General features: G+C 33.0%; 2 protein-coding genes across 9 annotated transcripts; both read right to left on the reverse strand.

Annotated features, from left to right (window-relative positions):
* Nucleotides 1-7,652: 7,652 nt before the first annotated feature.
* On the reverse strand, nt 7,653-74,931 carry LOC148620675 (uncharacterized). Of its 2 annotated transcripts, XM_088574366.1 has the most exons (6): nt 74,831-74,931; nt 25,103-25,162; nt 23,789-23,834; nt 21,210-21,551; nt 11,183-11,291; nt 7,653-8,496 (listed from the first exon to the last, which is right to left on the reverse strand). In XM_088574366.1, the coding sequence occupies exons 2-6, from the start codon at nt 25,109-25,111 to the stop codon at nt 8,484-8,486; spliced, it is 519 nt and encodes a 172-aa protein (XP_088430492.1). In that variant the 5' UTR covers nt 25,112-25,162; nt 74,831-74,931; the 3' UTR covers nt 7,653-8,483. The 2 variants fall into 2 exon arrangements, with proteins under 2 accessions (XP_088430492.1, XP_088430493.1); XM_088574367.1 differs by lacking the exons at nt 7,653-8,496; nt 11,183-11,291 and adding an exon at nt 14,698-14,953.
* A 5,143-nt stretch (nt 74,932-80,074) lies between these two features.
* On the reverse strand, nt 80,075-118,698 carry LOC148620676 (fibroblast growth factor receptor-like 1). 7 transcript variants are annotated; one of them, XM_088574370.1, is made up of 8 exons: nt 118,307-118,698; nt 109,609-109,679; nt 98,433-98,708; nt 87,107-87,184; nt 86,443-86,715; nt 84,844-84,962; nt 84,333-84,567; nt 80,075-82,820 (listed from the first exon to the last, which is right to left on the reverse strand). In XM_088574370.1, exons 2-8 carry the CDS (start codon nt 109,664-109,666, stop codon nt 82,366-82,368), a joined length of 1,494 nt encoding a protein of 497 aa, XP_088430496.1. In that variant the 5' UTR covers nt 109,667-109,679; nt 118,307-118,698; the 3' UTR covers nt 80,075-82,365. The 7 variants fall into 7 exon arrangements, with proteins under 7 accessions (XP_088430496.1, XP_088430498.1, XP_088430499.1 ...); XM_088574372.1 differs by lacking the exon at nt 118,307-118,698 and adding an exon at nt 114,419-114,545; XM_088574373.1 differs by lacking the exon at nt 118,307-118,698 and adding an exon at nt 112,844-112,895.
* Nucleotides 118,699-144,179: the final 25,481 nt, after the last annotated feature.

A 144,179-nucleotide genomic window follows, 5' to 3' on the forward strand; every position in this document is an offset into this window, starting at 1 on the left:
GTTTTTTTCCCAAAACAGATTAGGTTATGTCTGTGAATTTGCAGATGATAATTGATAATTGATAGTGTTACGTCTTTTTTGTTTTATGCCATTCCATAATTCCCATCCACAAAATGCAGAAGGAAGATTTAAATATAACTGGATTTTCTAGTGAGTTTGTATGTTCATTTATATAGTTAGAGATACTTCAGTTGTTCTTTCAGATGGTTATGCGTTCACCTATTATTTTTCACTCATCCTTGGAGTACAAAATAATAAGCTGAATAAAACTAATGGTTGGGATGTTCAAGACATGGGTAAGTTTTGTTACAAGTTGACAGTTGCAATCCATTTACAGAAATGTAGCCTACGGTGTATGTCTTATAAGGCTGTAATGTCAGGAAGAATAAAAAAAAAACAAAAACAAAAAACAAAAACAAAAACAAAAGCAAACAAAAAACAAAACAAAACAAAACAGAACAAAACAAAACACAACACAACAAAACAAAAAAAAAAAAAAAACCCTAAAATAGAAAAAAATAGATTACTTCTTCTTAGTGTTGCTGTAAGGATTCATCACATGTCATATGCTGATAAAAATGATAAAAATAAAATATTCAATTCGTGTTTCTGATTGGATAATGTTTCATGAAAATTTAGTTAATGATGCAAAATCTTAGGGATAATTTCTTCGTCTTTAGATATGACTTTATATTAATATAATGTAGACAGTTGGGATTCTCCTCTCTTCTCGTCCAGTGTCATAACCTTATATGTCTGGCGTTCAAACTTAAATAAGTAATTCTATTAAAAGTATAAAAAACAAACAGAAGTCTTATCCAAACTGATTTGTTCAACTTGTCACAGTTTTCCAACTTCTTTCGTCTACCCCGGACTTGACTTTTTATAAGCAACTCGGTGGGTGTTTCTAGAAAAGCAGAGGACGCTTACCCTACCGGTGCACCTGGTCCATGCTCCCAGTTTTTGCTTTTGTTACTTTGTATGTATGACTTTAGTTACGTTATGTTCTTTGTTGTGTATGTCTGTTTTCTAAGTCTGGTCTTTGTACTTGGATAACATTCTTTTGATTACCGCTATAACCTTGGTTCCCTTAATTATTCTTTGACAAACGGTAGTGGAAGAAATGACAGTTTCCTTCATCTTAACCTATGACACAACCTGGTTAAAAGAGACTGTGGAAAAAAATATCCAAAATGATGACAACAAGTCTGTATAATGATGAGGTAGGTTCAAAATAGACGTGTCAAGACTTGTTTTGTAAAGGGCGTGTAGTACAGTGAGAAGTGGGGAACTCGGTGCTATTTACGAGCTTTATGTGCGTTGTGTAGATTACTACGGTAAAACTAAGAGATACCCGCATGTATCAACCCTTTACAAGTACATGTATACTTAAAAATGGGTTCCTTGTATCGGGTAAAAATTTTGTGAATGTTTTTACGAGCTTGTGATACCCTGATTTCAACATTATCATATGGCCCCAGTATGAATCGCGAAATTGTTTTTAATGGGACCCTTTTGAGTAGGGTTGCAGTATTGTTGCCGGACTATTACCGATTTATTCTCACTTGCAATGTGTCGGGTGCTGCAAGCAGAACAGGACTTGCTTACTATTTCGGAACACCTGATGTCATTTCCGGGTTTTGTGGAAGTTACTTTTTGTTGCACGTCTTGTTTTCCTTAACTTCAGTTTTTATATGTATTTTACATCTTTTACATTTTGCATTTATTTTATTTGCATCTCTGCAATTTGGATTGTCTTTGTTTCCTGTTTTCACGTTCAGGTCTTTTGTACTGGTTTTTGATGTATTTGAATAAACCCATTATTGACGCTTCGGATTCTTGACATGTTTGTCAACTGACCTCCCAAAAAGATTTGCAGATAAAACTGTCATGACACATTACTTTTCTTTAAACAATTAATTCCTTCCAAATCTCGGTATGTACTACTATCCTTTTCTAAGAATTACATAAACTAAGTATTGTTTAATATAACATTAAATAGAGCTGAGTTTAACTAAATATACCCATACACAAATAAATGAACACTTCGTGTTCTTAGTTTTGTTCTGACATTTCCACCATTTCAAACAATTTCTAATTTCCACCAAATATACAACATGGTTCAACACACCGAATTAGCAACATATTTATGATTGGTATTTTTGTATTTATTTTGGATTCGGAATTCTTTTGAATTGTGTTGCGTTTATTTTGTGTTACTATGAATTCCATCATTTACTCTGACGAAAGATTAGGGAAGGTTGGGACCCAATCAAACTAGCTTAACTCACCGCATCTTTTGCGCCTATCAAAAATCAGAAATATATAGCATTTGTTAAAGCTGTGTAATTTTAATTTTGTTATTTATAAGTTCAGGGTACCGGTATCATGTGATTATCATCGTGCTGGACACGTATATTTTTCGCTTCATGGGACAGTAGACTCCACTTTTGAGACAAAAACTTTTTACTTACTTTACTTTACATTAAGGGAGGGTTGTTATCTCCTCGACACATTTCCCGTTTTCACTTTTTTCTCTATTTGAAATTAAAAAAAATCATATTGCAATTTGGTTGTCATTTGATGACTCTATTCACAACTGTTCTAACCTTTTCTGGTGTTAACTATTTTTGGAGTATCAAAAATTCGTTTGAGGTATTAGATCAGCTAAATTTCAGTATTAGTTTGATTCGGTAGATAGTTATGACGTTTTAATCAAGTATACAACACTGCCACATTAACTTATTAACGACAAGTTGTCATATTTAATAAAATGATCTTTTGTAAAACTCATTTCTTTTGTAATGACTTCAATGCTTTTTTCAGTAATTTCAGACGGGATATATATACATTCACAAGACATATTTAGATATACATATATAATCAATGAGTTAATTTTTTTGATTGACAAAATTTACATTCGTTTCCGTATTACTTTCAGGTCGTTGGTGTTCCCAATGGGACTAATTGTGCTCCTCTCATGGCCTATTTTTTCTTCTACTGTTATGATCACAGTTCATGTCAAAACTCTTTAAATATCCTTCAAAATATTATCTTTTGCGTGAATTTAATAACACATTGAGATGTCTTGATGATATTTTTGCCGTAAAAAATCCTTCGAAAACTATGCTAAAAATATCTATTGGAAAGAATTAGTTGACAGTCTTATGTAAAAAGTACCCGTATACCTTTTATTGATTTAGACAATGGGGGAGCCTTCGAACAAAAATCTATGACAAAAAGACTATTTTGATTTCCCTATTGTTAATTTTCCATTCCTAGAGAGTGGTTTCCCGAAGCATCCTCCTATTATATTTACATTTCGCAACTAGTATTTTTTGCTCGTATTTATAATAAAATGTCAGATTTTAACGAACACAACAAATTCCTCTCAGCAAAGCTTTTGTACCAGGGTTATCGATTTCACAATATTCTAAAATCATTTTAATTTCTTCATCGTTACAATAGTTTGGTACTAAAATATAATACCACTTGCAGATTCTTAAATAAAAGTAGTGTTGTTCATATAGTTTTTTTAATGGAATTATAGTCTATTAAGCACATTCTTTCAAACAAATTCCGATGGATTTATCAACTACCTTTAATAGATTTATTCGCAAAATATCTGATTTTCAATTCATTGTCTTTGAATCTTGTTTTTATCTAATACAGATATTCGGCCCCTAAGTGCAAACCTACGTAAAACAAAGTCATTTTACACTACATCAAGTCTTAACTATTAAGAACTTGATGTTTCTTCTTCAAACCCAGTACACTAGAATTGCAGTGACCGATTATTTCTGGTAATTTTGATGGTATTGTCATTCTTTGGTATATTCATATGATATAATTTATATTCTTATAAATTATAAGAATAGCTGATGTATTTTACTGCCTATTCTATAAGACTTCAGTAGCCTACTTCGCTGGTTATTTAGTATGCACCTCGTTATTAAGATTCGTCATAGACAGAAAATATAACAGGCTGTCCTTAAATTTATCGATTTCTATTTCCTTCAGTAACTGATAACAATTTTACAGATTGCATGGATATATCCCGGTCTGCATTCTTTCTAAAGGAATGCTTGCCATAGTGATGAAAAGTAATTATATCCTAGAATGAGAAATTCAAACTCAAAGCAAACATAAAAAATATTCAATAGTGTTGTTTTTCTCTCATCTTTTTTAACATAAAAAAGACTGTTTTCCATGTCTTGTATATCCCTTGATTATAGTATTTTTTTTATTTCCGCTAGAATCTTGGTTCCCTTGATCACTCTTTTACCTGTGCTGTCTCAAGTAATCCTACTATTCTATAATTATTTTCAATCTCCTCTGTATTTATTTCGTACATATTTTTATCTATTCTTAAACCAGTTGATGTTTTTTCGTTATGTTCGATAAAGTTCTTTAGTAAAATACTATTTTCAATTTACTTAAAGGTAAATATGCTATCAAGCCTCATCTCATCTACCCTTAAAAATGAAAGAAGGGACACTCATAACACACACTGAAGACTGACTTAGGTTAATCTCATAATTGAAAAAAAAGGAAATACGTTGTATTACAACTTAACATCATGACGTGACCACTTTAAGTTTCCCATTCCCCTATGTAGCTCCGGCATAAGTTGCTTTTGGCATACTTACAAGCTTTGCTCGATATTTTAACAACCATATCACTGATTTTCTTGATAAGGATCAGCAAATTGCTCAAAGATATTAAAACAAGTACATTTTACCCTTAGATGAAGGTTGTCACGAAAAAAAATATTGGATGTTATCATGAAATGAATGTTCACATTGAGTATCTGTTCATAAAGTGACAAGAGATGCATCTTTCATAAATATTTCTCCTTTTATTAACTTGAGTTCAACTTCAACGGTCAGCACGGCGATGTCTTGCAAATACCTGTAAATGCGTATCCATCCGGATTACCAGAGGCCAACCAACGTGTTTTTGTTGGTTTCGTGCTGTTCGTTTTTCTGTGTATACATTTGTATGTGTGTTTTTTAATTTGTTCTTCGTCTATTGTGCTTTCATTACATCATTGTGAATTTGCTATTTCGATATTTCGTCCGAATGAATTTGGGATTTCAATAGGTGCAACATGAACTTTCCCGATGAATCAGATACAAAATAAGGAATCTATTTTGCATTCACCGCAATTATTCGTAATAAAAAATTAAATGAATCGTAATGAAATTCAAAAGAATAATACTTATAGCACTGTGCATCGCTATTTACAACTTTGATCTCAATGCAGTTTTTGATAAATGTATATATAGCAATAGCATAAATGTGATGAATTTATTTGACAACAATCCAAGGCGAATAAGGAGTCATGGCCATCACCACTATACGTCACCTAAATTACATTATGTCTCCATAGATGGTCTCCTTCCTTTCATACAAAAAACTCTTGGACTTCATCACATTAGAACTAAACTATATCCTTTACCTCTCACTCTCCTACACCCCTTTACAAAAGAAGTCTTGACACTCCTGTTTCTGACTCTACCTCATCATTATACAGACCTGTTTCCATGGATATTGGTGTCAATAGACTCTTTAAACCAGTTTGTGTGAAAAGTCAAGATGAAGAAAAACGATCGTTTCTTCCACTACCTTTGTCAATAAAGGTAAAAACGCAACTAATTTGGCTAACACCATCCATCACAAAAAAACGTTACCAACAAAATTCCCCCATATTTCAAAAACAAATCCATACCAATTATTTCATATTCCTGTACTTCACCCATTGCATCCAAAATTTCTATTTATAAAAGGCTACTGCAGAACCATCGAAATTAAGAAATTCAATATTCATTATCAGAGGTACACGTAGAAAATAATAGCAGTGATAGGGCATATACTGCTACCACACTCCCCAAAGAAGAGATTGAGGATAACCTTAAATCTTTGCTATCCTCTTTTGGTCTCTCTACAAAAGTCGGTGATTGTAATTTACCGTCTATGTACTGGATTCCTAAACTCCATACAAACAACGTTACATAGCTGGATCTGCGAAATATACAACCAAACCTCTTTCCAAACTTAACTTCTATACTCACAAAAGGGTCTGCAGTCCTACCACAACACTTGTTATTCCCGTAGTAGTATTAATTCAATATGGATCCTGAAAAATTCGAAGACAATCAGTTCAAGACTATTAACAGAATATAATAGCATTAAAACCTATGATTTTTCAACACTGTATACTTCTATTCCCCATACTCATTAAAAATCCCGACTTAAAACATTATACATCATTGTTTTTCCAAAAACGATTTTACACCTATACACAAATATATCGTTCTTGGTAGAGATTCCTGATACTTTGTAAGAAATAATTCTAAATTATCTCTCAAATATACAGAAGAAGATGTTTACAAAATGCTGGAATTTTTTATCGACAACACATTTGTCCAGTGTGGTGGACGCGTTTTTCAACAAACGGTCGACATTCCAATGGGAACAACTTATGCCCCTCTACTATACTTGCTGACCTATTTCTTCGATCTAATGAGGCTGAATTTATAGCTAATCTGATCCGAAAGAGAGGGTATCGTTTAGCTAGATCCTTTAATCTCAGTTTGCGCTATATAGATGACGTATTATCTTTAAACAATCCTAATTTCGGGGATTTGATACATCGCATCTACCTCAAAGAACTTGAGATAAAGGATACTACAGACACTGTGAAGTAAGCCTTATTTATTGACCTACGCCTAGAAATCAATGGTGAGGGAAAACTATTGATCAAACTTTACGACAAACGTGATGACTTTTCATTCCGAAATGCCAACTTTTCTTTCATCTGTGGCAACATCCCTTCGGCACCTGCGTATGGAGTGTTCAAATCACAACTCTTACGTTATGCCAGAGCTTGCAGAAACTACGCAGACTTTTTGTATGGCACTAGACTTCACTAAACAAGTAGGCTTCTGGAGCAGAGTTATGTTGCTACAAGACTGAAGTCATCACTACAGAATTTTATGCTCACCATCATGAACTCGTTGGTCGTTACGGTGTATCCATCTATGCAATGAAAACTGATTTGTTCAACATGTCATAGTTTTCCTTATCTCTTTCGTCTACCATGGACTTGACTTTTTATGAGCAACTCGGTGGATGTTTCTAGAAAAGCCATGGACGCTTACCCTACCGGTGTACCTGGTCCATGCTGCAGTTTTTAGTGGAGTCCGAGTTGCTCATTTGCTTTCGTTACTTTGTTTGTATTATTTTGGTTACTTTGTGTTCTTTGTTATTTGTGTTTGTTTTTCATGTCTGGTCTTTGTACCTGGATTACATTCTTTTGATTTCGGCTAGAACCTTGGTTCCCTTGATTACATTACCCTTGATGCCATTTTCATTTCTAAAATTTGCTAAAGTTAAATTTGTTTTAGAGGAATTGTAATACAATGCCTTTATACATCTTATATGTAAACTTTTGATTTTAGTTTCAGTAAAAATGATCAATCAAAAATATTTGCGAACATAATAGCCAAGAGCGCGTGCAATGATTTGTGAACATTGCTTTAAACAATTCTAGTAAGTATTCATGTTTACATAATGATAAAGTGTGACAACTAATGGATTAAATACTTTATACATGTACTATGATAAGAATCTGCATGTCAAAACCCAACCGATCTGAGAATAAAATATCATCCACGGATGCTACCTCTATTTGAAAAGACAATTATTTTATATCTACATCATTGGATTAGCTCAAAAGTATTTCAATACATATTCTAAAATTAAGTTTTTAACAGGGTTATTCGCCCTTGAAATGTTCACTTTCAGTGCTTTGAAATTGTAACTCAATGTCCAGCATGATATGGAAAATCTTGTCTGTTTTCCTTGATTCTGATGGCGCAAATAGACAAATTACACTATCAAAAGGACGTTTTTTTTCATACCGTTTCACTTACTGCCTGATTCTTAGAGGGACGGACTGACCCCTAATTGAAGAAAATTTCATATTTGAATTGTTTCTATATAATGAGAATAGGTATGGTGAATATGTCAAAGAGACAACAGCCCCACCTGGACGCAAAATTTAACTTTTATCACAAAATTAGAAAATCAATTACAATCCAACAATAAATAAATTCTAATAGTTAAATGAAGAACAGTTATCGAAAAACTCATGGTGCATGATTACTCGTCCAAATTTCAGAAAATGAGACATTTTTCACAATAAAAAGGATGAGGTACATGAAGTAGTAAAAATATCACTGCCAAAATACTGTTTGAGACGAATACTATTACTGACACAAATGCTGCAATCATGATCGTGATACAACAGACAACGATGAACCTACCAGTGAGCGACATAAACTATAAAATATAAGTGATGTTAATGCTAGTATCAACATGGCGCTTTCTTTTATAAATCTTCGTAAGGCGACACTTTCCTGTAAAGGATACGGTCTTAAATTGGATGTTTTCAGGCAGTTTCAAATACAGTGCCGGTATTATTCTCTGTCTCTGGAATAGAGGATTCATTTTAGGTATTAACAGTAGACACAAAACCTCTTCAGATATTAAAATATTGAAGATCTTTTTAATACCCGGAATATGATCTCTAAGTACTGGCAATGTGCTAAAATTCTTTTGAGGATCCGAACCAAATAAACCAGTCATACGACTGTTGACGCTAAATTAGCGTTAGGAATTAACGTTAAGTTAACGTTAGCAGCTTAATGTTAGATAGTGTTAATTCTTAATGTTAATTTAACATTAAATTGTTCCAATGTTAAGTTAGTGTTAAATTAAAATAACTTAATATTTATTTAGCGTTAACCTAACGTTAAATGAACTTAACGTTAAGTTAATGTGACTCATTTTTGACTGTGTAATACGGAGCACTCTAGTTAAGATAAAAAAAATTAGTCATGTCATTAAAAATTCGTCATCTTTTCTTCTTTTTAATATTTTTTAATGGTTATCATTTTTTGGTGTGTTGTTTTTTACATCTACGTCCAATGAGTGGGAGATATCATGTACAAAAATTACTTCGTATTTTTATCAAGTAATAATGCAATCTTTTGATGTTTTAATTTTGCATTTGTAAATTGATAATTACTTTTTATAAATATGAATAAAACATTTTGAAAGTATTGATTTTTTTTGTAATTTGATTCGAGTGACGGACTTTTTGTAAAAACAGTCTGGTGACGCTTTTGTTTCTGATAGTTTTAATAAATGAACGACTTTTCCAGAAATAAAAGAAACTAATTACAGGTCCCAAGATAATGTGTACACGAGAACTGTAATGTAGAAGCCATTAATCAGGACTGAGAACATTGTCAGTAATAATTATATAAGTTACAAGATATTGTCCAAGCCAGTACGAAACGGCGTCATCTCTCGTCGTTTTCGGCCTCGAAAATGCTTCAAGTTAACTGTGAGAAATTTCTTATATAAAGTACGTTCCAAATACAACCTACATATGTTTTTATTTTAATTATAAGTTTTGTTAAACGGTTTCGAACGTTAAGTATTGCCGACCGATGTTTACTCCCGTATAAAAATAAACCCTTGACGAACCTCGCACATATATAGTTGTATATTTTTAGAAATATAAATGAACACATTGTTTACAATGTCTCCGATACGTGTCTGGTCATCTCATGGACTGCAATTAATAATGATTACTCAATGCAAGACAGTTGTGAAGTATGTATCAACGATAAATGTCTTTTTTACGATTTTCACGTTACATTTGTCAGCCACGTGCTAATCGTCTCAACCGCTGTTTTATTGTGCCGACGGCTTGGATTAAAGCTGGACAAATCATCTAGTATCGATTTCGGCGATTGGATTAGTTACTGGGGCCCCACATGAATTTTGGAGGTCAGTGACCTGGGAGCTTGGGTACTCAAGTCCATAATGTCGGTGAAGATCAATGAGATTAACTTCACCGTAATGGGTGATTTTTCACCCAGGTCGGTGGTTCTCCGTACACAATTAACAACTGGAATATACAATGTCTGAGCTGGGTGGGTGTTATACTCACATTTCACCGTGAAAAAATCCGACTGACACCGTGTTTCACCGACTAACACGGATTTAAAACTCCGACTTGAGTGTTAGAGTACCGCAAGTCGCTATGTGTAGTGTAATTCAGTCATGTGGTAGTTCGGTCCTTTTAATTATCAAAATGTATTCATTGTACCATACATGTCAATGTATCTATAAGTATCAAGATTATGATCGACATCTTTGTATTGAACTGTTTTTTTTTTTTTCAAACAAGAAATGACCCTTTAGTAATACTTTACAATACCACAATAAGAAAAAAAAACATATATGACCAACGGAATCTTTTGAAAAAGAGCCAGAATATAAGATTACTTGTTACCTAACAAAAAAAATCAGTTTTGTGTAGGATACTTATCGATATCAAAGGTAAGTATTTTGATCTAATTCGCTGAATTATTTAAAAAAAATCATATCTTACCGCTTTTCAGCAATCGTCCAATGATTTTACAAAAGTAAGAAAAAATGTATAAGTGGAATCACCGCGGCTGTAGGCTGTGCCTAACTCATATTAGAAGATAATATTGATGTAAAAAATCTCTCGTCATACGAACAGGTAACGGATTCATGATAAGATCTTTTAACCTGAAATTCCAGATTTCCAGTTCACCTGCCCAAAATAGCCATGTGAGTTATTGCAATTGCTTTGCGTCCGTTGTCGTCGCCGTCCTTCTTCGTCGTCAACAAGTTTTCAAATTTTTCCACTCTGACACTACCGGACCAACTAAAACTAAACTTGGTTTAAGTGTTTCTAAGAGTATTCTATCTAAAATTAATGTTCGGATTTTGCTGTCGTAAAACACGGTCGCCGTCACAAAAATAGAACAAAGGGGACCAGCCAGCAGTTTTTGCATTTTGTTCTATAAAATTCACGTAAGATATTTTAAATTCACATTGTAAACATTTCGCATGGGACCATTAAATTCAATTAAATTGTCGACAATGAATAAAAAAACATACAGATATATCTGAATTATTTCTTTTTAATTGGAACATGATTTAACACCTTAGAATGTAATGTGTCTATGAAAGGTAGAAATAAAAAAACATTCTACAAAACGTCAAACTTGTCAATTGAAATAATACTTGAAAGGAGTCTAAACTTAGTCTTTATCTTGTATAAAAAACTTACAAAACAAGCCAATCACACTTCGACAGAAACATCACAAAAACTGTAATAATAATATGAAGCAGTATTTCAGATCTTGTTCTTTCCACGTTTGACCTCATTTCCTTTACACCTGTGAATGGAAATATGTCTGGTGTTAAAACTTAAATAAGCAATTCTATTAAATGTTTAAAAAAAACTACAGGTGAAAATGGGTTCAGTCTTTGTTAATATCACCAATTAAAGCTGCATTAGATGTCATTTTCGTATTTTTTTTTTATTTTTATTGAAATATACCTTAACTTTGAATTATTTCTACTAAATTGTACTTTTCCTGTATGACTTCATTTGATATCCACAAATAAAATGCATAAAATACATGAAGTAGGTGTCTACATATTTATTGTCTTGCAAGACAAAACATCGACCTAGATAAATTCATATGCATGTGACTTCTTGTGACCTTAAGCCGCGCATGTTCTTTAAGAGTCGCCTCTTTAATAACAAATATGATTGCAAAGCGAAAGTGGTTATTCAACGGTAAGGAAGACCGACGGACTCAAGCAGTAAAATAAAAAAGTTCGAATATAACGCAAGGATCCTGTTTAAATTTACCTATTGCGACATAATTTGGCTCAAATATGGTCATTATTTATTTGAAAACTAATCAAGAAGTAGATGAAATGAAATGAAAACAAAATACGTGCTTACCTGTGTATCCCTTATTGTTATTTTTTTACAAAGGTTAAAGTATTTTTAACCCAGGTGAATGTCCTGTCGGCGATCTTCTATTTCTAGAAACGCAGAGGACGCTTACCATACCCGTGCACCTGGTCCATGCTCCCAGTTTTAGTGGAGTCCGAGTTGCCCATTTGCTTTCGTTACTTTGTCAGTATTATTTTGGTTATTTTATGTTGTTTGTTGTATGTATCTGTGTTCCATATCTGGTCTTTGTCCCTGGATTATATTCTTTTGATTTCCGCTAGAACCTTAGTTCCATTGATTACTCCTCAACGCGACGATGCTTTTTATTGTATTATTATTTTCAAATTAGAAGTAGTAATTGTCTTATTTATTACATATTATTTTGCTTAAAAATCTATGCACCAAGTGCACCGGTACGGTAAGCGTTCTCTGCTTTTCCAGAAAAACCCGCCGATTAGTCGTTATTTATCTCTAAGAAAGTAAGGTTACCTTGTATTCTTTAATTAGACATTAAGGCTAGGTTTTACATCGCACTAAACCCTACACATCTTTTGCGAAGTGAATATAACGGTGGCGATTAAAACGCGCGTGTATGCTATTGCGTCATAATCGATAAATCAGTGGTCACACTAGCGCAAAGAACAAAGAAATAAATAAAAAATATAATAAAACCAATCGTTACTCATCCAGTAGCAGAGTATTTTTCAACGAAGGTATGATATCTAAAATAAATATGATAAGGGACCTTTTGAGACGCATTTCCTCATACCCCTGATTCAGAAATCTATTACGGCGATATTTTATGGCGAACAGAGTAGTTAGTACTTGCTCTAGAGTAGCTAATCATTTGTTATACATAAACACCATAGGCAGGAGACGAAGGTATATTGCTGCACAGGTAAGAAAACTTATAATATTAAAATGAAAGTCGTCTCTTTTATCAGAAATCTTAGTGTGAGATGACCACGGTTGTCAGATTGGAGATGTATGACCACAAAAGATGCAAAACAAGCATTTGCTGTATATTCCTTTATCTCGAGGTCTGGTGGATATATTGAAGCTAACCATGGTTGTCAGTAGACAATACATCATCAATATATCTGTATGTAAATTTAAAGGATTTAGCATCTTTTATATTTTCATTCTTTACGAGAATTTGAAGAAATTCAGTATCGTTTGAAAATAAAAATAAATCGGCTAGGAGAGGAGCACAGTTAGTGCCCATTGGAATGTCAACATGTTGAAAAATCATAGCCTCTCCAAATGTGACAAACATGTTATCAATGATGAAATCAAGCATGTCGCAAAACTGCTTTTCTGTGTTGCATCTTTTGAAAAAGCGCCAAAATATAAGATGCAGTTACGTGTTACCTACAAAATACCCCAGTTTGCCTAGGTTACTTAATGATATTAGATGTAAGTACTTAAAAAATACAAAGTTAATGTTTGCTTTTAGAATATTGATTCCGTGCATCGCTTGCGAGGCCAACGATAGACGTTCAGTCAAACCGTGATAGGTATCAGATAGGCCCGCAGAAATGGGTTAGGGAAGTTAATTCAAAGTGAAAGAAACCTTTAGATTGTTTTTTTTAATAAAAAAGAAATTTAAAACAAAGAAAAAAAGGAATTAGTTACAGTATCTTGATCCAATTTGCTGAATTATAAAAGAAAGGACAACCGTTTACCTATCATATCTCGCCCCTTTTCAGCAATCGTCCCGTTTTTTCAATGCTTTTACAAACGTAAAAAATATGTAAGTGCAATCCTCGGTTGGAGGCTATGAATAACTCATATTAGCAGACAATTGTAGAGTAAAAACCTCCCGTCATACCAACTGGTAACTGATTCATGATAAGATCGGTATTGCCTGAAATTCCCCATTTTTAGTTCACCTGCCCCAAATGGCCCCAAATGTAATTACTTTGTATTCATAGTCGCCATCCTTCTTCGCCGTCAACAATTTTTCAAACTTTTATTCTCTGACACTACGGGACCAACTTAAACTAATCTTTGTTTGAATGTTTCGAAGAATATTCTGCCTAAAATTAATGTGGGGATTTTTCCGTCTGAAAACAAGGCCGCCGTCACAAAAAATATAACAGGACAAGAAAATAGAAAAGGGGACCAGACTGCAGTTTCTTTTGCATATTTCTCCTAACCATTTGTTCTTCGTGTATGGGAGTAAGGAATTTCTATCCAAGAAAAAAGATGACCGCTTTTACGAAAAAAAAAAATAGAAAGTGGCTTATAATTATCAAGCCATACAGGCAGATGGACCATAAATTTGTAAAATTGTAAAAAAAGGTTTTCCAAGCTATGGTTTGCTTAATTTCACCCTACGTTTGCCCCTGATTCCGCCACTGCTTGGCATCTGTAATCGATCTGTTGACGATCATTTCCCTCTCTTGACATTCGTAATCGATCTATTTACGATCATTTCCCTCTCTTGACATTCGTAATCGATCTGTTTACGATCATTTCCCTCTCTTGACATCCGTAATCGGTCTGCTTACGACCATTTCATTCTTTTGACAGTATGATAAGATGATAAACTGTAATGTGTAAACAGTTGCAAGGGCTCGATAGATGCTATGGTCAAATAATGTCATGTTTAACTAAAAAAATGTTTTAATTTCAATTAACGCCCGTGTCATGTAGTACATTGCGAAGATGTGATTGACTACTATTATAAAAATCACATAATAAATTTTAAATTCAGAGAGTAAATATGTCACAGGAGACAATTAAATTCAGTCAAAATTGTCGACCATGAATAAAAAACCAAACAGATATATCTGAATTTTATTTTATTTATAAAACCATTATACAAAACAATTGAAATTTTATTTGAAAGCAGTCTAAAATTAGTCGTTACCGTGTCAGAAAAGATTAAGGTATAGTTTTATTCCAGAGGTAAAATTAAAAAATAAAACTCAATTTATCGGTTGTTCAATCATGTCCAATCAGGATGACTCTTTTACAAAACTAACCAATCACATTTTGACACAAACATCACAAAAACTGTACTAATAATATGAAGCAGTATTTCAGATCTTGTTCTTTCTACGTTAGAAATCAATACCATGGCACCTGTGATTGAAAATATACAATATTTAGTTGAAACATACAAGCCTAAAGTTCATGTAATTGTAATGTTTTCTTTCGTTTCTTATCAAGTCGCCGATCATGATGTTAGCTTGGGACTTCTTGTTCAACTCCGTTGCTTTTAATAATATCATATTTATTTATGTTTCCAAGGACAAGGTTTGGATAATTGTTGTTCTTGCATCTTTCCATGCTATTAAGTACGAAGCACAGGTGACTAATTGTTTTTGTACGATGTCTTCTGGATTATTTTCAAATCCCTGAACATGAAGTGTCAGTTGGTTATTATATGTGCTTGGTATCATTTATATTATCATTTAGTTCTCGAACACCAACTGTCGCTGTTGGTTTACACCGTTTTAAATATATTATTCTCCTCCGATTTCTCTGGAAACACATTGTTTTTACTTTTTATTATTCTTTATACTTCAATCAACATCTTGTCCGCGTAGAATCATATGCAAGTGAACAATTACTGTGTAAAATTTTAAATATTGCTGCCATTGAAAAAGAATTCGTAAGTATGAGAAAAAAATAATAGATGTCAACTATTTTCAAACCATCACAGAATGGAAAATAAACCCAGAAAGATATATGTATTTAAGTGAAAAGTATAATTCGTCTACGTAAAAAAATGTGACCATAAAAGTATACTGTAAAATGAGAAATTTTCGTAAGGGGTTTGTTATCGCTTACTTCGGGATCTTGAAGAAATAGCGAAAATACCCCCTCGCGTAAATAAGTTAAAATAGTTTTTCTATCCATTCATTGTGTCAACTTAATTAATTTAAAAAACATTAATTTAATAAACATCGATACAAGGTTAAAACTCACAATCAGTTTAAATATTTAAAAACCAGTTTTCCATACAGTTAAATCACGGGAATACATCCTTTGATCTTAAGTTAATTAAAACACTCTTGTAATTTGATATATTTAAGTTGGAATGCTTTAATGAGTACTACAGGTATAACATAACCATGTAGGTGTCATCAGTCCGTACCTGCTATTGATGTTCAATTTTCGTACTTAATCATTCAAAGGGGAACAACTCCACTTGGCCAGAGGACAAACCTCGCGTAAATATTCAAGCAAGGAGGTGACCTCGCGAATAGGACTGGCCTTGAGAAAAGTGACATCCCGTTTGTCAGTATCTAATCTTTTTTAATAGAGCTTATTTAAGACATTAAATATGTGTCTACGAAATGTAATTTCATAATAATGTTTTACATTTTTGTATCGCGCTAGAACTCTAACAAATAGGCTTCTGGAACAGAGTTATATTGCTACAAGATTGAAGTCATTACTACAGAAGTTTTATGGTCGTCATCATGAACTCGTGCATCGTTATGGTGTATCCATCAGCACCATGAAAACTGATTTATTCAACGGGTTATAGGTTACCTTTTCTCGTTTGTCTACCCCGGACTTGACTATGAGCAACTCGGCGGGTGTTTCTAGAAAGCAGAGGACGCTTACCCTACCGTTGTACCTGGTCCATGCTCCCAGTTTTTAGTGAAGTCCGAGTTGCTCATTTGCTTTTGTTACTTTGTACGTATGATTTTAGTTGCTTTGTGTTCTTTGTTGTGTGTATATGTTTGCCATGTACGGACTTGGAGTGCATTCTTTTGATTACCGATGTAGCCTTGGTTCCCCTGATTACTCTTACAAATCTTCATACTCATCAATTTTAGCTGAATTTGGTTAATGGGATGTCGATTTACGTAATGAAAATTGATTAAGACGCCATTCTAAGATGGCTCAAAATTTTTTGAAAAGTTTATTGAGGCGTAGAATAAAACATGTTAATTAGTATAAGAAAAGTAGAGTTGGTACTTGCATCAAATATAGTCACTGATCGGGCTATTGATTCGCTACATTAATTGTCTTTTATATCGTCGAAATTCTAAGATTACCGCCGCTAAAAAGTCATGGTAGCAAACAAATTTATTCTTAATGACAATGGGGGTTGGGAAACGTCTGCTTATCTGTAAGTAAAATAAATCTCGTTTTTTTTCTTCCCTTTTTACAATAAACAAATGTTTTCGGGCGAGTTTTCAGAAACCGGAGGGCGGACTCTTTCAAAATTTACACACATATGCTCTTCAATTAGAGGTTACACATCAACTTTTTAAAACTAAAAAAAAGTTAGCCATTTTTTAATTGCAACAAAACTTTTTGAAAAGTCAAAGTATATGACATTGTGATATCTCAGAAACATAGCTTGCCAGGGCTTGAAGTGTGGTACAGTGGTAAAAAACAAAGTCACAAACTATCTTACCCGTTTGCCTTGGCAACTAATTTTCCCGCAAAACATTCTTTTTTTAAATCAATTTGGTGTTTAGGTAACAATGAGATGCCGAATTCAAATTTGGAGAGTAATTCTATTCAAAACATGCTATTGCCAACCATGGTTGCTAATTTCAACATGCTCCGAATTTTGATGAATTTTAAATTTAAAAGTATTAAGGATACGTAGATTTCAAATCTGGAGGTTATGTGGACAACTTGAAAGTCTTTAATATGATTAAGACTACCGAATTTACCACTAATATTTCAATATGCTCATATGTGGACGAAATAAGGTTTTTGGGTTGTAAATAATATACCGAATATAATCTACATAATTTACAAATTGTTGAGAAATTCCAACTACCAGTTTTTTAAATATGATTTACTTCATAATTAGAAAATGCACAATAACAATATCGCTCTTAATTCGTCTGTTATGACAAGAAACAGAGCAATATCAACACTATTCCGTACTTTATGATCAAATGAGTTGGATTGAGAGAATATTTTTATAAGTTGAACTGTTTTATATGTCTGTATTGGATGAATTTTACACAATGAATATAAATGTAAGAAAATATTAAAAGGTCAATTGTTCCAGAACAGTTGAAAGGTCTTTCCCATCAATTCCCTCCTGACAACTATCACCTTCATGAGAAATGACCTTTGCCTCACGGCTAATGGCTTATTGTGTTCTGGCTTGTAGAGACGGCTCGATCGACATTATTTATTTCTTGTATATATCTTAAAAGGCGAGGTTTTTGACAATTATTAAATTTGCAAAATAGTTCTGATTCTTATAAGGAAGATGAATTCTGTAGTAATTGTGTTGTAATAAACTGTCAATTACTGTAATTACTGTCAATTTCATCAATACAATTAGTTGAGAACAAAATGAACTTGTGATTTTCATGAAAATAGATAAATTCAAAGGGATATAATTATAAAGTATTGCAAAGCAAAAGGTCTCAATTGTCACTTCCAGGTCAAATGGCCACCCCTCTATGAAGTACTAAAACACACTTTACCTAGACTTATGCATTGTAAAGGTATTATTTGAGTGTGTATTGAACAAATGTGGTCAAAATAAAACTCAGATTGTAAACTCTAAATTCGTACTTTTAAGTCTCTACAAAAGTATGAATATTGTGTATAAGTGTGAATAATGTGCCTCCATTGTGTTAGTTGGAACAATAATGTCGGAACAAAGTGACTTTACAAAATTACTGTACAATAACTGTTTAAATATTTTGATAACCAAGAAGTCGGTCTCTGTTCTTGCTATTTTAAGGCAACTAAAAGAGTAAATGTAAATTGATTCAGTACATGAGTACTTTGATTTTCCTATTTTAATGACAATTGAAAATTATTAATACATGTTTATTTATCGTGATATTCTCGCTATGTTTTTGTTTAAATGTTAGGCCATACATGGGGTTGTTTTGCATTTAAAGATCGTAAATAGTGGTTTTGACTGATAAAAACCTGGGCATTCCCGGTTTAGGTGCTCATGATAGGTCTAAGGCCACTTTAAAAAAAATGTATTGGAAGTATACTTTTAAAGACAGTTTTCAGAAACTAACATTCACGCATATATTAACATTATTTATTTATTGTCTTATAATATAGGGTTATTGCATGAATATTGGTGAATATTCTGCGAGGGACAATATTCACCAGTATTCATGCAATAACCCTTTTATTATATAGTAATAAATATTTCAGTTAACATTATACTAATTTGTTGGATATAATTAATTTTACAAAGTTATATGTGTTTTATTGCACTAGTTCAAATATGATGCATGATAAATATATGAACTAGTGCAATATGAATTTATGAATGTTTGATAAAGTGTAGTAAAACTGAAAGGAATACATTTTTTGTTTGTATCATTTGAAAGAAAAAGGAAATCACAATAACTGTCACCAACACGGAAATATGTTGAACAGTTCAAAACACATTTTAAGCGAGTTTTATTCCTGAGAACTGTGATAACTTCAGTGGAAGTATTCGCTTGAACTTTTTACTGGTATTAGTAACGATTCAAAGTTCGCCGCTGACCTTCACATACAGATTCCTTTTTCTGCTTGTCTATAAAGTCTTTGTCTCCTTGTCTGTCAACATTTAATACAGCATTATTTGCCTCCTCTTGTGGTATTTCTTCAAATTCAGCATTTTATAACAACCTGTCAATATATCCCGTTCAGCCATTTCTTTAAGCAGACGACAACAGTGCAATAAATTTAAAAACGTATTCAGAACGTCTCCGAATTTTTCCGGATACGAATGAAAGTTTGCGTGCAAATACCGGGATTTATTGCATGCTTTCTTTTCTATTGATTTGAATAGAGAAATATTTATTACTATATAATAAGAAGATTTATCGTATCTCTGTTTAAGAGATGTCAAGTCTTACTGCGGCTATTTTATAATATTGCAGCATGGTTCATCGTTACTCAAGTATGGTACTTGATTTTGTTATTGTTTCTTTATTTTTAAAGGATAAGTGTGAGAATATCAGAAATGCTCAAAATTCATTATAATCTTTTGCAGAATTATTACTTCACTAATATTTTCAAAATAAAATATTTTAATTTGTTCTATTTATCGAAACGATACGCAAATGGTGAATACCTATTACAACTTTTTGAACACATCGACGAAGGGGAGAGGTAACAAAAAGGTAATACTGGAGGTCGCAACAAACAAATAAAGTTCTAATTAAATTATCCTTGTCGTAGAAAATGATAGTCATCAGTTTGAAAAGTAAGAACATACAAGGAAATTTAAACTTCATTATTCTTTATTTCCGTGATTCATTTTTCCATTTAAAATTTGGAGTTACAACGCTTTGACCGCATATGTTATAATGATTACGTATGCTATTTCAAACAAAATAAATATTTGTCATGCAACTAAATATGCATTCATGGATTCATTGAAGCTTTGAATAAAAGTTGCGAAGGTTTCTGATTAAAAGCAGCTAAGATTACCCTTGAGCACGAGGCAATCATACAGCATTATCACATTTTCATTACATAAATCATGATTGCTGGATTACTTTAGAAAAATCTTTATCCATATTCTTTTTGTTGTATTAGTTTTATAAAAAAAAATGCATTAATTACGGTAAGAACTGCTGTTTTCAACGTGTGCACCAATTTTCAAAGAGAGAGGTGATATTCAATAACCAAAACGGACAAAGACACCACCAAAGGAATTCGTTGTACACGAATATAGTTATAAATGTCGGTGGAGAGTTTTCCTATATAGATACATATTCAGACAGTAAATACCGCGTTGCCACTAGTTATAACTCATACTATAAAGACAAACAAAAAAACTACAGCAAAAAAGTGCCTAATAGAGATTCAGAAATGACCATACAAATGAGGTAAAATATCTTATCAAAGTTTGACAAAGAACCAAGAAATGCAAAAACATTCTGTAAATCATTTAAGGTCAACAGTGAAGGTCCCAAGTCTATACGACTTACGGTTTAAAAGTTTAGTGACCAACCGAATAATTTCATTTTAGGTCGCGAAATCGCGTAACCGGGGAAACCTCAGATCTTTTCGAAATCTTGTCAAATAGTACTGCCCCTTGTTTCTGAACAATATGGAGCTTTCGGTTTGTGTGTATCTAAAATGGTTTAAGAAATTTTAACAAAATTAGTTTTTCAGCTACGGGGCAGATAACTCTGGACCGACAAATGATCACGTCTCATAGGGTGAATTCCAAAGTCTCCTCTCAGATTGCAAAAGATTGTCAAAATCTTGTCTTGATACGTTGAACTTTGGCAAAATGTCTGGCGGAAAAAAAGAATAATAATAATAACAATAATAATAATAATAATCAGAAGAAATACAAGAAGGTCTTCCCATCCAAATGGGAAAGACATTAATTAAGTTAGCCGTTGTGATGACTTTATTTACTTATACTCACATATTTTAGCAAAAGTTGCTTTATGGCAGTTGTTTTCGTTGTAACAGCATTTCGCATCTAAGGCGATATTTTCATATTGACGGTAGAACGATGTTTCAAAAGTTGTCGTATTTCTTATAACATCCTGGTTTACTGCAACTGCACTTTCAAAACCATTGTTGTGACATTTGGGTTTTGATATCCCTAATATTGGAGCAGCACAGAATATTTTCTTCGGGTTTTCTTTCCCATTCTTAACCTCAATCACTATGTCCGAATTCATTTTGGGGACGTAACAGTTGAAAACAATCATGGTTCCATTACAATTTATGTTTAATTTCACATTGTTTTCAACAGCTAATCCTACAACCAAGAGTAGAATAATGAAAGTACAGTCAAAAGAAACATAACAACGGGGGTTTTAGAACTCGAAACGTAACGAAGTTTATCATCTAGCATTCTCATTGCTGGTTATCGTGTTTTGAATTTTACGTCTACTATTTTGTTGTCAAATTTATTTAGTAAATGTCATTTATGTATCTTATTATTTAAAGTAAATTTCTTATTTGAACAAATAAGTATCAAACTACGCAATTGTAAGTCCGAGTATGGAAAAATTAAGTTACATGTGAAAATCAGAATGGATTACATTGAAAAAATCTTCTATATTTATATATAAGATATTTTCTTAAACTGTCTACTTTTAAATTAATAACGGTTGTGAGCAGTAAAACTATAGTTGAAATTGATCAATATTAAAATAGGCAAATTTGAAAGACGAAATTTATATAGCAAATAAGAGAGGTTGTAACATAAAGATAACATTAATTGAATCATGTATTTTATTAAATTATTCAATTTAATAGTTCATCAGGTCATTTTAAATGACTAGTATAATATGTTTTTGACACGTGGTACTTTCTGATGGATTTCGTAAATTACTCAATTTCGAGCGGAAGTGCCGTGAACCGAAAGATGGCCACTTTTAAGCGAAAGTGACCAAAATGTTATTATTGTTTTTGATTATTCATGTTACTCAATTGTAAATTTGAATCAGTGGTATCTAAGGTAGCAACTTCCTGCTCCATAAATCCTAATTTTCTTACTCTTCATACATCTGTGTTTTTACTTTAACGGTCATTCAATACATGGTTTTTAATTCTGATTCATTGGAATTACATCTGCTTTTCTAATTTCGTGCTGTATTGGTCTACCTTTTCTTCAATTTATCAATCGGCGATAGATCTCGAATCCCTTTTTTTTTGGTTTTCTCTTTCGTTCTTCATTGTACTTTCAATTTTCGATTAACAAGTTGCATTCTATTTCCATCCTATTTATAATTTGATGAATCAAAAGAAACATCATATTTCGCGCACTTGGGAAAATAATGCTGTCAATCAAAATATTCCAGGAATGCATTACTTCATGTCGTTTATTAATTTACCATCTGTTGATAATATCCTCGTAAGAATCAACAAAACTACTTTGTCTGTCGGGGGAACGTTTCCTAGGCCGCTAGGCCTGTGATTCTTGAACAGTACCAAGTAATGGGCGTTCCCACTGATGGCTCTGTAATACTTGTAAATATCTAGACCGACAACATGACGTAAATCATATGATAGGAAGAATACTTGTATTTGGTAAAAATATGTTTGCGACTCCAATGACAAAGTTATTTATTTGCAAATAGATAATGATCGAGTACTTTTCTCTTGTTCTCTTGTGTTAAACGACTTAAAAACGGGTAGCCCTGGAACAAGTTCAACGTTGTCCGTAGTTCATACGTTATGCCAGAGCTTGCCGAAACTACGCAGACTTTCTGTATCGGGATAGAACTCAAACAAATAGGCTTCTGGAACAGGGTTATTTTGCTACAAGATTAAAGTCATCACTATACAAAAATTTTATGGTCGTCATCATGAACTCGTCATGACTTGACTATTTATGAACAACTCGGCAGGTGTTTCTAGAAAAGCAGAGGACGCTTACCCTACCGCTGCACCTGGTCCATGCTCCCAGTTTTTAGTGGAGTTCGAGTTGCTCATATGCTTTTTGTAATTTTGTATGTTTGATTTAATTTACATTATATTCTTTGTTGTGTATATCTGTTTTCCATGTCTGGTCTTTGTCCCTTGATTACATTCTTGATTACCGCTATAACTTTGGTTCCCTTGATTACTGTTGAAAATGTCGCATACAAACTTGTAAATAAAGAAAATGTGTTAAATCGATGAGAAATAAAATGTATAAAATGTCGGTTACATTCAAGATAAGTTCCTGCAGAACTCCCTGGTATGGATCCTACCTCCATGGTATACTTTCGGTCACTTCTTGCATAAAGTTGTTAACTTCCAGCCCGCTTTACTCATCCTCAAAGGTCACTTCTGATCAAAATTTGCGGTCCACGTCACTTCCGGTCATTTGTCATATTCGGATGTATGCGCAATGGTTTGATAATCCAGTTGGAAATTATATTTTGTAAACGACAAAAGATAATAATCAGACATATTATACAAGAAAAAAAGGTTGAAGATAAGTATGTCTTTCAGTAACAAAATATTAGATAATTATTTTGATAGGTTTCATATATAAATATTTACCTTGCATTGACCAAATGGTGACGCAAAGAATGCCACAAAACATTTTCTGTAAAAAAGTGAAAACTGTTACGTTTTAATATAATATAATATGTAGTTATCTAGGAGCGAAGCACTCTAAAGGAACTGTAGGGGTAATTTTTATGAAGACGTCATTCTTTTCCAATTAAATGGAAACCCTTCTTTCCATGCACGAAAATTAAAAGCGTAATTACCATTTTAGTTGGTCACTAAAATACTCAAATATTACATCAAGCTTTTTGAAGTAAAGAAATTGGGGAAGGTTTAAAAAAAAAGAATTCACATTATACAATTATCACTTTAATTTAAACGTTGGAAAAATATTAAAATCTACAATGATATATATTTATTATACAGATATCTATCATTATTAATTGCTATTTTGGGGATTTGATACATCGCATCTACCCCAAAGAATGTAAGATAAAGGATTCTACAGACACTGTGAAGTCAGCCTCATATCTTGACCTACACTTATAAATCGATGGTGAAAGAAAACTATTGACCAAACTTTACGTCAAACGTGATGACTTTTCATTTAAAATTTTCAACTTTCCTTTCATCTGTGGCAACACCCCTTCAGCACCTGCGTATGGAGTGTTCATATCACGTTATGCCATTGAAGTCATCACTACAAAAGTTGCATGGCCGTCATCATGAAGTCGTGGATCGTTACGGTGTATCCATCTACTCCATAAAAACTGATTTGTTCAATGTTTTATAGTTTTCCTTTCCTCTTTCGCCTACCCTGGACTTGTTTTTAATAGCAACTCGGCAGTTGTTTCTAGAAAAGCAGAGGACACTTACTCTACCGGTACACCTGGTCCATGTTCCAGGTTTTAGTGGAGTCCGAGTTGCTCGTTTGCTTTTGTTACCTTGTCTGTATGATTTTTGTTACTATATGTTCTTTATTGTGTTTGTTTCTTTTCCGTGTCTGGTCTGTGTTCATGGATTTCATACTTTTGGATGCCCTGTAACCTTGGTTCCCTTGATTACTCTTTCAAGAACATTTTTTTTTGTGAAAGGTGGATTGATAATCGTGTTATGACATTTTATGAGTTTTCCGTTCGGGAAGTCACAGTGAATTATCGAAAACTTTTGCACTGAGAACATTCAGTAAATAACTGCTTTCTATATGATAATGCCATATGCATATTAAACTATCATTGTATGTACTACATGTAACGTTTATCACGGTTCATATTTTAATATGTCATTATATGATTGTGTACTTGAATTTTATGGAATATTTTAATAAACAGAAAATATAAAATTAAGTTTGTAAAGAAAACATACCATTTGCATATTTGAAGAAGTTGAGAAGTCGTGTGTATGTAAAACTTTCCTCTTCTCTTACTATTTCAAAAGAAAATAAAGATTAAATATACTTCCCCCTAAATGAAAGAACCGATCAATTTAATTGAGCATAAGCTAAAATACCAACCCGTAGTGATTTTGGAAGTGATATTAATTAACTCAATAAAATTTCTTCTTCTGTCAGAGTCAATTACAACTGAAATAAATATATTGAGGACTAAAAGCAAGAATCTGTATGTGGAACTATAACCGAGCAAAAAGGATATTCACCCTTGTAGATAAATCGAAGTAAATTCAAGAGTAGTCCGTTCTTTAAAATAGGATGAAGCCAAAAAAGTTTGTTCAGTTAACAGGATAAATAGGAAATAATCGTTTGTAATCAATACCCGATAATTTGTTATGTAGATAATAAATTTATGAGATGAGTTTCGGTACCTTTGCTACAGAATTCTTCTACAAAGCTCATTTGAAAGCAAAATATCTTTCTGTGCAACGGAAATAATTTTCCAAGCACATGTATAAAATACAGCCTTGAAATCACTTATTTATACATGTTTAAATGTTTAGAAAGTTTTTAAGTAAGGCACAGGAAAGAGTAATCAAGGGAACCAAGGTTATAGCGGTAAAAAAATGTTGGAGTTGAATGGCACTGGAGTATACAAACTGGTGTAAACATTTCAAACCGATATTATATGTATTGAAAAAAATGCTTTGCCGATCAGTTTGTAATTTGTAAAAATAAAAATTTTTACACAAATATTCGCATAATTAATGTTCTAGGCATGAACAATAGCGATGGACTTTTTTTCTAGACGTTAAACTACTGGTTTGAAGCAATCCCCCAGGTGAATCAATATCAATTTGAAGCTTGAAAACCAGGAGTAGTTCAAACACTTTAGTGACTAAAATGGTTTAGATTACATCTCTTGTCTCATATCTATTATCTTTAATAGTGCATTTTAACATATTGTGATGTTTTATTGCCATGCATCTCAAATCGTGTAAAATCGCATCAATTGTTCCCCTTCCAGTGTGTGAAGTCATGAGTTCGATACGTGTGCGACCTTTAATATGCTAGTCCCTTCTTAACCGAGCAATTCGCGGCACATAGGAAAGAGAGTGATTGTAGGTTTTATAAGTTAGTACAACAAGATCTTATTCAGCGTGTCGAATTAGTCCAAAACAGGGTCTTTATTTAAAGTTCAGGTGCTAAAGCATTATATTGTGTCTAACGTATGGAATATTGGATTGTGGTTTTACTGGTTATGGGCATTCCGTAATTTTATTCTGCGGCCCAGAAATAACTTAAAAGATGAGAAAATCAATATGCTGACTTTCTTTTTGTTACAGAAATGATGAAAATGTTTTAAACTTTTTCATTTTCATTGAACTGCAGTATTCTATAATGATTATTTTAAAGACGAGTTATTCCAAGTTGATCCTTTAAAACTCGATCAAGATTTAAGAATGTGATCTCTTAAAATGTATTATATTTTCAGTTGAGATCTTTCCTCAATTGCTGTAGTTAACTCTTTAAAAGCATTTTACGATTATTTGCAACCCTTATTTTAAAAATGCACATTTGATTTCAAGTGGGACTATTTGACTAGGATCAATTTGAAATAAGCGGGCTGGACTATATTCATGGTAAAACAATAAACCTATCTTAATAGCAAATATAATAATCGCCTTTCTTTAGACAGAATAGCATATTTAGTCTGAGGACTAGTTTACAATAGTGATTTCACGTTTCTACAACATTTGATAATGTTACGGTGTATCCATCTGCGCCATGAAAACTGATTTGTTCAACGTGTCATAGTTTTCTTTTCCTCTTTTGTTTACCCCGGACTTGACTTTTTATGAGCAACTCGGCGGGTGTTTCTAGAAAGCAGAGGACGCTTACCCTACCGGTGCACCTGGTCCATGCTCCCAGTTTTTAGTGGAGTCCGAGTTGCTCATTTACTTTTGTTACTTTGTATGTATGATTTTAGTTACTTGATGTTCTTTGTTGTTTATGTCTGTTTTCCATGTCTGGTCTTTGTCCCTCGATTACAAATTTTTTTGATTACCGCTATATCCTTTGTTTCCTTGGTTACTCTTTAAGAAGAGTTTCAGTAAGCAACAAGTTATAAGACGCTTTAATGCACAAGTTTTTTGAATTGTTTGGTCAAAATATCAACATTTTTAATTTTCTCTTTATTACATATTTATTACACATTTATCAGCAACTTCTTGTTACGTATCGTAAGCATAAATTGATGCACGTGAATTCACTGAATCTGGACAATTATTGACAAATAATATAAAAAAAAAAGAAGAGTCCAAGGACAGACCATTGAGAAACACCTAGGCCTTTGATAATACTTTTTGTCATTGGTTCTAATAAAATCCCATTCTAATCACACATCGTTCTCTGTATGACCGATGTGAATAAAATCATTTCAAACTACTTCAACAAACACTATATATTTCAATGTGAGGCAACTACACAATACGGTTAACTGTATTAAAAGCTTACTCACACCCGTCGTCATCACTATATTTATGTTTTAAGGCAACTATTTTTTAAGTAGCATTTTTTATGGAAATCAGGCAGGAGGTAATTCATGCATGTCAAAACTCCGCCGAATTCAGTTCTATTTCTTGTTTACAATCTGTTGTAGATCACATAACCAGTCCGTTTTTCATTTGGGGGTTGCGCTTTTTGAGATTTATATAGATTGTACATGACATGAGAACTTTGCAAGAGTTATCATTCTTGATATGTTTTGATTTGGTTGATTTTAGTGAGAGATTAAAGTGTAGTTTTCTAAAAAGTACAGATCTAAATACAAAAAGGACTAGGGTCACATAAAATATAGTATATGTAGACAGAAAAGCAACATTGGATCCATGGATTTTTCAACACCTTGAACCACTTTACCATAGGTAGTGTCTGAATTTTATATGGACTGGTATTTAAAACAGTTTCACTTAAGTGTTTGGTTTCATACTAGTACATTACTTTATATCAGGCAATGATCAATTCCTCCCAAAATTAATCACCAAGGTTACAAAAGAACTCATTAAAACATTTGCGATGTCATCATTTTGTGAAACGCTTTTACTTTTTACTTTAAAAAAGGAAGAACAATAAGATTTTTATCGTTTTAAAGGATTCCACAGGTCTTTCGGTTTTAATTGATGATTGTTCCACAGCTTAATCCATACAAAGGTCATTTTTGCTTTCATGATTTTTGATTCAACAATGGATTTAAATACTTTGACATGTAAACAGTCTCGGTGATACATAGCTGATAGAATGTCATCATTAATCCAGTTCTCCAAGCGAACTGATGTTAATCTTTCTTTCCTCTTTCTCTCTTTTAGTTACATCATTCATAGCTTTATTGATTACAGTCCCTGAACCGATTCGCGCAACTATTAGAGGGATCCACTACAGCTGAATGATTGATCGCGGACGATGACCGGTGACTGATCTAATCGCAGTTTTGCTATGTAAAATGACGGATGATCTGTTTTAAAAATAAAACAAATGTAAAATAAAAGTATTTATTGATATTTAAATCTACTGCATTATGTTTATATGTGTAAAATTTACAAATAAAACCACGGAATCTGTAAAATTTATTGACCAATCTGTGATCACGTAATGCGAACACCGGTTAATGGATCGTTTTGACTGCTCGATGTCTTATCGGTAACTGATCGGTGATCGATTAACGATCATAACTTGTGTTGCACGGACCGGTTCAGGTACTGTATCAGTCTTCCTTAAACACATCCTCAATAAGTAAAGCTAGATGTTTGAAATTGTTATGTTTTATTGTTGTGTGTTTGCTATGGTTGCAATTCATATCAGAAATAGAGAGGCAATCATCAGCAGTGTTTTAATTTCCCAGTTTTCTTTATACAAATGTATACTATTGTATACACGTATTATATCCTATTAACGCCACTAATTTCAGTATCAGGACCATCGGGGTTCTCCCCTATTATATTTTTGAATGAGTTGTCAGTTGCTTGATTACGTAAATGTTTGGGTAACTTATTCCACAAGACAGACCCAGAATGTATGAATGAATGTCTGAAAAGTTCAGTTTTAATTTTTGGAATTATCAAATTTCCTTGTTCAGCATTTCTTAGTGAATAAGGTTTGTTTTTTGAAACATGGTTAAACTTTTCTGATATGTAGCTTGGTGCTTCTCCATGCAGAGATTTATAGATTAATAGGTATTTGTGATATTTAATCCTTGTTTCTACTTTCACGATTCCTAATTTTTTTAACAAGGGTTCTGATGGAGAAAAGGGTTCAGCATCTAGAATGAGGCGGACAGCCCGTTTTTGAAGTTTAAGAATTTTGTCTAATCCTTCAATGACACAGCCACTCCATACAATACAACAGTAGTCAATAAGTGGAAGAATGTACCCATTATAGAAAGTTTTTCTCGTTTCAATGTTTAGATATTTCTTGCTAGGAGATACAATCTTGATGAAATATTAGAGCATATATGATCAACATGACATTTCCAGCTTAGAGTATCATCAATTTTTACTCCAAGTAGTTTTTCACATGAAGGAAAAGTTTTATCATTTACTATTAAGGCAAGTATATCAACATTTGACAGTTTTTGTCTTGTTCCAATAATCATACACTTAGTTTTATTAGGATTGGTAAACATACATTTATTTCTACACCAGTTTTCAACTTTTCTTAGATCATCTTGCACATCCTGTTGTAATAAATTAATACTTTTCCCAGATTTGTGTATGATTGTATCATCAGCATACATATCAACATTTGTATTATGCATGTCAAGAGGAAGATCATTAATAAATATAACAAATAAAAGCGGTCCAAGTATGGAACCCTGAGGAACGCCAAAGCTAATAGATAGGTTTTTTTGATGAGAAAGTGTTTAAAATATTTACTTGCTGCTTTCTATCCTTTAAGTAGGACTTAAAGAATTGCACAGTACTGTCATTTACACCATAGATTAGCTTTTTACAAAGTATATCATGATCAACAACATCAAAAGCCTTTTTAAAGTCTACAAATATAGCCAGATTTATGTTTCCATCATTCATCTTACATAGCCATTTATCCACAATATTCACAAGAGCAGTTTGGCAGGAGTGTTTAGGTCAAAATCCAGACTGAGCTAAATGTAAAAATTCCCATTGAGATAAATATTCATTAGTGATTAGATATATGTCGTTCAATTATTTTTGACAATGAAGGAAGTATTAAAATAGGTCTGTAATTTGATACTAAATCTTTCTGACCACTCTTATAAACAGGAGTTACGTTTGCAATCTTTAGTGAATGTGGAAATATGCCTGAATCAATCATACGATTATATATATAAGTAAGACTTGGTGCAATAATATGCGACGTTAATTGCAGCACCTTAGGCCCAATATTATCATATCGAGATGACTTAGTTGTATCTAACTTTAATAGTGCTTCATAAATTTCACTACAGTTTACTGGAGGTATCATAAACTGTTTATGATCATAGTTTCTAATCTTTTCCTTAACATATTTATGTAGTTTATGAAAATCATGGTTTGGCACAATCATCTGGTTTCTTAAATTCTCAATATAAGAAGTGAAGTAATCATTGAAAACATTAGTTATTTGCTCTTTGTCTACTACTTTTTCCCCACTTTCAAGTTTCAGTACCTTTGGTGTAGATTTGACTTTAGGATTTAAACTATGAATGCACTTCCATAAGTTTCTGGAGTCTTTACTATCCTTTACAAGATTTACATAGTAATTTTGTTTTGCACTATTTATCAGAAGCGTTGTTTTATTTCGCCAAAATCTATATTCTGACCACATACCAAGAGACTTGAATTTGTCCCTTCCCTTTGCTTTCTTGCATTTAAAATTTCATTATTATACCAATCTGGTTGTTTCTCCCTTTTAACTCTCTTTGTTACAATTGGGGCATGTTTATTTAGAACAGAATTTAACATACCATAAAATAAATCGAGACACACAGAAGCATCACTTTCTTGCTCAATAAGGTAAAAAGGTGTATTCATCATATCCGAAAGAAAAGACTCCTTATCAAAAAACTTAAAATTTCTGTATGTAATAGTTGAATGGGTCTTTTTTAATTCATGTCCTTTTTCTTTTCTAACTAAACTCACCGGGTAATGATCACTGATAGTAGAATTGCAAACAAAAGAATCTAGGACCATGTTTAGATTGCTTACATAAATATGATCAATTAAAGTTCTTGCATTTTCTGTTACTCTGGTTGGCTCAGTTATCAATTGGTGAAGATGAAACATATTAATGAAATCTAACCATTTTGGTGTAGGTTTAGACGGATGTAAAAAGTTCATATTAAAATCACACATAATAATAACATCAGAATTTATATTCATAGCTATACTCATTTCCTTTTCAAAATTATCTATCCAATCTGTTAATGACTTTGGTGGTCGGTACACATAACACAAGAAAAAAAGGATCTTTTACAGAAAGGTTTGATCTCTAACCACAAAGTCTCAATGCCACCTATTTCTAAATCAGGTATTCTAGATAATTTCAAATTATCATGAAGATAAACTAAAATACCACCACCATTATGTAGTTTCATCCTATCTTTTCTCTCAAGTTTAAAACCTGGAACAAAACCCAATTATATCTGGCTGATTCTTCTGAAATAATAAAGTGTTCTTAATTTTATCAAACTTGTTCTCCAGTCTATTAATATTATGTGAAGAAATTTTCAAACCTTTTGTTTTTCCAAAACCATATGGACTTTCATTATACATCTTATATAGATCAGTTGTCATTACTTCCTGTACATTCAGATAATAGAAACAAGATATCATAGATAAAGTAAACATAATACATACATGCAACATTATATCAAATGATGGAAAGACCTCCGGAGGTGATATGGTACAATTTGTTACAGGCAATTCATTTACACTATTAAACTTAATCTGATCTGTGATTAACATTTCCTTCATTCTATTAGCGTCTAAAGAATCTTGACATGCAGACAAATTTCTTCCTGTAGTGGATGACGAACATAACTGATTTATGGCTTTATCCTTACTTTTATCATCATTAAACTATTTAACACTCCTTTGCAGAAAACCATCTAATAATTTAGGACATGTGCAAGTAGTATTGTTACAATCTTGACACAATGAGAATAATGTAAAATAGTTATTGTTTTTTGTCAAATTTTCTATGGCTATTTCTTCTTTGCCAGATTCTTAGTGGTAAAAACTACAAAATTTCTCTTTGTGGCCATAATAATTACAGGAATAACAGACAACTTTGTGACTGTGCTTGGAAGATCTACTTTTATGGTTTGGTTACCCACATTTAGTACAAAAATTCCCATATTCTTCATATCATAACCTAGGATATTGACATAATTGTTTACCGATTGTAGGAAAACAGATGTTCCCTTTCTAGAAAAGTGTAACCCATCTTGGAACAGATAATGCAAAACTCTACCATTTATGTCATGAAAGTGATCATAATGGTCAATGAAATGTATATTCAGGTCACTACACATCTCCCATAACAATTGATTCAATGGTCACTACACATCTCCCATAACATTTGATTCAATGGTCACTACACATCTCCCATAACATTTGATTCAATGGTCACTACACATCTCCCATAACATTTGATTCAATGGGTCAACATTAATCTTTTTTCTTGGAGTAATGCTTGATATCATTAAGACACAATCTGGTCTACATACGGCCCTTAATAACTGCAGTAAACTTTCATAGTTGTCTCTTATTGTCGAATAATTTTCTCCTCTTTCTTAGTCATTTCCTCCAATATGAATTATAATAAATTTATAATATGACATATCCTTCTCCTGCACAGTTTTTATGAGCTTACTGATGTTGGCCCCTCTGTTAGTACTGATGTCTGTGTCCCATAATCCTGATGGATTTATATCCTTTAGCATGGAGCTTCCAATAATCAGTGTTTCAGCTTTCTTAAGATCATGAAGCATTTCTTTTTCATTTTGTTCAATGCTGAAAAAATTTCTGTTTAATTGGGCCATTATTTGGACGGACTCCTGTTTCCATTTGGGAGTGTTTTGAAGGATAGTTTCTTTATCATCTACACACTGACCTACAGCTACTGGAGTTGGGTCAGTTTGAACTGAACAACTTTGCATTTTATTAACCTCATTTAGTTTATAGATTTGTGTTCCAATTGATCTTTTTGTTTTTTCCATTGAAGTATGTCTGCTTATGTTGGATTTTTGCTTCTCATCGCTCCCTGTTTGTGTGTGTGTGTGGAGGAGTTTCTAGCTTTTTTCTTGATATCATTTTCTGTTTGTGTGGATGAGCTTACTGTTAACTGAGGAGGGTGCTCTTGCTTGTTACATTTAGCTAATAGAGATTTCACTAACTCTTTTAAGTCACTTACTTTTTCCTCCAAGGCTTTCAAGGCTTTGTTACAATGTCCATCAAAAGGGTTGTTTCTCATTGTAGAAATTAGTATTGAAGTCATAATAAAATTCTGAACTTCTTGCTTAGGGTATGTATCTGAATTCTGCACATTTAATAATTTTACCTCAGTTTCAGAATCATCATGTAAATATATTAATTTGTTATCGATCACAGTTTCTGATAACTTAGACTCCTCCACTGATTTCAATAATATGTTATCAGTCCTATCTATGGATTCAATTTCCTCACTTTTGGAATATTTCATTTGATTGTGAAGTAAGTTTCCAAAAACAGAAAAACATCTCTTTGAACCATTTTTCACAACCCTTTCCTTGTACATGTAATGATCCAGTTGACTCATACAATGTAAGTACAACTTCAAATCATGAAATAAGAACTGTAACACTTGACCATTCCTGTACTTTTCTTCAAAGAGGTTTCTATCATAGTTTTTATAAATATTTTTTTCAAACCCGTACCACTGTTCGGGGACCTACCACATGCTTCATATGAAAATATCCATTCAATGCCACCTTCATCGACCAATTGTCCTGTACTAATATGCATTGGTTCTGTTAAAGTTAAAAATTACCACAAAAAATTTAACATATTAAATTGTCCATTTCTATTGTATTTTAAGCAATTGTTAAATAATGGGCACTATAAAATACTTATTAAAATGTTAATTTCAATTTCAGTAAAAAAAAAAGTATTTTATATAAATCTCTGTATAAGGCCTTGATTAAACACTGGAGTACTGTCAATAGAATCTAAATCATGCATACATTTTGTAAATAAATGGTCATAAATATGTGTGAACATATATTTTTTCAACTATTATCTATGAGTCCTCATGCAGTTTGTGATTTCATTGAACTGTAAACTTGAAACTAAAAGATACAATTCGATTAACTAGGAATAAATCGTAAATGTATAACATGAATATTTTGAATGTTTATTTAAATGTTTTAACCAAATATTTCTTAATTGTAAAAGAATGTTTTACTTCACCCATTGCAACCAAAATTTTCAATTATAAAAGGCTATCGCAGAACCTCGAGATGGAGGACTTCAAGGCTAAACTACCTGACTGTTCTTGCAAAAGCTCTCCATTCAAATATGGTCCTTCTGGTCACGTCGTTACGGGAGATTTAACCATTATCGAAAACGAATCTCTACGTAATATCCTTTCTAAAGGTCCCAAGTACCGTGAACCACACTCCATAAATTGGAATTATAACTTTAAAGTTCTTATGGATGCCGTCGAGGACTATGCAAGAAAATGGATAAAACGAGAAGAAGAAGAAGACATTGATTCTCTGTCAGAATGGTTAAAGGCCGCGAGGTCTTTAATTTTGAAACGAATGAAAGTTTTAAGTAGGTCAATGAGTGCCAAGGCTACATCAGTTTTCAAAGACCCCGATGTAGCAAAAACATTGTCTACTTTACATGACAAATATGTTGTACCAGCAGACAAAGCCCAAAACAACATTTTTTTTGTCTGCAAAACGTTTTATATCCAATGTTTATTATCAGAGGTAGACGTAGAAAATAATAGAAGTGATAAGACCTATACTGCTACCACTCTCTCCAAAGAAGAGATTGTGGAAAACCATAAATCTGTGCTATTCTCTTTTGGTCCCATTACCAAGGACGATGATTGTGATTTACCGTCTATGTACTGGATTCCTAAACTTCACAAGAATCCATACAAACAACGTTTCATAGCTGGATCTGCAAAATGTACCATTAAATCTCTTCCAAAACCTTTAACTTCTATACTCACAACTGTCAAAGAGGGTCTGCAGTCCTACCACAACACTTGTTATTCCCGTAGTGGTATTAATTCAATGTGGATCCTGAAAAATTCGAAAGATCTTTTGGAGAATATCAGTTCAAGACTATTATCTGAGTATAATAGCATTAAAACCTATGATTTTTCAACACTGTATACTTCTATTCCCCATACTCAGTTAAAATCCCGACTTAAAAACATTATACATCGTTGTTTTTCCAAAAAAAGATGGTACACCTAGATACAAATATATAGTTCTTGGTAGAGATTCCTCATACTTTGTAGAAATAATTCCACATCATCTTCCAAATATACAGAGGAAGATGTTTACAAAATGCTGGAATTTTTAATCGACAACATATTTGTCCAGTATGGTGGACGTGTTTTTCAACAAACGGTCGGCATTCCAATGGGAACAAATTGTGCTCCTTTACTTGCTGACCTATTCCTTCACTCTTATGAGGCTGACTTCATAGCTGATTTGATAAGAAAGAAAGAATATCGTTTGGCTAGATCTTTCAATCTCAGTTTCCGCTAAATAGATGACGTATTATCTTTAAACAATCCTAATTTCGGGGATTTGATACATCGCATCTACCCAAAAGAACTTGAGATAAAGGATACTTGGAAATCGATGGTAAAGGAAAACTATTGACTAAACATTACAACAAACATGATGACTCTTCATTCAGAATTGTCAACTTTCCTTTCATCTGTGGCAACATCCCTTCGGCACCTGTGTATGTAGTGTTCATATCACAACTCATACGTTATACCAGAGCTTGCCGAAACTACGCAGACTTTTTGTATCGCGCTAGAAGTCTAACAAATAGGCTTCTGGAACAGGGTTATGTTGCTACAAGATTGAAGTCATCACTACAGAAGTTTTATGGTCGTCATCATGAACTCGTGGATCATTATGATGTATCCATCAGCACCATGAAATCAACGGGTCATAGATTGCCTTTCCTCGTTTGTCTACCGCGGACTTGACTTTTTATGAGCTACTCGGCGGGTGTTTCTAGAAAAGCAGAGGACGCTTACCCTACCGGTGCACCTGGTCCATGCTCCCAGTTTTTAGTGGAGTCCGAGTTGCTCATTTACTTTTGTTACTTTGTATGTATGATTTAGTTACTTTATGTGCTTTGTTATGTGTGTCTGTTTTCCATGTCTGGTGTTTGTCCCTGGATTACGTTTTTTTGATTACCGCTATAACCATGGTTCCCTTGATTACTCTTTTACAACCCAGATGTTTACATGTACAATCATATAGGATTGGTCCAACAAATACTTTTACTTTTACAATGATCACCCTTTCATAATGCCTGCCACTTTCTCTAAAGATATTATAAAGTTCAATTAGCAATTTATTTTTACATTACATAAAACAATAATGCAATAAATTGGCTCTACAAAATAATTCAATTGTGCAAAATTCTGTTCTAGAATGTTAAAAGGAAAATATAAAATAGGAAGAGAAAGCTGACTGCATTAATTGCATTTTCATATAAACTGTATATATTTATCAATAATACAATAAAATCATTTACATTGCATATCTTATATATTATTTTTTACAAATCAAAAGTAAGTTGAGAACATACCATTGCTAGACTAGGAAAATAAGGCTTTCAAAATCTTTATACTAATGGTACAATGATCGTAGAAATTCTTCACAACATTTACTTAAAATCTTCATTTTCAGCTTTTCTGCTCATTGACAGTTTGGAGGCAAATTACTCACACATATAAACAATAATCATACACCTTTGTGGTAAATTACCAATATGACTATAAAGTACGCATTTTCAGCTTCACTTTGACTGCATTTGATCAGGAAACACACTGATTACATACTTATACTTTTTCATGAAAAATTTTAAGAACGTGCATCTTTAAGCAAATAATATTAATTCTGACATATCTGATTATTGTTTTTTAAATGAACATTAACTAATTCTTCAGACACTTAAAAAGATTAAAATCATGATATATACTCATGTTGCTGTGTTGTCTAAAATTTGGTCAAATTTGGGCATGGAAGAGGTGCGGTAAAACTACAGTTACCTGACATTGTTAAAAATACACTGGCTTAGTGTTGCTGATAAACTATATTACAATTTCTACAATGATTATCAAACATTTGCCTATACTGTTGGTTAAGCATTTAACGTATTTGTATTAATATAAAATTGCGTTTTTTTAATAAAAGCTTTACAATTTGGGGTTTACCTACAATTAAGATGACTGTTTGCTTGCCATGATTTCGCTTTCACACTCTAATTAAATCCCATGTGTCCCGGTTTTGCAGTTAAAATATGCAAAACACTTGCAACCAACTTTGAATCTCCTTCTTTTTTGTGTGCTGCCACTGATTCAAAAAACCTATTAATATCTCTACAATTTGATCTGCTATTAGCATTTTTGGGGTGAATTTTACCTACAAATATAGGTTTTTTTGTCTGGCCAACCTATTCCTGCAGATGCTTTATCGGTGTTTTTTGTTCTTATAGAAATATGTATTGGTTTTGTGAATTCATTTGAACAAGACTGTCTATTTTCACCTTCAGTAGAGATGAAAGCACTATTTTTGCAATCCCATTTAATATTATAGCACATTGATATTTCTAGAAGAGTTGAAGCTACATGTAAAATTTCATTTATATAGGTCTATCATATGGCTCAATAGACAATTTATGCAAATTAAGCTAAAAAATACTTACAAACTGGTATGATTGTCAAAAAAAAAGAAACAAGGTGGCTCAGGCTTAAAATCCGCCTCTTCTTATCTGAAACTTGTTTCCCATTCACATTATTAAACTACTAACCTCAACAATAGTTCGGTTGCTCGCCAATGATTGGTCATGTAAACAATCCCTTAAATACAGGTCACTAAATTAATTGTTCACTTTCGGTATGAACCGAAGCACTGAATATAAATACATTACTCGGTTATAGCAGTGTAGGAATAGTTTTTTCCCCAACTTGCCAATCTGGTTAGTGGAATATTGATCTTGCTGGCCAAATAGAAATTCAACTAGCCAAATTCGTTTCTTTTTTGATTTATCAAAAACTTTACCATTTTCAAATATTCCCACCCAATTAAGTTTTTCGTGTACTTTACAGTAACAACAAAATAAGTACTCCATTTCTGAACTCATATTTTAAAAATAAAGTTATATTTCAATGGATTCATCATTATGAACCAAGAAAATGATTATCATTGTGTCTTGTTCATTTTTAACATATCTTAAATTACCAAGATGATTTCGTTTGAATACTAATACGAGATCGGGACATGACTTGCGTAGGTTTATATCAGCTTTACCGGAAATTATTTTGCAGATCGTAAAGTGTAAAATCACCATTAAAATCCCCAATATTCTCTATGGTAAATCAGTTACTTTAAAGGTCCATAACTTTTCTATTGTTTGTTAAAATGAAATGACAGTGTGTCTACATTGAGTTGCTAGCCAGTGTATTTGACTTACTGTTTCCAGAAACACTTGACGTTTTTAAAATCTTTTGCTTTGAGTTGACTCAACTCCTCAGTATATTCCTTTTGTTGTAGAAATGATCATCTTCATGTATTATCTTAAATCCAATATACTTACAATTACTTTGACATTCTTTCCCACAATTGAATGCACTTCTCAAGTGTAAAATTACATGGTCTTGAAAGACAGGGCTTCCTTCCTACACAATATTATCTACATAAAAGAGGAATATGCATTTTAGGTTTTTTTCTATCGGGCTGGATCAAATCAACCTTTAACTGTGAGTTGAAGAAGAACTTATGAACACTGAGAAGCCAGTTCCTAGGTGCATCTGAGAGTCCATAACCACATGTATATAACTTTCACACTACACTTTTGTCATGTAGTTTATGGGTTCATTCTATAAGTGACTGTACGAAAACCAACCAATCAATATCTTTACCTTTTGCGCTGATACAACAGCAAATATTTTGTTACTTTTTGGTACTTCATCACATACTTCAAATGGTATCACATTATAATCAAGTTCCTTTAGATTCGAAAATTTAGCTAAATTTGTATAAGTAAATCTTTCAAAACTACTGCTTTTGTTGCAAATGATCCGGATCGTCTCTGTTGTGGCGACTAGGACTTTGTGGTTGTGTTAGCTCTTTCTCCCTGCTGTTTTGTTTAGCTGAAGACAGGCAAGTGCTCGAGGTATCCGTCTTTGCCGGTTTGGCTGTTATCATTTAGCTGGCTTATAGTTGTCTTAGTAGCCTATTGTGGTGTAAACGCTTCAAAAGGGGGTTCATTCATGGTAGCGAGTTGACTCTAGCAACTTGTAGGCAATGGCGGGGGATGGCGGTTTCTTAAAAGCAATGGTATAGGTGTTTGACTTCTTTGGGGCGATGTTTCTCTACAACAGTTCCAGTGCGTTCCCATCTCTTCGGATGGTTCTGGATGTAGAAATGATCTTCAACTTAAAGGAATGGTTAAAACTTTATATTCTCTTGAATGACGTTAAGCAAAAGCCATTTTACAATGAGACATCAACTCTTTCTGTTTTGTGAGGATAGTATCTATCCATCAGTATAGCAATAGTATCACTAATAAGTCATCCAAACAAAATCAGAGCTACGAATGCTTATATCTTGGTCTGGATTTCTGTATATCAATAATGCCATCTGGAATTTATCAATGTCCAGTGAACCAGTTGCAGATTTTTTGACTATCAGCATATGTTTCCTGTCTTAAAAGCCAGTTCAGCTCTGCAATTAAGATGTGGGTTTGCGACTGATTAAATCTTACGCCCCATCAGAAGTCATCTCTTCTGGAATACCGAATGTGACAAACGTCTTATGGTGTCATTTAACGAGCTTTTCTGTACCTGATTCTACTTTGGATAATATTTGTTTCTGTAATAAGTTAAGTAGTTACTACAAATGACATGGAATGAATAGTCTGGAGGTATTATGGCAGATGATGGCTGCATAGGGTTTGCTTCCGCCACCTAATGGCAATGAGCACACTGGTCCCTCCCCTGGGCAAAATCCACGGTAATGTCGGGCCAATACACAGAATCAAATGTCCTTACACGCATCGAAGGAACTCCTTGGAGGGCTTCATATAGTGCACTGAGTACCGGTTTGTGACGATTGTTGAGGAAGACAATTAGTTGTCCCAAAACAACTACACCATCAACCGAACACACACTGGCTGCAAGGTGATGAGGACATACATCAATCGGTATCTCTTTGCAATCTTGAGGAAAGTTATATTATACCTGTCTGATGAGATAAACAAATGTGGGGTGCTATGTTATGGCCTCTTGAACCATGTTCCATGTAAACACTGTAATTTTGGAATTCAAGGCAGTTGTTGAAGCAGCGAAGACTGCAGATTATATTGTGTATGTAGATACAGACAGACAGTGGTGTCATAGCAGTTATAATGACAGAAGAATCAAGTTCCAGTGCATTTCCTGGTAGATTTAGACGATCTGGGTGGCCTGGCTGGATGCCTTGAAATTGCATCGGGGCCAGGATTTCTTTTTTTGGGACATATATGATACTGAATCTGTACCCTTAGGTTTCTCTATGAGATTGAGGAGTCGTCTGTTAACCATTTCAGTAAGTGTATACTCAACGACCAAAGCCTCGCCTTCAATAGGAGCATATCTACTTTCAGCCAAAAGTGTAAATCTTCAGCCAACATACATAGTTTCCACCCATTATTACAGCAAAATGACGTCTCACTAGCACACTCAGAATAAATCGTCTGTGCGACAAAAATTCGACGCATTCTATATACTTATCTGTAGCCAAGTGTGTCATACGCTAGGCCTAAACAAACGGATCCCTTCCTTCATCTCCTGTATGGTGACTGTTTTTAATTGTTGAAATAAGTTTATCTAGCTCATCGGTCTTATGGAATTAATAAAAGGTGTCAACAGAGCACGAAATGGTTTCATCTGTTTTTGAAAATCATCTTGAAATTTGGTACTTGTGAGGCCTACAAAATCAACACTGTCTTGGGCAAATTGGAACTCCTTTGGATTCAGGGTAATGCTATTTCGAGCAAACAAGTCTATCAATTCATACGCTCATACACATGCATCAGCTTTGCATTTCATCTTATCTTATAAATCTGATATTACAGCATTATATCGATAGTTGTAGGCGTCACCACTGGCTGTGAAACCTTGTGAAGCCACTTTGTACCTTTAATAAATATCGTGCAGTTGCAATCTTCTTCCCTAAAATTCAGGCATCTCTGACTGTTTCTGTTCATACCATGGAGACTGAAAGGGGTTTGGAACTTAATGGACCTCGCCTACAGAGTGGCGGTTTAGTGTTTGCAAGTCCGCTTTGTTGTGTCATCATCTTTGCTTGTTATCAGAGCTGGTCTGTGAACTGGGACCGGTTTGCCAAGATGTTCAATATGGAATGGGACGAGCTCACAATACTTGAGTGGTATAGGTTGATGTTCACTGACATTAAATGTTATAAAACAATAGTAATCGAGAATAAACTCAGTCAATCCATCCACATTATCCTCTGTGGCCTTAAACCGGAAGGTAAACTTATAGAAAGTGAAGGTTAGTGTGGGTTGGCGTCGTGCCAGGGGCATGTAACTTCCTTTGAATTCTCCATAGCAGCAGTATTGTGTAAAGTACACCAATTGTAACGTTTTGGAAGCCTGCATGGATAATTCCTAGAAAGGTGACTACCTCCCTTCTAATAAAACCTCTTTCATGGAACTAAAAACGTAACACAATAACTATATAGATTTGTCTTAGTTACTACCATCTTTAATTGTAATTTTTACTGCAACTGCTTCATTTACACTAAGGTCTTCTTCCATAGACCCCTTCCTTTTATTCCGTTTGTTTATACATGATTGAACATTGGCACCCTGTGTGATCTATCATGGATATTGTTATTACTGGTTGCGTATATGCAAAATATTCTTAAATATGTCGAAATGATACAAAGAGTAAGAAAAAAGATATCAGCTATATATTTCATTGTATAATACAGTAAAAGTGAACTTTGTCCTTCTTTAAAACTACAGTCATAGTGATGAACTCGTGGATCGTTATGGTGTATCCATGAGCACCATGAAAACTGAATTATTCAACGGGTCATAGTTTTTCTTTCCTCATTTGTCTACCCCGGACTTGACTTTTTATGAGCAACTCGGCGGGTGTTTCTAGAAAAGCAGAGGACGCTTACCCTACCGGTGCACCTGGTCCATGCTCCCAGTTTTTAGTGGAGTCCGAGTTGTTCATTTACTTTTGTTACTTTGTATGTACGATTTTAATTACTTTATGTTCTTTGTTGTGTATGTCTTTTTTCCATGTCTGGTCTTTGTCCCTGGATTACATTCTTTTAATTACCGCTATTAACTTGGTTCCCTTGATTACTATTCAACACTACGCACAATAAAATCATTAAATAATGGTTCGCCTTCATAGATCCAATTATTCCATCTTTGATTTCCGTAACAAGGTACAACAACCGTTTTCCCCTCTGTTTACAATATTACAATACTACCTCTATGGAAAGCAAAATTTAAGGTTACTGTCGTCTTAGTTGATACTCTGCTTTGTGTCATTTTTGGATTATTTTTATTTTCTATTTTTTTACATTTAAAAGTATATTTTGAAAAATGCAGCCTTTACATGCATATATGTGGTCAATGTTTATCACTGTGTTTAAGATTACAAAATTAAATAAAAATATTTAACGCTTACAGCCAATCACCTTTTGTCGAATATTTATTTTTATTTTTATGCAACATCATCAAAAAACTATTTTATAATATTTGTGAATTTTGTAAATGTATTTTATCATTTCTTAAAAGTCATTTATATTAAGTAAGAATGAGTTGCCCTCAAATATAAATATCAAGAACAAAATTATTTCTTACAAGTGTATTGATTAGTCATCATCAGTATCATCATTATTTATTATATCTTTCAGATTTAACAACTATATTATAAGTATACAACAAAAAGGATTACCACCACACATTTAAATTCAAATTAAATGATATTACTGTAAGATCTAATTCCGCCAAAATAAAAATATCCGGATAGTAAGTTTTGTTTCCAACAAATGAGAAATACCAACCTGTACTACCTCGACCATACGAGAGCCAGTGTAATAGGTTGGCCTCAACTGATTCAGTCAATACATGCACACCAAGTGAAACGGAACCACAAGAATGAAGGATCATCCGAAAGAATTCAACAATGATAAAGTAAGCTGTCCACTGATTCAATTATATATGAATATTTTTGATGATATGAAATTGAAAGGGTATAATTTTGTTTTGAATGAATAACAAAAAGCGAAAAGCTTTATTTTATAAAGACAACCTTCATGTATCTATTGTTTGTAGTGATTGACACTGCTTATAAATTTGTTTCCTAGTGTAGAAGTTTAAACTTGCTTCCCCAGGGAGAAGACATTATATTTGTCATTATATACATACCCTCGAGAATACCCGTTGTACTCCTCATACTCCTCAATAAGTGAGATTGAAAATGAATACGCATGTATACCCCTTTCAATTAATTTAAAGAATATAATGTTGGTGGGAGGCAGTAAACGTTTGAGAATGTAAGTCTGCTTATCGGGTAATCATAAATATATGTGATGCCATTTCTAGTGAAATAGGGCTATCATCCAGAATCAAAGCGAAGTCACTTGGATATTGACCTAGGCAATACCAAAAGCCATTGTTTGCAACTCCTGCTACCTCATTTTTAGATGTTATGATACAATAATAAATAAGTAAGGTGATCATGGATACCCTTGTCTAACAAGTTTTCCAGTTTACACAAATATGTCATGTGCCCACTTTTTACGAAAGAACTAAAAACAAGAATAGAAAAAATTCAGTCCTTTGAAATGATGTTGTACCAAAGGAACGTAAATTTGATGTCATTTCTATGAATACCAATTCAACAGTATCGAATCACATAAAAGGAAACGATTGGGAAAAGTTCTTGCATCTTGTCTAATATGTCTACATTTAGTCTAATACAATCTCCTATACACCTTCATTTCAAAAACAGCTTTTACCTTTCACTGAGACCGGTCTCACTCTATTTGCAATTCATGTTAAAACTAATTAATAATTCAAACAACGTTGTGTAATGGATCGCCAGGTTAATGCCTTTTCTAACTTAATCTGGTTAAAAAGTTATTTACCCTGTTTTTGATTTATTGAACCAAACTTAGTATGAATATTCCTTGGGGTATCCTGCATAGAACTAATGTTGGGATTTTTTATCTGTTGAAAAACATGGCCGCCATTACTAAAAATAGAACATAGTAGTTTTTCGCAGATATCTCCAAAACCGTTTGGTTTACCTAAATTTTTACATGGTAAAAGTATTCAGCATAATAAGATTTATCTGCGATAAAATTTTCATTTTAATCCGTTAAACCATGTTGGATTTATTGCCTTTTTCAACGTTTTTGCTATTATTGTTATTTCTTTCAAAATCTTTTCCTCCGACACCACTGGACCAATTGAAACCTAATTTAGTAGGAAAGTTCCTAGGGGCATACTGCATGGAAGTGATGTTAGTATTTTTCATCTGTTAAAAAACATGGCCACCGTTACAAAACTAGAACATAGACGTCAGAGAGTAGTTTTTCGCAAGTATCTCCAAAACCATTATGTTTAGCCAAATTCTGTTGATAGCTGAAATTATCCTTATTATAAAGACTACAAAAGTCTTCAGGGATAAAAATTGTCAGACGATTCCTTGTAAGAGTTATTGCCTTGAACGGGCAAAACTGATGTTTTTTTTTTAGTTTCCAGCCAATATCTTGAAAACTATGATAAATAGAAAGAAACCTTCAATTTCTGAAATGATCCTAATGAAAAGTCAGAGGTAGACGCAGAAAAAAAATAGTAGTGATAAAACCTATACTGCTACCACTCTCTCCAAAGAAGAGATTGTGGAAAACCATAAATCTGTGCTATCCTCTTTTGGTCTCTCTACCAAGGACGATAATTGTGATTTACCGTCTATGTACTGGATTCCTAAACTCCAAATGAATCCATACAAACAACGTTTCATAGCTGGATCTGCATAATGTACCACCAAACCTCTTTCAAAACTTTTAACTTCTATACTCACAACTGTCATAGAGGGTCTGCAGTCTTACCACAACACTTGTTACTCCCGTAGTGGTATTAATTCAATGTGGATCCTGAAAAATTCGAAAGATCTCTTGGAGAATATCAGTTCAAGACTATTATCTGAATATAATAGCATTAAAACCTATGATTTTTCAACACTGTATACTTCTATTCCACATACTCAGTTAAAATCCCGACTTAAAAACATTATACATCGTTGTTTTTCCAAAAAAGATGGTAAACCTAGATACAAATATATAGTTGTTGGTAGAAATTCCTCATACTTTGTAATAATTAATTCCAAATTATCTTCCAAATATACAGAGGAAGGTGTTCACAAAATGCTGGAATTTTTTATCGACAACATATTTGTCCAGTGTGGTGGACGTGTTAGCAGAGGACGCTTACCCTACCGGTGCACCTGGTCCATGCTCCCAGTATTAAGTGGAGTGCGAGTTGCTCATTTACTTTTGTTACTTTGTATGTATGATTTTAGTTACTTTATGTTCTTTGTTGTGTATGTCTGTTTTCTATGTTTGGTCTTGGATTACATTCTTTTGATTACCGCTATAACCTTGGTTCCCTTGATTACTTTTTCAACAAACGTCGGCATTCCAATGGGAACAAATTGTGCTACTTTACTTGCTGACCTATTCCTTCACTCTTATGAGGCTGACTTTATAGCTGATCTGATCAGAAAGAAAGAATATCGTTTGGCTAGATCCTTCAATCTCAGTTTCCGCTATATAGATGACGTATTATCTTTAAACAATCCTAATTTCGGGGATTTTATACATCGCATCTACCCAAAAGAACTTGAGATAAAGGATACTACAGACACTGTGAAGTCAGCCTCATATATTGACCTACACTTAGAAACCGATGGTAAAAGAAAAATTATTGACCAAACTTTACGACAAACGTGATGACTTTTCATTCAGAATTGTCAACTCTTTTTTCATCTATGGCAACATCCCTTCAGCACCTGCGTATGGAGTGTTCATATCACAACTCATACGTTATGCCAGAGCTTGCTGAAACTACGCAGACTTTTTGTATCGGGCTAGAACTCTAACAAATAGGCTTCAGGAAAAGGGTTATGTTGCTACAAGATTTAAGTCATCACTACAGAAGTTTTATGGTCGTCATCATGAACTCGTGGATCGTTATGGTGAATACATCTGCGCCTTGAAAACTCATTTGTTTAACGTGTCATAGTTTCCCTTTCCTCTCTCATCTACCCCGGAATTGACTTTTTATATTGAAAACTTATATTTTTATCTAAATTTGGATCACTCAAATAATTTATTGAATATAACAGCCTACTATCACAGTGTTCCAGCTAGAAAATTCAAATAGTTGAGCAAACTTCAGTGAAAGGTTGCTTATTTTATAGTGAAAGAAGAGGAATAAAATACACCTTGTGAATTCCTAATCAAATGATTAATTGCTATTAAAATTTGATTGAACACTAAAAATTAGAAATAAGAACAGAGATTTTTGGGGGAAAAAGACCGATCCAACTAAAATAAATTTCTAAATTATTCGGGAAAACTAATTTAGGCAAGCTGGGGTATAAAATACACTAATTGAAAATTTTATCTGTGCCACATTATGCTCTATATTTATGGGGTAACCCGTAGAAACACATCTTTTACGGTAGTAGTCTTGGGTAAGGAGTGTTATCCAAACCTGACGTCTTTCTGTCATTAAATGAAGTATTGTTTTGTGTAATCTAATTTTGAGCATAATCATGCATGTACATTTTTGATTTTTAATAAGCAACCTTTATTGTTTGATGTTATATTGGATCAAATATTATACTATCAATGACAGAAAGTACATGTACAACAAAATCCAATGTAGTTCCAGAAAGATAGGGAGAATGTGTGTGGTAATGTAGAAGATGACCCTTTATTATGTTGCACCAGAATCAAAATTTATTCATTTTGGATTAATTCAAAGTTCAACAGTTGTTTCAGGTATATTTGCTTATTCTTGATTCAAAAGCATAAGTTTTTGTTAAACAATTTTATACTTAGCATTAAGCTGCTCGACATAGTACTTAAATAAAATAAATTCTTTTTCAGGATCAAATAGTATCAACATGTCGAAAACTCAATGAAAATCTTAGGGAAAGAGCAAGATCCTCATTCTGGAAGTGGTGGCGCATCTGTCAAACTTGTTCATTCCTATTTAGTTTGCAGTGTCAACACTATTTTAATGTTTGAATTGACAACATAAACTGAAGGTGACAGTTGACCAATGGTAACTAATACCGATGCCGTATGTAAATTACATTGTTTGGCGAAAAATGGGTAGTTTGCTGAGTTCTAGGGAAGAGAGAATATGTAACATGGCCGTCGAGTAAAACGTTACTCTCAACACATGTAACCACATTCAATTTTTTAGGAAAAATTGCCATAACTCCTGAAAAGTAGACTGTATACTGTATATACGCAGACTGAACAAGTATTTATGATTAAAGTATGGTAAAATTCATCATCATTGTTCTATGTTAAAATATTTACTTATGCTTTTTAAATTAAGGTTTCAGCATTTACATGTATTTCTTTTTAATGGTACGTCTTATAGTTACAGGGTTTGCTAATTCAGTCGCTCAGTAAAACAACATGTGCAACCTATGTTAGATTTGTCTTTGTCAATGATCTTCAAAAAAAACTAACTCAATCCTAAATGGAAAATATAGATTTTTAACTCAGTTTTGTCAAAAGCACACATTTTTGGACTTTAATCTATATGTTTGCAGAAATAACAAATAGTTTGTATGGAACTAATGAATTAGGAAAAAAAACTTTCCAGGCTTTTCATTTGATTATTTTTTTTCAAAATATTAAGATTATCCATATTCAATTATATTTAATTAAACCTAGTAAGTAATAAGATAAATAAAAAATGAAGAAAAACACTATTACACTGATGCTTAGAAATCTGCCTTCAATACTACAAACCTGGAACTGGCATTGAATCAAAATACAAGAAAATGACTGGGAAACAGTAAAATAAACTGAACAACAGGAATATAACATAGAACAAAATATGGTGAGTGAAAACTTATTGCAGAATCTGGTTTATACAATGAACTTGTACTACTATCGAAGCGTTTTTATTGATTTTGATGAGATGTTTTCACACTATTAAGTCTGAAATGATACTCCCAGAAATCAGAATATTTAAAATATATTTTTGAAACTTTGCGGGTCAGAATTTTCTTTTCAATCACGTTTGGGCAATATTACTTATTCCCTTCCTTTCCGGGCTTTTTTCAAACCATTTCAGTTAGGAAGCAACCATTTTATTTCTATGAGGGGGAGGCTAGGGTCAAATTCTGTGTTCTGGACTTCTTTTTTGGTGTGATAATTAATTTATAACCAGAATTTTCATTTTTTTTCAAGTCTATCCGGCATTAACCCATGTATTCATCCCAAACTTTTTATAACCATACATTTTTAGAATAAATTTGATCCTAGCTCCTATAAAATCAAATGGTTGCTCTCAGTCTACGTTTAACATTGAAACTCATAAAGCAATGCATTTTAGTATAAACAACAACTATTCAGCATTAAGAGAACACAAGAACACAAGCAAGTGAATTTGAGCAAATCATCACATTTTGGGGTCCTTGGTTATATACATGTATATATCTGTGTATAATCATGTATATATACTGTAGTATATTGTAACTCTGGTTGTGGTTCATGGAACTTCTCTTTTAGTTGATGTGCTCCCATTTATACTAGATGCCAGGTAATGTAGTATAAAGTCCCTGCTTTCTATCAGTTATTTCTGTAGGTCTTCAGTTTATATAAATGTATACCCAAGACCAATATTATACCTGTGTATAATGTTGTTTGGGGTCAACTGTAGCTGCCTGCCCTATGGTGTGAGGGTTTACGCGTCAATCATTGAAGACCTATGAGTGGCCTTGAGCTAACAATTATATCCCAGAGGATCTGTTATCTGTAGAAGTACATATATGGAGCACTAAAGATTTATAGTTTATGCTACATTTGCATATGCTAGAATGAATGTATATTGCCAATTCATAACAAAGTTCAATGATTCTAATTTGAAATTTACCATTTATAGTGGATGACTTTGTGTAAACAAAGTAAAGTTTACATATTCCATTCACATGGAAATGCAATTTTAGCGACCCTCATATATCATGTATGTACATGTAATACTAAAATCTGTCTTATATTACTTGCATCATGATTGTGATTTTTCAGTCACTGTCTCTACATATATCTTTGTTTTATGTAGATTACAATTGAAAATAACCAAAAGGCCATACAAATGTTTTTATGCACACTTAATATGTCATGTATTTCCAGGTATGGTTCCCTTAGAAGAAGAAGCTACATATATACAACAATGTACAAATGTAAATGAAGTTATTTTGGATGTAGAATGATCTTTTCATACTTCAAATCAGGTAAGGTTTATTCAAATCCATTAAGTGTTTATTCAAAACCAGGATATTCAGAAGGGATCTATTTGAATTTTCTATTTTTAAGTCACTTTCCAGATATTTATGCTGTCTAAATATACACATATAATTATGATCCAAATCAAAAGCTGGGTTATAATTGAGTTTAGATTAACTGTCAGTTATCTATGCTCTATATTTTCTCTAACTGTCATAACTGAAAAAGAGAAAATTCAAATTTATGTTACTTCCATTCTTAGCCAGTGATTAATAATGTATGACATATTGCGAATTTTAACCGATGCACCTGGTCCATGCTCCCAGTTTTTAGTGGAGTCCCAGTTCGCATTTGCTTTTGTTACTTTGTATGATTTTAGTTACTTTATGTTCTTTGTTGTGTATGTCTGTCTTCCATATCTGGTTTTGTCCCTGGATTACATTCTTTTGATTACCGCTATGACCTTGGATCCCTTGATTACTCTTTAACTACCAGGCATTGATAAAATAACTGATTTCCTGACATTTAACATTTATTCATTTTTCCACAGAGACCCCTTCTGCATATCCTGGTTTTGAACTATTTTTCATCACTCTATACATGTTGCTAAAGCTGGTACGTTGAAAATTCAAATTTCATCTTCTTAAGTAGAGACAAAATTTAAACGTCGCATAACTGAAGGAGAATGTTGGATGACACAAATATATGTACAGAAACCCTAAAACAACGGGTTTGTCTACATGAAGATGATATTTTGTCAATGTTTATATCTAAATCTTTTGAAGAAACACTTAATGGATTGAATAAACCTTACCTGATTTGAAGTATGAAAAGATCATTCTACATCCAAAATAACTAAAGTTCATTTACATTCGTACATTGTTGTATATATGTAGCTTCTTCTTCTACGGGAGTCATACCTGGAAATATATGACATATTAAGTGTGTAAAAAAAAATTTGTGTGGCCTTTTGGTTATTTTCAATTGTAATCTACACAGTACAAAGGTACATGTAGAGACAGTGACTGAAAAATCACAATCATGGTGCAAGTATTATAAGATAGATTTTAGTATTACATGTACAAACATGATATATGAGGGTCGCTAAAATTGCATTTCCATGTGAATGGAATATGTAAACTTTACTTTATTTAAACAAAAACATCCACTGTATATGGTAAATTTCAAATTAGATGCATTGAACTTTGTTATGAATTGGCAATATACATTCATTCTAGCATATGCAAATGTAACATGAACTATAAATCGTTAGTGCTCCATACATGTACTTCTACAGATAACGAGAATGTATATGGTGTATATGTCAAAGAGAAAACAACTCCTCTGGGATGAAAAATGTCTGCGAAAGGCCACTCATGGGTCTTCAATGATTGACGCGGGAACCCTCACACCATAGGGCAGGCAGCTACAGTTGACCCCAAAACAACATTATACACAGGTATAATATTGGTTTGGGGTATACATCTATATAAACTGTAGACCTACAAAAATACTCAATAACTGAAAGAAAGCAGGGACTTTATACGGCATTACTTGGCATCTAGTATAAATGGGAGCACATCAACTAAAAGAGCAGTTCCATGAACCACAACTAAGAGTTACAATATACTACAGTATATATATACATGATTATACACAGATATATACATGTATATAACCAAGGACCCCAAAATGTGATGATTTGCTCAAATTCACTTGCTTGTGTTCTTGTGTTCTCTTAATGCTGAATAGTTGTTGTTTATACTAAAATGCATTGCTTTATGAGTTTCAATGTTAAACGTAGACTGAGAGCAACCATTTGATTTTATAGGAGCTAGGATCAAATTTATTCTAAAAATGTATGGTTATAAAAAGTTTGGGATGAATACATGGGCTAATGCCGGATAGACTTGAAAAAATAAAAAGTCTGATTATAAATTAATTGTCATACCAAAAAAGAAATCCAGAACACAAAATTTGATCCTAGCTTCCCCCTCATAGAAATAAAATGGTTGCTTCCTAACTGAAATGGTTTGAAAAAAGCCCGGAAAGGAAGGGAATAAGTAATATTGCCCCAACATGATTGAAAAAAATTTTCTGACCCGCAAAGTTTCAAAAATATATTTTAAATATTCTGATTTCTGGGAGTATCATTTCAGACTTAGTAGTGTGAAAACATCTAATCAAGAAAAACGCTTCGATAGTAGTACAAGTTCATTGTATAAACCAGATTCTGGAGCATGCAATTTAAATGTTAACATTGAGGATCTTGATTTATTAATAGGAAATAAAGTGTGTTTTTATAAAGATAAATCTGCATTTGGCAACACATTGCAACCATGAAAAAAAAGCTTTCATTTCATTTATTTATTATGTAAATATAACGTTTTTTCATTTCAAGGGTTGATGTTTAGAAAGTTCTCATTTTTATATTCTTCATAGTTATGAAACTTAAGTAAAAATAATACTACACAATATATAAAACTTTGTAGCATAAGATACTTTGCACATGTAGAGTTTACTCACTGCTATTTTAGTTTTTATATCGGTATTCGAAAAATAAGTTTTTTTCTTCTTCACTTACCATATTTTGTTCTATGTTATATTCCTGTTGTTCAGTTTATTTACCTGTTTCCCAGTCATTTTCTTGTATTTTTGATTCGATGCCAGTTCCAGTCTTGTAGTATTGAAGGCAAATTTCTAAGCATCAGGGTGATACTGTCTTTTTCTTCATTTTTATTTATCTTATTACTTACTAGGTTTAATTAAATATAATTGAATATGGATAATCTTAATATTTTGAAAAAAACAATAATCTAATGAAAAGTCTGGAAAGTTTTTTTTTTCTAATTCATTAATTCCATACAAACTATTTGTTATTTCTGCAAACATATAGATAAAAGTCCAAAAGAAATGTGTGTTTTTGACAAAATTACTGAGTGAAAAATCTATGGTTTCCATTTAGGATTGAGCTAGTTTTTTTTAAAGATCATTGACAAAGACAAATCTAACATACATTGCAGTTGCACATGTTGTTTTACTGAGCGACTGAATTAGCAAATCTTATAACTATAAGACGTACAGTCAAAAAGAAATACATGTAAATGCTGAAACCATAATTTAAAAAGCATAAGTAAATATTTTAATTTTTTGTCTTGCTTTTTTTCTAATCTAAGGGTTTTATATGTAATTGTATTTTATCATGTTGTCTACATTGTATATATAAATCATCATCTATATTTTCTTTTCACATTATTGGTTAAGTACTTGAATTTTGATATCTCAATGAATTTTCTATTTATTTTTTATGTTTTTTTACCAATTCCAGGAGACACTGTAAAAATTATCATGTAAGTGTGAAAGCTCAGATAGCCAAGGCGATTGCAGTATCCCAAGACTTTTTTCGTTAGGGTGAAATATTGCGGGCAATCTAACAAAAGTTTCTGGTATCTGATTTCTTGAAATAACTTTATTTGAATTATTTCACTGTGATTGACATTGAAATGTTGTTCTAGCAATAATCATGAGAATAATGATGATGATGAAATTTACCATACTTTAATCATAAATACCTGTTCAGTCTGAGTATATATAGTATCCAGTCTTCTTTTCAGGAGTTGTGACAATTTTCCTAAAAAATTGAATGTGGTTACCTGTTTTACTCGACGGCCATGTTACATATTCTCTCTTCCCTAGAACTCAGCAAACTACCCATTTTTCGCCAAACAATGTAATTTACATACGGCATCGGTATTAGTTACCATTGGTCAACTGTCACCTTCAGTTTATGTTGTCAATTCAAACCTTAAAATAGTGTTGACACTGCAAACTAAATAGGAATGAACAAGTTTGGCAGATGCAACACAACTTCCTGAATGAGGATCTTGCTCTTTCCCTAAGATTTTCATTGAGTTTTCGACGTGTTGATACTAATGGATCCTGAAAAAAATTGAATTTATATTATTTAAGTACTATGTCATGCAGCTTAATGCAGTTGTAGTATAAAATTGTTTAAAAAAAACTTTTGATGCTTTTGAATCAAGAATAAGCAAATATATCTGAAATAACTGTTGAACTTTGAAAATGAATAAATTTTGATTCTGGTGCAACATAATAAAGGGTCATCTTCTACATTACCACACACATTCTCCCTATCTGTCTGGAGCTGGAACTACATTGGATTTTGTTGTACATGTACTTTCTGTCATTGATAGTATAATATTTGATCCAATATAACATCAAACAATAAAGGTTGCTTATTAAAGATCAAAAATGTACATGCATGATTATGCTCAAAATTAGATTACACAAAACAATACTTCATTTAATGACAGAAAGACATCAGGTTTGGATAACACTCCTTACTCAAGTCTACTACCTTAAAAGATGTGTTTCTACGGGTTACCCCATAAATATAGAGCATAATGTGGCACAGATAAAATTTTCAATTAGTGTATTTTATACCCCAGCTTGCCTAAATTAGTTTTTCCCGAATAATTTAGAAATTTATTTTAGTTGGATCGGTCTTTTTCCCCAAAAAATCTCTGTTCTTATTTCTAATTTTTAGTGTTCAATCAAATTTTAATAGCAATTAATCATTTGATTAGGAATTCACAAGGTGTATTTTATTCCTCTTCTTTCACTATAAAATAAGCAACCTTTCACTGAAGTTTGCTCAACTATTTGAATTTTCTAGCTGGAACACTGTGATAGTAGGCTGTTATATTCAATAAATTATTTGAGTGATCCAAATTCAGATAAAAATATAAGTTTTCAATATAAAAAGTCAATTCCGGGGTAGATGAGAGAGGAAAGGGAAACTATGACACGTTAAACAAATGAGTTTTCAAGGCGCAGATGTATTCACCATAACGATCCACGAGTTCATGATGACGACCATAAAACTTCTGTAGTGATGACTTAAATCTTGTAGCAACATAACCCTTTTCCTGAAGCCTATTTGTTAGAGTTCTAGCCCGATACAAAAAGTCTGCGTAGTTTCAGCAAGCTCTGGCATAACGTATGAGTTGTGATATGAACACTCCATACGCAGGTGCTGAAGGGATGTTGCCATAGATGAAAAAAGAGTTGACAATTCTGAATGAAAAGTCATCACGTTTGTCGTAAAGTTTGGTCAATAATTTTTCTTTTACCATCGGTTTCTAAGTGTAGGTCAATGTATGAGGCTGACTTCACAGTGTCTGTAGTATCCTTTATCTCAAGTTCTTTTGGGTAGATGCGTGCGATGTATAAAATCCCCGAAATTAGGATTGTTTAAAGATAATACGTCATCTATATAGCGGAAACTGAGATTGAAGGATCTAGCCAAACGATATTTTTTCTTTCTGATCAGATCAGCTATAAAGTCAGCCTCATGAAAGTGAAGGAATAGGTCAGCAAGTAAAGGAGCATAATTTGTTCCCATTGGAATGCCGACCGTTTGTTGAAAACCACGTCCACCACACTGGACAAATATGTTGTCGATTATAAATTCCAGCATTTTGTGAACATTTTCCTCTGTATATTTGGAAGATGATTTGGAATTAATTCTTACAAAGTATGAGGAATCTCTACCAAGAACTATATATTTGTATCTAGGTGTACCATCTTTTTTGGAAAAACAACGATGTATAATGTTTTTTAAGTCGGGATTTTAACTGAGCATGTGGAATAGAAGTATACAGTGTTGAAAAATCATAGGTTTTAATGCTATTATATTCAGATAATAGTCTTGAACTGATTGTCTCCAAAAGACCTTTCGAATTTTTCAGGATCCACATTGAATTAATACCACTACGGGAATAACAAGTGCTGTGGTAAGACTGCAGACCCTCTTTGACAGTTGTGAGTATAGAAGTTAAAAGTTTTGACAGATGTTTGGTGGTACATTTTGCAGATCCAGCTATGAAACGTTGTTTGTATGGATTCATGTGGAGTTTAGGAATCCAGTACATAGACGGTAAATCACAATCATCGTCCTTGGTAGAGAGACCAAAAGAGGATAGCACAGATTTATGGTTTTCCACAATCTCTTCTTTGGAGAAGGTGGTAGCAGTATAGGTTTTATCACTGCTATTATTTTCTGCGTCTACCTGTGACTTTTCATTAGGATCATTTCAGAAATTGAAGGTTTCTTTCTATTTATCATAGTTTTCAAGATATTGGCTGGAAACTAAAACAAAACATCATTTTTTGCCCTTTCAAGGCAATAACTCTTACAAGGAATCGTCTGACAACTTTTATCCCTGAAGACTTTTGTAGTCTTTATAATAAGGATAATTTCAGCTATCAACAGAATTTGGCTAAACACAATGGTTTTGGAGATACTTGCGAAAAACTACTGTCTGACCTCTATGTTCCATTTTTGTAACGGTGGCCATGTTTTTCAACAGATCAAAAATACTCACATCAGTTCTATGCAGTATGCCCCTAGGAACTTTCCTACTAAATTAGGTTGCAATTGGTCCAATAGCGTCGGAGGAGAAGATTTTTGAAAGAAATAACAATAATAGCAAAAACGTTGAAAAAGGCAATCAATCCAATATGGCTTAATGGATTAAAATGAAAATTTGATCGCAGATAGATCTAATCATGCTGAATACTTTTACCATGTAAAAATTTAGGTAAACCAAACGGTTTGGAGATATCTGCGAAAAACTACTATCTGACCCCTATGTTCTATTTTTAGTAACGGCGGCCATGTTTTTCAACAGATAAAAAATCCCAACATTAGTTCTATGCAGGATACCCCAAGGAATATTCATACTAAGTTTGGTTCAATAAATCAAAAACAGGGTAAATAACTTTTTAACCAGATTAAGTTAGAAAAGGCATTTGCCGGTAATTAACCTGGCGATCCATTACACAACGTTGTTTGAATTATTAATTAGTTTTAACATGAATTGCAAATAGAGTGAGACCGGTCTCAGTGAAAGGTAAAAGCTGTTTTTGAAATGAAGGTGTATAGGAGATTGTATTAGAATAAATGTAGACATATTAGACAAGTTTAAAGAAAAAGATGCAAGAACTTTTCCCAATCGTTTCCTTTTATGTGATTCGATACTGTTGAATTGGTATTCATAGAAATGACATCAAATTTACGTTCCTTTGGTACAACATCATTTCAAAGGACTGAATTTTTTCTATTCTTGTTTTTAATTCTTTCGTAAAAAGTGGGCACATGACAGATTTGTGTAAACTGGAAAACTTGTTAGACAAGGGTATCCATGATCACCTTACTTATTTATTATTGTATCATAACATCTAAAAATGAGGTAGCAGGAGTTGCAAACAATGGCTTTTGGTATTGCCTAGGCCAATATCCAAGTGACTTCGCTTTGATTCTGGATGATAGCCCTATTTCACTAGAAATGGCATCACATATATTTATGATTACCCGATAAGCAGACTTACATTCTCAAACGTTTACTGCCTCCCACCAACATTATATTCTTTAAATTAATTGAAAGGGGTATACATGCGTATTTATTTTCAATCTCACTTATTGAGGAGTATGAGGAGTACAACGGGTATTCTCGAGGGTATGTATATAATGACAAATATAATGTCTTCTCCCTGGGGAAGCAAGTTTAAACTTCTACACTAGGAAACAAATTTATAAGCAGTGTCAATCACTACAAACAATAGATACATGAAGGTTGTCTTTATAAAATAAAGCTTTTCGCTTTTTGTTATTCATTCAAAACAAAATTATACCCTTTCAATTTCATATCATCATAAAATATTCATATATAATTGAATCAGTGGACAGCTTACTTTATCATTGTTGGATTCTTTCGGATGATCCTTCATTCTTGTGGTTCCGTTTCACTTGGTGTGCATGTATTGACTGAATCAGTTGAGGCCAACCTATTACACTGGTACTCGTATGGTCGAGGTAGTACTGGTTGGTATTTCTCATTTGTTGGAAACAAAACTTACTATCCGGATATTTTTATTTTGGCGGAATTAGATCTTACAGTAATATCATTTAATTTGAATTTAAATGTGTGGTGGTAATCCTTTTTGTTGTATACTTATAATATAGTTGTTAAATCTGAAAGATATAATAAATAATGATGATACTGATGATGACTAATCAATACACTTGTAAGAAATAATTTTGTTCTTGATATTTATATTTGAGGGCAACTCATTCTTACTTAATATAAATGACTTTTAAGAAATGATAAAATACATTTACAAAATTCATAAATATTATAAAATAGTTTTTTGATGATGTTGCATAAAAATAAAAATAAATATTCGACAAAAGGTGATTGGCTGTAAGCGTTAAATATTTTTATTTAATTTTGTAATCTTAAACACAGTGATAAACATTGACCATATATATGCATGTAAAGGCTGCATTTTTCAAAATATACTTTTAAATGTAAAAAAATAGAAAATAAAAATAATCCAAAAATGACACAAAGCAGAGTATCAACTAAGACGACAGTAACCTTAAATTTTGCTTTCCATAGAGGTAGTACTATAAATATTGTAAACAGAGGGGAAAACGGTTGTTACACCTTGTTACGGAAATCAAAGATGGAATAATTGGATCTATGAAGGCGAACCATTATTTAATGATTTTATTGTGCGTAGTGTTGAATAGTAATCAAGGGAACCAAGTTTATAGCGGTAATCAAAAGAATGTAATCCAGGGACAAAAACCAGACATGGAAAACAGACATGCACAACAAAGAACATAAAGTAACTAAAATCATACATACAAAGCTGGGAGCATGGACCAGGTGCACCGGGAGGGTAAGCGTCCTCTGCTTTTCTAGAAACACCCACCGAGTTGCTCATAAAAAGTCAAGTCCGGGGTGGACAAACGAGGAAAGGAAAACTATGACCCGTTGAATAATTCAGTTTTCATGGTGCTGATGGACACACCATAACAATCCACGAGTTCATCACTATGACTGTAGTTTTAAAGAAGGACAAAGTTAATTTTTACTGTATTATACAATGAAATATATAGCTGATATCTTTTTTCTTACTCTTTGTATCATTTCGACCTATTTAAGAATATTTTGCATATACGCAACCAGTAATAACAATATCCATGATAGATCACACAGGGTGCCAATGTTCAATCATGTATAAACAAACGGAATAAAAGAAAGGGGTCTATGGAAGAAGACCTTAGTGTAAATGAAGCAGTTGCAGTAAAAATTAAAGATGGTAGTAACTAAGCCAAATCAATATAGTTATTGTGTTACGTTTTTAGTTCCATGAAAGGGCTTTTGTTAACATGGAGGTAGTCACCTTTCTAGGAATTATCCATGCAGGCTTCCAAAACGTTACAATAGGAGTACTTTACACAATACTGCTGCTATGGAGAATTCAAAGGAAGTTACATGCCCCTGGCTACGACGCCAACCCACACTAACCTTCACTTTCTATAAGTTCACCGTCAGGTTTAAGGCCACAGAGGATAATGTGGATGCATTGACCGAGTTTATTCTCGATTACTATTGTTTTATAACATTTAATGTCAGTGAACATCAACCTATACCACTCAAGTATTGTGAGCTCGTCCCATTCCATATTGAACATCTTGGCAAACCAGTCCCAGTTCACAGACCAGCTCTGATAACAAGCAAAGATGATGACACAAGGCGGACTTGCAAACACTAAACCGCCACTCTGTAGGCGAGGTCCATTAAGTTCCAAACCCCTTTCAGTCTCCAAGGTATGAACAGAAACAGTCACAGATACCTGTATTGGATATTACTCAGCACTTTTTAGGGAAGAACTGCACGATATTTATTAAAGGTACAAAGTGGCTTCACAAGGATTCACAGCCAGTGGTGATGCCTACAACCATCGATATAATGCTGTAATATCAGATTTATAAGATAAGATGGAATGCGAAGCTGATGCATGTGTATGAGCGTGTGAATTTATAGACTTGTTTGCTCGAAATAGCATTACCCTGAATCCAAAGGAGTTCCAATTTGCCCAAGACAGTGTTGATTTTGCAGGCCTCACAAGTACCACATTTCAAGATGTCATTAGTAATTTTTCCAACACCAACTGATTTCACTGGTGCAAGAGTTATTTGGGCTAATAAACCATCTGGCATATTCATTCACCATGACAAAACAGATGAAACCATTTCGTGCTCTGTTGACATCTTTTATTAATTCCATAAGACCGATGAGCTAGATAAACTTATTTCAACAATTAAAAACAGTCACCATACAGGAGATGAAGGAAGGGGTCCGTTTGTTTAGGCCTAGCGTATGACACACTTGGCTACAGATAAGTATATAGATTGCATCGAATTTTTGTCGCACAGAGTTATTCTGAGTGTGCTAGTGAGACGTCATTTTGGTGTAATGATGGGTGGAAACTATGTATAGTTGGCAGAAGATTTACACTTTTGGCTGAAAGTAGATATGCTCCTATTGAAGGCGAGGCTTTGGTCGTTGAGTAAACATTTACTGAAATTGATAACAGACGACTCCTCAATCTCATAGAGAAACCTAAGGGTACAGCTCACCAGATCGTCTAAATCTACCAGGAGAGGCACTGGAACTTGATTCTTCTGTCATTATAACTGCTATGACACCACTGTCTGTCTGTATCTACATACACAATATAATCTGCAGTCTTCGCTGCTTCAACAACTGCCTTGAATTCCAAAATTACAATGGTTACATGGAACATGGTTCAAGAGGCCATAACATAGCACCCCACATTTGTTTATCTCATCAGACAGGTACAATATAACTTTCCTCAAGATTGCAAAGAGATACCGATGTATGTATGTCCTCCTCATCACCTTGCAGCCAGTGTGCGTTCTGTTGATGGTGTAGTTGTTTTGGGACAACTAATTGTCTTCCTCAACAATCGTCACAATCCGGTACTCAATGCACTATATGAAGCCCTCCAAGGAGTTCCGTCAATGCGTGTAAGGACATTTGATTCTGTGTATTGGCCCGACATTACCGTGGATTTTGCCCAGGGGAGGGACCAGTGTGCTCATTGCCATTAGGTGGCGGAAGCGAACCCTATGAAGCCATCATCTGACATAATACCTCCAGACTATTCATTCCATGTCATTTGTAGTAACTACTTAACTTATTACAGAAACAAATATTTTCCAAAGTAGAATCAGGTACAGAAAAGCTCGTTAAACGACACCATTAGACGTTTGTCACATTCGGTATTCCAGAAGAGATGACTTCTGATGGGGCGTAAGATTTAATCAGTCGCAAACCCACATTTTAATTGCTGAGCTGAACTGGATTTTAAGACAGGAAACATATGCTGATAGACAAAAAAATCTGCAACTGGTTCACTGGACGTTGATAAATTCCAGATGGCATTATTGATATACAGAAATCCAGACCAAGATATAAGCATCTGTAGCTCTGATTTTGTTTGGACGACTTATTAGTGATACAATTGCTATACTGATGTATACTTAACGTCATTTAGGAGAATATGAAGTTTTAAGTACACCTTTAAGTTGAAGATCATTTCTACATCCAGAACCATCCGAAGAGATAGGAACGCACTGGAACTGTTGTAGAGAAACATCGCCCCAAAGAAGTCAAACACCTATACCATTGCTTTTAAGAAACCGCCATCCCCCGACAATGCCTACAAGTTGCCAGAGTCAACTAGCTACCATGAATGGATCCCCTTTTGAAGCATTTACACCACAATAGGCTACTGAGACAACTATAAGCCCACTGAATGATAACAGCCAAATCGGCAAAGATGGATACCTCGAGCACTTGCCTGTCTTCAGCTAAACACAACAGCAGGGAGAAAGAGCTAACACAACCACAAAGTCCTTGTCGCCACAACAGAGACGATCCAGATCATCTGCAACAAAAGCAGTAGTTTTGAAAGATCGACTTATACAAATTTAGCTAAATCTTCCAATCTAAAGGAACTTGATTATAATGTGATATCATTTGAAGTATGTGATGAAGTACAAAATAGTAACAAAATATTTGCAGTTGGTTTTCGTACAGTCACTTATAGAATGAACCCATAAACTACATGACAAAAGTGTAGTGTGGAAGTTATATACATGTGTTCATGGACTCTCAGATGCACCTAGGAACTGGCTTCTCAGTGGTCAGAAGTTCTTCTTCAACTTGGATACTAACAGTTAAAGGTTGATTTGATCCTGCCCGATAGAAAAAAACCTAAAATGCATTTTCCTCTTTTATGTAGATAATATTGTGTAGGAAGGAATCCCTGTCTTTCAAGACCATATAATTTTACACTTGAGAAGTGCATTCAATTGTGGGAGAGAATGGCAAAGTAATTTTAAGTATATTGGACATGAATTAATACATGAAGATGGTCATTTCTACAACAAAAGGAATATACTGAGGAGTTTAGTCAAAGCAAAAGATTTTAAAGGCATCAAGGGTTTCTGGAAACAGTAAGTCAAATACATTGGCTAGCAACTCAATGTAGACACATTTGTCCTTCGATGTACTTAATCTTACAATTGTATCCAATTCAAATATACGAAGCTCAACAAGGTCATACGAAAAGCTAAGAACAATACATATGAAATACAGGAGAACACTCGTTTTACAAAAAAAAACAAGGAGAATTTCAAAACCGTAGACTGATGTATTTGATCGTCGTTTGCCGATTACATGGTTATGTACATCAAACTTTTATTTTGACTTATTTATTTTTAGAACACCAATGGGTTATAAGGTTTTAAATTTCATTTGTTAAAATCACCAATGAGTAATAAGGTTTTTAATCACACTTGTTACGCATGTCAGGACTGAACTGATAATCATCAGGTAAGTATATTTTCTATTATTTGTGTCTGTTGTAGTTTTAGTGGGAAGAAAGTTTCAGATTCGAAGAGTCGGAACTTTTATGCCCGAGCCACAATCTTTCCTTTATTTTTGATCATATCGGTACCAGCCATCAGTATGGACTAAACTGTATTGATTGTTCTTTACTCCACCGGAAATAATTATCAAACTATTTAGGGAATGTGTGGGTCAATCAGAAGGCAACAAACCAACAAAACAATGCAGTATATTTACAATAATAGGGTATTTACAATTTCTTGGGGCTCTATGTGAATGCCTGAGTTTGTATTTAAAATGGAAAGATGTTTGGATTTTTCAATCACAGTTCGAATCGCAATTATGTCCGCCATTACGAACTATTTTAGTTCGTCGTCACATGTTATCTCTCCTTCATTGAGGTACGGTGTCATCGCTACTAGACAAATGGTTGGTATTGGTCGACGCCCCCAAGAAATATTGCTTCCTTTCAGAAAATCAGACTCATACCCCTTTTATGGAGTTGAAGTTACACTGTTTGGGTCCCCATGAAATACTTCTTTCTCCCCATTGGGTTCATGCGATAATGTATGGCTACCTGGGGGTCGCTTACTAGTTCTAACTGACGGTGTTTTCTCTCTATGGGCTCTTGCTCCCTAGGGCCTACCTCTAACCACATCTCCCCTACCTTCCCTCTATGGTTCTTCCCTACAGTTCCTCCAACCGTAGGCCTACCTGTAGCTCTCCCCGTCTCACCCCTTTCCTCGCTCTCCTTGACCTTCTCTCCCCACCACACCATAACCTTCCATTGACGGGGGTGGCCCTAGCGATGTGGATGCTCAGGGGGTATCGTTGTACGTCAACCTTTGCGACACTAATCTTTGTCTCTGGTGGGATTGCCTTGGTCCAGGAGTGGTATGTGACCTTTACCTATCCCTTGGAGCTCTAACAATTCCTCACAGGACCAGTAATTTATACTCACTGTCATAATGTATACTGACCAATTTATTCCAATTCTGATGTGGTTAAAAGGTTTGGATTTTTTTTTTGGGGGGGGGGGATGTATTGTATTTTTAAGGGAAATTAGATTATAACACTGGCCTTCTAAGTTGCCAGTTACAGGTTATATATTCCTCTTTTGCTGGTGTGTGGTGTTACAAACACAGAAGAAAAGGCTTGATGTGTTGGTTTTCAGTGTAATTACATATAAAACTGTAACGGGAGAGCATGATTTGACTACGAAAATTATACTCCGCGACCGAGGATCGAACCCTAGACCGCTCGGTGACAAGCCAGCGACGAAGCGATTCGGCTAAAGATACAGGCTGAGAGTAATCAGTTGTCTACAAACTGTTTAGAAAACAATGCTAGTGCAGAGCTAAGAGAACCAAAAAGACAACCCATAATCAGTGCAAATCAAGACAGAACATGATAGGGGAGAACCCCAATTGTTCTGACACTGAAATTAATGACTTTAATAGGATATACTTAGTATTAAGTGTACACAATGGTATACATGTGTAAAAGTAAACTGGGAAATTCAAGCCCTGCTGATGATTGCCTCTCTACTTCTGATATCAATTGCAACCCTAGCAAACACACAACAATAAAATAAAGAAATGTCAAACATTAAGTTGAAGCTTTACTTATTAAGAATGTGTTGAAAGAAGACTGATAATCAATAAAGCTATGAATGATGTCAGTAGGAGAGAGAAAGAGGAGAGAAAAATAAATGTCAGCTCGTTTGGAAAACTGGATTAATGATGACATTCTATCAATTATGCATCAACAAGACTGTTTACATGCCAAAGCATTTAAAACGAACTCGGATGTTGATTGGGCATTTAATATCAGAGAACGTAACATTGTTGAATCCAAAATCATGAAAGCAAAAAGGACCTTTGTGTGGATTAAGCTATGGAACAATCATCAATTAAAACCGATAGACAAGTGGAATTCTTTAAAACGATAAAAATCTGATTGTTCTTCTTTTTTTAAAGTAAAAAGTAAAAACGTTTCACAAAATTATCACATTGCAAATGTTTTAATGAGTTTTTTTGTAACCTTGGTGATTAATCTTGGGAAAATATTTGATCATTCTTTGCCTAATATAAAGTAATGTATAAAACCAAGCAATTATAAGAAACTGTTTTAAGTACCAGTCCATATAAAATTCGGACACTGCCTATGGTAAAGTGATTCATGGTGTAGAAAAACCCATGGATCAGATGATGCTTTCTTGGTCTACAAATGGTATATTTTATGTGACCCTAGTCCTTTTTGTATTTAGATCTGTACTTTTGAGAAAATAACACTTTAATCCCCCACTAAAATCGACCAAATCAAAACAAATCAAGAACGATAACCCTTGCAAAGTGCTCACTTCATGTACAATCTACATAAATGTGTATCTCGAAAGCGCAACCCTCAAATGAAAAACTTGGACTGGTTATGTGATCTATAACAGATTCTGAACAAGAAATAAAACTTAATTCGGTGTCGTTTTGACATGCTTTGAACTATCCAGAATCAGTTACTTCACGTGCACCAATTTATGCTTACGATGTTTTTGTCTACCAAAGCTCTTCTCAAAGAGTTTCAAGGGAACAAGGGATATAGCGGTAATCAAAAGAACGTACTCCAGGGACAAAGTCCAGATATGGAAAACAGACATACACAGCAAAGAACATATAGTAACTAAAATCATACATACAAAGATGCAAAAGCAAATGAGCAACTCGAACTCCACTAAAAACCGGGAGCATGGACCAGGTGTACCGATAGGTTAAGCTTTTCTATTAACACCAGCCGATTTGCTCATAAAAAGTACGGAGTAGAGGAAAGGTAAACTATGACATGTTGAACAGATCTGTTTTCATGGCGCAGATGGATACACCGTAACAACCTATGATTTTATGATGACGACCATAAAATTAGTGATGACTTCAATCTTGTAGCAACATAACTCTGCTCCAGAAGCCTATTTGTTAGAATTCTAGCGCGATACAAAAAGTCTACGTCGTTTCGGCAAGCCCTTGCATAATGTATGAGTTGTGATATGAACACTCTATATGCAGGTGCTGAAGGGATGTTGCCACAGATGAAAGGAAATTTGACACTTCTGAATGAAAAGTCATCACGTTTGTCGTAACGATTGGTCAATAGTTTCCCTTTACCATCGATTTCTAGGTGTAGGTCAAGATATGAGGCTAACTTTACAGTGTCATAAGAGTGAAGGAATAGGTCAGCTAGTAGAGGAGCACAATTTGTTCCCATTGGAATTCCAACTGTTTGTTGAAAAAGGAGTCCACCACACTGAATAAATATGTTGTCGATTAACAATTCTAGCATTTTGAATCTTCTTCTGTATATTTGGAAGATGATTTGGAATTATTTCTTACAAAGTATGAGGAATCTCTAACAAGAATTATATATTTGTGTAGTATTTGTGTAGGTGTACCATCTTTTTTGGAAAAAAAACAACGATGTATAATGTTTTTAAGTCAGGACTTTAACTGAGTATGGGGAATAGAAGTATGCAGTGTTGAAAAATCATAGGTTTTACTGCTGTTATATTATGATAATAGTCATGAACTGATTGTCTCCAAAAGTTCTTTCGATTTTTTAAGGATCCACATTGAATTAATACCACTACGGGAGTAACAAGAGTTGTGGTAGGACTGCAGACCCTCTTTGATAGCTGTGAGTATAGAAGTTAAAAGTTCTGAAAGAGATTTGGTGGTACATTTTGCACAACCAACTGTGTAACGTTGTTTGTATGGATCATTATGGAGTTTAGGAATCCAGTACATAGACGGTAAATCACAATCATCGTCCTTGGTAGAGAGACCAAAAGAGGATAGCACAGATTTATGGTTTTCCACAATCTCTTCTTTGGAGAGTGTGGTAGAAGTATAGGTCTTATCACTGCTATTATTTACTACGTCTACCTCTGATAATAAACGTTTGCAGACAAAAACATTATTGTTTTGAGCTTTGTCTGCTGGTACGACAACATATTTGTCATGTATAGTAGACTATATTTTTGCTACATCGGGGTACTTGGGTCTACTTAAAACTTTCATTCGTTTCAAAATTAAAGACCTCACGGCCTTTAACCACTCTTACAGAGAATCAATGTCTTCTAGTTCTCGTTTTATCCATTTTCTTGCGTAGTACTCCACGGCATCCATAAGAACTTAAAAGTTATAATTCCAAGTCTTTGGGGCCTTTAGAAAGGATGTTACGCAGAGATTCGTTCCGATGATGGACAAATCTCCCGTAACGACGTGACCGGAAGGACCATATTTGAATGGTGAGTTTTTGCAAGAACAGTCAGGTGATTTAGCCATGACCTACTCAATCTCGAGGTTCTGCAATAGCCTTTTATAATTGAAAATTTTGATGCAATGGGTGAAGTATAGGAATATGAAATAATTGGTATGAATTTGTCTTTGAAATATGGGAGAATTTTGTCGGTAACGTTTTTGTGATGGAGGATATTAGCCAAATTAATTACATCTATACCTTTGTTGACAAACAGTTGTTGATGAAATGATCGTTTTCTTCATCCTGACTTTTCACACAAACTGGTTTAAAGAGTCTGTGGAAACCGATATCCAAAATGATGGCAACAAATCTGTATAATGACGAGGTAGCATCAGAAACAAGAGTGTCAAGACTTATTTTGTAAAGGGAATGTAGTAGTGTGAGAGGTATAGAATAGAGTTTGTTTCAAATATGATGAAATCTAAGAGGTTTTTGTATGAAAGGGAGGAGACATCATGTAACTTAGGTAACGGATAGTGGCGATGGCCATGACTCCTTTCCCGTCTTGGATTTTTGTCAAATGAATTCATCACATTTATGCTATTGTTATATTGGATTGAAAGGTTTCCTATACTTTTGATGTTGTCATTGCATTCGTAAGGTATTGCAGTACCTAGTCTGCGTATCCAGTACTCCCGTCTTTCCTTACGATAGTTTTTTAATTAGAACGGGACTACAACTCTTCTTATTTTTCAATATGTCCAATTGAAAAAGTATAAACAATGTAAATGAATTATTTAAAATATTAATTAATTTTAAATCAAATCAAATATTTACCTTGAGAGAAATATTGTTTAATCTTTAGTTTTCATATGCTGTAAAAAAATATTGCAAAAACAGGGAAAAAATATGCAATCATAATATTACTACAAAAAATATCTTGGTATACTCAACTGAAAATATAATACATCTTAAAAGATCACATAATTCTTCAACCTTGTTCAAGTAAAAAAGGATCAACTTGGAATAACTCGTCTTGAAAATGATATTAAAGAAAGCTGCAGTCCAATGAAAATAAAAAAAGTCTTCGTCTTGATGGAAATTAAGAAACTCACAAAACCTACAATCATAGCTTTCCTATATGCCGCGAATTTCTCGGGTAAGAAGGGTCTAGTATATTAAATGTCGCCCATATATCGAACTCATGACCTCACACACTGGAAGGGGAACAATAGCACGAAACAATTGATGCGATTTTACACGATGTGAGATGCAAGGCAATAAAACATTAGAGTATGTTAAAATGCACTATTAAGGGTAATAAATATGGGACTAGAGATGTAATCTAAACCATTTTAGTCACTAAAATGTTTGAACAACTCCAGATTTTCAAACTTCAAATTGATATTGATGCACCTGGGGAGTTGCTTAAAATCGGTTGTTTAACGTCTAGAAAAAGTCAGTCGTTATTCTCTATGCCCAGAAAATTGATTATGTGAATATTTGTGTTAATTTATATTTTTAAAAATTAGATCATGCTCGGCAAAGCATTTTTTTTTCAATACAGATGATATTAGTTTGAAATATTTACACCGGTTTGTATACTCCAGTGCCATTAAATTCCAACAATTTTTTCCAATGCCTTACTTCAAAATCTTCTAAACATTTGCACAGAAAGATATTTTACTTTCAAATGTAGAAGAATTCAGTAGCAAAGGTACCGACAATGATCTAATAAATTCATTATCTACATAGCAAATTATAGGGTATTGTTTACAAACGATTATTTCCCATTTATCTTGTTGACTAAACAAACATTTTTGGCTTCATCCTCTTTTAAAGAACGGAACTAATTTTGAATTTATTTCGATTAATATACAAGGGTGAATATCCCTTTTGCTCGGTTATAGTTCCACATACAGAATCTTGCTTTCAGTCCTCAATAATAATTTCAGTTGTACAACTCTGACTTAGAAGAAGACATTTTATTGAATTGATTAATATCACTTCGGTTTGATATTTAAGATAAAAAAATACCAGTTTTATATATTGTAAATTTGGATATGCTGTACACGTGTTTCAAGAAGTAACCTATCATCAGCAGCATTATTAGCTTATGTTCAATTTAATTGATCGATGTTTTCATTTTGCAGGAGGTATACTTAATTTTTATTTTCTTTTGAAATAGGAAGAGAAGAGGAAAGTTTTACATACACCTGACTTTTCAACTTCCTCAAATATGCAAATGGTATGTTTACTTCACAAACTTGATTTATATGTTCTCAGTATAAAGGTTTTCGATAATTCACTGTGAATTCTCGCACGGAAACGTCACAAACGTCTTAACACGATTATCAATCCATCTTTCACAAAATAAAAAGTTCCTAAAAGAGTAATCAAGGGAACCAAGGTTATAACGGCAACCAAAAGAATGTAATCCAGGGACAAAGACCAGACATGGAAAACAGACATACACAACACAGAACATAGAGTAACTAAAATCATACATACAAGGCAACAAAAGCAAATGAGCAACTCGGACTCCACTAAAAACTGGGAGCATGGACCAGGTGCACCGGTAGGGTAAGCGCCCTCTGCTGTTCTAGAAACACCCGCCGAGTTGCTCATAAAAAGTCAAGTCCGGGGTAGACAAACGAGGAAAGGAAAACTATGACCCGTTGAATAAATCAGTTTTCATGGTGTTGATGGATACACCATAACGATCCACGAGTTCATGATGACGACCATAAAACTTCTGTAGTGATGACTTCAGTCTTGTAGCAACATAACTCTGTTCCAGAAGCCTATTTGTTAGAGTTCTAGCGCGATACAAAAATGTAAAACATTACTATGAAATTACATTTCGTAGACACATATTTAATGTCTTAAATAAGCTCTATTAAAAAAGATTAGATACTGAAAAACGGGATGTCGCTTTTCTCAAGATCAGTCCTGTTCGCGAGGTCACCTCCTTGCTTGAATATTTTCGCGAGGTTTGTCCTCTGGCCAAGTGGAGTTGTTCCCCTTTGAATGATTAAGTACGTAAAATGAACATCAATAGCAGGTACGGACTGATGACACCTACGTGGTTATGTTATAGCTGTAGTACTCATTAAAGCATTCCAACTTAAATATATCAAATTACAAGAGTGTTTTAATTAACTTAAGATCAAAGGATGTATGCCCGTGATTTAACTGTATGGAAAACTGGTCTTTAAATATCTAAACTGATTGTGAGTTTTAACCTTGTATCGATGTTTATTAAATTAATGGTTTTTAAATTAATTAAGTTGACACAATGAATGGATAGAAAAACTATTTTAACTTATTTACGCGAGGGGATATTTTCGCTATTTCTTCAAGATCCCGAAATAAGCGATAACAAACCCCTCGCTAAAATTTCGCATTTTACAGTATACTTTTATGGTCACAATTTTTTGCGTAGACGAAGTATACTTTTCACTTAAATACATATATCTTTCTGGGTTTATTTTCCATTCTGTGATGGTTTGAAAATAGTTGACATTTTTTTTTCATACTTACGAATTCTTTTTCAGTGTTTTTAAAATTTTACACAGTAGTAAAAACAATATGTTTCCAGAGAAATCGGAGGGAATAATATATCTAAAACGGTGTAAATCAACAGCGACAGTTGGTGTTCGAGAACTAAATGATAATATAAATGATACCAAGCACATATAATAACCAACTGACACTTCATGTTCAGGGATTTGAAAATAATCCAGAAGACATCGTACAAAAACAATTAGTCACCTATGCTTCGTACTTAATAGCATGGAAAGATGCAAAAACAACAATTATCCAAACCTTGTCCTTGGAAACTTAAATAAAAATGATATTATTAAAAGCAACGGAGTGGAACAAGAAGTCCCCAGCTAACATCATGATCGGCGACTTGATAAGAAACCAAAGAAAACATAACAATTACATGAACTTTAGGCTTGTATGTTTCAACTAAATATTGTATATTTTCATTCACAGGTGCCATGGAATTGATTTCTAACGTAGAAAGAACAAGATCTGAAATACTGCTTCATATTATTAGTACAGTTTTTGTGATGTTTGTGTCAAAATGTGATTGGTTAGTTTTGTAAAAGAGTCATCCTGATTGGACATGATTGAACAACCGATAAATTGAGTTTTATTTTTTAATTTTACCTCTGGAATAAAACTATACCTTAATCTTTTCTAACACGGTAACGACTAATTTTAGACTGCTTTCAAATAAAATTTCAATTGTTTTGTAGAATGGTTTTATAAATAAAATAAAATTCAGATATATCTGTTTTGGTTTTTTATTCATGTCGACAATTTTGACTGAATTTAATTGTCTCCTGTGACATATTTACTCTCTGAATTTAAAATATGTTATGTGATTTTAACATCCTCCATCACAAAAACGTTACCAACAAAATTCCCCCATATTTCAAAGACAAATCCATACCAATTATTTCATATTCCTATCCTTCATCCATAGCATCCAAAATTTTCAATTATAAAAGACTATTGCAGAACCTCGAGATTGAGGACTTCAAGGCTAAACCACCTGACTGTTCTTGCAAAACCTCTCAATTCAAATATGGTCCTTCTGGTCACGTCGTTACGGGAGATTTAACCATTATCGAAAACGAATCTCTGCGTAATATCCTTTCTAAAGGTCCCAAGTACCGTGAACCACGCTCCATAAATTGGAATTATAACTTCAAAGTTCTTATGGATGCCGTCGAGGACTATGCAAGAAAATGGATAAAACGAGAACAAGAAGACATTGATTCTCTGTCAGAGTGGTTGAAGGCCGTAAGGTCTTTAATTTTGAAACGAATGAAAGTTTTAAGTAGGTCAATGAGTGCCAAGGCTACATCAGTTTTCAAAGACCCCGATGTAGCAAAAACATTGTCTACTATACATGACAAATATGTTGTCGTACCAGCAGACAAAGCCCAAAACAACATTGTTTTTGTCTGCAAAACGTTTTATATCCAATGTTTATTATCAGAGGTAGATGTAGAAAATAATATTAGTGATAAGACCTACACTGCTACCACTCTTTCCAAAGAAGAGATTGTGGAAAACCATAAATCTGTGCTATCCTCTTTTGGTCTCTCTACCAAGGACGATGATTGTGATTTACCGTCTATGTACTGGATTCCTAAACTTCACAAGAATCCATACAAACAACGTTTCATAGCTGGATCTGCAAAATGTACCACCAAACCTCTTTCAAAACTTTTAACTTCTATACTCACAACTGTCAAAGAGGGTCTACAGTCCTACCACAACACTTGTTACTCCCGTAGTGGTATTAATTCAATGTGGATCCTGAAAAATTCAAAAGATCTTTTGGAGAATATCACTTCAAGACTATTATCTGAATATAATAGCATTAAAACCTATGATTTTTCAACACTGTATACTTCTATTCCCCATACTCAGTTAAAATCCCGACTTAAAAACATTATACATCGTTGTTTTTCCAAAAAAGATGGTACACCTAGATACAAATATATAGTTCTTGGTATTCCTCATACTTTGTAAGAAATAATTGCAAATCATCTTCCAAATATACAGAGGAAGATGTTTACAAAATGCTGGAATTTTTAATCGACAACATATTTGTCCAGTGTGGTGGACGTGTTTTTCAACAAACGGTCGGCATTCCAATGGGAACAAATTGTGCTCCTTTACTAGCTGACCTATTCCTTCACTCTTATGAGGCTGCCTTTATAGCTGATCTGATCAGAAAGAAAGAATATTGTTTGGCTAGATCCTTCAATCTCAGTTTCCGCTATATAGATGACGTGTTATCTTTAAACAATCCTAATTTCGGGAATTTGATACCGGTACATCGCATCTACCCAAAAGAACTTGAGATAAAAGATACTACAGACACTGTGAAGTCAGCCTCATATTTTGACCTACACATAGAAATCGATGGTAAAGGAAAACTATTGACCAAACTTTACGACAAACGTGATGACTTTTCATTCAGAATTGTCAACTTTCCTTTCATCTGTGGCAACATCCCTTCGGCTCCTGCGTATGGAGTGTTCATATCACAACTCATACGTTATGCCAGAGCTTGCCGGGACTACGCAGACTTTTTGTGTCGCGCTAGAACTCTGACAAATAGGCTTCTGGAACAGGGTTATGTTGCTACAAGATTGAAGTCATCACTACAGAAGTTTTATGGTCGTCATCATGAACTCGTGGATCGTTATGGTGTATCCATCAGCACCATGAAAACTGATTTATTCAACGGGTCATAGTTTTCCTTTCCTCGTTTGTCTACCCTGGACTTGACTTTTTATGAGCAACTCGGTGGGTGTTTCTAGAAAAGCAGAGGACGCTTACCATACCGGTGCACCTGGTCCATGCTCCCAGTTTTTAGTGGAGTCCGAGTTGCTCATTTACTTTTGTTACTTTGTATGTATGATTTTAGTTACTTTATGTTCTTTGTTGTGTATGTCTGTTTTCCATGTCTGGTCTTTGTCCCTGGATTACATTCTTTTGATTACCGCTATAACCTTGGTTCCCTTGAATACTCTTTTATAATAGTTAGTCAATCACATCTTCGCAATGTACTACATGACACGGGCGTTAATTGAAATTAAAACATTTGTTTAGTTAAACATGACATTATTTGACCATAGCATCTATCTGGCCCTTGCAACTCTTTACACATTACATTTTATCATCTCATCATACTGTCAAAAGAAGGAAATGATCGTAAACAGATCGATTACGGATGTCAAGAGAGGGAAATGATCGTAAACAGATCGATTACGAATGTCTAGAAAGGGAAATGATCGTAAACAGATCGATTACGGATGCCAAGCAGTGGCGGAATCAGGGGAAAACTTAGGGTAAAATTAAGCAAACCATAGCTTGGAAAACCTTTTTTACAATTTTACAAATTTATGGTCCATCTGCCTGTATGGCTTGAAAATTATAAGCCACTTTCTATTTTTTTTTCGTGAAAATGGTCATCTTTTTTCTTGGATAGAAATTCCTAACTCCCATACACAAAGAACAAATGGTTTAGGAGAAATATGCAAAAGAAACTGCAGTCTGGTCCCCTTTTCTATTTTCTTATCCTGTTATATTTTTTGTGACGGCGGCCTTGTTTTCAGACGAAAAAATCCCCACATTAATTTTAGGCAGAATACTCTTCGAAACATTCAAACAAAGATTAGTTTAAGTTGGTCCCGTAGTGTCAGAGAATAAAAGTTTGAAAAATTGTTGACGGCGAAGAAGGATGGCGACTATGAACACAAAGTAATTACATTTGGGGCCATTTGGGGCAGGTGAACTAAAAATGGGGAATTTCAGGCAATACCGATCTTATCATGAATCAGTTACCAGTTGGTATGACGGGAGGTTTTTACTTTACAATTGTCTGCGAATATGAGTTATTCATAGCTTTCAAGGGAGTATTGCACTTACATATTTATTACGTTTGTAAAAGCATTGAAAAAACGGCACGATTGCTGAAAAGGGGCAAGATATGATAGGTAAACGGTCGTCCTTTCTTTTATAATTCAGCGAATTGGATCAAGATACTGTAACTAATTCCTTTTTTCTTTGTTTTAAATTTCTTTTTTATTTAAAAAACAATCTAAAGGTTTCTTTCACTTTGAATTAACTTCCCTGACCCATTTCTGCGGGCCTATTTAATACCTATCCCGGTTTGACTGAACGTCTATCGTTGGCCTCGCAAGTGATGCAAGGAATCAATATTCTAAAAGCAAACATTAACTTAGTATTTTTTAAGTACTTACATCTAATATCATTAAGCATCCTAGGCAAACTGGGGTATTTTGTAAGTAACACGTAACTGTATCTTATATTTAGGCGCTTTTTCAAAAGATTCCTGGCTTCATATATGTTCTAATTGTGTTACAGATCATTGAAGGGCATTTTTATCATGTCTTGTTTGAAAAATATTCAATACAAAGATATCGATCATAGTCTTAAGACATTCAATTATATTTAAGTTACAATAAATTGATTTTGGTAATTTTGGACCGAAATACCATATCTTTGTATGGGGGATCTTTTTAAGCTACATATTCATTGTACACTTAATCTCTGTTGAAATATGACAAAAGAGACATACATTATGTGTCAGTCGGTGGATATCTCTTGGCAGTGTAATTCATTATTGATTATTATGTGCTCAATGGAGCAAGAAATGACAATAGGGTAGCATATAGAATACAAATTATCAGTATATACTTTGTAATTACTTTGTAATACTGCTTTTGACAAAGATGAAATATTAAACAACCGCAAGTCCTTCATGTCTTCTCTCAACATCGAAATAACATGTGAGGACGAACGACTTGAATTGATTCCCAAACTTCATAGCAATCCATACTTAAACTGGTATGTAGCTGTATTTTCATCTTGCTCCACGAAGGAGATTTCAATTCACCCTATAAAGATATTGTCTGCAGTGAAGTATGGACAGCACGGTAGTTGCAATAGCACCTACTCTCGTAGTGGTATTAATCATATGTGGATACTTAAAAATTCTAAAGATTTACTTTCAAACAACCCGTAGCTTTTCGGAAATAAGTTCTCTCCAAACTTTTGACTTCTCAACTCTTTACACTACAGTGCCACCAGATAAATTGAAATTTCGTTTGTAAGGACTTATTCGTAAATCTTTTGCTGATTTGAAAAATCATGTTATTCTTGGTTACAAAATCCACATATTTTTTTTTCAAAACACCGCAGAAAGGTAAAGTGTGCTACACAGAAAAGCAATTTTGCGATATGCTTACCATACCGGTGCACCTGGTGCATAGATTTTTAGGCAAAATAATATGTAATAAATAAGACAATTGCTAAGTCTAATTTGGAAAAAAATAATGCAATAAAAAGCATCGTCGCGTTAAGGGGTAACAAAAGGAACCAAGGTTCTAGTGGAAATCAAAAGAATATAATCCAGGGATAAAGATCAGACAGGGAACACAGATACACACAACAAATAACATAAAATAACCAAAAAATACTAACAAAGTAACGAAAGCAAATGAGCAACTCGGACTCCACTAAAAACTGGGAGCATGGACCAGGTGCACCGGTATGGTAAGCGTCCTCTGCTTTTCTAGAGATAGAAGATCGCCGACAGGACATTCATCTGGGTTAAAATTACTTTTAAAAAAAATAACAATATTTGCTTTCGTTACTTGGTTAAGTCTTCAAAATATGATCGAAAATTTCATTTTTATAACGAATTACTAAAGATTATAACAAAGGTAACCAAGTGATTAAATCAAGAAATAAGTTTTTGTCCTTTAGGTCTCTGCTAACGGCCATCCGACAGAGAAAATTTCGGAATTCGTGGACTTTCATCTACGTCCACATGTTCAAAAACTTCCATCATTTATAAAAGATACGACTGATTACTTACAGAAGATGCAGGCTCTGAATCCCCTTCCACTAAACACCACTCTGGTCACTATGGACGTTACATCTCTCTATACCAACATTCCTCACTCTGATGGTATCAAGGCTAGCAGAGAAGTATGGGACTCTCGGGAGGTCAAAGTTCCACCTACTGACTGCCTAGTCACTTTGCTCACAATGGTTTTAAAAAAAGAACAATTTTACTTTTAATGGAGACCATTATTTACAAATAAATGACACAGCTATGGGTACCAAAATGGCTCCGTCTTATGCCAACATTTTCATGGGAAAATTTGAAAAAGAACTACTTGAATCCTCTATAGAAAAGCCTGGTATAGGTTTATTGACGACGTGGATATGAAGTGGACACATGACGAAGAAGAACTAAACAATTTTATCGCTCGTGCCAACAACCAACATCTTTCAATTAAGTTAAGTTCACTCACGAAACATCTACTACTAGCATCTCGTTCCTCGATACCTCCAGCACCTTATCGGGGGGAGAGCTCTCCACGGACCTATACTCAAAACCAACTGACACTCATCAATATCTTATGCCTAAGAGCTGTCATCCATCTCACCTGACTAAGAGTATACCATTCAGTCAAGCTCTTAGGCTAAGACGCATTTGTTCAAATGACGAATCCTTCCTTAAAGAAACGTCTAGGTCAACTGAAGAACAATTTAAGAAGAAGGGGATATAGATACAAGACCATCAAAGAAGGGTTCCAAAAAATTCATAATATCCCAAGAAGTAGTCTGTTACAATACAAGGCAAAGAAAAAATGTAAAAGAACCCCTTGTGTTCTAACATACCACCCCTGCCTTAAAAACAGCCACAACACCATTCGTGAGCACTTGGCCTCTGTCGAGAGAAACTCAACATTATCCAAAGTCTTTCCCGAACCACCTATGATTGCTTTCAGACAGCTAGACAGTTTGCGTAGTCTACTTGTGAGGGCTGAAATATCTAAGCCCAACTTGACTCCATGCGAGAGTCGCTCCTGTGGTGACAAAAGGTGTAAATGTTGCAACCAAATGCACCACTCGTCATCATTCACCAGCACAGTCACGGAGAAACGCTACAAAATATTTTGCAACGTGCACTGCAAGAGTGCTAAGGTAATATATTTGCTCCACTGTCCCATTTGTGGTCTTCAATATGTTGGTGAATCTAAACAGCCTTTTCACAAGCGCTTGAACGGACACAGGAGCGACCTAACAAAAAAAGCCTTTTCTCCCAGTCAGTCAACACTTCAGATTACCTAACCACTGCCTCGATGATTTCAACAAAATGAAAATCTTCATCGTGGAACAAAACACGATCTGGAGCGATCGACAGAGAGTGAATCGGGAAGGATTTTGGATAAAAGAACTCCGTGTTTTACACCCACACGGAATTAACAAAAAATATTAAGTTCTTCCTATTTTGTATAGTTTCTTATAACAGTGTTTGTAAATATTTTTATTTTTATAGTTCAGTATTCAAGATCAACACACAACGTGTGCCTATAGCACAATGTTCCAAGATCTTTGCTACTGTCGGTAAAAAAATTTTATACGTCACAGGTATTCACCTGATTAGGTAGTGAGTTGTGTTTACAGACCATTTACTTTCATACACACTCAGTTTATTTAAAGCACTGAAGAAGGTCATTTGTTGACTGAAAATTTTGCCCATTATATACTTTATTATAGTGTGTTAACATCTTTACCGGTATCGTTGTACAATCCTTTAGACTTATATATTATTTTTGCTTGTGCTGCATCGTCATGACTGGACGATCCGATACCCATTAAGTTTATATATATATAGGTAGCAATTATTTTTCACATATAATTTGAAAACAACTTTTTAATTTTCTTGTTTTTTTTTCACGTAATTATCATCGTAAGTTATCCCCCTTTGTTCATTAAAACGAAACGAACATAATACGAGAACATTCCACGTTTTATATTCTATAATGAGATATTACCCAAAACAAAAAGCAAAAATAATCGAACTTATTGTTTAGATTAATGTAATTGCAGTTTAAATTTAAATAATGCATCCTATATGATTAGCGGATTATATACACACAATAAGACAGGTGCCGCTGACTTACTCCAGTAGTACTAGAGGTTGTCTGGCAACCTGTTTTCTAACTTGGTGCCATCCTAAGCTACGGAGGAACGGAATTTTAACCGTTTACGTTGTCGGAGTACCGCTGGCTTAGATACGATAACGTAATCCTCCTTACACTACGCTCCGTGTGGTGCGTAGTGTAGGGAGGGTTACGTTCTCGTATCTACCGCTGGCTGAGCCGGGGATTCTTACCCTTCCGGAGCACCTGATCTGATGTCACTCCTGGTTTTGTGGAAGTTTGTATTGCGAGTACTATAGCTTTTTGCATAATGTCTTGTTTTGCTAATCTTCAGATTTCATGTGTAATCTATTTTACTTGTTTTGCTACATTTGTTTGTATGTAGATCGTTTCATGCTCTTGCCACGGTTTGGAATCTGAGGCATTTTAATGAATGTTTTTTTTTTTTGTTTTGTTTTGTTTTATTTATTGCTTTTTTAATAGTATTTTTTTCGCTTTCATGTACGCCGGACTGACTTTTTATGAGCAACTCAGCGGTGTTTCTAGAAATTTAAAGCAGAGGACGCTCGCCCTACCGGTGCACCTGGCCGATGCTACCAGTTTTTTGGTGGATTCCAAGTTCCTGATTTGCTTTTGTTACTTTGTATGTATTATTTTATTTACTTTATGTTCTTTGTTGTGTATGTCTGTTTTCCATGTCTGGTCTTTGACCCTGTATTACATTCTTTTGATTACCGCTATAACCTTGGTTCCCTTTATTATTCTTTGGTTTTGGATCAGGTGACAGTTTGAGATACATACAGAAGTGCAGGGATGACAAACCGTTTGCATAGAGAATGTGTAATGACATGATCAATTCCATTAGTACCTCACCAACCAATATTTAGCTGTCCTCATAAGTTTTATATAACACATTGTTGGATGTTGGTTTAAGAATCACACATACCATCTTATATCATATAATAATGGCACTGAACAATGTTCTACATCAGTTTCATCTCCTGGAAAGGCTAGAATCTTTAAAATATTTACAAGTGTGACTATAACTTTCAGTTGTGAGGTCACAAACTTTACATTGTTTTTGAACTTGCCTAGATTCACTTTTATTTGAATGACAAAATATAATTAATTTCAGAAGTTACATGTTTTCTAATTAGATAATAGATTTTGTCCATCATCTCATAGACCAAATTTTGAAATGTGACTGTTGGTTTGAAATAACAGTGATTCCTTAAATAGCATGAGATTTTACAGTAAATAAACCAGCACTACTTGGTATTATTTATTTATGGAAACATTTGCAGATCAATTTCGACATAACTTGATGTTCTGTAGGTGCTTGTGAGCAATTCCATGTAACTCTATAATTGTAGAAATAAACTTTGTAGTGAGGTTTTTACATGGGCAGGTTATTGCTGTGATAGACCATTAGACTCCTCTTTTTTGTTGAGGTATGCAGATCATTTCATTTTAACTAATTAAAACATTTTCACATATATTAACTGACATAAACAACTCATGTGGTAAGTGTTTTACTATTTATTTTTTTAAGAAGTTACTCAATAACAAATGTCAACATATCTCTTGTTGACTTTATATCAAAAACAAAGACATTCAGCAACAATACGGATCATACAAAATTCTGTAATACTACAGATACTCTCTCAAACTGCAAGGATACTGATCAAACTTCTGTATAATTATACATTCATATTGTATAAACACTATAATCTCGTACAGAACTACACCTCCACTCTCTCTCCAACAGCAAGCAGATCTTAATAACACTCCTATTTCACACTCTCAATCAATAAATGTGGGGTTCTAAGATTAAAGTCCATCTTGGTGAAACGTTTTAAAATATTTATGCTTTTCTTTAGCAAAACGATATTTTCAAATAACTTTCATAATAGCATTCTGGCTAAATCTACGAAAAAAATAGAAAAGGAAAATTGAAAGTGTTTTAAAGAAAAAAGAAATAAAGTTCAATATAGAAAACATGTATTTCAACATGAATGCATCTTTGCTAAATGTGTAAAATAATGATTTTTACTTCAAAATATACATTTCTGATAAACCGAACATGTCTGCACCAAACTGCAATTCAACTTGTACAATATCATAAAACTTTCACAGCTCACTCCTCACTGACTCATAACCATCCAAAAACATTCACACCCATTCTACATCATTTAGCAACATACAAAACATTTTTCAAGCTCTCCAACTCATTTTGTATCAAAATATGAAACTAAAAATAAATAATCACATATACTATTGCAACTTGGTTTAACTATCTGTTAAAAAGCATTGAAACCAATGTAATTATATACATCATGGTGGGATAAAAAAATGAATAGAAGATGAGTGTCCTCGGCTTTTTTACAAAAATGGTATCTGTTATAGAACAGAATAACTTAAAAATCAGTGTTTTACCTTTTACTTATTTACAATCTTTTTTTAAAAGACTGATTTAGAATGAAATTAAATTACAAATCATTATGTGTCTATGATAACTGTTAACTTTGATCTTTCAGTGTGCATCAGAATATTTCCTTAAGAAGTACCTCACCAATTTCCTACACAAAAGCAAAAAGTTGTTCCTTTTTATTTAATAAAAAATTGACAGATTTCAAAATGTTAAAAAATATCTGATTGTATCTTTTGCTCCATGCAGAAAATATAAATACTTAACATCTAAAATTCAATAAAACTTTAAAACCTTCTGTTTTTCCGTGTGTATTATAAAAAATAGAATTAAACTTTCATTTAGGTTTTCTACCCCTGGGTTTTATTATCTGGATTATTTAATAAACAGTGATGACAAAGCAGCAGTTAAAATAAACCAATTTATTGATACTATATCCCACATATTTACTTGTAATAGACTAATCCAACCAGGTCAACCCTACCCCTGCAAAATATTCAAAGGGACATAACTCAGCTTTTTATCTCCCTTAATAAGTATGAAATATCTACAATTGACTAGGATCTAGTAACAAAGAGGCATTCCAGCCAGAAAATCAAAGCACCAAATTATAATGAATAAAAATATTTACATACAAATTTGGAACAATAAGCATATTGCAAACATATCAACAAAACATTACAATGTTTGGCCTTACACTTAATGATTATTTATTGTTTGGTCTTAATACACTTGGAACAATCATTTTTAAATCATTTAAGTTTTTAGTACAACTTTGTTTTTTTTGTCAATGAATCATTTTGTTATGTAATTGAATTCACACCAAATTTAAACAAAGCACTTATAAGTCAGCCAATATTCAAAGAAGAAAATGATCTAATCATTTAATTTTTTTTTTCCATTATTGAATAAAAATATAATAATTCATAAACAACCATTACTTAAAACTTCTCCCTTTAATATTGCGGGAAAAATCATTGTCACAGCTTCTAATAAAATGGGAATGAACAGAAAATTAATAAAAACAACCATAACATGATAATAAGCACTTCTTTTTACTTATAAAGTATAAAATTGTGAATAAAAAAAGAAATTATTCCTATGTACAAAAATATTACAAGAATTATTGCAAGTTTCTTTGAAACATTTAAAACTACAAAATTCTATCAAGCGTTGAAATTGTTGCAACATATTTCTACTTGGCAGTCGATTTAGTAATCTGAGTTATTCCCCTTTGCCTTGAATTCAGAAGAGTATCTTGTATAAAATTACAAATCTTCATCTTGAGGCAAAAGACTGCCAAGTAAAAAAAAGACAACAGATCTCTACATCACTGGCAAATAAGAGAGGTTTGAGGTATTCTGAATTAAAGTGTTTCTATCTTTGGCTACGATGAATACTGTGATGATGAAAACTGTGGCGTATTGTGATGATGGTGATGATGTTTCTGAGACACTGATGAAATGTCTGTATAAAAGTCTATACTGTGATTCTTTGAAGACCCCATACTCGATGGAGGAAACATTTGGTTATTAGATAGACCAGTATATTGCGTACTTGCAACACCAGGGTACATAATTGGATGTGGATTCCCATGTAATGGATTCACATGCAAGTTTGTAGGATGGTTCATGTGTCCTGATGGAAAGGATTCTGTTTCAGTCGTGGGAACTGCATTAAAACGAGGTCCTTTGTTTACATTTGGAGTGTTATTATATTTTTTCCTCCTCTGCAGTAAAATGATTGCTATTGTCACAACAATAAGAGCGAAACATGTGGGAACTCCTATGATTAGAGGTAAAGAAGATCCACTTGTTTCTGTAGTAATTCCAATGGCTGGATCTGAAATTATAAAAATTGAAAAAAAATTATTAATCTACTAAGAACTGAAAATATCTGAACATCAGTTTACAGTATAGATTTCTTCCTGTCATTAATCATACTGTTTCATTAATTTAGTAAAACCATAGCCAAATTAATGCCAGTAAAGAAAATATAGAAATATCTATACAATTTAATTGCTAGCTGCATAATTCAATCAATTTTATGAAGTGTGTTTTTTTTTCTGAAATTTTAAGTGCTGGACTAGGTAAGAATCTGGCAATACTGAAAAATAATGAATCATGCTCTTAAAAAAAAACAATATTAACAATTTGGGCATATATTGTCATAGTATACAGTCTACTGAAGACTATTGACAGTTTGTTTGTCTTGGAAGTGTCAGAGGTTGCAGAAAAGCAAGTTCAAACTGACAATAAAATGATATGAGAAAAGCGAGTCATCTCCCTTTGATGATGAAATTGCAATGCATTTCATATAATTTACACCTCAAATTATTACTGACACTTAAAAAAGAAATGAATGCCATTTCTGCATTTCAGATAATATTTTGATTCAGATTTCATGTAAAGACTTGTTTGTTTTTTTACCACCATGATTCACCCACTGCCTGATTCTTACAGAGAATTATTATTTAATAAATATGAACCATTATCTGTACTTCTACATGTTTTGGCTGATTCATTTTCATAAGAGATATTTTTAAAGTATAAAGTCTGAAAATAGCTAGAATGATTTTGATAATTGTAGATTCTCTTGACAACAAATTTCATTAACACAAACAGACATCCATCTCCCAATAATTTGAAAATTCAGCGACAATTTAACATCAGTGAAGCTTCCAAATTTGTCTCATCTCCTAAAAAGAGGAGATTTTACCAAGTCCTAATGATGGATGTTTAACTAATGCGTATTGATTTTCCTTCTTGTAATTAGAGTCTTCTCATTTATACAAAAGGCTTTGGTGCAGATTCTTGGCAAATGTATTTTATTCAAAGCCTTAGGAATTTTATGCTTTAGGTTGTAAAAAAAGAAAATGGCTTAGCTGACTTCCTGTATTTATGTAAATATTCAGGCCAACTTTGACATGTATTACTGTAAAAAGAATTTTTTGTGAAAAGGCTTTTTTTCCAAATTAAATTTTTTAATCATTAAAGGACCATTTGTGCAAGAATTTACTACAAAATGATGACCTACAAATTTTCTGTAGAATATATTAAATTTGAAAGCTTTCAATATCTAAAAACAAAAGGCTTTCATATTAGTTATAGGGACAATGAAATAAATAGCAGATGAAGCAAAAAAATATATTCCAAGGGAGACAAATCCAGCACAGTATTTCAAGCAAAAAGCATTGGTGATTGAACGTTTTTTTAAATTTTTTAGTAAGAGGGATATTTTGTGAAAAATCATGATTTCAACCAAGTTGATGAAGAATATGCCCAGTCTACCTCTCCCCTAAAATGCACACTTAAGTCCCCATCACTCCCTCCAACAAATGCAAAATATACTTACTAGGTTTAACATGTAAGTAGGCCTTTTTGAAAGTGTATCCACGGATATTTGCACCAAGACAAATATACATTCCATTATGCTCCTCTGTGGCACGGTTTATCACCAGTTTATTGAGATACGTTCCGTTTGGAATAGAATAAACATCACCTGTTTTTAAAACAACAAACAACTCCTTTCCTACTTTGATTGTTGACTTGTTGTTTTCCACTGTTGGGTTCTCAAGCAGTTTTAACCACTAAAAATGAAAAGGAATAGACAATAAAAAATTGTTCTTCTAATAGCCAGCATAAAAAAATAAAAAAATGGAAAATACCAAGTAATAAAAGAAAATGCTAAGCAATAGTACATAGCGATTTTGAATTAAACTGCATTTTCAACTATATTCAATTTATTTTCATTCTTTCATATGTTCTGATTCACTTCTCTACTCTTCTTTGTAATAGTCTAAGATTTTTTCTTGATTTCACTTTAATTGTTTATGATACAATTTACAACTTCTATTTTTAATTACCTGTATATGTGGTTCAACGAGACTTTTGACTTTACACTGTAGAGAGGCCTGTTGACCGTAGTCAACAGTCTGGTTGAGGGGATGAGGGCCAATCAACACTGGCTTCTCATGGTACTCTTCTATAAATAGAAAATAAAATATGGTCTAAATATCTAGAATTTCACAATTTTATATAAATACTAATAATATTGGCAAACCTATAACACAACTAACGGGCAATGTTAAGTCTCTGAGAGAAAATCAATTAAAATTGAGTAAAAAACAATCATGAATCAGGAATCCTGGATATCCTGTTGTTCTATGAAATTTAACTCTATTTCCTTACACAGCAATTTTCACAGAGCTCTAATGCTAAGTTAAAAAGATTTGTGTTTCCTATTTCCCTTCCTATCCTCAGTTTTCAAAGACCTCTAAGGCCAAATTAAAAAGATGAGTGTTTCCTATTTCCCTTAACATCCTATTTTTTTAGAATGTTATCCCTCAGTATGATAAAGAATAGTGAAATAAAAAAAGAACTCTACCTACCAACCCTATTTTCCCAAAGGTGTAATAAGAAACACAGAAATGATTTTATGGCCATATAGATCAATAAGTGCATATAAAAATACAATTCAGAACGATATTCAAAACGACATAAATTGTAGCTCAGTTACTAAAAATAGAAAATATATCTAAATCATATCTTTAAACCTGTAAATCAAATCTTTCAACAGATAAATCAAAACATCTCATTCTGACCATTTTCAATCTATTTAACAATAAACTACAAGAAAAAACCTGCTACCAAAAATCAAAAGAGACAGCATTACAATTAAAGTCAGTGCTTAATTATACATTGAAAGGCAACCTGCGAAAACTCTGGTTTAAAGTTTTGAATTTATTGCCCATTTCCAACCTTTATCACAACCATTGAAAACCTTCATATTTTTTACACCAAGTCATTTCCTACACTATGTGATAAAAACGTAATATATCATAGTGTTTATATTTATTTTCTACTTAAGTTCCATTAAGATACTCCAAAGTTTTAAGCATCAATACTTAGTGGAAATTTACCCTCTTTCAAAACTTTTCGTTATTACAACATAATTTTTCTTGATGAATCTTCTTGAGCTGTCAATTATCATGATTTTTAAAGATTACGATGTGTTCATAAAAAATGCAGGATGTGTGATTGATTTGAATGTTGCTTTTGTTTCCTGCATTAATTTAAAACCCTTCAACTTCAGTTGTTATCATTTTAATGTCCTGTTGTCAAAAAAAAAACAGTGGCAAATCCAGAAATTTCGAAAATTGTAGCCCACTAACTGGCCTACAAGTACATTAGAAGAAAAATTGTCTTCTAGAAATCTCCCGACAAAACTCTTGACATTATTGACCACAAGGGAGTGATTCCCCTTACTGAGATCATTCTACATGTTTACCATGATTCATAAGTTAGGTTCAAACCCTAAAAGATTTCTCCGAAAAGCTGTCAAATTAGAGTAATTAATTACCACCAGATTTTAATAATTCAAAGAAATATGACAAGTGTTGGAATTTATAGTGAACTTATTAAACCAGAGTATTTACAATACAATTGATGGTAATAAAACATACCTATGACCTCTAATGTGTATGTATAATTTATAGCACCAAGCCGATTATTCACAAGACAAGTGTATCTCCCGGAATGGGCTTTTGATAATTCATTAAGTTTCAGTGTCCATTGCGGCTTTTTGCCATGGTTGTTGATGACTTCATTGTCTTTGAGCCATGCAATGTGAGGAATAGGGTTGCCTGAGGCTCTACACTTGAAACGGATGTTACTCCCAACAGGGCGGGCAAAGTGTTGCCGCTTCATCTTCTCCTTGTGCATGAAATGTGGAGCAGCTATAAAAAAACAAGTGACAATAGTTTTTTTTTTAATTCTTTTCTTCTTATGAATGACTTTAAATTAACTTCAAAAATATAAGGAACTTCATACAACTTAAACCTTTCTCTTACCCAAGTTATTTATTGTGAAAATTAATGACTTTTTAGAACACAATACATATGTACTAATGTTCTCCTGGCATTTCTCATATAAATGCAGAGAAGGTGTGGCTATGGTAATGTCTGAAATGAATTATTCCTAGGATTTGTAAAATAGTTTCCCTTCCAACATCAAATTTCTTTGCAATTCTTATTTTCAAATGAGTTCATTGAAATGTCAGGTCCCTCTTTAGACTAAAATTTTGTATTTTTTGTTTTTCCAATCTGCAATATTATTCTGCCACCTTACCTCCAGCTTTTGTTAGATCTTCATCTTCAGATTTCGGATACATATTGTTATCCTGCTTCACCATTCCAGTAGAATCATCTGAAAAATAAAGAGATGATGATAACAAAATATAAAATTGGGCAGTACATGTATAAATGAAAGACCATCAGGCATAGGAAGCACAACTCTCTCGAGACTATTTTAAAAGATACTATCAATAAAACAAAACCTTCCTTGTAAATAAGGGTAACAACAAAATTATCGAACAATAGTTTGATCCATAATCAAGTCAATCCCAAATAAATCTGGCAAAATACATATTACACCACCAGAGCAGCTGGTACTGGCATTTCAAACAAAATTGTGGGTAAAACAGGTAATCTCCTAAGTGACTAAAATGCTGCTTGGTTAAAGGAGGTAAACCTATGGTAAGGGACATAACTCTTGAAATCCATTATATTCTTTTATCATATTCAATTTCACCAAAGCCTATCAAGTTTTCATTTAAAAACAGAATGAAATCAGTACAAGTTACTTTGATGCTCACATGACATTGATGTAAAATGCTGAATACAAACATAATTTGTAAGAGTTGTGTCCCTTACCCAAGGTCTACCTACTTAAGCAGGTATCAAAATACTGGCATATAATAGTTACATTGTATTGAGTACAGTTTCATTGTACTTTAAAGTTGGTTAAGTCGGTTACATTGTACTTAAAACAAATTTTGAGTCTGGTTTCATTAATGTACTTAAAACTGGTTGAGTTCAGTTACATCATACTTAAAGAGCTTTAAAGCAAGTAACAAAAGATAGTATTCTTGATTTTATGGTAGAAATTCTACCAGTATTTTAAGAACTATGAAGATTTCAAGCCAATTAAAAAATTCTTCGGATAAACAAAAACAAAGAAATGAGACACATCATATCTCGGTGTTTATAACTGACAATCAAAATGAAAGATGCAGTTTCATACAAAAAGATTATAACATCATGTAAATTATGATTAAGCTTGGCTGATTTACAAAAAAATATAACATGATACAAAAATGATATGAACAGGGACCTTTGTTTTAAAAGTTCACCAGATAAAAGCCATTAACTTCCAGTAGTTACTTACGTCTTAATGAGAATTGGGCAATATGGAATATATCATAAAGCTTTTTTCCCTCCCTAAAATTAAGCGATAAACAAGAGGCCCCACTGAGAGGAGAACACTCAGCCATTACTCAATTGAGAGACATATTCAAGTTATACAGAAGATATTAATTATGAAGTACAAAAAATCTAACATGTTCTTCGTGTTTTCCTGTATGCTTGTCATTTTTATTACCCTGCTTTTTTTGCTTTTCTGTTTGGCATAAGAAATTTTGATACATTTCAAATTTATTTTTGGGAAGAAATTGACTACGTTTCCTAGGAACTGCTATCATACAGTCCTGACAGTGCCAAAAAATAATTCTAAATTAAAAGTAAGCAACATGAAGCCAAAAAATTGTCAAAATAGTAAATAAAAGCTATAAACCTCCTTCTGCTATTTGTCAGCATTGTATAGAATATGAAATTATTTAGCTACGTGAGTCTTAATAATGGAAATGACAGGGTCAAATAGTAGAGTGTTCCAGGAATCTGCTTAAAGTCTTGAAATAATGAGAAAATTGTGTAATAAACCTGGAATATTATGAAATTTCTGCATCTGAAAACCTTCATACATTTCTTATAGACCTAATTGATGTTATAATGATTATGAACGTAATTGCAAATGCCATCTACTTTTAAAACAAGATGTTTCCAATTTGACAATTAGCCACCTCAGTAGCTGAAGATTTTAGTGTCATAAAATGACAAGCAACAGAAGATGATATCATCCCTGTGTTAATCTAAACTTAAACAGAATGGAATGTGACCAACAGTGACATAGAGACAGAAATATCTAACCTTCTGATACAAATATTTATATCTCATATCTGTTAGATCATCATACTCAATTTTTAACATCTGTTTAGATTTTATATCCCCTCTTTTTCAGTAGATTCTGGCAGCAAGATTCTTCCAGATTTTGTTTACCATACAAAAATCTAGTATGCAGGGGGCATCCAGACATTTTGAAAAGGAGGAAGGGGAGGGTCCAGAGGGGTTCCTAAAAAAGTTGAGTTCCAGGCAATTATATGCTACACCATATTTGCTATATTAACCCCATTTTCCAAAGAAAGGAGGGATTCTGACCCTAAAATCTCTTGGATCTGCAACTGAGTATGTATGACATATAAGATCAACTGTGGTAGCAGGTTAAGGCTTCAATAATAAATATTAACTCTTGTGGTATTTGACAATATTGTTTTCGGTCTTAAACCTTATTATTGGTTTTGCTTTCCAAGCAAATAAGTTGTTTATTTCTTTTCTAGAACATATAAAACTCTTATCTGAAATCATTTCTTATCAATATTTCTAATAAAACAAGATTTATAAATCATTGTTGTCAAATTGATAGTCCAATTTCATGACAAAAACTCATTATTCACTTGCAAATAGATTTTTTTGCCTCTCCTTAACAGTCTGAGCTATAATATTACATTTTGTAAGCAAATTAATCCAGTCTCATGCAATATTTTCCTTTTCTTGAATTGACAATCACAAAAAAAAACAGTATTAAGAAATGGATAAAAGTTAAATTGTTTAAAAGGGGAGATAACTTATCATTCTGATACTATCACTGAAAATAAAATATCAGTAATTCAAATACAAGAAAATGATAGGATTCGACCTTACACGCTTTTCATTTCACTCACTATTCATAGCCAATTGTTATTTCTTGAATGTTGTATTTTTATGACGAAACAGCTGGGTTTAAAGGTCATTTGTATCACTTAACTGTCAAAATTCTGGATGATGAAATTGTCCTTGCCATGCAATCTCTGATCAACATGCAAAACACTATTATTATTCAAGATTAATATTGTAATACAAACACAAGCTACAAAAATTGACAGGACACGTGGAGACATTGTAATTCCAGCCATAAAATATGTGAAATGAGAGTATGTTGATCCAATTAGCTAATACATAATTTATCAGAGGGCAAAATTCTTGTGTGGTGTATTTTTTTTTTAATTTTCACTCATACATTTCTTGGACAAAAAAAGGAAGGACTTAGCAAATGCAATTCATACTAAGCACAAAGAATGTACCATGGATTGATGGATTGATAACATGAACAAAGTCCTCTCTGAACCTATTACACCTAAGACAATATTATAAATACCTAACCCTCCTTCTTTTTTGGGCTTTTTCACATTCTTCAGAGCATAAAATATTCTAATATGGCACTTGGGTTTATTTTGGCAGGGTTAAACTTTGGCAAATGCTAAGTGGTGCACTACATGTAAGTACTTACTGGTAGGCCCAGAGCAAATACTCAGGTGGAATTGATTTTGGCCATTTCATATAGGTCACTACAATATGCCAAAATTAGCACCCTACTGAAACAATATAGGGTATATCTTAAAACGAAAGTTCTTCTTTTTTTTACTTTAATCACACTAAATATTCTCTCTATTGGTATAAAATTTCCTCAAACCTAAGTCTTAACTTTTAATTGAAACTTAAATAAATGATAACTTGTTCCTGGTGTAATAATTAGACTAATGACTGTTTAATTCTTTAATTACATATTTTACAATTCTGATTTATTACTCATTGCAAAACGGTACATTTTTCAATCTAAATCACATAAATGCCATTTCTACGACATGTGATTTTAGCAATTAGAAAAAATTTATAGACACATATTCTTATTTTCATGGTGAGTCTCTTCCTGCTAACCAATATAAGTTAAAACCATTGTGAAATTGACACTTTTTGGCCTGTCAGGACAAGACAAGGGAATGTTGTTTTGGTGACTGTCTTTCACTAAAACCACTTAATGACATGGACAAGAATAACCAAATTTTAATCAAATCATTTTTTGGCTATATGATTAACTACTTTTAAAATTTGACATGTTTATTGCCAGTAAAAATCTACACATTTAGAATGTTTCAATAATTACAAATGAATAGACAAATTTACCAAAGGATAAATAATGAAATGTTTTTTAATGGAGTTAACTCCCTTTTCCCTATATTTATCTCCATTGTAAAATTTGAAATCAGACCAGAACTTTAATCCAGTACACACCTGCTGAGTGTCTCTTCTTCATAAATCAATATTTTACTCTAAAATGTCTTTTATCTTATTTTATGCCCAATAAAACACAATTTAACTCAAATTATCCACTTATATGCACCATAATATTTTGAAAACATCATTAAAATTCAAATAAATTTACAGTTATGAAATCGTAACTTTAAACCAAAGACATGACCCCATATCTTTGATAAGGATCTTAATGTGCAGAGCTGTACCAAGTTTTATGAGACGGAAATCAGATCTGTTCACCCACTTTCTGCCATAAATTCATCCTTTGTGCAGGGATTGTGTCACTGATTTATGATATTTAAAAAAAACTGTCCCATGGCTTACAAGAATTTGGATAAGTAATTTCCCTTCTTCAGCTGAAGATATTACAAATATAGATATTATAGTAATTGCAGGAAAAATGTCCACCAAATATAGAAATTATTTAATTACTGAACAATTGTATCCATTTACATTAACTAACAAGTAATTATATAGATTCTCAGCTGTCAAGGTGTTATAGATGTAAAATGATCAAATTTTATTGTGTTATACTGTATTGGTTTGTGTTTATTTCCGAACAGGTGAGAAACTCTGTCTGTTTTGTTGAAATAAGAGGCAACTTTTGTAAAATTGTTAAAATTTGTCATCCATCATGTATGTAGAATTGGATTCAAGGTTAAAAGCAACTGACAAAAACTTGCATTCAGCTTTGAAGGAGATCTAACATCATTTTTGGTATATTTACATTATATCACTCTAAACATGATAGAGAAAATTCTCATCTGGATATCGGACAATAATCTAATGCATCTAAAATCAAACTTAATAGCTACTCTGTCCAGAAGTCTTAAATCAGGGCATTCCGGCTCTTAGAAACCCTTTCAAGTCGACAAGAACATTCTAAAACAAAATGTAAAACCGACATTATCAAAGTATTATAATTGTAACCCTAACCTTGGACAGCTATAGTGGGACAAAAGCCTTGTCATGTTCCAGCCACAAAAATGACGGACAAGCTATTCATTACAGCCAATGTCCAGTTAATAATCGTCTGTCAACTAATCATTAAACACTCCATAAATATGTCTAGTTATATTAACTTCAAACCCTACTTACTCCAGGAAGGCCAGAGATAATATACAGATGTTTAAGGAAAGAATCGTAAGTATGATTTACATTCAGAAATAATGAATTAAAAGAGAAATGAGTCATTGAATAACATAAAGTAATTTGGGTTGCATTAATATATATGGTCTTCAATTGTGTCCATTTATTATTGCAATTTGTCATTTTAGTCAATTTTTGCAATAAAAATATCCCAATAGTTTCTGATTTTAAGGTAAACAGAACACTTACAGTTTTCACTACAAAAAATGCAGCCTTTTATTATGAAACTAAACTGTTTCGGTGGACTTTAATGACAGCATTACCAAATTTTCAATTCCCGTATGTCACAGATTTCGAACTGCTTATGTGAGCTATCAATAATTTTTACGAGACCAATTTTTGCTGGTTTATAAAGACAAAAAAGAAAAACCTAGGCCGAAAACAAATTCACTATTATAAGTGACTAATTTGGGTCAATCACTGAATAAGACTCGGGACATGACAACCTAACATAAGTTTAGCAAGGGAAAAAAAACAGTGCAGACCCTCTTACATCAGAAAAACATCAAAATATCATGTAAAACATGGCAGATGTGTCGTGCATTAATAGCAAGCCATAAAAATAATTCAATTACGAGTGTAACCATGTTCAAATTTGAAATTAATATTGAGCAGAACATGTATACAGGGTTACAGGTGTGCAATTTTAATAAGATATTGGAAGCACTGGATTAGAGTTTGTGAATTATTAATGTTCATTTCATGTTACGGTATATTGAAATCTGCACATGTGATGGTCTGGCTACTTCGCAAGGTTTAAATAGCAATGTTACTAAAGAAAAATCAGTTTCTCTGCTTCAAACCATTTATCAAAATTGTAACATTCCTGTGAGAAGCTATAAGAACACAGGACTTGTTTCTGCATATTGAGGTTCATTTCTTCTCTTGAGGTAGTAAAAGAGGTGAACCTCTATTGACAAAAAAAGTGCTACAGTAAACTGCATTTATAAAACAAGTATGGTCTTATAATTTCCTTCTAAGTTTCTAAAGGACCTTAAAAATGAATAACACATATTTTTAGAACCACTTGAAACCATGACACCTGACTATTTTGTTTATTCAGCAGATCAATTCCTGCGTCATGCAAAATGTGGCCAAAAATACATGTTTTCTTTAATTTCCTGACAGTAATTTACACTAATGAAAAGAAAATGACGAATATTTTTCTTTCCACTGTAAAATATGAAATTCGGCACTATACAAGAGACAAGAAATATATACAGATCTTTATCAACCCTATAAAAACATAATGCGAAGCACTTCAGCTCAGATTGACACTGGGTATACCAGTCAATTTTTAATAGAATCTGGTGAAATCTGATTATGAAAATATTATCTATAAAAACAGTAACTGAGAGGAAAGTTTAGGTTACAGACACAAATTTTAATTGAGGATCTACTTATTTATTTAGACAACCTCTTATTTCTAAGGCTGCCCATGAACTACCTTTGAAATGCCACAAACCTTTCAGGTTTTGTTTATTTTCAATTATTTCCTTTGAACTCCCAGGTAACAATCCAATACACAACTGTCTTTTATGTGTAAATCTCCCCATGGTAATTTTGATTGATATCTTGAGAGTGTTTAATGGAAATGGAATTCCTTGGTAAATATGTTTGACCAAGGGTCAAAATGACCAATTCATAGACCTGTACTATACCCACAGGAATGTTTACTTAAATGTCTGATATGACACAGTTTTATAGGAAAAGCTAAATTAAATAATATTATGAATCCAAGTTAAACTTCTTTTGGACTGAAGTGTTTTATTGGTTAAAACAAGCATTTTTTTCAAAGTCCAAATATTGTTTGGGGGTTTAACCAATAAGCATTTGGTTTCCTAAGTCCAAACATTTTTTGGGGGGTTTTAATGTTTTCATTTTTTATCGTTTAAAATTTCGAATTAAATAAAAGAGCATTAAATAATTTCTCCTTAAATAAATAAAAAAAATATTAAAAAGTCAGTTTTGACCCTTAATTTAGAGAAAAAATATAAAAATGTCAATGCTGTTCAAAGAATTTGAAACGGATATTCATATAATCTAGACGAAAAAAAAATAGTTTAAGAAATTCTCACACAATGAATGGAATACACATTAATGATGACTAATTCATTAATTGTGGTGTAGTTGTCAATGAAACAATTAAAGGCAGCCCATCAATCAAAGCATTTTACACATGATTTTCTCTTTACTTCAACTGACATCGAAAACAATACTTTAAATTCAGGAGTAGAGGATAAGAAGATAAAATGGAATGAGTTTGGGATTCACTTAGAGATATTTCTTTCTTGAATTCCAGTGTTGTACCTCCATTATTTTGTAATAATGGTTACAAATTGGACAAATTTTTAACAAAATTTTCCAATAGGGGAAAACAAATCATTTTAATTTCATTATTTAAAGGTAATCATTGGATCAAATATCAGGGACCCATATAGCATGATCGGAAATTCCATTTGAAAACATACTGTAGTTCAACGCAGATGTGAACTGATTAACCTTCAATGATCTAAAACCACATATGGAGCTTGTTTCTGACACAACAATTTCAAATCCAGGTGGACATCATTTAAATGTCAACATCTGACATCATTATGTGTATAGGGAAAAGTGCATATAAACCCAACATATATTAATGCATGTATAAATACAACAGACATTTTCATTATTTGTTTTAGTTTAATAATTTCAGACAGAATTATTCCTATACATGTATTAGCCAAAATTTGTACCAATGTCATAAAATAAATTCTACCCATATATCTATTCTAAATGCATCTACACAGTTCCTTTTTGTTGATGGCTACATCAATATTCAATCTTCTATTAATATACCCCGGCACTCATGGGAAGTTAATATTTCTTTCAACTTTCTCTTTTATTCACGGATTAGGAGCTCAATATGATCGACAGTGTGTGGAGACCACAACTTGCTACTTGAATGACGAGCGTTTATATTTTCCGCCAGAGAGGATCACTTCAATATAATTCGTACACCACATCTCGAGGTGTGTTATGGTAGATTCTTTAATCCCGAGAATTAAGATGTGTTCATTCACGATATTCAAACAGATTTACCCTAATAAAAAGATCTATTTCGGTGGCTTGATGTCAAATAGGTGCATTTATTTGAACTCAATTTAACATGGCTTCAAAACAATACAACCAGGTGCCTCTCCGTTCAAAACATTTTTGGACCCACTACGACACGTTACTGAGAAAGTACTGAAAACTTCGAAATTTTAGTTCAAATTCAATTATAACATTGAATGAGTAATTAACATCTGAAAAAGAGAACTTGAATAAATTTTGGCACAGATTATTAAAATGCATAGAAAGCATGTTAAGTAAGACATCCAATTTCCTGTGAAAACTTAGCTGCTAACATCTGAATTTGAAACTATAATTATTGACCATATTTATATGATGTTTAAAAAATATTCTTGTACATCTTCTTTACAACAGGTCAACATTTTAAGCTGTCCTACATTTTAAGCTTCATTCATAATTTTTATAATGTCCATGACATTTCAACAATGCCTTCAAAAATAATAATTTTAATTTCCGAAAACTATTGACATTTGAAGAACAATAGTTAAGAGTATTGACATTAACAATAGGCTTGTCAATTTTGACCATTATTACAATTTATTGTCCCTTGTTCAGGATGCCATCAGCTAAAATCCCTATCATTTATTTATTTAAATATGACAATCTTATCAGAAACGGTTTCAAAACAATGGGTGTCCCCCTTAAAACTTTGGAAAGATAACAGCTGAACAACACCAGAATTAGGTTAAAATTTTGGCCTCCTACTTCAGTTTGTGAGGATTGAGAATTGGGAATTAAACATAATCTTATTTACAATCAGTTTATCCATTCGTAGGATAATCATTTAGGTCCACCTTACCCTAAGGACCAATTTACAGCAATAGACAGAGATTAACCATTTGTTGGGATTCTTTTACCTTCCTCTCACATTATGATGATACTAATTAAACCTACTATATTTTGATTTGTCCAAATAGCATGTAATATCCATCCAGCCTTTTTTAAATATAAATAAAAACATGCACTGACTTCTCAATCCAACTCAGTTTGTGTAGGGAAAACATACAGGGGAAGGGAACAACTGTTTCGTTCAGTTCTCCGTAATTCACCTTAAACAACCCAAAATGTCATAAATTATAGGAAGCCATAAAATGCCAAATAAAAGTTAAATGGTTGACCTCATGGTAATTACAGAAGCTTGAGAGTTCATTCAAGGTCATTTTGTCCAAAATGGCTACCGGAAAATGACATAAACCTTCAAAAAAAATCTTTCGTTACAAAAACACATCTATTAAAAGTCATTTAAGCCCTGTCAAACAAAATTTTTCATTCCTTAAAAAGAAACTTAATCTGTCACTCCTTAACCCCAATTTAAATCCCATGAACAAATGAACAGTTTTAAGGGTGTATGTTTACTTTGAATGAAACCTTATCTAATTTCACCCATCAGGTACTCTAAGTTTTATTTTTTAAATTAAAACTTTATGAAAGATAAAGTGGCTAAAACTTAACAAAATTACCTAAACTTGTAAAAGCCTTTTGAATTCAATTTTATAGACATATTATTTCAAACTTTTTTGTTTTGCGTGTTTCATCAAGAAAATGCCCGTTTCTTGATAGATTAACTGAGCCACCAAAAGGAGCTAAATACCTAATAAAGATTTCAAGAAAACAATTATTATTAGGTCAGTGAAATAACCACAGCTTGTCAAAACCAAATGTCCTCATCTGAGCTCATCTTCACATAACTGTCGTACTGATAGACAAAGTGATTGCAATATAGCCCCAACTCTCATATACAACTAGGGATATAATTTCCTTATCAGAGCCCATCTTTCACTTAAACCAAAATTTAGACAATTATGCATCTCTTTGACAAGAAAATGATTTGTGGCCTATACCACCACCAACTGGAACAAATTTACTACCCATTTTAAACAGCAAAAGTCAATGAAAACATTATACAAGCTACTTTTTTCAACAAACATTAGTTTAAAATAATTTTCCCTAAGGTACTATAAGAAATGCACACTGGCTAAATTGATGGTGATGATTCACATGCAGTATCACTTTATGTAGATTTCTCTGTCCTTCGGTGGTAATTTTCTCCTTCTTAGGAGTATTATTGGTCATTCCAATGACTGGAATAGGCAATAAATACCGCAGTTATGTGGTCTATTTCATTTTGTTTGATGTTTCAAGCAAGATTCCGACCAATATTGTCATCTGAGACGGAAACAACACCTGAGATAATGACGAATTTTAAGACTAAAATAACATTTTTTTATTCTACAGCAGCAGGAAAATTATCACTATAGGAATAATTACTAGTAATCGCAATGGGAATATTGATTCACGCGGTATGAATAAGGACAGAACCCTCAAGTGACATTGGCAAATATTGAAAATCCTGCAAGATTGATCACAAAAAAGACACATTTTATTTGGTTAAAGATATCAATACTATTCAGGATGAGACTCAATATACTGAGCAAAATTCAGTTCTAATTAAGAAGATGTTGATCTCAATTTTTAAAAAAATCCCTGCACTACATTTAAGAGGATTTTACACAATAGTCATTAAAAACAAATTTGTCTTATTTGAAATGTAAATAAAATCTGACAATGTTTCATTCACACATATTTTATTTATTGGTTTTGGTAGCTGAACCTCTTTTGAAATAAAAAAGATAAAAGGCAATTAAACTCAAGCAGAGTTAATGTGAATCTTGTTAAACACTCTTGAAAAACTCATTGAGAAATATAAGTAAATGTAATTAACTCATTCCATGTCAATAAGAGCTAACTTTAAAAAAAAAAACTTACAACATGCAGGTAGCACTAAATATATTTGATAAATATAGAAGAAAAGACAAGGGAGATTATTTCAGTTGTCTCCCCTTTGAGAGTTTTTTTCTTTTAAGGTTCGAAAGGTTTTCATCTCTTACCTTTCACAATGACTGTGTAGTTCACAAAAACACTTCCAAATCCATTGACAGCTTTACACCAATAATTCCCAGCATCTTCCATTGTAATTTCAGAAATACGTAGAGATCCATCGGATAAAATTTTAAATTTGTCCCAAATTCCATTCACATCATTACCGTCCTTATACCACTGGTTTAAAGCTGGTGGGTCGGCTTCCACTGGACATACAAGTTTTTTTGTGGAATTCACATCAACAACTTGTCTTCTCTTGTATTGGTGAGCTAATGTTGGCGGGCCTAGAAAATAAAAATAAGTCATATTACTGTCTTAATTGAATGCAAAAATACATTACTAATGGACAAAATCTGAGATATACAGATGGACAGAAATCCTTTTATAGCTTTTGTTATACCAATATTTAGAATATGTACCTACACTATACTTTGCAATAAAGACTAAAAAACTGATTTTTTTTTTTTTGAAGTACCTAGACATGAACTTAGCAATAGTATATGTCTACCCTTAAAATTAACTTAAGTTTATAGCGAAAATAAGTCATGAAAAAAATTATTTTCAAATTATGACTATAAACATAGTTTTTAGCCCTTCCGTTAAAAAAGAAACCAGGCTCTGGATATTCTGATTAAATTTTGACAATTGAATTCATCACATCATGTTTACCATAAAATTACCATTCCAGGAAAAGGAAGCTAATTGATTTTATAAAATTTTAAAAGTTTAAAAATTACTTGTTACAAATTCATGTACACCAAAAGCTCCCAGAAAAGTTCACTGAACCTTTCATTTTGTGGACATTTTGAAACATCTCAAGACTTAATTACTATGACAAAATTGATTTATAAACCCTCTTTTTTAACTTAATTTTGCTGAATTTCCCTAAAATGTTTCCCAGTGACAATGTGCTGTCATAATTTTTGTGACTTGTGTCTTACCAGGCAGAAGATTCATAGGATTGAATTTCGGCTAATTTTCGGTTATGAGACACGCTTGCCTCCATGATGGCATGTGTCACATAACATGGTGTAAGACCACCTTGAAAACATACCAGTAAAGAAGTAAATTATTTCACTGAGCAAACTGTATACATATCTCAAGGATGATACTAAATTTAATGTCATGGACATTAAATACCATATCTTTCACGTTTGAAATGCTACTGTTTTGTTCATGCCTACAGTGTCACTCCCCAATGATATGGTAGTAGCAACATTAAAAGAAAGTCAACTACATGTACTTGTAACTGCCAACATATACATGCTACCTGCCAAAATGTCAGCCTTCAAATCTAATGAAATTATTAGCCTTGCAAAAAGTGAGATTTCAAATCAACTTTACAGGCTGCTAGTCAATCAGTAGTTTGTCTCACTCATTTATTGAAAAAAAAGGGGGTCATATTCTACTATGACTTCAATTTCAAGTTTTTGACTTGTGAAATTCTTAAAATTTCATGAAATTAACCATCTCCTTATGTGGATAAAAGGACTTAGAAATCCAATACTCAATTCCAGCCCATTTTTTAGTATTAACTTGTAATGATTACATTTGTACCAGGGTCCCCTCGTCACCATATGAGATACTAGCACCCTCGTCAATCATAAGTTTCACTCCTAGTTCAACCCATCCATAATTTCACTGTCACACTAAATATCATTTTCATAATCTTATATAAAAATAAGAAATTCAAGCAAATAGACATGGCATTGTTCAATGGGCGATTCATTTAAACCTATATTTAAAAAAAATCTTTTTCGTACCCAACATCTGATTTCACTATCTACACTATTCATCAAATCCTCTTATTCCTAAAGGACAGTTTTAACTAATAGATTATTTTCTGATCATCTGTTTATTCAATAAAGTGAAAAATCAAATCATGAAGGTATTGTATATCATATATAAATACTTCAATGCTTCTTGATAGATTGAAACCCGAAGACCAGGTATCATTTTAAAGGGTGTTAGCTAAAGATAATATTAAAGATCTATCGCAAAATTAAATATTTTATCCAATAACGAGCTGTCATGGAATGTTTTCTTTCAAACTTTTCCCCTCTTCAATCATAAAACTGGTTAAAATGCAATCAAAAATGTAAGAAAATGAAATATATTTTGTTAAGATAAACCTTACTGCCCCTTTAAGCAAATAAAAGCCAAAACAAAAAGAGACTACCACCTAATTACCTCCCCTTGTAGAATCAAGGTCAAGTCTAAAACAACAAAGATGAACAAGAATGCCTTTGAAATGGATTATCCATGTAATACACAAAACAGACCAGGTGAGAAACTGATGTCTTTTCAGGTGAATCCATGCTTTGTCTTTATTTACAAGGCTAATTCGGAATTCTAGAAGTATTCTGTGTTGATAAATGAGACAAAATAAAACCTTAATGACCTGATTATGCAAATAAGATCATTTGTCTTCATCGGAATACATGTATTGAATACATTTGTATATATGTATACAAGATCAACTTAAGATTTCCAATTCTTTTACATGTCTCTAATCATAACACACAATGTCGAAGGACAAAATAAGTTTTGCATAATTCCAAATAGAACTAAGACAGAAAACCCTTAATCGCAGTGCTATGATAGTCAGTGACACTGCTAATTCTTAATTAACTGCAATGTAAAACATTAGAAAAATACCAAAAATAACTAATTAATATTACAATAATCAAATTCTGTTCAACTTCCTATAGAACTAAGGAGACAAACCACAACTGACTCTACATACTTATATTTTTCAATCTTTCGTACATGACAAGATATTTCATGAAAATGACAATTGGTCCTGACAATTTTTATTCATACTTCCTTAAAAGCAATTTTTTCCATTTATATAAATAAATACCAACTTCTCAAATTTGACAATATAAACAAGTAAATTTTACATTTATTAAGTGCATTTTACTACTGATGACCTCACAGGAAAAAAATGTCCGATCATCAAAAGTACAGTGTTCACATGACTTAAATCATAACAAGGACAGTAGTAAACATTATCATTAATAATATACAGTCGAACTTCACTCGCTCGAACTCGGATGGCTCAAACAACTGGGATTTCTCGAACACAATTCAAAGTACCAAAATTTTCTCCTATATAATCAATATAAATAACCTTGAATTTCTCGAACTTCGATTTCTCGAAAACTCGAACTGACTATAGTCGGTCAGTTCGGTAATAAATCTCAGAGAAAAAACCTCACTAACTCGAACTTGTCAGCCATTTTGTCAGCTTGGGTAATATAAGGTGTGAAAAACTGAAATCCTATCATTAATCAGTGTCATTTTAGTTAATTACAGGTAATATTTAAGTCATCACTAATTAGGTAGTTTTGATAAAACTGATTGAAGTTCGAGAATGTTCTGAAGTCAGTATGATGAAACCATGAAAGAAAATCGGATGAAAACAAATTATTGACCAATGAACTCGCACTCTGGACGTTTTTAAAAGAAAACACAGCATTTTTAATGTCCCAGAATCAACATAATCTTCCGAATGCGAATGAAAAAGTTCCACAAACTAACACAACTTCGGAGGAAGTAAGCAATTTCTAACGATAAAGTCAAACTCGGACCAGCAACAAAAGAAATCCGGAAATATACGAACTTCAATTTCTGGAACTCCCGTTAACTCGAACACATTTCTATGATCCCTTGGAGTTCGAGCTACCAAGGTTTGACAGTATTCATATAGTGGTAGGGAGAATTTGTCAAACCAGTTCAAAAATGATTAGTTCATATGTTTCTGTAGAAAGTTTAACAAATTTGATTATTTTTATTTTAATCAAAGGTGGGAGTAGGGAGAATTTGAAAGAACAGTTCAAGACAGGATAGCTAAAAAGATTAGCAGAAAACATATGATACTCTGTATATTACCATTTCTATTACATGTATATATAATGCTTCAGTATTCATAATAAAAAACAAAAATTTCTAAAAAAATAAAATGAAGACTAGCCCATTATAGTAACATTCATCGCACTATAAACCCAATTCCTAGAATCTTAACAAGACAACAAAAATGTCTTCTTGACAGTAAAATGATAATATTTTTTGCAGTAATTCAGCAACACTTGCCAAAATATCAGAAAGGATAAGATTTTTGTCTCTTTTAACAAGCAAAGAATGTAACTCTTATTGTTTTTCTCATTATCTTGATTTTGTTAATGACATTCACTGAAATCCGTATTCTCTGTTCTATTTTTTTTCAACCAGTTGTTCATCACACTTTGCATGATCATTTCTTGTACTGATGCCCTAGCTGATCTTTTAAGATTTGACCAATTTTAATTAGTATTTTTTGTCACTATCATTTACATTTTTTAAGTGCAACATTTTGGAAAAAGAAAATCTAGTTTGTCGATATTTAAGATCCAGTTTAATTCCATTCCATTCTGTCCATTCCATATTGTATACTACACCACTACTAAATCCATTTCCTGTCTTGTACAAAATCTGCCATGATTCTGTCGATTTTTAACCCAAAACTCACACCTCTAACTTTATTTAGGTTACCTGTGTCATATCCAACTGTTTGGTAATTTTTTTTTACCTGCGAAATATTTGTACAGGTGTGGAAAAAGTTTTGATAATTTCATATCAAACATCCTTCTTGAAATTGAATCTAGATAATCCGAGTTCTCAAAATAATCAAATCCCTAAAAATCTTTTGTTTATTTGTTTCATGAATAATGTTTTTTATTAAAAAGATTAGAAATTTTTTTTTATTAAAAAGAGTAGAAATACATGAAACCCAAATCATTTGATACTCTAGCCAGACATACTTATGGATTCCTATGAATTCCTGTTTTTCTGTCTATAAAAAGGGATTGAGAATAAGTTAGGTTTTCCATTTATCTGATGAAAAAGACAAAAAAAAAGTATATTTTTTTCAAATATTTTAAGTATTTAAACATTTTTTCTCATAAAGATCTATTCCTAAAGTAACCCTTTATAAAGAAAAAAGTACATGTACATGTATATAACACAATTTGCCATAAATTTTCTGCAATCAGCTCTTGTAGCCAGTAAACAAAAGTGTCACAATGACAATACATCAACTATAAACAGAGCGAACTTATAAAAGCCTATGGCATTTTTTTTCATATACAGAAAACCAGCTTTTTATAGAAACCATTTTGTCCAAAGTCAATGTTCTTCGCAATATTTTTTTATCTTTAACAATTGAATGTGATCATGTAGCCATCGAGACAGTATGGAAATGTATATTTGGGCCAAAAATTTTGATTGCACATTGCTTCTTGTACAATTAAAAAAAAAATAATGGTTTTCTGACCTGTAGTGAGGGTCAAGGTAGTTAGAAAGTGGTTTTCTTGAAAAAAAACATTAATCTCCACAAAGACATTATCAATGAGACCACAAATTTTACAATCAAGTTCTAACTTAAAAAAAAAAATTGAGGTAAAACCTTGACCTTATAAACCATACTGTAACAGAATCAGAAAATGCCAAAAACATTTTGATATTGCCAGGAGGCATTGTCCATTTATAATTGTCAGAAAGTTGCAAATGAGGTATGCAGGACTCTCTCTGACTCATTGACACATCCCCAAAGGCAATGGTCTTATGTAAACTTCAAATAACACTTAATTAATTGCAGTTTAGATATGGACTGACAGACTTTTTCACATTAATGAGAAAACACATCCAGAAGCAATTGTTGATGAAACATGGCAATGTCTTTTTAAGCCAAGGTGTTCAGTAAATTACCAAATAGCAATTTAATCCTTGCTTGTCATTAATTTTGGCTTCAAAATAGGCTTTTTTTTGCATAAAAAATAATGCAGGTGGTTTTTGTTTAATAATGGAAAATGTCATAAGCTGTAATTTATTGAGATGGAAAAGACTGCACTTTTTATTCCGACTTTTCTTTCTTATTTAGTATGCTTACACAGTTTTGTAATTCAAAGCATTGTCTGTACATACATGTACATTTAAACCTGTACTTAATTAGAAGGTCATCAAATTCCAAATGAATACTAAAATTATATTTGTATTTCAATTTGTCAAACGAAACAAACTGTTCTTTAACAGTATTTAAAAAAAAGTTGTAATTTGGTGACTAGAAAACTGAACAAACCTTATGAATATTAATAATGATACCTTGCTCCCCACCCATGTAAAAAAAATGTCTTATAAACATGAAGTTGCTTCAGACTAAAATTGAATCACATGATATACATGTAAAGCTACCGAAACATAGCAAGTTGATTTTATGAGAAGTAGAAGAGAAAACTACCAAAAAAAGGCACAGAAGGACAAACCCCAATAGACACTATATACCCCCTGCAAAGCACGGGGTTTAAAAATCACTTGTTACTATCATCAACTCTATGATTCACAAAAACCAAATTAATCTAAAAATTGTTACTTTGCCACTTCTTGTGAAGTCTTACAAACATCAGCATGTAATCTAAATGCTATAAGAGAGCTTCTAAATCTGTTTTAATGAAGTTAAGAGGAAAGCTTAGCTACATCAATTTCTTCTTTTGTTTAGTAAACTTTCTAGTGCCTTCAACCAGATGGTTAACTTCCAAGGTATAATTTCTGGCATCAAATGATGTCAAAAATGCAAATTTTAGTGTTTTTCAATGGTTTTCAATTTCTACCCTGTCAATTACTTCAAGGGGTATTTTAAGACAAGGGTGTGGAACACTGCCAAAGTAATTGCATCTTTCAAATATTGTGAATAGTGATGTAACTTCTGTTAGTTTTGACAGAAAAAATGTTTCTAAAAATGAGGAAAAAAAAACAAGCATTTAATTATACAATCATCTTGTACATTTTCAGGATTGTATTAATTTCTTTAGTACCTGGATGTCAAAATCAATTAATTTTAATTTAAAGGTGCAAATTGGCAATTTATGAACATGCCAATCTTTCATTGGCTACGAAAATATTATTGTAATCTAATAACCAAACTTTTCAAACGTCAAAAAACTACAATTTTGTTTTTATTTTCTTTATTTTACATGACTGCTCTCAGAAAATAATTGAGAGTTCAGTAATTGCAGCGATACAATTTTTCAAATCATAAAAGAGAAAAATTATGACGCTCCAAAGTAAACATCTTTTCTCTTGTCATACAAGAAAACTCAATTTTCCACAACATGGCTCTTATTATTTTGTCCCATTTTTCTCACAGATCTCCAATGAATAGCCTTAAATTACAAAAATTATGTTAGATTTGCCACAATACGAGGGACAAGATTAATCACAGAGTTGAAATGATCAAATTGGTTTTGCATGCAGATTTGCTTTTTACAATTGCCATATTTCCTTTGTTCAGCGAGATCTGAAAGACTTTCAGGAATTATTTGTCCGAGATTTTTTATCAACTGCAGTAAATAATTGAATTTGTCATAGAACGATTGTTATCTTTTGATGTTTCATCTTAGGAAATGAAATTTTCAACTCTCAATCATTTGGTGACCGGACAAATGTAGTTAATTGAAAATATCTGTAAAAAATTCAACGACTATAATTAAAAACTCCCTCGGAACTTTATACATTCAAATTAATTAATGTCCCAAGTAACTAAATTTTTACAATGTTTAATATTTCTGAAATTCATGCACCTCAACTAAGGTGTGAGCCCACTGCTGGGACCCTTACAGTATTTAGCTGGTCCTAGTACCACGAACTATTTAATTACAAATTAAGTGATCAAGAACACTGAGGACATATACATGTACTTTTTCAACAAGGTCATGAACTTACAGGTATGAGCAAAAATTTGCTAAGTAGGGCACTTAAACTTAGACACTGTCCCACTTCCTTCTTAAAACTGAGAATATCAAATTTTCTACATGTACCCCTTTTCTTCGAAAAATAAAAAGATGAAGATGTTATGGACTTTAGAAATCTATCTACAGTATAATTCATCCTAACTACTATATGGAAGTAAGAAATCAGTTTATCAAACTTAGAGCACGAAACATAATATGCATATTTTGCATTATCTTTGGAAAACCAGAGTTTTCTCATGATCTGGTTAATTGCAGCGATAATTTATCAAAGTACCCTTATAACGTCTACAAACTTTTCCAATATAAAATTATGGATTTATCTAGAACTAGCCTATAACTTCAAATTAACCATGATATATTATAGAAAGTTTTACATCAGTAATTAATGAAATGTAATTATCTTAATTGAGGAAATCATTATCACTTTTCATTAAATTTTATCAATAGATTTATTCATGGACATGAATAGCTGGTTCGTGTTGTGGTGTACATAGATCATGCTGCATGTGTAGGAATTAAAAAGGGTACCAGGTTCAATCGATTGGTTTCTATACAGAAAATTGAATAGCCATTCAACATGATTCTTCAACATGAAAAAAAAACCACAATACATGGTGTTTTTATTGAAGTTTTTATATGCATACAGAAGAAGTTGAGTTAGAGCAGGAAGTAATTTAAAATTGGTTGTTATGATATTTTGGTGTTTTCAACCATAGGCAGTAGGCAATGATTTCACCTGCTTTAAAAAGTTTTGCATACCAGTACATAATGTATGCAGAGGGAGCACCTTCTTAAGCATTCCTGGAACTTTCATTAGCACTGGAACTTTTGGAGCTCAATATGAAAAGTCTACAGCTTTAATGAAAGAAAATGAAAACAAATTTGGCATTTTTATGCAGTGTCCTCTGGAACATCTTCCAATTACATGTTGACATGCAGATATAAGCATTCATGCTGAAACTAATCATCTCCTAATTGAAAAATTAAATTCATATTGCAATCTTTCAGCAAGGTAGGCCATGCCAAAACTGACTTTTAATTAAGATTCATTTTCCAAAGATAAACCATCTGGTTTAGAAAGACAAGTAACATTTTGCTCATTTAGAAAATTCTACTTCAAACAAGTCATTTTTGATTGTTTACATTTCGCCTTGTGGAGCTATGAGAGTCTAAACTAACATTTCGGCAGTGAAGCAAACCAACTGTAAAATGGCTTCACCATATTCTAATATACTTGCTAGTATAAACACAATCAAATGATTAAGAAACAGTGCATCACACATGAAAAAGTCATCATTTATCTAATTTCTTGTTGCATTAAAGACATTAGCTAAATCAACCTTTGCTCATTATGGGAAGGAGAGAAATTGGCCCACTGAGACACCTACTTAGGAAGTTATGCACTTCCTCCATTTTTTGTAGAATACATTGAAAAAAAATTATATCCTAAAATTTATTACAGGAATCATTTAAATATCAGATTTACATTAGAAATACATTGTAGATACAAAATCAAGGGTTCTTTTGGCAAAGATTAAGGCCTTAGCAGAACATTTTATCTTTCCAATTTTAAGAAACCATATTTTGATTCTTGTGGACAAAAAAAACAAGTACAGTTAGCTTAAAGCAATAATCAAAGGGAGGTAACTTGTGCCATGACATAAAAATATAACCAGCCTGCCCCTTGCAAACTTTTGAAAAAAAGATTAAATAGACATTCATGTACATGTACTGGTACTACCACTTGACTCAGGCCCTGATTTGTTGGGGTGAACCCAGTGAAAGCACCCACCCCCTTAAATTGAGAATTTTTTATTTTTTGCATGATATCTTGATTTTCCACAAAAATTACCCGCAAAAATTGTATTGCCTTGCCTTGCTCATCCTCTAATTCTATTTACAAACCCCCACCCGAACAGAAACCAGAAATCCTGGATCCGCCCCTGGAACTGACATACACTCTACAAAGAGATTAATTAGAACTTTAACTTAAAAACTTCACTTATGCCAAAAATATTGCAAACAGCAACAACTGGAATGCAAAAAAAAACTTTCACAATAAGCCATTTTCCCCTAACAATCATGAACAAATGCTACTCAAATTTCAAGCAGATCCATTCTCAACTAACGACCATGGGATTAATTTATGGGTTTTTTGTTACATAAATAAAAATAAAAAAGTAAAGTACATTAGAAATAGCTAACAAATGGTACATGTCAAATTTTTAGATAGATAAAAACTAAAATATTGGGGCAAATAGTATGGAGATTATGATATTAATATAGTTCCCTAGAGATTTGCACAGTATGGATATCAATAAAATGCTATTATATAAAAGTAGTTTGTGTACATATTATCAGAAATTTGAAGCCAATTTATATTTCTGCTAATTTTATTGTTGTGAATGCTATGATGCTATCACTAAGCTTGAATTTCTGTAGTTTATTTGTCTCCAACTGATTTTTATTTATTAAAAAGTAAGTTAATAGCAATGAGTGATGCATCTAGCATATCTTTTACTTCTTTTTTTAAAGCTAGGAATTTCGATTGATTTTCTGAGTATGGGATCATAAAACTTGAATTTGCATTGCAAAATATTATTAAGGGAAATACATACAGAAGTTTTATTTACAATAGAAGCAAATAATATGTATATACATTTTTAGCTGAAAATATGACAAGAAAATGAAACCAAAAAAATAATACCATTGCAAAATGAAATGTTCTTGGCTATAAAAACCTAATTTGTATCAGAAAACTGCTATTTCATAATGGAAAAGTGTTGTATAAAACAATCAAAGGGAAAATCCAAATTGATTTACACTTTCAATTTTCTACCAAATGAACACAGAAAAAACAATTATCACATTGTACTGAAAGCCCTGTCCGAGAATGCAAAACAAAGGTTACAGAAATTATTTTTCTAATCTGATATGGTTGATCATAAGATTAGCTGAAACCACAAAATATCATGGACTTATCTTGCTAAGGTTTATCAGTACCCCCAATTGCTATTTTCTTTCGTGTATCAGAGCAATATTAAATTAGGCATGAATGTTCATACATGATATGAACATAGAAAGAATAGAGGCTGTTTTTTTAACCAGTTTAAACCTACACAGTTGATCTGACCTGATAATTGGATGAATTTACATGGTCATGATGTGTGTTGCACTGCCTATAGATTTAAATATTTGGCATTTCATTTTTTTATATGAACCCGAAATACCGAAATACTGTCTATCCTGAAAAATCTGATGGATGGAGATAGTTCAATATCCAAGCATGTAATGTTGAGATCCAAGCAAGGTGTACTGAGATCCAAGAAAAGGAATGTTTTGATTGAAACATTAAAGATAATTCGACAAAAGTAAAACTAAGATTTTTAAAACTTACCATATCCGAAACACACAGTCAATATAGAAAATGCAGCTACTAATGTGAACAGCAACATCTTCAACTCTAATCTGAAAATAAGGAAAACTGAAAATTAAATTTCCTAATAATTAACATTTCTAGTGTACATTTCTTTGAAGTTCTTTGAGTTATAGATTTCATTGTAGGACCTTAAAGATTTCTTATCATTGAGTTTTCACCTGTTCATGGGGGTTCCAATATTTCAAAATGATATTCAAAGATAATTCTAAAATACATGTAAATACATGCAGTTCCTGAGCTTTTAATAGTTTGATCAGTGGCATCAATGCATGAACAAGTGCAGAGATGGATGGTTTTCAGTTTTAGGAGGGTGCAAACAAAATAAATTAAGAAATTTTGGAGAATAATTTTTGGAGAAATCAAGACTCCATGCATAGAGATATACACATAAATGTATACATGTATACATTTTTCAGTTTTAGGGAGATACACATTTATGCCAAATCTACAGCCTATGAATCCACAGATGAAGGGATGAATCCTTCATTCCTTCATCAATTTCTTCATCTTTTCTCAACTGCATTCTAAAATTAAATTTCTTAATTGCATCATACTACATATGCAACATATACAGATCATACATATACATGCACTGTACTTGTAAGGAACTCAGTACGTCACACACAAAAGAGATCCATCAGGTTTTTTACTATTCACGGTTTATTCATTTTAAGCATAAACCTTGCAAAATATTAAACAAATGTTCGGAACATTCATCATCGTTCCTCGTCAATCTCAAACTTGGTGTAGAAAATCTTCACAAAAGAGGCAGATTTCTCACAGATTAACGCTCATCTGTCAATCAGCATATCGATAAAAATTCAACGCTTTACTGAAAATAATTTTGATAATGTAACCCTAATTTTTTCCCCCAACATTATTGCTATTTTGTGTTTTGTTTGTTTTTACAATACCTGCCGTGCCAAGTTGGACTGTTCCGTTTATTTACATAAGGTTTCGTGAGGTGGAAACCAAAGTAACAGATTTTATTAAAGAACATTTGGTTAATTTCGTTTATACATTTATAGCAACTCATTAAACTACTCCATCAAAAAACTAATGCAAACTTCTGAGTTTTTATTCCATCAAAAAAATAATGTAAACTTCTGAGTTTTAAGACAAATACTATAAAAAGACAAAAGAATGAAATTTTACACAGACAGTGACACATTGAATTCTCTTTAAATATTTACCATTTGTTTTACCACTTTGAAATTCAAAATCTACAAAATCGAACTAACGAATTTTTTTGTACAGATACAACAATGAACAAAATGAACATGGAAACTACCAATAATAATGAAAATCTACTTACATAGACCTAGTTTAAAATTCTCCCATCTTGAACAATTATTCCTATTATAATTCACAAATTAAACTTTGAACCAAACACATTTAAGTTTCTCAAGAGACGTACTACAGCTTTTAAACTTCAGCAAAAGAGCAGTGTGTTGAATTACTATACACACTTCTCCAGATGAAAATTGCTAATTTCCTTTAATTTTCAATCTTATAAGCACTATTCATATCGCACTTCAATGGTAACTTCATTCAATCTGCTCCTAAATAAATTTGAAACCGCCTCTAATATATACTGAATTTGACACTGGTGTCAAATATTTTCTATAAAAGCGGGATTAGATTTTTCCATTTCATACAACTCGTGACACTGAAAGAGAATTCTTCACTTTGATAGAAGTGTAACAATCCCTTCTTACACTATTGATTAGCTTAGAAGTAAATGATTTTCAGTTTAATGTTTAGATGTTCACATCATTTTAATGCTTCCTCAATTTTAATCCAAAAAATTAACAATGGTTTTCACAAAGAAAAGTAAAATTAGAATTGCTTCAACCACGACAATGTTCAAAAACGTGAATTATTTTGAAATGCTACTGTATAAATATTCAGTGAAAGACTGCATGAGTGTCAATCTTTAAAGCAGAAACATTAATGAAATACCGTGACTCAATAGCCACACTTCTTCAATATAAAGATTAAAAAAATCCATTTCTTCGTTATGGTCCTCCTGACACAAAATTCTGTGTAGAGCGAGAGAAAGGCTAAGTCAATTGTCAAGAACCTAAACACTGACAGTCGGAACAAACACTTTAGGTCGTGTTATTGATTTCGATCCAGTGCAAATGAATTGAACTTGGGGAAAAAAATACAATCATATATCAGATAATTACATAAAATGGTTTTATGGTGACAGGAAAATTGTATTGTACAAGATTATATCAATACCAATGTTTTGTTTGGTTAAAGTCGTTTTTGAAAGGATGCACGTTTTTTTTTAGCAGTGATTCTCTGATCACAGTCTTTAAATAGGTGTAAAGGTTTACATGATAAAGCAAAAAAAAGTGCTAAATGGAAAACATTTTAGTACTAGTAGTTAACTGTTGTAAATGGGGACATTATCGTAATCGTAATTTGAGCCCCATGAGTCCTGTTATGAAATTATTAGCGATTTAATGATGGGATTACACCATTCATTAAATTTGCAATTTTTTTTTCTTTACTTGATCAAGCTTTGAAAAAAAAGTAAAATTTTTCCAATTTCAGTTTTAATCTATCAGTGTGATAACTTGAGAAATTTCCTGAAAAACTAAAAAAATAATAATAAAATTTTAACTACTTGTACGCAAAATTTCACTTCACAGTAAAGGTTTGCTATTCAATGTAAATTTACAAGAATATATACTATTTGTGCTACAATGTACACACTTAAATGAATTTTTTACGCACCCTTCCAATATATACATTTCTTATAAATCTGAATTTAAACAGAAGTACCTTTATTGTTACATGTATTGTACCAAATATTTAGTTAATCAGCTACCTTAATTGATAATGTGGATTATTTACCTGAAAAATTTACTGTGTAAATCCATCACATGTATGAAGTTATATGTACGAAATTCCTATTCCAAATTTTGTCTATCTTGTAAATCCACCGACAAAAGAACAAAAAACTTTCAAATAACAATCAGATCCATCATAATCAGTTTTACTACTTACGGTTTTACGTTATGTCAAAAAAATTTCAAAATAAACTGTTCACAAAAGAACACCGCAACATTCACATTTTTCTTCAGGCGAGTTCCTAATTATCAATGATTACTATATCGATGTACATCAATAATAAAATATGAAAAATCCAACATTTTTACAACTTTCACTTCTAATAAACCTGTAAAATTCTCAGTTGATCAAGCTTGTTAGCCCTTTGAAGATGTCCTCGCTGACTGACGGAAGACGTATGAGCTCTCGGGATTGTTAATTAGCGACAGGGGTCAACTGAGAGGTGAATCGAACGATAAATTGATGCTGATTGGATAGAAGTTGCTGATTCGTATTTTTGACACACCTGTACGTGCTCCGAAAAAGAGATTTGCGCAAAGAGATCGAACGAACGTGTTAATACATTCAACATGATTCTTCAAAAATCGTTTATAAAAGTTTGAAAAATGAAAGTCACATAATTATTCCCTTCCAAAAATAGAGCGGTGCACTTCATACCCTACCAGTCCTGCTTGAAAAGTGGACAAGAAACGAAGCCGTTTAATACGTATACATGAAATATGAAATTAATATGTATAATCAACTGACGATAAAATCATAATTCTCCCAGTCCTTTCTATAAAGAATGGATCGCTGGAAGAACCTCCAATTTTAATTTACATAGTAAGAGAGATAAATTTCTAATAAATAAAGTGTTAATTGTCGAATTTAAGTATTACCATTGCATAAAACTACCGCAAAGTGAATTTATGAGAGTGCTCATCAAAAGAAGGCCAGCGAAAGATATCTTTCATCAATTTTCTAACCCCATTCATAAGTATCCCTGTACATTTAAAGTCACAAATGCGTAAACTATTGGAAAATGATTGAGTTTTAGTTGATCTCGTACATAAATTTGCCGAGTCGCTTTTCATCTTGTGTTTGCTTGACAATAACATGTTTATTGAATGGTTAAACACGGTAACAATTGTGATTTGATACATTATTAACTTTTTCACTTATTCTGATAAGTTTTCAATATTCATTAACTAGTCCGTGTGAGAAAAATACTACTTTAGTAAAAAGATTGTAACAGTTAATTTTTTCCGCAATTTTATATTCGTTTTGTACATTATTACACCGCTAAGAACACTAAGAAATTGTATAATCGTTTTTTTTTCTTTTAGGATTTTATCTGTAAAAATGAAGAACGACATATGAACTTGAATATTTGGCTCCGTGTGATTTAAAAAGTTTAGCAATAAAATAAATAAATTTGTAAAGTTTGTAAATGTCAATGCAAGTGTTTTTCGTTATGGAATTATAAACTAAGATCATCCATTTTGTTTTGATTGAAAGGCAGAATTATGTGGATTTAAATATTTCATGAGAAATGACCAAACAGGCACAACATGTGTGACTGTTTAGTAAAGTTATTTCAAATTTCTAACACGTACCCTGATAACCAAGTTAAGAAGGGGTGAGATCCCGTTGTCTTGTTTGTGTAGTTTTGGCAAAGAAATTCCAAAATTTCCTCGGAAATCTTAGCTGGTCCTTAACACAGAGGTATGGCGTAATTAAATAAGATGGTCTTATTTGAAAAATTTAATTTAAAAGAATTAAAAATAAAACAAATTGAAAACACGTCCCAAGTTAAGTGTAACTTGGAAGAATTTAGACATGAGTGTTGATAGCACAATGCAAAGTAACACGTTCGCCAGAAAAGTACTAAGTGAAAAATAAAATTAAAAAGTTTACATTTTACCTGCTTAAAAACTACTCATTAAATCCCTTTATGCCGTTTTCGCCTCACTTGCAGGTATGTTGCAACTTGCACAAATTTTCACATTATCAGAGCACCCAGTGCTAAATTTTGTACAAATACTTAGCCCAGCGGGGGCGAAATGTCATGTCGCTGAACACACTCACTAATCAGGTGACGGGGTGTTTGAACAATTCGCCATTTTATGACAGGTCAATTATGATTAATCAGTAATACAAAATATCAATATTGTGATAATTTAATCTAGCCGATCTTAAACACTGTTAACCGTACTGTGACAAGATACTTCAGAGAACAATGCCAAATTTGGGTTGCTATGGATTTTCAAATTAAGACCCTTTTCAGACAAAGTCTTCATAAGAGAATGTGTGAACGATCATTATCCGGTAATATGCTATTATGGGATAAGAAACAATTCAAAATCGTTTCATATGCTTACTATAATATTATTAAAGAACCAAATTTATTTGAAATCAACACACAACGCGCAGTTTTCTCGCTAGTATATTTTCAAAATCATTTGTTTATATATAATAGATATTGTTGCCAGCTTGTGTAATAAAATTTTGAATGCGGAATTTAATATTCCATGAGCATTCCTCTACTTGGTCTATCATTCGGTTACTTTTTCGTTTTTATTAAGATAAAGCAAATTTAAGTTTGCTGTAGTAATTGGAATTCCGATACTCCATACGCCACCAAATCACCAGAAAATAGCTCGCCAGTTATTCTTTAGAAACGACGGTGTACAGTTGGATGCCGCAACCAATATTCCAACAATCATTTTGTTAAAAAAATAAAAGCACTTTTTGATTCGTAATTTGTAGCAAAGATTTTATGGCAAGTCATCTTGAAACTATAATATCAAGTCCAACAAATTATATAAAAAGTAACAAAAACACTTTGTCTTTAGAAAAATCACTGGATGACTTGCGAATACACCCTAAAATGGCTAAAATATGCAAAACGTTAATACAAAAGCTTTAACAAGTTCGAAAATTTTTGTTCAAATTTAGCGTTATCCAAATATGGTTAAAAAATCGAAACAACGAACCCCTTCAGAAACAACCATAAAACAAAGAAAAAATATGAGGTAATATAATCTGCATTTAAATTAGCTCATTTTGTTTTGGACAAAAAAAAGCATATTCTGGAAGACCTCACACTCATAGACAGGGGAGGTTAGCACTATAACAACCCCACTTTTGTAAGCAAGAAGTATCAATATTTAACAGTTGAAAACAAACAACAAAATTATCTCAGCACTATTAAAGCCAGAAAACTAATGTTCAAATAACTTCCATCCAAAAGTTTCTGGCTTCCGGCATGGACCCCCAACACAAACCGGATCAGAGAAACAGAGAAAACAGTAGCTTCCCCATAAATATATTGGAATCTATCTGACGTAACACACGATCTTTGTTCTTATCTTGTGCTGTTTCATTTTGTGGTGTTTTTACAAGAGGTAATACAAGACCTTCATTCGAATAACAAGACGCTAATGCGTTTTTAATGAAGAATCTATGTCACTTGATAATTTCTAAAGGATATGGTGTACTCAAGTCTTTTTAAAAGCTACAGGGATTCGATCTTGTTTATGTTGTCGCTTCAGCGTTCATATCGAAATAAGAAATTAAATCATTTTGTGTTTATACTCTCGCTCGTTCAGTTTGGTGAACTTAATGACCCCGTTGTACGTTCGTCCGTTCGTAACACTTGTATTCCGGATGAAATTCATTGAAATTGAAAACGATATTATGGATCAGAAAAAAAAAAGAAAAAAATGGTTATGTTGTAGCATGGTTTCGCACGCACAGCTCATGAGATGTGACCCATTTTCAAAGACTAAGTACTTTTTAAGTTTTCAAATTTTGGAATACAAGAGAATGTAATTAGAGGAAAATTTCCTGAGTAAGTAAAATGTGTAACTTTGGATGTATTTGCATATGATTTTAACAATGTCACAGCAAAGCCGACCCAATAAACACTATAAACCCGCGGACGTTAAAATCAGAAGTCCCAACTAGACAAAGAATATTTGCCATTGTATATATATTGTCCTATAGTCAGCACATTATTCCACCAGGACAATATATCCCCCATCCAGTTGGATATTTTTGCAATAAATACTTTAGGCTAGCTTGCACCCTGGCTAAAATTCTTTAACTTGGCTCATGTTACCTTCCAAACTCGGATAAACCATATAAACCAATTTAGACCTCTGACTAAGCCACGTACGTACTCCTCTCTCTCTTGGCTAGGGTGAAATATACACACAACTAATTTCAAATGCCATAGCGTTTATCAACTACAAGATAAAATTGTTGAAACAATACAAACACAACGCAAGAAATACTATGTAACTTTTTGGGTCTTGACACAATTTTGACAGAACAATGTACAAATATTGACGGAATTGACACTGGGTCTAGGTATGATTTATATCATCTTACTTCAAGGTCACAAGTCAGATAAAAATCGTAGTACTATTTTAAATTAATGAAAGCCTTTTCATAGCGGTATTTAATCATTTTCGGCATGTTTTTAAATTTTATCTGACTCGGTGGTTAGGACCTGCCAATTTCTCAAATGGCAATGAAAGTTTTTATTTAGAAATAAATCTAAATATGTTACAATGAAAACATTCTTTCTTAATTGCTTCTCAAGTTAAATTCACATGCATAAAATGGCAAAAAATGATATTCGACACTTTTGATAAATTATTTACTTTTTCATTTTAATTAAATTTGAAAATGCAGTGCCTTGTCAGTTTATACACAAAAATATGCTTATTTATGTACCCGGCTTAGGATCACATATCAATAATTTGAGTTATAAAAACTATTAACCAGATAAAGTACAAACACGTCTTTATTACAATTTAGGTTTAACCAAATGCAATGAAATTCAAGATTCGATCACTTAGTTCGGCATGCCGGGTCAACAGTGAGCCGACCCCAAAACCCTCCCTATCTAAGGGGAAGGGTTTCAGAAGTAGGTAACTTCACTTTATTTTTTTTATTTCGTGCAAAATTTGGGCAAAGCCTGGACCCCCTTTTCCAATTTTCTGGATCCGCTGCTGGGCAAATGCCACAAATCTTTTTTGGTTTTGTTTAAGCAAACTGTACTGCAGAAAAAGAACTAAAAATGCGTTATGACCCAATTATCCGGACCGCTTTTGCGTAAACTGATGTTTGGTCCATACTGATTGTGGAATTTTACCCGCCACATCGGTGATGATGACCCAAAATCAAACATAAGATAACATACCTGACACGTACAATATTTTATCAATACGTGATAAAGTGTTAAACTTGTAAAAATTAAATCCCAGAGATACAATTCTATTCACATAAAATAACACAATATTTTCTCATGAAATATTCCCTCACAAAAGTCCACCTCATTAACTTGTTTCCCGTGTAAAACAAACCATAGCTATAACTGATGTCAATCGTTTCACTGTCAGGTGTTTTTAGAATTTTTGTCGTAAGGGACATGACATACATATTAATTTTCCTACAATTACATATATCAATAAACCCGAAAAACATGACAACTGTGTTTACAATTGAAAAAAATAGAGTAAATCACTCAAGCCATCGTTCTGTCTTAAGCAGTCCACTGTCACAGAGCGATTTATTGTCATAGTGCGGGGGGACACCGGCCGCAAGTCCTATTAAGAAAACAAATTAAAATCAAAACTGAAAAGTGAAATTTGGAATCTATAAGATTAAAGTCAATCGATGAATGAACCTTTTTTTTTTATTTTCTGTTTTGGATAGCTTGCGCTCTCAAAATATGTTAACTGCAAAAGTACAAGACAACTATCTTGTATTTCAAAAGTTGTTTTAAAATTAAAATTCTTACCGTGTTGTAGTTAAATCCCAACAGCTGTGTATTGAAATATTATCATTCAAAAAATGAACTTCGCCGCATCTTTAAAAAAAATGTCAATCCGTATCACAAAACGAAGACAGCTGCTAGAGTTACACGAATCCGAATTTTATTTCATTTAAGGTGAAAAATGAACCAAAAATTTTCCCCTTGTAAACACAGACAAAATGTATAGTATATGACCAGCCCTCAGTTATACAAACATAGAGCTAATTGGTTGATCCTTTATAAGTTACTACATGAATTAAACTCCCTTCAAGAAGACACACCTTCATGAGTGCAATGTTATTTTCAATGTAAATAAAGCGAAAACTTCACTAATTCTCCACAATACGAAAATCTAAACATGATTAAGTTTATAAAGTCACGTGACTAAGCACATACCTATAGAGTATAGAACATGTGGTTTTAACAGAGGTTAACTGATAACAACTATAAATTTCAGTACGACTGTATTTTACGCGATTATGACAATTTTACAACATTACAAAACATTTATATACTCCCGACAAAACCTCTTCCAGATGGCCCATCAAAACTAAGCTGCTACTGTTTTGCTAAATTTATTATCAAATTTTGCTTTCTTGCTTTTGCTTGTTTACTACCCACTGCTTTGATAAGTGTTCCTAAACCCTTCCATTTTCTTTTACTGTTTCTTAAAAAAAAGGTGAAGGTGTATAAGGAGAGTTTTTTGTCGCATTAAAGACGCATTTCGAACATTCTATTTCAGCGTAAGAATTAACCCCGCTCGGTTCGGGCTGGAGGAGAGAAACATAGCAGCCAACATAAAGACAAAAATGAAAAAAAAAATTTAAAAAAAACAAAACAAATGCCGTCCTAAAACCAAGCGAATCAAGATACCAGCACTTCATTCATTTGAAAGCTTCAACTCTCTTTTCCACAGTGTGAGTAACTGAATTATCACTTGTTTATGCAATGTGTTTGTATTCGAAAAGAACCGCTGGATCACAAAATAGTGCTCGAGCAATCTCCTACACAGAGATATTTGCTTATTTGCTATATCCATAGATGTATACATCTATGCGATTTCAAAGTCACGCATTACTAAACCCATCTAGTTTATGCAAATTAGTACAGAACATAGGAAATGGCTTCGCAGATTTGTAATTAGTACTGTTCATGCCGTATGAATATTTCCACACCCGTATCATGTATAACAGAACTGAGTAGCGAAGTGATACGTAGTATGGGAAAGCGGTTATTTGATCTATCAGGGGCGATGGCATCAGATTTATTAGTCGCAAGTTACGCCAATGTCCAGATTAGATATATTTCATATTAGTCTGTTTTTTATCGCCTGAATATAGCTGAAATATTGCTGCTCGGGTGTTAAACCCCAACAATCAATCAATCAATCAATTAATTTACATTACGCGGAAATGCAGAATACTACATTGTCTATCCATCTATTATTCGAGCCAAAATTTCGATGTTCCGTCTTTCGATCAAGTAGCCGCCGTTTTTAACAGCGTTTAAATCGATAAGCTAAAATTATGTTCCATGATATTTGTTTTTGAATCGTACGCGTACGATTCGGACCTTTCAAGTATTTATTTAAGGTAGATCCCTCCAATAAGTGTCTATATAAATAATTTAAAAAATAAAATGATTTTACCTACCTACTTACCTACCCTATTTTTCATCCATTATAACCTTAAACAGACGTATTTTTTTCTTGGCCTTTGTAGACATAAAATGATAAAAAAGGGACACTTAATTGCTCTGGGTACACTGAACTGATCTATTTCATTTCAAATGCGTATGGATCTAATTAAAAAAAAACAAAAAACAACAAAAACAACAAAAAAAAACAAAAAAAAAAAACATGGAGCTCGAGTCAGTTTACGGTATTACACATGAAGTAACTATCTATTATATATTTTTGCTTTACAAAGGACAATTCCCGTTAACTGAACGAAACAGACAAGCTGAATTCCAAACTGTTGAAGCTGAAAATAAATAAGAGGCTCACCTGGAAAACCATGCTATTAGTAAGTAAGTAAGTAAAGTCATCCTGCTTTGTTACCATGTTCGACAAATAAGCTGGAAAGTGGCATATATATTGCTGTAAGTTCAACTGAGTACATAAGGCACTGCAAATACCATCAAAGTGTTTTTAGAACCTCTGAAAAAAATTGGGCATGGTTCCCCCATACCCTGTTATTCCATCGGGTCTAAGGGGGAATTAATTGGCCCAGTATAAATTTGCTGAAAAAAAACATACAATGAATTTAAATCATGGCTATACCAGGCGCGGATCCAAGGACTGGCGTACCGGGCGTACGCTCCCACCCCACCAAATCGATAAGTAAAAATGTTTTCACCACAAGTTTCACCCAATAACATTTTTTGCCTCACTTTGCAATCAACTCAGAATATTATGTTCATCTTATAAGTAGCTTTCATCTTCATTATTCTTTTATAAATTTTTGTAGTTGAAGTAACAAAGCAAAAAAAGAATTTTGACCCCTATGTTCTATTTTTAGTAACGACAGCCATGTTTTTCTACCGATGTAAAATTTTAAACAATCAATTTGTGCAGGATATATCCCTAAAGACAAAAATTACGCCAACTTTCATTAATTTTTTCCGCAGGGTTATTTCAGAGAAGAAGAATTTCGAATTGTACACTTGAAAAACGACAATAAAAATCTGTTTCAGGGACCATAACTCCTACATCGGGCTTAGAATCATTTTGAACATACGGCATAGGTTCGTTTACTGGTGGTGAACAATTTTGCACCATCAGAATTTTGCTAAAATCTTTTTTTTAGTTATTTGCAAAAAAATTGTATTTTGACCTCCTATGTTTTTTTTTAGTAACATTGGCCATGCTTTTCGCCGTTTCATAAAGTTTAAACAACCAGTTTGTACAGAATACCCTAAGAAATAATCTTACCAAGTTTCCAAGTTTAATTTGATTCTGAATAGTAGTTTAAGAGAAGAAGATATTTGTAATAATTACACCAAAAATAGCCAAAAATGTCGAAAAAGGGCAATAACTCAAATTTAAGTTAAGAGATTTTCACGAAAATTGGCACACATGTAGCTCTCATCATGCTGAACACTTGAACTTGCCAGAATTTGCCATAACCTTATGATTTCTTTTTAGATATTTACGAAAAACTAATGTGAGATTTTAATAACGACAGCTACGTTTTTCGACTGATCAAAAATGGAAGTGTAAATTCGTGATGTACAGGATAACCAAAGAAACAATCATGATAAGTTTCATACGTTCAGTAGTTTCAGAGAAGAAAGAGTAATCAAGGGATCCAAGGTTATAGCGGTAATCAAAAGAATGTAATCCAGGGACAAAGACCAGACATGGAAAACAGACATACACAACAAAGAACATAAAGTAACTAACATCATACATACAAAGTAACAAAAGTAAATGAGCAACTCGGACTCCACTAAAAACTGGGAGCATGGACCAGGTGCACCGGTAGGGTAAGCGTCCTCTGCTTTTCTAGAAACACCCACCGAGTTGCTCATAAAAAGTCAAGTCCAGGGTAGACAAACGAGGAAAGGAAAACTATGACCCGTTGAATAAATCAGTTTTCATGGTGCTGATGGATATACCATAACGATCCACGAGAAGAAGATGTTTGAACAATTGTTAACAACGACGATGACGGACGCCGGTTGATGGCAATAGCTCACCTCGCCTACGGCCAGGTGAGCTAAAAGCAACATTTCCGGCGTCTAAACAGATATCTTTGTAGAACAGTGGACGGTCATATACGTAGTTTACTGATGGGTATGCATGCAAATCAAAGCGTCAAAACGACTTTGATTTTGTAAATAGTTTGCTTTTCTACATACGGTTACACGTATGGCCTAGCTCGTAAAATCAAAATCATACGATCAGAGCTTATTCATATTGTGTGGAACGATACGAGCGTCTATCATTAGTCCAATATTGATGTTCTTTTGCGAGATTTCATCGTTAAAACAACACCGAAAAAACAAAGAAATACACAGTAATAAAGCAATACTAAAACAATGATGAAACTTTTCTTTAGAGAAAGAAACAATAATGGAAAAAAAACTGCCTTTTATATTTATAGTAGAATTGGTAACACTGGAAGTGTATAAATATTAAACAAGACACGAAGTACGACCCAAATAAGAGTTCGTTACTATAGTTTTGAGCAATGCTGGAAATACGACTTCAAGTGTTCGTTACTATAGTTAGAGTAATGCTGAAAATACGATTTCAAGTGTTCGTTACTATTTTAGTTAGAGCAATGCTGGAAATACGACTTCAAGTGTTCGTTACCAGAGCAGTGCAAGAAGCTTGACTTTAAATCGCCGACCCAGTTTCACAGAGCAAGGCTGGAAACACGACTTAAAGAGTGAGTGCATTGGCAGGGAATACGAGTTTAAATATTCGTTGCTACAGAGCAATACCAGAATCACCACTTGTGCTATTCATTTCTTGAAAATAACACAGGACGAACACGGCTTAAAATGTTTGTTACAAAATAGAAATGCTTAAAACACAACTTGAAATATCCTTTAATTTAATGCGATGCCAGATACACGGCTTTAGGTACCTGTTACTATACAACAAAGCTATGAATCTGAGACTTAAATAACTGAACGGTACTGAAGGTTACTTGAATGGTTTGTCGATATTTGTGTTTAGCTGTTCAAAAACAATGACCTATGTGACGTCCTATGACTATTTGTTAAAAAGGTCTTTGAAAATCGCCATCTAAACTATTGAAGTCCTATTCGCGTCAGTGTGAATTAAACACGATTTGAACACTTTCAGTACACATTTCTTAATTACTTGGGATAAAATTATAGTAGTGAATTAAATCGGAATGGGGCAATGAGTATTGGGACCTTTTTTTTTGTTGGAAAGATTTGTAATTTTGTGCAAAATTTGGGCAAAAGTGAGAACATTATAGCCTGAGAGATTTCTGGGTTCGTCTTTTAAGCGTTGATACGTTTTATGCGCTCTGTAAAACTTTCTCGTCATTCTGCAGACGGAATTATCACTACAAGTATAATTACTGTAAGCTCTGCTCCCAGAGAAAATCTTTTATCATCTGATTTTGCTATCTAGTATAGGTAAACATTTATAAATACCTGTATGCATTTGTATTCATTTCTAATATGTATTTCAGATAGGAAGTTAATAAAATAGATTCATGTATTTACATTCAAGCTGTGCAATACACAGAAGCTGTTGTTTTACATCTGTCGCTCATGTACTATGATCACACGTGAATTAGTGCTATCATATTATGTACAAGATATTATTGCACCTGTTGTATAAATAGAACAAATTGATAAAAATAGATACAAATGTAGATTATTACTTAAAAATCGAAGATGACCACCATTCCAAGATGGCGGCTGGTCAATAGCTAAAACAGTTGTAGACGCCATAAAGTGTTGAAGTCAATATAATAGTTTAAAACTGCATATAATTCATACATTCATAGTATAGTCATACTTGTTCACACACTGTGGTCATACCTGTTCAATAGTATGGTCACGCTGACATATGAGGTAATCACATTTGGTCTTAAAGTAAAGTGATACTTAGTTACTGTAGTTAAACATGGTCTTATGGTGTAATCACACTTGTTCATACAGTGCAGTCACACATAGTCTAAATGACTGTCTTAAAACATACTTTACTCTTAGAATACTCATATGTTTCACATACTTTAGTCACACTTTTATATGTACTTAAGTGACACGTGGTCATATACTTTAGTCACACTTTGTTTATATACTTCTGTCACACATGATAATTATTGTACTGTAGTCACACTTGGTCATATGCTTCTTCACTGTACTGTAGTCTCAAGTTTTTGTATACTGTAGTCTCACCTGTTGATAAACTATAGTCACACTTGTTCATACACCAGAATTACATTTTATGTCTTATTTGTGCTTGTTCTGCATCAGTTTTACTTCTTTGTGTATCATCGGTTCATTACATTTGACATTCGAAAGTCTTGAGCAGCGATTTATTCAACGCAAAAATGTATATTTGCAATTATAAGAACACGGATCGCTCGACAAGATACTTTGCTGCCATGACATCGCATGGTCTTTGAAATCACACTTCCTGAATTCTGATCCTGCTTTCTCATTACTTTTAGGGCCACCTGCTATTCTTACTTCCTTGTATTGAAGACAAAGTCGTTAGCTGTATTATGTAACAAATGCAGTTCGTTGTAAAGATCAGACAAATCCTTAAAATCAGTTTTTAAACATCCCTTATGATATGTAGTCAGTCAAATCAGGGATTTTCGGGTCAAAAGGTAAAAATGGGTTTTGGAATTTGAGTGAATTGATTATATACAGAAACGGTCATTCAAAGTAAAGCAATTTCAAAATTATTTCCTTAAGTTTAGATGTGCAAGTATTTGTTTCTAACAGTTAGGACAACTTTTTGTTTGTTTTACCTAATTATAAACAGCTAGGATTGTGATTTCCCAGTCGTTCATAAAACGTCGACCTTTTCGGATATACTGGACCCGGAAATGTATGATCTTAATTAGACAAAGTATAGAAAAGATACAAATGGCAGGGAAAAAACTGTACAGAAGATCGTTACATGATTACTTTCCCATTGATAACGCGACTCTTATACGAAATTTTGGTGTATGAATCAACCTTTTTGGGCATCAATGACATTGGCGGATGCTTGGTGGAAATGAGCGTCCGTTGGTAGGAATCAGTATTCTTACACCCTTTTTATGAAGAAAATGTAAATTTCATGCAGAATTCGGGCAAAACTGAGCGAATGAGACCCTCCCTTTTTTTTACCCCTACCCTTTTTATAAATTTCTGGATCTGCTCAAAATTATAAACGAAAAAAATCATGAATAAGTATCTTGTTCAATTATTAGCTACTTTAATGTCAACTATCCAGCAACATGTGTCAAATGTGATCTTTGACCAGCACAATAACTGAAATCACGAACACAACACTACGAAACAAGCCGATATCACTTACGTGAAAGAGTAATCAAGGGAACCAATGTTATAACGGTAATCAAAAGAATGTAATCCAGGGACAAAGACCAGACATGGAATACAGATATACACAACAAAGAACATAGAGTAACTAAAATCATTCATACAAAGTAACAAAAGCAAATGAGCAACTCGGACTCCACTAAAAACTGGGAGCATGGACCAGGTGAAACAATGAATGCCACAGACAAAATCCGACCAACATAAACTTCTCGGTGTTGTATACTTTACTGAATACAAGTTCATAATGAACACTGGGTATGACTGAAGCATAATTGCAAAAAAATAAACAGAAAGAACTTTTTGTATGTAATAAATGAAGAGATTGGTGTAGCTCTTAATTCCCACTACTCAAAACTCGTAATGGGAGTTCGAATATAAATAGTTTACGTAGCAGTTCAAAGAAAGTTTTTACAAACACTCAAATTAAGTTTGAATTATTTCAATTACCAAAAATATGTGAAGTAAAACGGGGTTTAAATGTTCATATGGGGTTCGAAAGTTTATTCAAACATTTTAACAAGGCATTCGTATGCCGTAAGTTAAACAATTTTGGTGCGTGAAAGGCTCTTTCTTAATTGCTTGATTATTTACCTAAGAAGCTTTTTATTTCGATTAATTTGAAATCTCAGACTTTTATTTACATTCGTGTATCCATTGTTCAGATGTCGATTTCCAACTGTACAAGGGGTTTTCAGTACGATGTCCGCCCTAAACAGTTCGTTTTTATACGGTTTATAGATTGACATTTCAGATGGAACAATATGGGCTTAATGTAGACTTAAGTTTCAGGAAACGAACTCGTCAACCAATTTAGGATTCCACAATTTGATTTTTATGGATTCCACGGGTGGGTACCTGAATCATATTTAAATAAAACGTAATCTAAACAGAATACAGGAAGAGAAAAATCCATGATTATATTCATTGAACGGTATTGAGAGAAATTTTCATATGGTTGGAAATTACAACATGAAAAAAAAATAGGAAATCTAACCCTATCTTCAAAAGTAAAAAGGCAGCTAATAATATATCAATATTAAGTTTCTACCCGGCCATTCCCGTTACGCTTAGAATAACCTCGGATGCAGAAAGTAAAAAGACGCTTTGCCAATTATTTGCCAGGCGCTAAAAACTTCAGATTTTACTAGAAATAAAATAACAATAACTCCTCCGATATTTTTTGACGTAAAGTGAGGAGCTAAGGAAAATAGTATTTGTAAAAAAAAAATTTTAATTTCAAAAAATTTTACTGAGAATCATCGGATTGGACAAATTTTCCGCCGGAATCTTCCACCTAGCGCATGCACGAGGAGTAGTTCTAATTTGTCCAGATCTTTGATTTGAATCGGAAGCATATCAGTATGCAGAATTCTAAAAAAATATATTTCTCAGAGTTTGTATGCACTATATAAAAAAATTGCATTTGAACATCTGATTATTTTGAAAATGATTTTATAGGAATTCATGTTTGCAGACTGATTAAACTCAAACGAAAAAAAGTCGATCCTTTTGAAATCCATAAGGAGAGAGGAAATAAAAAAAAATTAAATCCTTAAGAAGACAAAACTTATATTTAGGCGGGATATGTCATTTTTTTATTATTGCTCAGCGAATAAAATACTACTTTCGAATAGAATACATTTCCACAAGATTATCAGTCGATTGACGTTTGATTTCATTTAAGCAGTCATAAACACATGGGAATAATTTTTTAGAAAAAAAGATAAAGCAAAACAGAACATACAAGAGGTTCTGATCCTTCAAAAACATTAGATGCATCAACACATAATTAACAGACCATCACCCAAAACTGCCGTGTCTTATCTTAAAAATTTCTTCAAGGATAAAAGGTGGAAGGGATTACTAGAGTGTAGCATACTGACGTGATATCCTAAACGGAACTGCTTCACTTTCTCATTAAACGAAAGCGAAAATAACCAAGTGTTTCCATTGCAAGCCGAGATATCCCAACGATAACAAACAGCACAGCCAATAATTATGAATAGAGGGTAAAAATGAACTTCTCTACTTAGATTTTTGATGTCATAACTTATCTGGTCTTGACTCATTAGCAAAAATTGAACACTGAACACGGGTGCAATGCTTTAAATTTGCATTACTTTTACAATGTAGATAGACAATCTGTTAATTAAAATATGCAACCTCTTCTAAACTTTCTTGTGTCGAAGTTAATATTGATATCGTCCACATGTAATAACAAAGTCACAACAAAGGAGGGGCTGTTGACAATATATAAACGGCACACATCGATTCAGAACTGATGCCAAGCTAATTTTGTTTGATTTCCGTTTCTCCAGATTGTTCTCGTCATTTCTCGCGTAAACTATTATGTATGTTTGCTTGTGTTCTGTAATGAGATAATGTAATTATAATGCATAAGTCGTGTCAGGTGTTATAAAAATCTATCAAAAATCAAAATTGATATTAAATGCAAATGTAAACATTCATTCCGTGTTCTATAATTTATCAAATGCTAACATTTTTGTAGTGATTTTATGAATTCCTAATCATATATAAATCTTACAAGCATTTTGTCATTTTTGATAAGCGTTCGTCTTATTTTGAAATGCACAAGTTTGGACGAACTGCAAGCTACTTTAATTTAGACAATCGTCATATGTAAGAAAATCGCCAAGTTATACCAATCATATACAATACGTTCAACAGGTTTTTCACGGGTTTCAAGGAGTAACCTCTCGTCAGTAGCATTTGAAGCGACGAGTTCTTTATCTACTAGAAACACAAATGAACTGACAATTCTAATGTCCTTATTTTTTTTTTAATTTTAAAATTTCAATTGAAAACGAATGAGTTTATTAAAACGACAATATCATTGTGAATTTTGCTCAATTATCGGATAACTGTAGAAAAAGCAAATACTGCTAATTTAAAATCGAAGACTGAAGTCTTCAAAGTCGCTAATCGTCAAATATTCTACGCCACTGATTTTAGCTTGCTTTCAACATCCGAAATGGCATGAATTCGATATGCTCTAAAATCGTGTGCCTTCCGCTTGAATCTTGTTTCCCTTGATATGATTACTCTTTCGTAACTGTGATGACCCGAATTTTTTTCAATCAAAACAACTGGTTACCAGGAAGTGCGGGTAATGCTTTCGTTCCACACGTTTTTCTCATATTTGTAGCGATCTTTAGGTCGCTTATGATATATCATGGTTCCCGGGACTACGTTCCAGGTATTAGCTACTAGCCACATACTATCACGAGTATTTGTATACATTGTATGTGTAACTTACTGAAAATTGCGATCGGGAACCAATCTACTTATGATATTGACCAGGAAACCAGAAACATTTGTAGGTGGTTATCTTTGTTTTACATTCGTAATGCAATAATAGTAATCTGGCAGTGTCTAATATTTATATCATGAAGTGTTTAGCTGTTTTTGTTAATACGTCTGACAAGACAGGTGCAATAAAACTTGCTTTAATTAAATTTTTTTATGCTTAAGGAAACTTTTTCGTATATTTATCTTTCTGAGTTGTAACAAAACAACAGCTAAACTTTCATTTATTTAAGATAAATTGTAGCAGATTGGAATGCAATGAATTTTCTCAGGGTTAGCAATAGTTGTTTCAACTTCATGCCATACTATGAAGTTTCAATAATGCTCCTGAGAAAACTTGCATTTTCCAATCAGACTAGGCACATTGAAACAAATAATAACAATGGCGTGTCCGACATCGTGATCCTTGGTTAATTCCATAAAAAGTTGTGTTGGGATTTTTTTCATTTCTGCGTGGCTAAACAACAACCTAAAGATATTCATAAAACGTGGATGAGAACGGAATGCGGAATTACTTCTCCATACTAAATTTTATTTAACCTATGTAACTTTCAATGTTTCGTGAACGATGTAATAACTACTCTAAAATGTACTGTTGAAACTCTTGGAATGTATAACAGGCCCTTTCGTGCTAATTTCCGAACAGACTTCGTCCGTATTTCCCTGGCGAGATATATTAATAATACTTAACACTTTCACGTAAACCTTTGTTGAGCACGATCTTTACGGGAAGGGGAAACATTTACTTCGCGGGAGTACTAACTGAGCATGCTCATAAAAGGGTCCATTATGTTGTAGGGCCTTACTTACACATGTGGAACATAAAAGAAAAACTATTGTTTTGCAAATCTCTGAAAATATTTTGTTTCTGTTATAAGTCTTTTTTTAAGGATGTTCGCTGGTCGTGTTCAGCCATTTTTGTCTGATTTTCGGACTTCTCTGGTTTTATCTATTTCATACTACTTATAAAATTATTTTTTGCACAGTGATCCACAATTTTCTTTTCATAATTTCGTTAAACACACCTTAAATGTTATTTGGAAAGTTTTTGATAAAATTCTTGTTTACTTATTTCTTCAGTGTTTTAGATTAAACCTAATAAGACAAAACCTGTGGAAAATCTAGTGAAATTCTTTTCCCGCCAAAATTTCAAATGCTCATATCTCAAAAAAGATTACACTGACCCATCTACTTGTTCTATTTAAAAAACAGAATTTTTGCGATGTCATGTCACTCGAAACTTCGGCTGTGTTTGTTCAAGTATACCAAATTGGCACATGCCAAGTTTGAAGATTGGTTTAATATAAGCAGATAAATAAAACTGCGCATGTTTTCTGCTGGCATTAGGAGATAAGTGAATCTGTGTTGTGTTTCCGTACATTCGGGTGTCAAGACCTTCAAACTTCTGCTGCTGTTTGTTTTTAAAGCATTGATTGAGTGTCGGTTTGTCAGACACATATTGTATCCTTTGGAGTTATTTTATCTATGATTCTCATCGAAAACTCTCGATGTAGACCGGACGGCGTTGAGAGAATGTAAACACATTTCTCGACACTTCTCGCATGAAATTATCAGATGGTCATTGTGGCAATATTAATATCTTGGTAACTGCTCATGTCAGACAACGACAATAAAATAAATACAAATAGTATGCATTCACTATTACAAAGCATGTCGTGAAATAAATATAAAACCCTAACGCCCTTAATGGCATTTATTATTTACAAGTGCACAAATAATATTCAAGTTCATTATACTGCAAACTTTTTTATATGGTTTTGGTTCTGAAGACTCTTTCGTATGGTGTTGAAACTAGATTTTTTTTGTTTATTGTTGATGCTATAGAACGCTTTCGTAAGATGTTCTCTCGTATGGTGTTCAAACTGCAGAACATTTTTTATGGCGCTGATACTAAAGAACTCTTTTGTATGGTGCTGATACTGAAACTTTTTTTCGTATTGCGCTGATACAATAGAGCTTTATTGTGTGGTGCTGATACTACAGAACTCTTTCACATATGGGCTGGTATATATTGCATCTAGACGTTTTTTGTTTGTTTTTGTTTTTGTTTTGTTTGTTTGTTTGTTTTTTTTTGTTTTTTTGTTTGTTTTGCTAATGCATATTTTAATTAATATTAAGTTAATTGCTATTGCACTTGGTGATGGAAATACTATCTTTGAAGTAGTCCTATCCTAAATTATTTATGCTGAATAAAACGCCGTTTTATTTGTAGTATCGCTTGGGATCTCTGAAAAAGGTTTCTGTACAGTCTGATAAATTGTCATCGACTATACTTTCTATCTTATGACATCCAAGTAAAGAATTGCCAATTCTTTATTAAAACGGAAAGCAAACATATATAATCATGGAGACTGGGACAGAATCAATAACAAACACAAACTATGGTTTAGACAGTATTATTTCCACAAAAGACAAGATTTGTGTATTATCACATAGGTTTTCCTCTTTAAATTTATACTTTGCCTCCATGTTCAGGCTAAAGCCAATCTAGACTGATAAATTATTAAATTATTTAATAAAAATGATAAATTGACGGTAAGAATTTTAACAAAGGTATTAAAGTTTTTTGACACGATTTATTTTCTTCTTAATTTTGTCAATTATTCTTATGCTGTAAATATAAATGTCAATTAGATAGCTCCTATCAGTATGCATATGCACACTCAAATATGTAAACTAATTTATCATGTAAAACTTTCATTTTGACGGACTAAAGTCTTTACTAAGACTTTAAATGAGACACAAATTGGTCTCCCTACTAAAATCCGTAATTCTTAAATAAATCAATCATATGACATGCGAATTGGCTAAGGGCGACATAAAGCTGTACTCTCGGCGTTCGGATTAGGAGTGAACGCCACATAGGTATATATACTCCTCAAATGGGTGCGTGGTTAGGATTAAGCATATTTTAATGCTTAGGGTCATTTAAACGCATATATGCCACTGGATATGTCAGTGCAGGTTCACCCACTAACCATGTAGGTAAAGAAAAAAAAGGTGGAACCCATTTATGATAAAGTGCCAAAAGAGACTAGCTTCTGATGTTTGGCGCGTAAAATCATATTTGAATATTTTCCGCCAATTATTTTCACTAGAGATCATTTTATAACCAATTATCTTTTCTTTATTTTCCCAGTCATTTAAATAATTTTTGATTGCTTCAAAAATCGTAAATGGGACATACTGGTTGGATTTACACAACTAAGAAAGAAGACGAAATATATACTTATCATCCTCTACATGATTCGTAGGTAAATTTGTATATAATTATCTAGTAAATAAATGTATATTTCATGCGCGTCTTGGATTGAGAAGAGAACACATGTCAATCCGTATGTAACAATAGGTACTGGATCAAGGGGAGCAGTAATTTTTGTTTTAGGAGAATTTAATTCAAAGGTGATGGGGTCTTTTTTTTCCTTTTACAAGAGTAATTTGAGTAACTATTACACTTTAAATAATACGTATTCTTATAAATACGACAAATTATTTTTTTTTAATAAACGAGTGAATAAAGTTAACAGAACACATACATTCAGGATACCAAACAGCAGCAATTTCAATCTCCAGCACAGCTAGGTGCATTCGCTATTTCAAAGATTTTTCATCTCTGCCTTCTCAGTGTCAAACTCAAAAACTTTGTGGTAACCAGAAGGGTATGCCAGAGTACCTTTCGGAAAAACAAAGCCAATCAGATTACAGCTTTGGCTGTGTATAGGGGAAAATCCGAGAATTTCAATAAGGCCTGTTGATAGAAAGTAGAATGGGGTGATAATAGATCATACATGCAGTGACTGAATGGAAAAAATAGCTGGTTTCATCTAAATTAGATTCGTAGAATTTATATGCTTAGGACGCATAGGACGCTTACTCTACCGGTGCACCTGGTCCACGCTTTCAGTTTTTAGTGATGTCCGAGTTGCTCATTTACTTTTGCAACTTTGTATGTATTAATTTGGTTATTTTATGTTATTTGTTGTGCGTGTCTGTTCTCCATGTCTGGTCTTTGTCCCTGGATTGCATTCTTTTGATTTTCCGCTAGAATCTTGGTTCCCTTGATTACTCCTTCATTCAACACTGGTATTTGTTGTGTGTGTTTTGTATGCATTTACATTCCCCTCGCTGGGACCTTTATGGAATAATAAAATATTCTTATTCTTATTCATATGCCTTGTGATTTTTTTACATCCTTGATAGCAGAGCGAGCGTTATAAATATCGGAATGGTTCCTCGAAAATTATTCGGCACTAATGATTCTTTGTAAATCAGAAAATAATTATTGATGTGAAACAGACTGCCTCCATATATGACTGAGGGTACATCACGGGTGTACAGAAAAGAAGCTATCCTCGTCACTAAAAAATGATAAACCTTTCACCTCGTAAAGTGTAACTTTTTAACTCTCTGGCACTCGACAGGAAATACAAGACACCCAATTTATATTCTCTCATTATATAATAACAAATAGTAACAGGTTTCTCATTTCTCATTTATTCCATTCATCAAATCTTGGCATTATATTTCAGTGGATTTAGAAACAGATTAAAGCGATTATTTATATAGTGAGTAGCTCTAACAGTTGTGTTAACGAAGCAAGAAGTTAGTTTTTTAAACAAAATTACTGTTTGTATACAAAAACTGATTTTTAAAGAATTCTTGAAATTCATACTTTAATGAGTTCATCAACCTCGCGTATATTGGCAACCGAAGCTTTTTTCTTTCTTTCTTTTTTTTTTTTTTTTGTTTGGACGGAAGATAAGAATAGCGACTCCGATACTTTATTATAAACAAAATAAAATCAAGGGAATATGGTATAAAGCAAGTCTAACAGATACAGTATACAAAAAAATGAGGTAGATACCATATATGGCATATAATTTTAAACAAAAATTAACAAAAGCTTCTCAGTGAGACAAAGAGAAAAAGAGTAAATTGTAATTCCTATAACTATCATATGTATGGACATTTTGACTTGGAACAAAACTGCATTTTCCCAAGACCATCAACAGCTAAGGGACGATATTTTTTTCTAAATTAGAACAAGATTTATCATACAATAGGAGAAATCTATCTTCTTTGCTGACATTTAATACAAGTTACTGCCAACAAAGCGAAAAATATTGCAGTTTAAAGTGGATACTGGACAAACTAATAGCTTAGCATCCTGCAATTATAGATTAAGTCTAAATGTGTTTTTAATGATGCCTCCAAACGGTACCTCTTTGTCACATTAAGTATCTTTAATGAAACTTTCATTGTGATGCTTTTTCTCTTGCCTTTTATAACGATAAAAACTGTCAGTTTTGTAAATTATCAACCTTTCAATGCGTGCAGTAGCTGTTTGTTAAGCTTTGTGTTCATTACAACGATTTCTAATGCAATCTTCGGATGTTTCGGGGATGTACTGACAGTGTCATTAAAATTTAGTGACGAACAATCATAGTTTTCTTTTCCTTTGTATTGGGTGAGCTGACGGTGGGATCACGTGGTATCGGTTTGCTGGTGTTAATGTTTATAGATCTGGTTCTCTGTAAGAATGCCTTTAGCACGAGTTATTTTATTTTTTGGGGTTTTGTTTGTAGTTTTTGTTTTTGTTTATTTTGTTTGCTTGTCTTGTTCTGTTTGTGTGTGTTTCTAAATTTACAATTTACTGTAAGTCCATTGAAATAAAAAAAATGTATCTTACAACAGGAAATGCTTGTCCGCTCGAATTTTAATATTTTTGTAAACGACCATCATAAATTCGAAATTTGGTACCTACAGTTAAAGAAGGATAACTCTTTCAACAAATGTTGTAACAGTTAGGACAACAGTACCCAGAAATTTATATATAGCAAGTAGGCACCATTAAAATGGACCGCTTGTTTTTCTTCCAAATACTAACACGAAATACTCATTAGAAGACATGACATTACATTATATGTAAATGGTATAATCATTCGTTTTCCTACCTGATTCACATTTTACATGTACCACAGCAGTTGTGTCATGTCAAAGATAAAATGAGTCATGGCGCTATATGGAAGCTTCCTGCTCAGATTACATAATAAGGTGAATGTGTGGAAAGTAGAGAAAATGGTGATAAATGAATAAACAAAGGCTTTGGTATGTATTTCCATTTTGAAACGTGGATTACAAATAATGGTTCTGCATTGTCAACCGTTTACCTTATTTGGGCCGGGCTTTCCAGACAGGATATAGTATTGCGCGTTGTGGAAATCTAAAAATTTGGTTCACGAAATATAGAGCCTTTAGTGTTTCCTGCTGGAAACCCGAAAATTTGCTTATTGAGAAAGTTCCCCATAACGTTTTAATTTATTCCTCCGCAATTTCTGAGTAAAGGTATGAAATATGTAGGCTTAAAAAGAAAATCTTCGAGCGGTCTTTGTATCGAAAATTAATTTACAGTAGGTGAATATCGATTCGTGTCCTTCTCTAACAGGAGCAAATAAATCCCTTGCATATCCGCTTCCAGATCTGCATATAAGATTTCTTTAGACTTCTCTAAAGTTTTATTCTTTTGCTACCACCTGTACCACCAGATGTGACATTTTAATGGAGGACACCGGCCCTTTCGGTTCATCTGGTCCACGTTTCTTTTGAGTTTTGGGTTGCTTATTCAATTAAGGTTTTATTTCGTTTACTGTAGTTGCTATGTGTTGATCTTTGCTCCTTTATCTGTTTACATACGTTTAATATTGTTCTCCCTACTTGGGGTTATACCCCTGATTTCCCATATTTTCATTTTTTATGCAATGGCTGGAAATTTTGTCATTGACATTTGTGAAACTTTTCTAGGACTGAATTTAATTAAGCGGTGATTTTTGTTTGTTTGTTTGTTTGTTTTTTTGGGGGGTTTTTTTGTTAGTTGTTTTTTTTTTTCTGGGAGGTATTAATTGTAGTATTTTTACGGCCCATGTCAGATATTTCATGCATTTCAGAATGAGAATGCTTAATCATTCAAACTGCTTTGTATTAGTCCGGAACATCGAGCCACCCAGCTGTAACAAACTCATATCGTTTATTTTGGCCTTAGCCTTGATACAGTCCAGGATCATTGGAATTAAACCATCACAATGCTCTTCTGTATGAAGCATAACTGAGTGTATGCAATACTATATTACTTCAATTGGAAATTGTTAGTTGCAATACTTACGATTTTGATCTCATACAGGATATTTAGTTTCTAGAAGTTAATTGAAATAAATAAACTCAATGCTATCACAAGTAATCAATCTTGATAAAGCCGCATTTCCACTTATCTTAATTACTCAATTACACGAGTGCGGACCGTATTGTCCTCTACCTCGAAGAGTGCTCAATGTTCTTAGTAACTATTTGTCCTTAAGATTGAAGAGTTCCCAATATTGTCGATCATTGTTTTGTTAAAGTGATTGAAAATATAGAAACACGATCAGAACTAGCACAGAATTGGCGACAGAAAATACAGAACATCCATTTGGTTGTAATTTATGATTGATAGTTTGTACAAACAGCCTTTTTGAGAGCCACGACAAACAGTTCTCAAGGGATTTGTTTGCTTATCCTATTCCAATATTATCAATAACACTTGAGATGGGTAATTATTTAGTATACGTGATCCACTACCTCAATTAGTAGTCAATTGAGAGCATAAGTAACTAGAGATCAAACGAGAAAAAATGTTCAACAATTTTAAAGATGGGCAACTCCCTCGAAGACTGGAAAAAGAAGTACCCTTAGTTGTCAAAGAAATTATTTTAAAAATCCAAAAGGTGAAGTAACACATTTATTAGAGTCAAAGCCCTCCCAGGTAATCAACAAATATCCATATATCTATAATAGTGAGATTCAAATAAGGTGACATTCGGGGAAAATGCTTATTATTTGAAAACCCCTTGCTACGTTTTAAATCCATAAAGACTTGCGAGACTAAGTAAAAAATTTCGAAATTTTTCGTAACTTAGGAAAAAATTGCTTTGGATTTATATCGCCACAGTCAGAGAAAACAAAGACACCGCGCTTGACTTAAAGTTCACACCAAATCAGTAAAAAGGTATTTTAGGGGAGAATTTCTTGATTACATACATTTCTGAAACTATCATTAAATCTCCGATTTTTTTTGATTTTTTTATCATTTAAATCTTTGCCGATCCTCCCAAAATTTAAGGGTTTTTAGTCCATCTTCTTTGATGGAATAAATAATGACAAAACTACATAGGTCTATGCCTTTACTTAGTTGGAACTTTTAGAATGAGAACGTCTAATCAATGTGAAAGTATAATTGTTCGTAGGGAACAAATTTTCGTGGTTTTCGTTGATTTGATAAACCACGAAATTTAGTTCCTAACGAAAAGAAATTTTCCCGTTAGTTTGTATGACAGAATTGTCCAGTTCACGAATTCAAGGATCTATGAGCTGAAAATTGTTCCCTACATCAACGAAAACTGGTACCTGCGAATATTTTTTTAAAGTACTTTCACAGTATATAATATTGAACCTTTACATAGAAGAAGTTATATAGTAATACCCAGTAAGTGGTAACCAGAAGTCAGACACTTAAGTCTACCGAGTAAATTATTACTTTGTACCACTACATAGAACACGCACAAACAAAATTACGATAACACTTGATAAGGGAAGAAAATGGCGTGAAAATATGTTTTAAATATTGAGACCTTCTTGGGATCACACAATATCAGTAAACAAACCGTTTAACCTTTATTAGGCAAAGACCTTTTCTGATAAGCACAGAAAATTTTTCTGGACCGGGTGTCTCCATTTTTGTATAAATATTGGCTTAGATAAGTTAAGTCAGTGACAGACATATGTCAAATCAGTTTGACGAAGGATAAAATCGCACTTGAACTTTTTTATCAAGGTTTTTAACAGATTAGATTTATAGATTTGGACCACGCGGCTAATTTTAGATTTGATAAACAATTTGTCAGATATTTTCATGCACACATGAACAGCTGTAATACATAAAATTGGGACCCTAAAGTTACTCGGTATAGACAAGAAGGGGAATGGAACATGCTTTTACCACTTAACCTTGACAAGAAGTGGTACTACATTTATATTGGGAGGGATTTAACCCTTTATTCGTCTAGAAAATATCAAGCAACGAAAACAAAGAAAATCCAAAGCCTTCAACAAAACAAAACGGTAAACAAAAAATACAATGTGATTATCACTTTTTTTTTTGATAGTTCCTCCTTTTTCCCCTTAAAATATACTTTATTTAGCAAAGCTGTTATAAAACCTTACAATTACAGCTTTCACTTGTAAGGTACCCTGGAATGTTAGTACCTGTAAGTACAGGGTATATTACAGGTAAAATTATTAATGTTATTTTTGCAACACACAAGTATACAATTGAACGAAAGCTGGCACGGAATTCAGACACTACTTCCCCGTAATAGTTTCCGTTTAAGGTGGAAATGAGTTAACGGGGTGTGACTTTTGACTGAGTTTTAGTGTAATTTTTGTCTTTGGATTACCTAATATTTATCTTCTTTATGACATTGAAGCGATTTGAGTTAATTAGTTCCCCATTTTTATGAGCAACTAGGCGGGTGTTCTTAGAAAAGCAGAGAACGCTTATCTTACCGGAGCATCTGGTCCATAGTCCAAGTTTTTAGTGAAGTCCGAGTTGCTCATTAACCTGTGTTTCTTTGTACGCATTATATTGGTTTTTTATGTTCTTTGTTGTGTGTCTGTTTTCCTTGTCTGGTCTTTGACCCGGGATTGCGTTCTTTTGATTTCCGCTAGAATATTTGTTCCCTTACATGCTTTTATTCGTGTTGACTTAGTGTAACATTTACTCTGCTTTACGCATACCAGTTTAATGAAAATGTACGCTAAGCTAATAAATAAACTACACTGGCCGTGTGTTATCACAAAATAAAGCATAAGGTCCAAAACAGGAAGACGACATACTGGGGTGTCATGTGATAAGATAACAGACCACGTGATAAGATATGAAACTCCGGATGCATCAGGTGATAAAACGCGGGATAATGACATAACTGTTGATATGTTGTAATTCTTCGGATCGGTTACTCTAACATTAGTATGCTTTATCACGATGAAGTACCTCAAATGTTACCCTCATTCGAAAATGCAAAAATAAACTGATAAAATATGAATTCATTGAGCGTTATCGCCCTTATCTGGCGTGATGATGGCGAGGATTTGTCTGCTTTTATCTGTGTACGTTTTGATAAACAAAAGCTGTCAAACATAATGCACAGTCAGCTGATGAACAATTACTACACAGAAACTCCATTTTGACTAAATATTGGGCACAATATAAGAACACCTGCTTGAGTAAAATTCGACATACAAGGTAAAAAAAATAGGAATTTACAGTTAATATACAAGTGCTTTGGTTTAGAATTTTCTCTTTTGTGGAGTCGTGTTTATGGACCCCTCCCCCTAAAAACAACTTAAATACGGATCCAAGCGCCTGTTTTGATCTTGGTGACTAAATGGCGGGAAAACGGTATTTTCCAGCTTCATTTGGGGAAGCGGAAACGCTAGATTGCTAATACAGTTTTTGTCATCAACTAACTCCCTACTTTAAAGAGGCTTCTTAAGGATTCAATATAATAACTAAAGAGGGAGTCCATCGAAAACCAGGCAGTGGGTGGCACATGCGTATTTCGTTGTTTTTTTTTTAATTGCACCTATTTCATACCCCAAATGCAATCTTTTTTAATGTTGTTTTTTTTTGGTTAACTGCAACGCTTAAAGAGAAAAAAAATACATGGAAAGTATTGAAATTCATTGAAAAAGGGAGATAACTCTTTATTTGGTTGCTTTGTGAGAGAAAATTACTGTAAAATCGTTTTTCGAGCCATCTATTGTCAATTTAAAAAAAAAATATTGGACATATATATGATATAAACATCACATTGGAACAAAACATTCCGAAGAACAAAACTTACTAAGCGCCATTCATATCATAGGAACTGTCTGGTTTCTAAATGGACAGTCTCTTAAAAAGATATGAAATAAAATATGATAAAATGTAACGCAAAACTTTTTTTTTGGGGGGGGGGGTTGCTCCAGTACTGTAGTGTTGACTTGTTTCTGTATATTGGACGATTTACGGAAAGAAGAGCTCTAGACTGCATACATGATGATGAATTTGATATACCATTTACAAGTTTGCACTACTTCTGTCCTACAACTTAAGTTTGGATTTTGGATTCTAACAAGTTTTTAAGGCATTTTGTATTATATTCTATCAGTCTTTGACGGTCGGTCTTGAGCCCTAAGATTCTCTGTCTTATTTTACAAAATTTCAAAAGTGGAAATAGGAAACTTTTCAAAAATTGATCTTGAAATCTCGAACTTGCATATGAGTCAGACGTGTGCTTAAAGTCTGTCGTCATTACAAACATTTATTTATTATAAACACTGCCACCTGTGTTTGTAATTGGGATAGTCAACACAGTAGGCGATTTCAATGCTCGAACAGTAAATTGCAAATGTACATTCCAAAACATGTTCGCTTACAAAGAAATATTCGAACTACTGCTGTCTCGTCTTAAGTTCACAAAACATAAATATCGAATTTCGCTGAACTAAATAGAAACGTCATGGTTGATGATCATAGGTCTAATAAGTTTGTAAGAACAACTGAAGCAGCGAAATGACAAGGTGCCCTCGTACATCAACACAAACTCTTACTGTGAAATGATGTTCATGTCAGTATGTAAATAATTGCCCCTTAAAGATAAAGGTTTACTTATATGGTAAACAGAATGTCCCTTGTATTGAAAATATAACCATGAGCGCAGTCCAAGGAGTAACCTTTAAACTAATGTTCATTTTTAACGCGTTTTAAAACTTTTTCAACGGTGATTTAGTTTGCCTTTGAACATGTATGTGGAGTGACCTTTGAACTCATGTTAATTTTTTAACGTGTTTATCAACTTTGTTTTCATCAGTGACTATCAGTTTGTCTATATAAGTATTTTAGAAAAAAATGGACTAAAAATTCCCCCTCTTCTAGTTTTCCACTAAAGGGACAATGATTTGAATTAATGCAATTTATTATAATTCTTTTTTTTATTTTATCGAATGCATTTAAAGGCAATAGGATTAAGTTAGAAAGTAAGTGAACAATACCAGTAATTATCGGATATACATGTATACATATATATGAGCATTGACAAACATGGACCTCATTGTTCCAATGTTAAGCGAAAGGGCATGCCCAAAATGCATGAGTTTGAATTATCGTCTACAATCTTAAATGAAGATTCAAATGTCTTTCGTTTTAGTGGCGGATCCAGGGAGTTTCGAGGGTTGGATCCCCTTTTATTGATAAAATTTCATGCAAAATTTTAGCAAAAATGAGCAACTAAAAGCCTGGATTCCCTTTTTCTTGTACCTCTTTTAATTTAACTCTCTGGGTCTGAAAGGATTATTCTAATGAAACTTATCGTAATTTCTATGATTTTGTTGCTGATGTACACTAGTCTGACACAAAACTTGAAAGGACGGAAAGTTGGATTATTTGGGATTTTTCAGATAAGAAGTGTTTTGTTATTATAGTCAATGTATTTAATATTTTAACTAGATTGGACATAACAAAACTAAAATTTCCCCGGCAGAAAATGCTGTCATCATCGATTTATGCCTAGAATATCTTTGTAACTTGAATGCGGAGACATTACGGATTCCAAATGAAATAATTATGCAGACGTTTGAAAAGATTTTTCTCGTTTTATAAGTAATTATAATTAACTATCCAGATCGCAAGACATCAACAAATGTTTCATTTCTGGTCCCGAAATAGCCAATTTAAGAACTTTAATTGAATGTTTTCCAGTGAATTTGGCACGACATTGAAGGTTACAAACATCATAAAGCTGGGCCGGAAGTTGATTCCATGACGTCATATATATATATTCTATATAAACATCGGATGCCAACCTAATTGGAGCCAAAAGTAATTTTAATCCGAGGATTAAGTATGACAGATAACAACCTAATTAATTTATTTCTTTAATTTAAAGGAATTACATATGCTCATTAATCACTCACAATGATTTTTTTTCTTGGCAGTCTCATCATCCGTCTTATCTGGTGTTGCTTCATATCAATATGCATTTTTCAACTTTCAATTTTTACAATCTTGGAAACATTTGCACTTAAAACTGCAATTATAAGATTTTCGTCCCATTGGTTCTTCTTAAATCGGTTTTAAATCGCGCATATCAATCAATGTGGTTTTATAAAACCTGTCACCAGAGCTGTGACTCAGCAATGAATCAGAGTGTTTGTCCAGATGCCCAAAGGAAGAGCACGTCACATGTCAATTACTTCAGTTCTTAGTTTTAATCTAGAAACTATTAAGGGTGGAGGAATCAAATATCAACTTCATGACAGTATAAGAGTTCGGCAGATTGGTTTCTATTCCATCCAAATTTCTTGACTTTCTAAGAATAATAGTTCTCTTATCTTTTAATGATTCATTGCAGGAAAACCATTCTCCAACGAGTCGGTATTATGCGATTAACTATTAAAAGTTAGATCTTGATGCATAAATTTGATTGTAATTCATAAATAGCACGATTCTTAAATAAACAACTTGAAAACTAGTAAAAGAGATCGCGTAATGTATATAAATCTGATTTTCAAAATCCACGAAAGTTACATCACCTAAACATAAACGTTTTCTGTAATAAAAGAGGTATCGTAAAAACATTCTAAGGACCGATTATCACATAATCTTGATTTACTTACATGAATTTTTTGTTCGCAAACAGTCGGTTACAACTCTATCATAATTATTTTTTTTTTTGTATTCAAATGATAATATCGACGGCCTTTAAAGAGATTTAAAGTAGAACGGATCTTTTTCTCTTCGTTTTAGGTTGCTCTTTTGTGACACCGCGATCCTGTATCAATTATTTCACACAATTACTTTCACTTTACACCTTCGCCCTTCTCCTGATTATTTAACAACACCTTGTTTCACTACGCAATTCTTTACTTAAATTTGGTGAAATGACAAAATGTAATAAGGCAGCAGCCATTTGATTTTCTGGTAGGGGGCTACCGTTGATTTTTTAAAGAAAAGCTTGCTTCCAAATTCTTGATAGAAGAATAGCTTATAGCCAGCTGAGCAGTTTGAAAAATAGTGTGTTTTACTCTTTAACCGTATAACTGAAGAACAAAATTGTCTCGAGGAAAAAAACCCTTCCTAAGAAAACCAAATGGTTGCTACCTAAACATACTGCTAAGACACTTTTCAAAAACAAGAACAATAATATAATTAATCTCATCAGCTGTGACTCAGGAATGATTCAGTACAAAATATTTGTTCAAAGGCCATAATTCAGTGAAGACCAACAGTGTTTGAGTACTCTTAAATTTGATTAATTTCGGACTTTTCTCGTCGATGATAAGTTAAGTGTTTGCACGCTGCTTCGGGTCACAATACAGAGACTATTCGACCCGAGTATCCAACGGCGAAAAAACTATTTGTAGTTCTATTGGCTGAATTAAAACGTCTTAGTCATTTATTCTGCTCTGTTAGCCCTGTCTTAAGGAACGACAATTTGGTTTTTAAGGGGGGGGGCCTTGGATAATTCTAAAAGAAATATTTTGGCTCAGACCTTTTAGAAAATAATCATTTTGATCTTAAGGTTGGTGCAGTAAAAACAAATGTTCTGATCCTTTCTAATCACACTGTTCCGAACATTGCGCTTTTACATTATATGGAGAAAAAAATGATTTGATGGTTGTGCAAAATAAATATTTTAACTGTTACCATGTTGGAAATAAATATTCTGATCCCCTCAATATATCAAATGGCCGCCCTTTAGCCTTATTGGTATGATTGGATAATTCCAGATCATTATGTGTTTCGAACATTTCATAATATCAGTATTTGTAAAAATTGAGCCTTTATTTGCATTACACGTTGTGTAGAAAGGTTTCCCTATATTATTTATGGCCACAGGGCATTTTTATCTCATACCCATATGGGTAAAACAACAGCAACAAACAAAACGAAAACAAAACCCCCGAACTAGACAAACTAAGAACAAGGTAGGTTGAAAACGAATAGGGTAATTTGAGAGACAGTTTCGAACTCTAGTTCGCTAACTTAAATTTTGATTTGAAAATTTTGAAACTGGAAAGGTTTTAGTTTAATTATGCAGGGTTTCGGAGAATTTGTGTGCATTCATCTAGGTGTTCCATGTAAACCGATAACGAACCTGAGTATTACGCAAACTGGCGCACTGCTATGATGTAACGTGAATTTTTGTGTGATATTTTAAAGAAAAATTGAATGTCATTCAATGCTCAAATTCACAACAGGGAGCTTACGTTAAGAATCCGCCCTGTTCTTTCTTTTGATCTTATCCTTATTTTTGCAATTTGACGATGACAATCGATGTAAATTGATGTAGTATATGAGTACTTTGATTCAAAATTATTCTGATTAATTGAT

The sequence above is a fragment of the Perna viridis genome, chromosome 3 (assembly GCF_037379345.1).
Source record: "Perna viridis isolate PV_CMFRI_1.1 ecotype Kerala chromosome 3, ASM3737934v1, whole genome shotgun sequence".
Taxonomy (NCBI): domain Eukaryota; kingdom Metazoa; phylum Mollusca; class Bivalvia; order Mytilida; family Mytilidae; genus Perna; species Perna viridis.

What these genes read in the sequence shown, in the direction of transcription:
- LOC148620675 (XM_088574366.1), bottom strand. An exon ending in CACCATTTGGTCAATGCAAG is followed by an intron (nt 21,552 to 23,788) that starts GTAAATATTTAT and finishes TCTTGGTTGTAG; the next exon opens with GATTAGCTGTTGAAAACAAT. An exon ending in AGCAACTTTTGCTAAAATAT is followed by an intron (nt 11,292 to 21,209) that starts GTGAGTATAAGT and finishes TTCCATTCACAG; the next exon opens with GTGTAAAGGAAATGAGGTCA.
- LOC148620676 (XM_088574369.1), bottom strand. Translation starts at nt 112,544, where the DNA reads ATGGATTTACACAGTAAATTTTTCAG. An exon ending in TTACACAGTAAATTTTTCAG is followed by an intron (nt 109,680 to 112,518) that starts GTAAATAATCCA and finishes CCTTATTTTCAG; the next exon opens with ATTAGAGTTGAAGATGTTGC. An exon ending in GACTGTGTGTTTCGGATATG is followed by an intron (nt 98,709 to 109,608) that starts GTAAGTTTTAAA and finishes TTTATTTTCTAG; the next exon opens with GCCCGCCAACATTAGCTCAC.